At 42.0% G+C, this 144,179-nt stretch overlaps 5 protein-coding genes across 9 annotated transcripts; 2 read left to right on the forward strand and 3 right to left on the reverse strand.

The window, feature by feature from the left end:
• Nucleotides 1-482: 482 nt before the first annotated feature.
• Nucleotides 483-22,575, reverse strand: add1 (adducin 1 (alpha)). Of its 5 annotated transcripts, XM_079235353.1 has the most exons (18): nucleotides 22,467-22,575; nucleotides 15,105-15,313; nucleotides 14,025-14,190; nucleotides 13,550-13,701; nucleotides 13,247-13,327; nucleotides 12,914-13,063; nucleotides 12,673-12,816; nucleotides 12,406-12,504; nucleotides 11,892-12,065; nucleotides 11,461-11,718; nucleotides 8,734-8,829; nucleotides 8,521-8,613; nucleotides 6,031-6,187; nucleotides 5,320-5,628; nucleotides 4,451-4,555; nucleotides 3,027-3,042; nucleotides 1,967-2,020; nucleotides 1,281-1,419 (listed from the first exon to the last, which is right to left on the reverse strand). In XM_079235353.1, exons 2-17 carry the CDS (start codon nucleotides 15,297-15,299, stop codon nucleotides 1,969-1,971), a joined length of 2,247 nt encoding a protein of 748 aa, XP_079091479.1. In that variant the 5' UTR covers nucleotides 15,300-15,313; nucleotides 22,467-22,575; the 3' UTR covers nucleotides 1,281-1,419; nucleotides 1,967-1,968. The 5 variants fall into 5 exon arrangements, with proteins under 5 accessions (XP_079091478.1, XP_079091481.1, XP_079091479.1 ...); XM_079235356.1 differs by lacking the exon at nucleotides 5,320-5,628; XM_079235354.1 differs by lacking the exons at nucleotides 1,967-2,020; nucleotides 3,027-3,042 and adding an exon at nucleotides 3,600-3,637 and having other exon boundaries at nucleotides 1,301-1,419.
• Nucleotides 22,576-35,274: 12,699 nt separating this feature from the next.
• sema4d (sema domain, immunoglobulin domain (Ig), transmembrane domain (TM) and short cytoplasmic domain, (semaphorin) 4D) lies at nucleotides 35,275-64,511 on the forward strand (the record flags this gene model as incomplete). The annotated part of the gene is made up of 19 exons (XM_079235618.1): nucleotides 35,275-35,312; nucleotides 52,145-52,278; nucleotides 53,329-53,474; nucleotides 53,571-53,633; nucleotides 53,764-53,862; nucleotides 53,961-54,054; nucleotides 54,228-54,344; nucleotides 55,172-55,323; nucleotides 56,185-56,360; nucleotides 56,481-56,637; nucleotides 56,850-57,072; nucleotides 57,888-58,000; nucleotides 58,283-58,455; nucleotides 58,625-58,671; nucleotides 58,938-59,309; nucleotides 61,113-61,343; nucleotides 62,427-62,639; nucleotides 62,850-62,941; nucleotides 63,833-64,511. The coding sequence occupies 19 exons, from the start codon at nucleotides 35,275-35,277 to the stop codon at nucleotides 63,851-63,853; spliced, it is 2,661 nt and encodes an 886-aa protein (XP_079091744.1). The 3' UTR covers nucleotides 63,854-64,511.
• Nucleotides 64,512-74,765: 10,254 nt separating this feature from the next.
• shc3 (SHC (Src homology 2 domain containing) transforming protein 3) lies at nucleotides 74,766-86,489 on the forward strand (the record flags this gene model as incomplete). The annotated part of the gene is made up of 12 exons (XM_079234824.1): nucleotides 74,766-75,395; nucleotides 78,300-78,370; nucleotides 80,474-80,537; nucleotides 81,947-82,066; nucleotides 83,070-83,123; nucleotides 83,261-83,312; nucleotides 83,396-83,525; nucleotides 83,632-83,785; nucleotides 84,161-84,254; nucleotides 84,371-84,562; nucleotides 85,906-86,231; nucleotides 86,361-86,489. The coding sequence occupies 12 exons, from the start codon at nucleotides 74,766-74,768 to the stop codon at nucleotides 86,487-86,489; spliced, it is 2,016 nt and encodes a 671-aa protein (XP_079090950.1).
• Nucleotides 86,490-90,882: 4,393 nt separating this feature from the next.
• s1pr3b (sphingosine-1-phosphate receptor 3b) lies at nucleotides 90,883-92,028 on the reverse strand (the record flags this gene model as incomplete). The annotated part of the gene is made up of 1 exon (XM_079234986.1): nucleotides 90,883-92,028. The coding sequence occupies one exon, from the start codon at nucleotides 92,026-92,028 to the stop codon at nucleotides 90,883-90,885; it is 1,146 nt and encodes a 381-aa protein (XP_079091112.1).
• Nucleotides 92,029-106,077: 14,049 nt separating this feature from the next.
• zbtb7c (zinc finger and BTB domain containing 7C) lies at nucleotides 106,078-108,608 on the reverse strand (the record flags this gene model as incomplete). Its single annotated transcript, XM_079235004.1, has 3 exons — nucleotides 106,078-106,693; nucleotides 107,121-107,794; nucleotides 107,898-108,608. 3 exons carry the CDS (start codon nucleotides 108,606-108,608, stop codon nucleotides 106,078-106,080), a joined length of 2,001 nt encoding a protein of 666 aa, XP_079091130.1.
• Nucleotides 108,609-144,179: the final 35,571 nt, after the last annotated feature.

Genomic DNA, 144,179 nt, shown 5'->3' on the forward strand with positions numbered 1-144,179 from the left:
GCAAGCAATCATGGCTCAATCTACTTGGTCAGAAAAAGCTGAATGACATATCCAAGAATGAAATCTCACAATTCAGAGTATTTCTGACAGTTTCTGACTTTTAAAGAGACGGCGCGATATCAAGTGGCAAAAACAAGGTCCGCCTCAAATAATTAGAATAATAAAAAGGGAATTGCTTTACACATTACTTCCTACTTATCACTTATCACTAGTAGCAAATGTTATCAACTCTTGGAATATAAAAAAGAAAAGCACAATGCTTGCCCACGCGTCCCGAGATGAATCTCACTTTGCTCAACATCAGTAGGTTCAAACGTTATCATCTGCAGTTTTGCGACTTATTCAACCCAACTTCCACATCACATGAAAACCTAAAGCTCGACTCAACATACTTGGAAGTTAAGGCTGCATAAAATGCTTGTGGGTCGAAGATCTAGAGTTTAAAAATAAAAATAAAAGTCAACAAACGCCCAGATGAGATGTAGCTTGTGGATGATTTAATGAAAAATATTGGATTATGTAGACATTAATATGGACTTTGTATGAATGCATTTCCCATAAATAATCAACTCAAAGTATCCAAACTGTAGTTATTCCGGCCTGCTAACATGTAATTACATGGATGCACAGCGTCAGTGGTAAAATTAGCACTATTTCATTTGTTGTAACGATCAAAAATGACCACCAGTTAAACGAGAGCGTACAAGCTTCTCTTTCTGCATTCATAGCTTTTAAAAGACACTTACATATTTTTGATACAATCCCAATACATTCTAGTGGTTACAACAGTTTAGTAATAAAACCCTAAAACCTCACATTAAGTGTGCGGGCCTGTAGTAATAGACATGCATCAAAGGCCAGATGGAGTGGAGAAGACAGGACGTATGCATCACTCACTCACAACTAAAAAGCCCCTAATAATTCAAAACATTTATGCAATCCATCATTTTTACACTGTATACAAAATTGGCACACACTAACGAGGAAAAATAGGTTAATAAGCCAGCGACAAATTATATCAAAACAAATACAAAAAAGCATAACTGTGTGTTACTGTGGCTTGCTCGAAGGGTGCGATGGTAGCAGACAAAAAAGCGAAAATGAGAAGAGGCAGCGGACCCATCCAACATTCTCCAATCTAGGACTCTGTCTTTTTTTTGTTTTTCTTAAGGAAGGAAGGTGTGCGGAACTTCTTTTTCTTTTTGGAGGGCGACTTGCTGGGAGACTCTTCTCCCTCCTGGTCGCCGGCGTCAGCGGGTTCCTCCCCCTCAGCCGCGTCGGCGCTGGCAGGGGGAGAAGCGGATTCCTCGGCAGGAAGTGCTGGGGCATCGGAGGGGTCATCAGGTGTCAAGTCTGGAAGGGTCTGTCTCAGGGTGGCGGCGTCGCTCTCATCCTTATAGGTCTGATCCGGCAAGGACTCTGGTGGGAGGAGCAAGGAGAGCGTTATGGATCTCAGAAGACGGACTGATGGATCTGCGCTGCTGAGCGCTCTCTCTCTCTCTCTCTCTCTCTCTCACACACACACACACACACACACACACACACACACCTGAGGCGACTGCAAAGCGATCACTGGACACGTTGGTAAATCCACATGATTTTCAACTGGTCACTCAATTTAGCCTCTTTAGTTTATGGCATCTATTAGATTAACGTATTTAAAACAGTTATATTTAAGCAATATAAAAAGGGAACAAAGGTCTAACACTTCAAACATTCCCATAGATCCAAACACACACCGTAACCTTCCTCAGATCAAAAGCCACACCAAGATGTCATGTGACGTCTCTTACATCACATGACAGAAGCATCTCTCCCGGGGTCACCATCTTTAGAATAAGCAACTAAACATACAACTTTGCTCTCATTTAAAAATAAATAAATAAAAACCATCAGGATTTCATCTCTCAGACTCCTTTTATTTTCCATACTTTGACATGCTGGTGCTCAGCATTTTGTTTTTTACCTTCATTTAAACAGGGAAATCTTAATGAGTGCAGTTCCCTGGCTCATTTGCACCCTGTGTACAAACAAACAAAAATCAAAGTCTACAACACAGAAAGTTTCTTCAAAGACAAACATAAGCGAGGAAACAACAAGCCATGGGAGAGGGATTAAGTTATGTTAATTTAACACTGGCGCTCTCAAGGAGAAATAAAATAAAATTAGGACTTGGTTAATCCTTTGATAGCAATTTAATCCAGTTGCTGGGAGTATAGAAATTATATAGAGCCGTTCCCTCTGGTCTCAAATAGACAAAATGAGTACTAGTTAATTATGATCTTTGAAATTATTTTTGTAATATTATAACAATAGAGCATGAATCTGGCCTTTGTGTTTGTCCCAGTAAGTTACAATAAGATAAGATCAAAATGACTCCCTATCATACTGTACTGTAATACCAGGGCTAATAAGTCGTGTTAGCTTCATACTTCAGACTGTTTTGCATATTTTTAAGAGTTTTATTTCAGTCAACTTGAGACATAAAAAAATGTCAGGAGTAGACGGGACTAAAACTTAATACCAAAACATCAGTTTCCAGCAAAATTCATAGCTCGCTGAAAATATGCTCTGCTTTTGTCCCAAATCCGTCTGAAATCATGCACCCATCACCAGATAGTTATGATAGAAAAGCCAGTGTCGTCCTTTAAAAATACTCCCAGCAAAAAGAAGCAACACGTGCGGTTTCCATGTAAGCTTCAGTTGACCATCTCGGGATCAGCAGCATCAAACCACCGCCTCATGCTCAGGCACAAATTCACACGGCGCTGAAACAACCACGGCTCTGTTCGTCTTTAATGTTGCTCACATGCGACAGAGACCAGTGAGAAAAAACCCTTTTAGACCTGAGAAAACACTCCACACCAGTCCTCATTTTACATCTCTCATAGAGACAAGACGGATAAAACCCCAAACCTCACCACACAGCCAGAGCACCGGACCTCAACCATGTTTCAAGCTAAACAGCGAGTTGCAACAGCTGAAGTTTGCTTGGAAAGCCACACCCAAATAAAGCACTGATGTACCTGGTAAAGGACTCGTCTGGAAGACAAAACAAACGACACATTTTAAAAACAATACCTGATTTCTCTCTCTCCATGAAACAAAAAAAACACAGTGCCATATAACATTGATACATTGTGCAAGAGAGGTTGGTTATTTTGACAGTGAATAATTGGCAGGAAGAAAAGAGAGGTTATCTAACGTAAAACGGTTTGGCGAGTTGTGAGGTTTACTTCAAGAACATCCTCCACTTTTGTTTAGACTTTATCATTTGAGTTAAAAAAAAGGTCTTTAAAAAGGATCACGCCTAAAATAAAGATTGTACGAAAAACAACAATTTCTTGCAGTGGTTCACTTTTTAACAGAATCTAGAAGCAGTGAATTGTGTCTAATCACAAGAGAAGGAGGGGCTCTGAAATAACCCCCATCAAACCCAAGAAAGAGGTTCAGAGGAGTTCAGAGAACCGAGTTAAAGCGGGTTAGTTCAGATCACAGAACAGCTCTACTAGTGAAGCCATGCAAAAAAAAAAAAAAAGGGAAACAATCAAACGGGTCAGGATGGGTGATGGGTAATTAGGAGGTGGAACAGTACGTACTTACTATGGCAACAGGTACTCTTTTGTATTTCCATCTCCTGATTGTAATCGCAGCCACAAAGAAGAAAAAGCACAAGTAGAAACAAATGTCTATGCAGATCAAACCACAAGCACAGTGTTAAATAAAAATAAAATTAAAATGTGAAATAGAGAAAATAAAAAGAATACCAGAGGACAATCTTAAAAAGAATGGTTGGGAACCATTCTTAGTAGACCCCAAAAAGATGGAGAATGGAAGTGAAGGGGTAAAAGGAGATACTGAACATATAGAAATATGTTATACAACATTTCAGGTATTAGATTACACCTGTGATCAAAGCTACTCATCCTCTTCCTCCCTCATGCAGATAGTAGCTCATGAAAGAAACTTTAGGTGTACGACTGGAATAATGCCAATTATTGTTTCAATGAAGATTTTAACTTCAATTTAAGAACCAGTTCTCTTATAGGTGTAATCCAATAGTAATAAAGACCAAGAGGGAGAAAAATGAAAAAAATATGAAATAAAATAGACAAGACGTCGGTCGTCGTCTTTCCTAATGTTTTTCTGACGTCTGGAGACTGAATTACAGTCATTTCCCATCTCCCAAAAGGATAAACCTGGTTAAATAATCAAAACCTCTTGGCCTGTTATTACAGAAAACACAGCATAGCACCGGTAGTAGTATTATTAAAGACCACACACGAACAGACCCCAAGGCAGACAGGCAAGTGGACTGGCAGGAGCCTCTGCATCTCCTCTGTAGACCCCAGAGAAGCCCCAAAACCCAGCAAGAGGACGGGAGAAACCCATGCCGAACCACGCAGAACTGGGCCGCAGCGGTTATGTCGAGTATGTCGGGCCAGCCTACCTTCCTCTGCTCTGACGGGGGTGCTGGGCGGCGTGGTGGTTGGTTTCTGGCTTTGAGGCTCTTCCTCCTCAGGCTCTACAAGCTGCTCCAAGTCTACATGGGAATCTGCAGAGATGAAACGATAAGAAACCATTTAAATAAACAAATACATTAATAAATAAATGAGCAGTTAAGTCGTGAACCACTAAGAAAAGAGGACTACACAGGGAAGCAAACCAGGGAGGAAGCCTTAATCAGGAGAACACTGCAAATGCCTTCAAACGAATCAACCTCAAGATCTCCTGAAGAGCTAAACAAACCATTAGATTGATTGGAAATCAGTCAGAGGCACAGAAGGGACACCAACAGAGATATATCCAGGACAGGTTAGCAGGAAGAGTCCACACATGGGATGCTCTGATTGGATGACTGAGCTCAGACACAGCTTCCTCAAAAAAAAATTAGCACAACACCAAAAGCACTTTTAGAATTGCGGAGAGAGAGAGCGCGCCCCTTAAAGTGAGGGGATGATTTTAAAACTCAAAAAGAGCTTGCTTTAACGCCTCACCGTCTCTACTCAGCTCCTCGTCCAATCAAACTGCAAAAAGGTTTCTGATCTGCCAGAACTCTGATGCCTTGTCCAAAGGCATCGGAGTGGGAGAGAGCGGATGGGAGGGGGGATAATCAAGCAAAAGCTTCAAAGATTGAACTTGCTTGCGCAGGATAAAAACAGCAGCAGACTCCAAACAAACCAGAAAAAAAAGGGAGAGGACACAACAGGCTGGGATTCCCACACTCCCAGTGCAGCGGTGTGTATAGAGACGGACCAGGGCTGAGCAGGGGAGGAGGCAAGCGGAGGGCCGGATTAAAAAGGCACAACTCTGGTGTACCTGGAGCCTGATCTGCCTCTACCACTGATGGTTCCTTGCTGAGGGCTCTCAGCACGGCGCAGTGGAACTCCTTGTGCGGGGAATCTGGAGCGGAAAAAACCTCTTCTGCGGTCGAAAAAATGTCATCTGCAGAGTCTCTCCCACCGGAGAGGAGGAGGGAAGACTGCTCAGAGGCCGGCGTGGCAGCGGGGGGCGGGGCTCTCTCTAAGCTGGGTGAGGAGACAGAGGCTTGACCCCTCGCCTGTGGTTCAGGCTCAGGACGGGGTACGCTGGAGGCTGATCCCTCCTTATTACCGTCTCGTCCCTGCACTGTGAAGTCATGTGCATGGGTGTGTGTGGAGAGATAACGTCACCAATCTGAAGTTCATTCGATTCTTTTTGCATGATTCAGTTCTGCAGGTAGGTAAATATTGTTTTATTAAAATTGTGATGATCATGAGCATGTTTAAAGTAGCTGCACATAACTTGAAAACATATAGCATAACATCAGAAAAAGTGAACATCAGAGTGTAACAGCTCAGCTGATCTCTACTAAATTCTTGCCTGCATCTATACTTCCTGTGAAGACTCATCTCAGTGACTGTTCTCGAGGCAGTCAAGTCAAGGACGGCGGATTACAGAAGGAGGGAGTTGCGATTTATATTAATTTATAATCTTCTACATCAGTCATGTCATGTTATGTGTTTAGTCTTTTCCACTCGTCACATTTACCTTCAGGCCCTTTCTGGTTCTGCGCCACCTCCTTGCGGTAGTCCTCCAGCTCCTGGTCGGTTTGTTTGTTGAAGGGGTTGGGACCCTGCTTGCTGATGATAACCCTCGGCTGGTACTCCTTTTCGATGATGGCCTTGGATGCGGTCACTAGCTCCCCCTTCAGGACACACAGAGGGAAGGCAGAGAGAGACGAGAGGTCAACAGTTAATGCAGGTGACACATGGAAGGATTTATTACATTGAAAACTAGCTGCAGTGTCAAATGCTTGCAGACAATGTCACTTGAACTGGATTATCGGATTAGAGACACTTTACACACACAACAAGTATGCAGCATGAGCAAGTATCAGCCATAGGTGAATACATGCGTCTTCAGAGCACAAGTTAGAGCTAAGTGGACATTTCATAATTCAAGAAGCACAGAAACATTATGATGTCAACTAACAAGATTACTTCTTATTATATTAGGAATAAGCAATTGTTTCCGGATTAATTTCATACAATACACAAAAGCCAAGCACAGATTTGATGACGAGTTCAAGCTGACAGAAAATATAGTCACGGAAAGCAACAGAAGTACTTACGTTCTTAAAAATAAAATAAAACATTAGCATCATCTTCAATTAGTCTTTCAAGGCCATATTTACTGCCCACATACATTTCAAAAGAATGCTAATAAATCTCTCCTGCAGACCGACTCATGATAGCAAGATACACATACATCCATCTCAAGGATTGTATCTGGCTCAAGCACAAACAAAAAAGGTATACATGAATCTACCTGCATCCAAAGATCTCAGAGTGCATAACACATACATGTAGTGTACGAAAGACTAGGTCACATGACCACAAGTGAGAAAATTGCCTCGTTCTAGCACGATCTCTGACTTCATCAATACAATACAAGCCCAGATATCAAGCGTCTATCTGCAGGCTCATGTCGGATGATGTGAAGTACAGGTGAATGGTATTGGTGACTGGAGCAGTAAGTACCTTTCTAATTGATTTAGCAGGACTATAGGACCCCTCGGACACATCAAGGCCATCAATAGTGTCTGTGCAGTCAGACAGAGGGGCGTCCTGCAATAGTAAACCCAGCACAACCCAGCTCTTAAACACCAGCACATTCAAATCAGCGGTCTGTCGGGCAGGCGTGAACGCGTGCAGACTTTCAGAAGGGTACCGCCTTTCACACACAAAGGTGGAAAGAGTACTACGATGTCTCACTCAAGAGCAAATACCATTATCCAATGCTTAAGCCGACGTAAGGCAACTACTTTGGGTCACATGGTCACTTCAAAAGGGCCAATTTGTCAACCTGACTGGGACCTTTCCATTAAGAATACACACTTGGGTAATCTCTCCAAACTTTACATTTGGGAGATTTCTTTCAGAAAAGAGCTAAAAATTAATGTTTTCTTGGTTATATTAAACTGGAGGCTTAACTAAGTGTGCTGTTCTTAAAGAGTAGTTGCATGTTTTCTTAATGAAATAGCTGTGGAAAATCTTGGTGAAAGTAGCATTAATAATTTGTTTTGTTATGATTAGTTACTTTCCACCTCTGCATACACTCACACCATACAGACACAGACAAGTATTGGACATGCATGCAAAGAGAGATGGTTCTGGTAAGGGATGTGGGGCGGTGGATAGCAGAGCAGGGATGGAACAAATAGCCAAGCTCATGCATTGTGAAGACAAACAGTCCACAGGAGGGTGCTGTACAGTGTGCTTTCATACAGTCTTAACAGAACAAAAGCACATCAAGCACTCCTTCGGCCCTTCTAACACTTTAAAACACGACAGCTCTGTTTTACTTTGCTTTACTCTGTCCTGTTCCTCATGGTGTTAGGATTCAATGTCCAGGAAGCTTTGGTAGTGTAAACCCTGAGCTAACAGCTGCCCAGAGAAGGGAGAGCAAACATGCAAACTGAACTCAAGGAGGGACATTATAAGCACTTTTCCATTTTAACTGTGCATGCAAATAAATAAAAAAAAAAAGGTGTATTGGACGTAGTGAAGATCTTGGAGTCCAAATTAAGTCCAAATAAAAATTTTAAAAAAAAGTAATGGAGAGAAAATAAACTATGTATGATTATGGACACAACCTGAGCTGGCAGGTTTGGAGAGCAGAGCGGTGTTACCTCTCCCAAACACTACTCACCTGCCATAGTGACAATCTCTGTGGTCAAAGGATAATGTAACAGTTACAAAGTCACTCCATGCTCTGGAACACGACATGGGTGGCAAGTTTTGTTCTTTGATATCAGCGGTGAAGTTACTCCTTCAGAGAATGATCGGACAGCGTCATGCACAATATGGTTGAAGGGGACTCCTGACCTGGATAGTATATATTTATAATTTAATGTATTTTAACTAAATACAAGAGACCATACTCTCACATATGTTTGTCGGTATGAGACACATGTTCAACTCCAGGTCAGGATGTCTGCAGCAGCGAGGTTTTCATGTGCAGAACTTATAGACTGACCTGGTTGAAGTTACGATCCACCACGGTGCCGGCACACAGAACCTGTGACTGGGGCCCTGCTGTCATTATGTCCTGCAGGTTCTGCTCCCGGATCTACAAATAACAACAACATTTTAAGTCATACATAACAATAAACATACAGTGCATAAGGAACATTAAATGGTCTTTTATTTCAGGAAAGTAAAGGCAGTAAAATAGAGGAAAATATGATACCTTGTTCCTCATTTCCAGGACATCTTTTGGGTTGGTGTTCATTGGGATGAACTGATTGGCTGTGGCAGCCGGGCGGAGTCCGTCTTCCTTTGTCCACTGTAAACACCACATTTAGTGTTAAAACATTATCAAAAGCGGATATCTTTTACGACTTTAAAGCTCAAGCACAAAAATAGATTTAGACAAAAATACTATGCAGGCTTCACAATACAAGAATCATGCTGAACGGAAATTAACAAAGTCGGATGGCTGTAAAAAAGGGTTGAATGTAATAAGTGAACCAATGATGATGTGATTAATTTGTACTAAATTTAGAGGGGCACTGTTCTACATCATTACCTCTCCGACACTCATCAACCCGTGATATCAGGTCGCATCTTCCCAGTAATGTGGGGCTCAAACAGCCTGGAGCAGGGACTAAAACATTAGGATTGTCCTCATTCAGGATCGATGGCATTTATTGAATGCGATTTTTACCGAGATCCTGTTGCATAGAGCTGAAATGTCATAAAAATTAATGCTTCGTCAAGAAATGCTAGAAAACTAAATAGTTTAAAGATTTAAGCACAGTAGCATGTCACTCATATTGGAAGTATTCTGTAAGTAACTTTTTATTGTTTATCCATTGGAGTCGATGCTAAAACACAAGAGTGCACTAGAAGTAATATGTTCACGAGGAGTCGTGTTTTTTTTAAGTTGCTGAGAAGTAAAGCTGCTTTAAAAACACAGAAGAAACAATGAGTTTTAAAATCTTTAAAATGGTTCTGGGGTGGTTTTTTTGGACGAGTACATCAGAAGTGATCAGTGCAGGTGATGCTCAGTCAGAAACCGGTGAAAAGACCTCGCGCATGATGCGCCCGCCTGAAGACTCATTTATATTACTGAAAACCAGTCGTCATCATCATTGATGTACCATTAGAAAACAAAATGGAAAGATCACACTGAAGATCAACTGAGAACATCACAGGATGAGACAAATAAAAAAAGGTAACAGGGGTGAGGGAGAAGTGAAGGGTGTGAGGGTGGGTGACAGATGAGGCTGGCTTACGAAGCGAGAGTGGCAGTGAGGGGTGAGCTGGCATCACCAAAGTCATTTCCCAGGCTGATACACAACAACAAGGACGACAGAGATAAGAGAGAAACACACCCGAGGACACTCGCCCACAATGCCACAAACTAATCCAAGAGTGTATCTTTCCTGCAGAGGAAGGAACCTTTTATTGCCTTGACGAATAGAAGAAGAAAAAAATCCTCCATTGACTTTTCTACTTTGTTTTTCTTAACCTGGTAATGCTCAGCATGATTGAGGGCAAAAATTATATATATATATAAGTATTTACTCATTTCTGGTACCAAACTGAATGAGCAGCGGGTGAATATACAAATCAAATATTCAGCGTTCATGCAACATATTTGTTTTAACCTATTTAAAACTAGGCATGTTATTCGCGGTGGAAAGCGTAAGCTCATGACTTCATTCCTGTGCTGATTTTAAGCTTGGCTGGTTCGCTAGATGATGGAGGGTTTCTGGATGGAAGTAGCTGGTTGGGTTGGCTGGGTATGAGATGAACAGGTAAACGTGATATACTCACTGAGAAAGAGTCTCACAACACAACATTTCCTACTTTCCCAACAGGAGATAATTGATTCAAAAGTCAGGTCAATTCCATTGCCTTTTCTCTGTTCTTTTCTTTTTCCAAACAATTCCACTCATGCAGGTCTTGATGCGCTCAAAAGCAGTTTCAAAATAAAACCAGAAAAATAAATAAAGTAGAGGGAACAGAGAAGTACCACTGGGTGCAGTTGAAAGTGTTTGAGGAAAATAAAAATTTGAAAAGCAGGCTGCATAACTCTTTTGCGATTTAGTTTAACACCTATTTATTGATTTTTCTTATCAAATGTTTATAATGTATCTGCCATTATTCTGGTGATTAAATATTCTCAGTTAGAGACATGCCACCTCCCTCTTTTATGCTGACAACGTAAATCCTCCCAAAAAGCAAACTCACACTTAATAGTTTGATATGGCCTCAAATCTTACGATACTTATGTACATTTTCTTGATTCATGTTTGAGCAACAAAAGCTAACTACAAGATGCAAAAGACAAAAGCTAAGAGAGTTGTTGCGGGGGTCGTCAGCAGCGACGCCAACGTGTCTCGCCACATTCACCTGCCCACTTGAGGACTCATGCCACACCCCTGCTACTCGCTCCTCTGGGAAAAACATCAACACCAACAATGCATTTCACTCCTACACATGCAGTGGGGGCATGCTTTGGGCGCCTGGCCCGGCATCCTGAAGTATTAGGAGACCGGAAGGGAAACGGAGCAGAGGGTGGACAAATACTCACGAATGTGCTACAAAGTAATTAGCAGAGAAGAGGAAACTGGATTAGAAAAGTTGGTTAACAGGACCTCTAAAATTGCTGGAATATAGCGTGAATATACCAGACTTCCAATAGCAGATATATAGAAAGGTTCATAAAAGAATTAATGGCAAACAACAGTTTTAGCTTTGTACTATACTTTTACTCCTCACTGTCCCCAGAACCTCAGGATGCCGACCACCTGCCCGTTTCCACCAACAAGGTAGCTGTAAAATCTTTACTATGAACAATAAGGTAGGCACAGACCAAGCAGTTGGTTATACAGCTTGGCACGCAGACACCAGACGAGAGAGACTGCAGCAAGGGTTTGACGTGATCGTGTGTTATGTTCGTCCACACCTTAGGCTTCGACTTGGGGCTGCTGCCGTCGGGCCCGTCCTCGCAGGGCTCGTCGGGCCGGCCGCCGGCATTGAGCCAGCGGGTCTTGTCGCGCTGGCCGCGCTGGAAGCTCTGTTTCATCGGGGAGCGAGCGCCTGAGTCGCTGTCCTCCCCGTATGAGTAACCACCGTGGCCGGGGGCAGCGCTCTCCACGTCACTGTACTTTTTTGCTTTGTCGCGCAATGCCGGGCAGCGGTAAGGGAAGCCTGTCCTGTAGCCCTGAGATACAGAGAGACAAACAACAGGGTTGAGCAAATGGTTATTACACTATCCAACTATCCATGCTGAAAGCAATGCAACTATGACTGTGTTGTAAAAGAGACTTTTGGCACCACATCCAGGTGATCAAAGGATTAAGAAGTCTCTGTTTCACCCTTTTTCTTTTTACTTACCAAGTTGTCGAGCATTCTCATGTAAGCCTCAAACTCCTGCTCCCCGACTTGCCACTTCAGCTGTGTAGAAGACCCGTCGCTTGCTGGCTCCGGGACCCGCGAGCGTGCCTTGTACTTCTTTGGGTCCAGCAACACCAGATTATCTGGCCCTCCAGCGCTGGCCAGCGTTCTCACCTGAAAGAAATTGGGAGGGATACCGACAGAAAAATCACAGACAGAGCAAGAATACAGAAGGGGGGAAAAAAAGAAGAAAAAAAAAAAAAAAACGTGGACATGAGGACATAAAGATGAAGAAAGATGAACAAAAATGTGGAGAGACAAGAGACAAAGACAATTGTTATGAAAAATGCAGACAGACATATGGTGGCATATATAACAACCCAAATGAAAATAAACTACAATAATAGCAATTAGATAATACTTAAGATTATTAGACATAAATAAATATCTTATGTGCTAGTCACAATTGCCAAGGGATATTTCAGCCAGCAGTGGCCTTTACAGGATGTCCTACCTGGATCTCACAGGCGGCGACCAGATTGTGGATGTAATAGAAAGCTTCCTCCAATGTTGCGCCTACAGACACCAAGCCATGGTTCCTTAGGATGAGCACCTGAAAGAGGGGAACAAGATAAACAAAAGCACATTCTCAGTTCCTCAATGCGTTTCAGAAGTTCTAAATTAAGAATAAGGACACTATTCCATTTCAAATTTACATTTCCACAACTGTGGAAGTACCATTTATCTTTATTTTCACATTGAGACATGCTGTGCCCGTTACCTTGCTAGTTGGCCCAAGGTCCCTCTTGATGATAACATTTTCATCCTCATTCACCAATATGCCGTGGTAGTCGTGATAGGCCACCTCCCCCAGGGACAGTGCCTCAGGTGAGATGGGCAACAGGCCACATTTCATAGCAGACACCTGCAACCAAACAGAGCACACATGCAGGACGTAAGACAATCGTGTCCAAGTCTACGCTCATGGTGGGTATAAATACTTTGTATACACTGTCCCTTACCGCAGTACCCGCAGCTGTGTGTATGTGTACGACACACTTGACATCGGGCCGTGCAGCGTAGATGGCACTGTGGAGATTGAAGCCGGCCATGTTGACCCCGAGATTGGTGCTTCCCCGGTCAACTATCTCGCCTTGAAGGTTTACCTTCACCTGGAGAGCAGGGCAGACAACAAGGGGTTAACCAGTTGAATTACTTTATCTATACAACTAAATTATTTCAACGTATTTTAAATCACATGAGAAGTAAAGCGATCTGCACAGAAATCCCCCGATAGAATAAGAAAACTAAAGAAAAGACACTCAGTTCTAATAGAGATCAGCACATATTCTCACCAGACTGGAGGCGGTGACTTCACTGTACAGGAGGCCAAAGGGAATGATTAGGAAGCGCTCCTCGTCCGAGTTCACCCTGACCTGAAGGACCAGAAGTCAGACGTATTAGCTTACAGTGTTATTGTTAATGTCACTGACAAACACCAAAGCACGCCCTCTTAGAAACATCCAAATCAGATCGTCGACCCACCTAGTATTGTAATTTACCCTATACGTGTATATCCGTTAATTAGGTTAAATGTGAACATATCTTTACTTAACTGCTGGATGATAAATTCAGGCAAATAAAGAAGCCCATCTTACTGTGAGGTGGTTGAAGATGAGCTCAGACCAGCCGAACAAGTCAGCGAGCCGATAAAAGGCAGCCAGCTTGCAGCGATGCTGCTTCTCGCCCTTGTCGTAGGAAATGGAGTCTGAGCCGCGCAGATCATTCACTGGAGTCACCATCCCTAAACCTGAGAGGAAGAGACGGGGTCAGACAGAATGACACGGTTCGCTTACGCAAAAGCTTCAAACAAAACAGTGTGGAAAACGAGACAAAGTAGTTACAATAAAGAGCTCTGTACAAAAATAATTATAATAACCATTCCTGATTCCTTGATAGCCGGAAAGAAAAAAAACACTCACTTAGAGATAATAACAATTAGATGGAGTCTACCTATTGGACTCTTTCACCCAAAAATATTTACTTTGGCATACGCTGCATTACTCATTGTGAGCACATGCCTAGCAGGGCTGAGGGGGAAAGTAACAAACACTCCTTCTCTTCTCTGCTTACTCATGTTAAGTGACGCCATGCCTCCCTGCGGTGCAGCGGGATACATGGAAGGCATGCTGCTGGTGGTCATGAAGTCTGCAATCTGCTGCAGAGCCAGCAGGCTAGTGGGCGTCTTCCCCTTCTTCATTTGATCCTGGATCATTGTCTCCAGCTCGTCGCAGAATGCCTGCCGGTCATCAACAGACAGAAACACAGGAAAACGTGAAAGGCGTACGAGCTTTTAACCACCGTACCATAAGCTTTGCATTTTCCATACCAGATTGACGTTACTGACCCTAAAAATTAAAATGTGGTGTAAAAAAATTTAAATAGTTACTTGTAGAATCTTAAAACTAGCTGGAGACCTGTAGGCTACAGGGCAATATTTTGGTATCGGAGGCGTTGTGGTTTGAGTCGGCTCGGGAAAGGAAGTCTCGACCTGGATATCTGGTGGCTACACCGGAGGCCCAGAAACATGGCCCCTTGCCCCCCAGTATTGTCCTACAATACATCCTAGCTTTATGAAGGTTACAGCGTTCACATTGTGACTCAACCGCATGATCCATTCTGTGGGATGCAGTTTGTGGCGCTGTCATGGTATATTGATAGGCGTTTCTTTAATTTTGTCCATCCATTTGATATCAATGAGGGGAAGTTAAATAACAGAAACAACTCTCTTGTATAACATGATACAGTTCAACAGGACTGTTGTATTAGACTGGATTAGTTACAGCGAGGTGAAACTAGTAAATAGGAAACAAAGTGTACATCAACAGTACATGCGGTTGAGAACAAACACTGACGCGAGCTCAACAAAGTAAAATCCTTGTTTTAAAAACACCAGGACTTGAATACATCAGTGCTTTACACACATACATTAGGCCTTTAAACAGTGCTGTTCTCTGTCACTGAGTACTCAGCAACTGACAGGCTGCCGATGGGGAATAAACTGGATCCATCATGTGATATTTACAAAAAGCTGCTGCCTTTACACGAAATGTTTTAAAATGCTTGTTATGGCAGTGCGATCACAGTATTTTGTCGGTTAATGTAGAGTATGCCACTGAATCTGAATATATTTGACGTGTCCGTCCCACTGACCGGGCTCTGTAGGATCATGGAGACCCTCTTCCTCTGTTCCATCATGTTGAAGTCCTGCCGCAGGTCGGGTGCCATGTTTCTCTCCCTCTGGTACTCCGGGCTGCTCTCATCCACCCGGTCGAAGTACCGCTCCTTGTGGGGGGCTGTGGTGGGAGGGGGGGCCGTCACCACGCCGGCACCTGAGTCGCCGTTCATCTTGGGCTGGCCTCCTATAAAGGGAGGAGACGAGACAACTTTATTTATTGTTTGTACAGATAACACACATTCCACACGCCCTATGTCAGAGTGGTGGATGAAGGTTTCTTGAACAGGTTTTACTGTGAAAAGCACAGTAGACCGATCAAAACCTAATGCCTGTGTTTTACAATATGCCGTGCTTGTGTGGTGGGTTTCAGCATTTGATTAATATATTTTAACATGATTTATGTTTAAGTCTCTGTGTGTGCTGGTTATGTTTTATATGATTCTACAATGCATATAGACTAGGATTAAAACATTACATACTATAAAACCACCCACTGTCTGCATTAAACTTGTAATGTATAATTAGGAATGGTTGTTTATTTAATGTGTAGTTAATAAAAAAATCATTTAAAAACAAAAAGATGCCGACAGGGACACAGAAAGTGTCCACGGTGAATTGAGGAAATGAGCATCACAGTCATTAGACCAGAAAGCCAATCCCACAGAGCACACACTTCCCTACTTCCTGTCACGACCATGAGACCACTTCTCCCGCAGAGATGGGTTTCATTGATTTCCATAACACGTTTCCTGGAATCACAACACCACTCAACTGTCAAGGCCGGGCTACGGAAACTAAAACTGCAAAAGTCTTTCACCGTTGAGCTTGATGAATATTAGAAAACAAAAAAAACTCTGATATTTCTACAAGTATGATGTGGACATAACTGTTACCGTGTGCTTGGGGATCAATAACCGACATTTAGCGCAACATTATTGTGTGTCCTCTTCCACTGACAACAACAGGAAGGGGTTAGGAGATGTAAAGAGAATGGAGAAAAAGATTTTCCTAGAGATCCATGTCCATCCAGCTGGCTGGGATGTGTGGATAAATAGTCTCAGCCTGTCTGTCACAGCACAGACTGCTCAAGCCCCGACTCTGAAGGACACAGACGGGTTTATGAGAACCGGGAGATGTGTGTGTGCAGGCATGCATGGGGTGAATGTGGGGTCGCTCTGGCAGAAACTGATGCAGCCCATTAGTCGGCATCAATACAAATGTTCAGCCAAAACTACCATGACAACTGCAGGCCGAACCCGAAGCATCCGCTATCACACCGAGAGCTGGCAGAGCCCCTCTCCTTCTTTCCGTCCGCTTTCATCGGTGTTCTGAGATTTTTCCATAACATTTTTTTTCCACAACTCTTAGGTCACCTGCTCCAATCAAGGCTTCTGTGCTCTCAAGCCGTTAGGCTAATTATAGGCCAACAATGTTTTGTCCATTCTCACCTCATTTACTCATTAAATGAACGGTGTTCTTTCTGCTTTTCATCTACCATTTGTTAATGCCTTCAAATAAATATAATACATAGAAAAAGAAAGTCCACCTCAACTGATGAATTCCACTTAAGTCAAAAGGTTGAGATGCTAGTTGCTGCTACTTTGCTAAGTTAGGCCAAGATGTTAATTCATCATCATTGATATATTTCAGCTGCCGGTAACAGGGAGAGAAGTAAGTACATTTAGCTTCAGCCAAAGTGTGGCCATCTTAATGGTCATGAGCTAACTGGATTTGTCAAATAATTAAATACCACTTTCATGAACTCAAATCCTCTTAAGAGTCTTTGGTGTCTCCTCTTCGCTGGTTTCCTTGAAATCATAACTACCGTCTTAACGTGCAATTTATAAAAGAAAGAACGAACATGAAAAGTTGCATGCTCGCTCTGCAAAACATTCAGGAGGGAAAACTCTTGTCCCACCTCACTCGTGTGATTGGGTCATCAGAAAATGGCAGAAGAAGAGTGACATCAGCAATTATCTTTGCTGCCAAATACGCTCATTAGGAAGAAATAACGAGTCCCTGCCCTGACATATGTCACCATCTACTGCAAAAATACGTCAATTCTAAAAGTCACACTGAGCAAATGGATAGGTTTATACTAATAGATACAGGTGGAGTTGGTCTGTACAATATAATACTACAGTCTCTGCAGCCCTGCCAAGACGGGCCCCTGTCAGCCTGGTTTACACCAAGATGGTCTTAATGCTTCTAGACTGCCGTCTGATCTCATCCACGTCGCCCTAACTTGTTTATGCTACGTTGGCTGGCTGTTGTTCTCGTCGGTGTTTACTGCGAGCGGCAACGATAGGAATCGAACATGTCTGCTGACAAAGGGACAACAGGAGGGGGAAGAAAAGAAAAAAAGTGACAAAACTCAAAAAGGATTCAACATTCTTGCTGTGTCATTTTTGGTTAGAGAGAAGATACTCGTGAAGAAATCCATTCACAATGACCCGTCTCTACGTACTGCCGGAAATGCGTAGTTGGATCCTTTCGATTGTCTCAAGGCTGCCATCGGTCCAGCACTGCAGTGCACAAACTCTGCCAACACTTGCAGAGCAGGATGAATGAACCAGAAGTATTACTAAAACTGCACGACGGAGAAAGCTAAAAAGGGGAGCAGCAGAACGATATCACAGGATATGCAGAAATCACCTCTGTAGCTTATTCTCTGTCTTTCTGCTCTCTGTCAGAGTAAACAAAGGAAGAAGAGCTTAAAAAGGGGGATAACGGCCATATTGTGCAAGGAGAATTTCTTTGGATCAACTAATTTCATGCTGCACTCCCAAAAATGTTAACTGAATGACTCCAGCTGAGAAATACAGAACACCATTCCAGCAGGAACATCTCTGAAACATCTTTTTTTTCCTGTGGTGTAAACTAAAATGAAAAACTAAAACGTTGTTTATTTCTTGCGGATTCCGTAGCAATAACATTGGCCCTCGATGCAGGAAGCTCTCCATCCATCCATCCATCCAGGCACAATGTTCATCTCACAACCAGAGGCGCCCCCGCCTCGTCAGAGCCCCTACTTCTCATCTCTCCTCAGAGATGTAGGTGCAGGGGAACGGCTAGCCTCCACTCCTGTTAAAGAGTGCAATCACTATGGAAACCAAAACACATTGCCATGGAAACACAGGACAGCCTTTAAAGATCGCTGTTACGCAAGAACAGCTGTAGCCTAACATCACGTTGCAAAGAAGCCGTCGGTCAGTGTCACCAGGTGCACATCTTCAAACTATTCTGGCACTCATTTTACATTAGATTTAAAACGGATCATATTCAGGGACCCCTGGAAATACAACATACACTGAAGTAAAGTTAGGAATCCTACTATACACATATGGAACATTGAACTAATTGACAAGTAAAAAATAAATAACTCTTTAAAATATGAGCTCAAGCTCTACGTGTCAAATGGCATGACCCCAGGAACACCCAAATCATTCATCATGAAACACAAATTAGTATTTACTTTCAAACATGTTCCAATTATTCACACCCAGGGCATGTGCTCAAACAGGTGCTCAGTTTGGGCTATGATTTGAAAAGTCAAATAGGGTAACCAATTAGACCAGGAACATCTTGTGATGCAACTCATGCATGACCCTGCAAATGTTGGGGAATTTATAGCACCCGACAGTAAGTGTCTGGTCCTGTCAGTGTATTGTCTGCCCTCTGGGCCTTGCATGTTTAGAGCACTGAAAAAGAGCACAAGAGCTGATACAAAACAGCCATTTAAACAAAGATGGTTGTTGGGTGAGCAATTTAAAGACAAGGTTGCATATTGCAATTACAGATAAGCCTTTCTTCTATCTTTGACAGAAGTTAGAGCAAAATTACAGTGTTTGAGCTCTTTGCCTTTTGGTTGCCGCTACACAGTGTTTGCTAGGAGGACTTTAAGACACTGAGGGTTGTCGGTGAACAGAGGGCCTCTGACACAGAGAACATAAAACAGTTGCACATGAAAAGCTGCTCTGTCCTCGTCCATTTTCACTGTGGCTGTGTAAAAACCCTCGACCGGATGCATCCAAGGGCTTCGTCTCCAAGCAACAGGAAAATGTGATGACGAATTAACCGTCACAATCATACAGTACAATGTATGCCATCTGCATTTGTGTGAAAGATTAGAGGGGACATTTTGATTTGTCATTGGAACAAATGTAAGCAAAGGAAACAGAGAGAGATAGCTCCCTCAGTTCTAGCAGTATGGCAAAATGTCTGATGGTTGACACATTTATCCATGTCGTTTTAAGTTACGTGAAGAAATGGTGTGTCATCATACCGCTAAAACATAGCGATAACAAAACTACTTTCTAATGCAAAAAGCTCTGCATGATTTTAAATCCATAACTTATGCATTTAGGAACATGAACAAGATGCTGTGCCATTCTCCACTGCTATGAGCCAATGATGGGAAGAGGAAAAAAGGTAGATACATCATGTGAGGAGAAGCACCAGGCTATCTGCTCTCCAACAGTGTCGAGCTTTAAAAGCAGTGGGTGTCGTGAACATTGTGCATATTTAAATGTAATAATAATTCTCTTTTGAGAGATAGAAGCTTGCACTGAAACATCGTTTCGGCATGCCCAAGCTCCCTGAAAAGACGACAATCTTAAGCAAAAAAAAATCCATTAAGTTTGTTCCAAAAATATGCCAATCAAGCACTTGGCAGTGAAAAAATAATTATGGTGTGAAAATAAAAAAAGATGGCCTCCAATTCTTTGCTGGTCTTTCTTCGACATGTTTAGTGTGTGTGTGTGTGTGTGTGTGTGTGTGTGTGTGTGTGTGTGTGTGTGTGTAGTTGGTATTTCATGGAATCCGTTTTGAGACATTTGAGCGAGGCACTCGGACAAGGCTCCTTATATCTCTGAGCTAGATGCCAGTCATTACTGGGGACGAAGAATCCACTAGCAACTGCTCTTTAGAGAGAGAGTGTGTGTGTGTGTGTGTGTGTGTGTGTGTGTGTCTCTCTGACTGACTACTACGCCTTGCAGGAATGCATTCAGTGTCCTTTTAGCACTGCCCCTTGCATGGTATTGTGTATCAGAGTATTTGACATAGACAGAGAAGCCATAGCTTCATGGACAACAGGATCCAACAGCAGACAAACTAAAATGCAGTGTTCAACAACAATAAATGTGCATATTACTCTGCAGGGAAGAAGGTATTGTAGCAATATTACTTTATTACGCGATAACTTGAAGCAAGTTATCTATCTCGTCGTAAATATCTTCCCACACTGCATGCAAAAAAAGAATGACATTGTTTTATCTTGTGTGCACGTTTCAGCTCCAAAGCATAGTATCTATTGTATATGCGTGTGATCTTACCAAGTTAAAAAAAGAGAGCACAAAATGGCATAGTTAGCGGCTAGCTGGTGAACTTAGTGGAGCACTGAGCAGCTGAAGAGACATACAGTATTTCCCTTTGCTTTGGGAAGTAATCTCACCTTTTCCAAGCCGTCCAAACATGTTCCACCTTAAAATTACATAATCGGTTATATCATAGATTAGAGCCAAGCGATAAGTTTAAGTTGAATCTGAGTGACAAGTAAATCGCTCCTGAGATGAAGCCAAAGGCATGCTTTTATTTTTTGGAGGTAAATGTATTGCATGTGAGCTTCACCATCACTGGGACAATCTTCATGAGTCAGATAATATGTGCTGCATAATACCATGGCCAGGCCAAACGCTGTGCTGTGTTCAGAGTGCGAGTACGGGGACTCAGGGGTTTATCTGGCTGTCACATGGGACAGAGTGGTGGAAGATTGCTCTCAGAAACAGCAGACCCCTCCCTGTACAGTTTCCATAGTCTCACTCTCCGGCCTGTAGAGCATACTAGCTCACCGGCCTGTAGCACGTACTCTCCAGCCTATAGCGTGTACTCTCCAGCCTATAGCGTGTACTGCTAGTGTAAATATTTGACCCAACAAACATATAGTCACAGCATATTGACATTCGTGACCTATGTGGTATGAATGGCAGTTCAACTCTGTTTTTGCATCTTTAACTTAAAGAAGAAGAAACAAGGTACCCTGCTAAGTGATCACATATGGGAAGGAAGGAAAGAGTGAAATAGAGAGGATGTACTTGAAATGAGGAACACATTTTCAGCTGCACTGCAGTCAAGGGTGTGGGCGTGGGGGAGTGGGAGTAAAACAAACACTCTGTATCTAGAGTGAGTGTGTATGTATGTGTGTATTAGTGTAGTTTGTGGCAACATGGAGCCAGGCTGACAGAGCTAAGATCCCTCCTTTGGGAGTTTCACTCATACTAAGGGAATGATCAAATCCAGGGAGTAACCATCCCTGAGCCCTCACAGACCTTTTAACTTGGTATATAGTTTGGTTTTACTAATCCTCATAAAGTATGAGGGGGAAGGGATTTATCAGTTGACTTTAGAAAGAAGCCAGGACACAGTGACAGCTTAGTGGTGATGTTCTCTGGTTTGGGGATAAAACTGTAGACAAGGCACATTCAACCTTAACAAACTCTCAGGTTATTATCACCAATTTCGTAGCAGAGAAAAATCTGAGAAAGGCAGCAAAAATCACATCTGATAAGGTCACAATATATTATTATGACAGGCTATAGCTTGATTGCTACATGATGCTACGATTGACTGTATATTTGGAGCAAAGAGTATGGGCCATCTCAAGTTATAATGTAATTTTCACCTGGCGTGTGCAAAAACATAATTTCCCTTTGGGATTAATAAAGTACTTTATGTCTGGCATGATGTTTAATCTCTTACTGTGAAAAGAGACAGTATGAACGTGCACAGTGTGTTATTATGATGCAGGAGATGGTGCCATCTCCACAACAGGAAACTACTCCATCAACACACGATTGAATAAAAGCACATCGTCCTGCTTCATAACACGCCCAGCTCTGAAACGGGCGCAAACGAATCGTATCGACCCGAGCAGCCAACTATTAAATAGCTTCAGTGACCGGGGTGAAATGTGGAATGCTAAATAATGCAACAACAGGCCTGCTCGGCCAGCGGGCTAACGAAACACACGCCGGGCACAGAGTGTGTGTGGCCGCGGGCTGTTGCTGTCCAGCACAGGAAAACCGTCTGAGCCCAAGCGAAGTCAAAAAAATGAAACTAAAAACGCAGAAATGGCCGTTTTACAGCCAGAAACCCGCCCATGGCTGCGTCTCTGCAGACGGCACCGAGCGAAGCAACCTATTAGCAAAACAGTGCGCGAGCTCGCCACATTGTAACACATCGAGACCCGTAGCGTTAAAAACGCACACACGGGTCATTGTGTCGGACGAACCGCTGGAATGCAAAAAAAAACAAAAAGTATCGATTATTTGCGAGCTTACCCTCTCTTTGATGAAGTGATGAAATATGAAAAGCAGTGCTCGGTGAAAGCAGGACGGCGGGTTTCACTGCCTTTATCCCCTACCCTGGTGATCTCACGGTGGGTTTATCTCTCTGCGCTCGTCGTCCCCGCGTAGCTCCGCCCACCCTCCGTCGTTCCTCTTTGGGTGCGGCAAACTGCTTTAATCTGCGGCTATTTATTGGTCACCTGGAGGCACGCGACGGCAGCGGGGCCTGTGGTTGGAGCGCGAGCGATTTGGCCCCGCAGAGAAGCTTTAAGGAAAACATCCATGTTTTTATATTTTTACTGCTGGTGCTAAAAAGTCATGAGCAATGGGCGGTGGGAGATGTTTTGATCCGGTAATGATGTCACAGAATATGCAAAAACGATTTCACTTTTTTTTCAATAAACATAATTCTCTTGCGTTGATGTATGTCAATGTTTTTCCATATTTGTTTAAGCATCAAAGAGGTATTTCCAATATTTCACAAAAAAAAACTATGGCCTAAGGGGGAAACCTACAGTATTTGCAAACTATTAATGTCACAAAATGTAACGGTCACAGTGGTATTTTTTCCTGCTGAATCTCTTTACTGAAGTAGGATACAGAACTTGTACTTGTATGGAGTATTTCTACATTGCAGTAGTGCTTTTATTAAGTAATGGATCTGAGTTCTGCAACAATAAGTTTAAAATTCGAATAGAAAATGAAATTTCTATATCAATACAATTAAAACCGATATTTTACATCTTAGCTGTTGCATATAATTCAACATGTAACACAAATGGTATTTTAAATTCCCGCATTTGTATACCCCATCAGCTTGTTCCTGTGTTGCAGAATATAATACACATGTGCTGCATTTGTACATCAGCTCTATGTTCAAGAAGCTCACAATAATACTAAATTGGTAATTAGGCCTTTCAAAAACAAAATAAGATACACGGAAGTTATTTCTTAGATTGTAAATCTGCTTAATTACCCAAAGGAAGTTTGTATCTGTTGCTTTGTGGAGTTTGAGTTATGGGTTTTTAATGCAAAATGTGTTTTTTCATGTACATATCATCTGTCACTGTCAATATATATATATATATATATATATATATATATATATATATATATATATATATATATATATATATATATATATATATATATATATAGATAGATAGAGATGCAAACAAGTGTCAAATTCTTTGACAGTGCACGAGCACTATTACACAGTTCTATTACCACAGACGTCCTTGGGTTGACTTTGTTAAAAAAAAGATCACAATGGCACTTTTGGCACTAAATTACATCACACTGATGGTGGGCCCACTGCGGATTCTCAAACATTGCAAAGCGGCTTTAGTATAATAACAAATTATAATAAAATAAAATATATATGTATATGAGAATAGAAATAAATAAAAAAGCTGCACCTGATCACCATGGTGTTTGACAGAACTATTTACAGATGCTATATATTGCTGAAGCACAAATACATTTTCAATATAAAGTGAAACTAGGGACACCTGTATGCGCACGCGCAAGAAGCATGGACTGGTTCGTTCAATAACGGGATGACATGTTTGATACTTGCCACTAGATGGAGCTGCTCCACTACAATGGGTTTAGTGAAACTGCAATGCTTTAGTGCAAACATGATGATGTTATTTCCTAAAGTTAACCTGACCAGAGTTTAGATATTACACATAATTGGTTTAGAGAAATATGTCACCTAATAAACTTAAGTATAAACTGTACCAAACTATGTTTGTCCCTCAGGAATTAATTCCATTTATTGGGATTAAGTTGCTCAACAATAGTCTTTTGCAGGTATCTGACTGTCATATTAGCGTGACATTTCTTCAATATTGGAAAACAAAGACATTTATGTTCATGATGGGTAGTTATATATGAACATTACAGTATTTTTTAGATTTATGGCAACAGAACTGACTGATTAAAATGGAAAGACCTCCCTCCTAAATTTACTGCATATACTTTTGATACAAGCGGACCAGTGGCCCCGACCTCTTACTCTTGTGGTGTTGATCCTCTCCCGTACCAGTCGACACACACGCACTCCCCTCTTTGACTGATCTCAGACCAGTGCTGGCCCTTTCAGTGTTGTGAATAATTGTGATCTGCCTTGAAGCATGGATACACCAGCTAGGGACTCTAAATATATCCAACTGGTGTGTCTGAAGAGCTCAGGCATGAAGATCATATACTTACACTGGAAATCTACACCTTAACTCTATTGTGTGTGCGTGTGTGTGTGTGTGTGTGTGTGTGTATGTGTGTGTGTGTGTGTGTGTGTGTGTGTGTGTGTGTGTGAGAGAGACTCTTTCTGTTCCTGTTACATTTACATTTTGGACATTCAAATAAGCCTCACTTTGTGGTGTCCTGGTGTCACTCTATTTCTTTAACATATAAACTAAGCATTAAAATGACATTCTTGTGCAGAGGGATAGTAAATTAACCACAAGTATAATTTTGGGGGGCAGACAATATAAGCATGACCAACTTATAGAAATCAGATATACATATAATGTCTTTAAAAATGCAGGTCTGTCTAAGTGGTGACAAACCATTTGAGCACCAGTATTACATTTGGGTTTCAGCACACATTCCTCGGTCACCTGTTTTCTCTTAGCAGCACATGTCACGGAGTGAGTGAAGATAAACCCAGCTGCTTTACGTATTCATTTCAGGCAGCACTTACCGTCCCCTTTTAACTCCGGCCAGCCTTCAACCCATAGCTCTCATATCACCAGGGGCTGATATGAAAATAAACAATTTGTAGTATAGCCGATGATGCCTGCAGTATTGGCATACTTAAGGATACGGCGAAGAAAAGGGACATTATAGACTTATTGCAGCTCAACTGAGCAGGTATATTTCCAACATTTGTTCTTCAGAGAACTCACAAAGCAGCCACAGAGGTAGACTGGGACGCTGTTCTATCTTCCACCAGCAGCAATCTGTCTTTTACTCAAAGATGGTATTGTATTCGGCCTGCAGTGCCATGGAAAGCCCCTCTCCCTCCTCCTCTGCCCTGCACAATGACACAAGGGTCAGCCTGTCTTTCCTCCACTGTGTTTTTGATTCACTTCTCCTCTAGGAAAATGTTGTGTAACCTTTAACCTCCAACAGTGACCTTTTAAACCCACTGGCTCCACCTACAGAGTCCCCTCAGCCAAGGTTTAGGCAAACCGTCTACAACTGAGGACATTGAGGTTCTGTCCTCAGTCATATTTGTGGAAATGTGTGGGGATTGAAAGAGTGAATCAAATTAAAAGGGATTAGTATTCTCCATCTGAATTACATACCTGAAAAAAAGAAGTTCACATACACACACAATAGAGTTAAGGTAAAGCTCATTTTAACATCTATTGTGCATGGCAGTTTTATATAGGCATCATACGTTTATTTGTTTTAATCTGCAATGTAACCAGTAACTCCAGTTGCCAATACATTGCAGTACAATGCAGTAAACATCACATGATTTGCCTCTGAAATGGAGTAAGGAGTAGCATCAAAAAAGAAAGTACAAATATCTCAACATTGTATGCACAGTAATTGAGTATGTGTATTTAGTTATTTTATTTCACAGGATTTTAGTATGCCTATAGAATATATAATTCAACTGTGTAAAATAACATGAATTACTCTTTTAAAAGACCCCTTTAGAGCTTTCACCTTTGCAGAAGCACTCAGATATTTTACTTAAGTATTGTAAAATATAGTGAAGTAGAAGTATTACATAAGTAGCAAATAATTGTACTGTGCAGTTTCCTTAGTCTCACTCTCCAGCCAAGTGTGTTCATTTGATAACCTAAATGATTTCAGATCAATACAAAAGTATGTATATACTATGACGTAATATCATAGATTAAGATGAATGAACACATTAATGCATCATTCATTGAAATCCAATATCATATGCCATTCGGCTTAATGGGTATGGTTTTACTTTGGGTACTTTAAGTACACTTTGTAACATTTTGAATGCAGGACTTTTGTAATGCTTTTGCGTGATTTAAACACGACCAGCGTGTTTCTTCCACCACTGGGTCTCTCTCTCTCACCCCCCCCCCCCCCCCCCCTCTCCGCCCCCTCCCCCCTGCACCCTCCCCCTGTCTGTTGATATCACAGCCCGGAGAGGTTTGAATGCAGTCTCTGGCCCCAGCCGCCATGCTGAGCTGAGAGAGAGAGACCGACCGACCAAACTTTGTCACGCTGCGACTGCACCGACGCTCATCTCCGTACACACCGGGACAAAAAGGAAAACTTCCCCACGGTGAGTAGCAGCAGCCGTCGTCACTTCAGCGCAGTAACAGCGAGCGAAGCGGCGCCGGAGAGACTTTGTCGTGTCTCAAAATGTAAAAGTTAATTCAGTCCGTGTTCGTGCGCGCTGTCGCCGACTTCCAAGCTCAGCTGCACTTGTTGCAGAGCCGAAAACCCCCACTGAGACACAAAAGAAGACACAAATACAACCGTATTATTCTAATTGCTTCAGTTGCCTGTATTTTTTTTTTCGGCGCATGCAACTTTGAAAATACTTTCCTACGACGTTTCAAAGCCGAACTGCGGAGAAGAAGACAGAAAGAGACGTTAACGGACGACTTGTTGCGCTAAGCCACGCAGTCACTGTCCTTGAAGCGCAAAAAACAAATACCTCCTGATGAATATAATATTACGTGCTCGCATAAATCTTTTTAAAGATTAAACTCCCTTTGCACTTTCCAAAATGCCATTCTGCCACCCGGAGGTCATTCAGGGGTTTTCTACCCTTTTGGCGTGCATGAATCAAGGGGGCTCTTTGAACGCAACAACAAAAGACTTTCTTATTGACAGTCCTGAGGCATAAATCCACGCCACCACCGTTTATTTGAAGACTGGTTCTGGCTGGAGCCTCAAACGAAACTAATACCTGCAGCAACGCACCGTTGTCTCTCAAGTTGTGTAGCTCTTCAGCCTGGGAGGTGTCTCTGTCTCGTGCAGGGGCAGTCCGAGTGCAGCTGTGGCTCCTCAGTGGATGGTCGTAAACCCTTCACCTGCATGCATGTCTAGCTGTGAGGGAGCGATAAGTAGTTATGGAGCTGCTTTCTGTCTGACCTTTTGACCTCTGGCCCGGCTAGCTGAAGACCTGTGTCCATCCTGTGTGACTCCCCTGGCTCCGTGCAGTATAATTCAAACTACGCCATCTTCACCATGGTCATCCTCTGTAACATCTTCAGCCCTCAGATAAAGTTCAGACTTTTGGCTCCAGGAAATTGTCATGGGTGTTTTTTTTCTTCTTTTCAGACCGCCATGTTTGGCGATTTATCAAGAAAAACAGACACTTTTTATTGACAATGAAAGTAATCTTTAGTTGCAGGCCTATTCCTGATTTTTCTCTTTAACATTTCTCATATAGGCTCACAGGAAATGGATGAATGCTCCTCATTTAAGAGTAAAGAAACGCCCCTCACATTAAGTACAGGCTTACATTGGATAAGCACTGTGGAATTTTTAAACATGCCGGCTATTTAGTTTCCCCCCTTTTTTTTAGCTGTTGTGTTTTCCAAACCTGTTTTCCACTGCTTCGTCAGTGACATCGACCACCCTGTGTCTCCCTCCTCTTCGCTCTGCGTTTCATCAAACCCTTCCCTCACAGCCTCAATGAGCAATTCCTCTACGTCATCGAGTTTTGATACCACAGGTCCTTTGCCGGGTCGTATCGGGCATTGGGGCAGCCACCCGGATCACGTCAATATGATGGGCCGGCTGGCGCTTCAGTGGCACCCGGGCAAGCCAGAATCATGTCAGCCAGAGCCTCGGGGGGGCCCGGAGAACTAGCCAGAACAGGATATTGCTGTGTGATCATTCACCAGCAGCAGACAAATCATTAAACCACTGGCTGCGTGCCGCTGAGAGGCATTTCTGTCTGTAACACTGACTTTCCCCTCAGGTTAGAGGTTGTGTTTGCATTGTAAGGTTTTCATTGACTCTTGCAGGTTTTGGATTTGGCCATTGGAAAGAAGGTTAAATATGGTAGATGTATTATTTTGTGTGAAAATGGATCCGTCGGATTAAGAATGTAAATCTTTTTTCCATTCTCTTTTCCCCCGCTCTACGCAGAGTCTGGAAGTTAACTGTAGACTGTCTTTCTAGACTTGGAGACTTTTTCTTACCTGCTTTTTTATGAGGAACATCTCTGCACACGTGTTGCTTTTCCAGGAATTCACATTTCAGGAAAACAAGTTACGTCTTTTTTTTTTTTTAAACACGAGTGTCTGTGGGTTTTTTTTACATTCCATTAGTGAAGAAACTGAACTATCTTTGTCTTTTCCCCACATTCATTGGAAGCACAGGATTGCCACGTGCTAAACGCAATTACTCGGAACACTCATGCTTGTTAATGATAACCCCTTATCAGCACGCAAACCCATCAGAAGTATCCTTTTTTTAATGTTCAATCAATAATCAATTTAAAATGGGGACGGCTTGGTTGAAAGAGAGCTTTGTTTTAAACTTGAACTTTGTGCAAAAATGGCTCTTGTTTTGCATGTCAGGGGTTATTTACTTGGATGCCTCTTTGGTTTTCAGAACAAGTCCTGGCTGTTTAACACATTTCTCTCTCATGAAAAAAAGTTGGGAGCATTGACATCGGTTGTTACTGGAGCGCATCCAGTGTTGCATATCGGAGCTCGCATTAAGCACACATACTTTGTTTGTGTGTCGCTCTTCGGATCCAAACCCAATTATTCGACCATCTCAAAGGAGACTTTGAGGAAGTCATGTTTCTTCACATGCATAGAGTGACTGACTGTCGGGTAATTGAATAAACTCCTAATGGATTTGAGAGTGACCGACCATTCATGAGCCTTCAGAGGCGTTTTTCTTTTGGTCATCAGCCAGACTCCTTCGCTAGAAAAGGCTGAAATACCTGCAAATGGAGTGGGCAGTAACACTTTGCCTCCTGCTGTGAAGATCACTGTAAAAGGTGCTCTGTCTTTGACACACACACACACACACACACAACCCCTTATTGTCCCCCCCCCCCACCCCCCCCTCTCCCTCCTGCTCATTTGCAATTCAAATATAAGGAATCTGCTGGCAGTCAGCAAATGAGAGCTGAAAGATGCAGACGACAGCGGTTGTGTCCTTTTCATGGGAGCCTTTTTGGGGGAAATAAGGTGGGCGATATTGATGTATGTCTTGCAGCAGCCGCATTGTTTTGGCCCTGCAGGAGTTAAAGGGTAGAGGTCAGGGGCCACAGTCTGTGGCACTCTGATGTTGAGGTGTGCTGCGCCTGCTCTGTGGAACAACCCCCACCTCCCTTTTCGAAACGTGCATAAACCTCCCCAACCACGCCCTAGTACCCCAACACCCTCAGGCTGGAATAATTTCCTACTGGCAAAGAGGGAAGCATCTGGCTCCATGTCAGTGGCATGTGTAGGTGCTTTATGTGCATGTTGCTCGCCATGCATAATGTATTGCTGCATTCCAGAGATGTCTCAGCAAAATTGCCCCATGATTGAATGGAGGCTTCAAATCAGCTGACACAAAGGCAAACACTGGACGTTAAGCTCTGCTTCCTGTTTTTGCTTCCTTTCGCGTGTTAGATGACAAAGGTGAGGAGCAGTCCACACCCTGCAAGGCTCAAGTCTCTTCCATCCCTTTACAAAAATCAAAACTCGTTCTCCTATTGGCATCCACAGCGCAGAGGCCGTCTATTTATTTGAAACCGCTGCCAATAATTGCGGTCATGAAAACGGCACAGGAAATCCACGAGGATTCCCAAGACGCTGCACCCTAAACTATGAGTGTAGGAGGCTTATACGGTGGCATTGCTGCGGCGCTATTGACAGCTTACTTGATGTTTTGAAAAGGTTCCCAGCGTTGTGTTGCTGAGAGCAGGGAGCTGGAAGGGAATGGAGCGGTGAGCTGGACATACAGTACATTCTGATGCTGCTGTGGAGGAGGAGGAGGCCGCTGTGGGACACTGCTGAATGGAGAGGGTGCTCTCCGAGTTTGTGCAACTTCCCAAATTTCTTAATAGGTGGTAGTTTTGCATAGAGGAGATGTTGCCTGGGAGGAACTTAATTTGCTGTCAGCAGATTTTTATCAGCTTGTTGTTTTGGTCTGTTTACTGTATGCATAGTGAGAAATAAGATCCATCATCAGCGACCCATTGCCTGAGGATGCAAACTGTCCTAACGGTTCAACTGTGTGTGTGTGTGTGTGTGTTGCCAGTTTATTAGGCACAGCTGGGTAAAACTAATGCAACAGCCCTGAAACTAATCATACCATGACATTTTAATTTGCGTATTTTTGCTGTATTGGACTGCATTAGTGTGCGCTCGGTGTGTATCACCCAGGGCTAAATACAGTGCTGAGCAAGGGCAGCAGCTGGACCTGTAGTCCCCATTCACAAAAAAATACCCCACAACAATAGACGCAACCCCACAGACACACACTACCCTAACCTCCCCGTCTTCCCTCCCCTCACCCGCCACCCCAAGTTCCCCCTCCCCCTCCTCAGCAATTGTGTGCGTTGACGCTTTCCAGAGGCTCGGTCTCTGCGCTGTCGCTCTCCACTGGCGAGCAGCGTTTGACTGCAAAGGCAAAACCAGACGAAAACAGTCTGCCATTGACATGCGTTGAAGTGAAACAGCCCTTTAATGCAAGCACTATCTCTCCCCCCTTTGCAGCCTCTTGTGCTCTTTTTCTTGTGTGTTTATCGTGCAAGATAGAGACACAGAGAGAGAGAGAGAGGGAGAGAGAGAGGCAGGCAGGGGGAGACCAAAAGAGGGAGTGAGAGTGAGAGTGAGAGAGAGAGAGAGAGAAGCAGCATGACCGGGGAGTGGAGAGGGAGGAGGTGACAGACTGCTCGCGCTGGATGATCATATTCTATTTTCTTTTTCATCTGTCATGCAAACCATCGCAGACTTTCCCCTGTAATAACAGTGTGACTGAGCCGGGGTTTGGAAGAGACTCTCTTTTCCTTCGGCGCTCCTCTCCCTCAACCTGCAGGATCGTCCCTCTCAGATTATGGTAAGATTCACATCGCAAGCGGCTTGTGTGGACGCACGCAAGTGTGTTGACTGCTGGCGTCTCACAGTGTCAACACCTCGTTCCTCTGCCATAGCAACCAGATATGTTTTTATGCTCAGTATGTGCAGTGCGAAGAGTCTCCGGTACAGCGTTGCTATTTTTACCCAATTCGCATTTTGAGAGGTAAATAATTCAGTGTGGTGGTTGATGGCACGTTTTCCTGATGCAGCGAGTGGGACTCTGCTGCACCTTATTTTAGGAAATACCCTCACATTCCCTTATGGATATAGGGAGCAGCTTTTTGCTTCTTTCATGAGCTGAGATTTGGAACGTTTAAATGAGAGTAAAGAGCAGTATTTTCATTATTTTCACTGTTGTCTACTGTTTTGTTGACAGCAGACACTGTCTGGATTTGGCCTGAATTGGTAGCCCCTGAATGGTTTCCAACAGGGCTGACTTTCTGCCAGATTGGTTGTCGTTCAGCGAGCAGTTGGAGGATCACAGCGCCTGATTAACGATCCAATGGACTTCTGGCATGTCGGAAATTCTGGTCGGCTGTCTTTCAGTCTGAGCAGTTGGCTGCTGTCAAATGATCGGTTCCCTGCAGGGAGCTTGTTTTTATATTTGTATTTTTACATGTTGTGGTTAAAACTATAATCTTGAGATGGCTGTGATATTAAACTTTAGACCATATTGTCTGTATCTTCCAGACATCTGCAGATCCTCTTTTCTTTTTCTAATAAATTTGCACAAAGCAATTCTGCTTTTGTCAACATTGAGGATGCAGCCATCTTGTTTTAATAAACTTTATTGCAATTGTCACAACACAAAACCAAACCAGGGGTTCTGTGCTTGCGTTCAGTGTGATCTGCCAAGTCGTGGCAGCTCAATTGATTCGGACAGTGTGAGCATTAAAGTCACAGGTTCTGGCTGTGCACAAAAGCTGATTTTAAAATGTGTTTAATAAATTCACATAGTGGACAAGAACAAGAAAATGGCCCAGTTGGTCCAGCTTCAGGTGTGGAAACAGTTTGTCTTCTCCTGGCTGGCTGCTGTCAGGATTTATAAATCTCCTTCACAGGAGGAAGGAGTCGCATCGTCTTCCCAGCTTTGACATTTCAGATTGCCCTTTTCCAATCTCAAACCGAGTCTTTAACTGGGCTTTGAATCGCTTGGAAAAAGATACTGGATTTAATTGTTTGTGAGAGTTGGGCTCAGATACATCAAAGCTAGCTAACATGTCTTTTCAAGTGTTATCGCTCCACTTCAAAGAGCGCTGCTCTTCTGGCTCTGAATACTTCTCTATCTCTGCCCTGCAGCGACAGAAACCATTACGTCTGTTCACATGACCTTTTTTATTTATTTTTTTAAACCACCAGCTGCAGATTTCTTGCAGCTGGTGGTTTCTTGTATCCAGTATTGTGATCATTGTTTGCCTGAGAAGGCCAGCCAGAGTTTAATTTTGGGCTTTTGGTGAAGGAACTCCTGGCTTTGCAGGAAAACACTGCATACATCACCACAACAACATCTGTAGGCGAGCATGGGACTTTTTTCATATAAAGCGCTCATACGTGGGTGGATTGCCACAAAAAGCATGCACTCTTGCATATTTCAACAATTCAGTAATGTGTAGAAAAATGTCATTTGGAAATGGACTTTTTGTTCATCTTGAGATAAATGCTGTGACATTTTATCCACATTTTAACATTTTATCCTCTTTTAAAAAAAATATATATATATATAACTATCGTATTATCACCCCAACTCATTATCAACATTTCTCAGAAGGTAACTATAATGTCGTCTTTCCTCTTATAAACATGTGTCCCATAAGCGCACTGTGGCTGAGAGACCAGAGGAAATGGAACTTAATTGATTACCGGCAATGGCTTTAGCTGCCATTAGACAGGAAAATAAGAGAGACGGGCTTGACGGATGAGAGGAGCGTTGGAAACGAGAGTTCAGGGGTGATCTAGTCTGGAGGAGTTGAAAGGGAGCCATACCAACCTCTTGAGTGGAGATCCCCCTCATGAGACAGACTGCCGCTGGCTGACTGCCGCTGGTGGCTGTCTGTCTGGGTTTGGGGCTGATAGGGTTGTGTGGGGTTTACCACCGCACTTCTGTCTCCCTGCAGTTGTAGCTGACAGCCATGAAACCGTAAAGTCGTCTTTGGTTAATCAGTGTTGGATTATTAACAACCATTTATAAGCTTTCCTTTTCTGCTTCGGGTCCGTCAATTGGTATCGAACCTTTATCTGCTTACGGAGCCTAAATCCCACTCTGTCATGTCACAATCTGTGTTATGCCAGTGTGATGACACATAACCGAATCTAATCTATGAATCTAATGTGCCGCTATCGTAATCTTTTAAAGGCAGATAAGCTGAAGAGCTAATGCCGGGTTTTTGGATGCTGCTCAGCGGCGAGCAGGTCACAGGATCCGCCTCGTCTCATCATCGCCTCATTAAAATGGACAAATCTGAACGCTGGCAGTAAACAGCTGCTGATTTTATGTGCATTCCCAACTAGGCCTCATTAGCAGAGGTGTGTTTTTATAGATTTCATTTTTTTGAAAGTCATGGCATTTGTTTCACCCTCTTGCATTATCTTTTTGTTACTGATGATTTATGGATTATGCAAACTTTGATGTTGATGAATCAGCTGCGCTGATCCAAAACTGTCATCATCATTGAAGGCATTCTTCATCTGTGATTTGGATTCATACTGTTTGCTCGCTGCCCCGGAGGATTTCTTGATGCTCCCTGTTTACGCTATAGCTAGCTGGCTGGTCGGCCGCCTCGGTAGCTATGGTAACAGTATCCCCCAGAAAGTTGAAGAGACCAAGACTTGCGAGGCTAATTGTGAGCAAGTGAAGCGTGTCTGCAAAGTTAGCCGTCGTCCCAGCCCGGCGATGGCTTGGGTGGGATTTCTTTTGTCCTCGCTGTTTTTCACAGACGTGCGGTAACCATCACAGTGGAGGTGATGTGCTTGCTTTATAAAGTATTTGTTTCTCATCAGAGAGCGTTGAATCGTCTCGGCACCTGACCTACATACACAATATTAATTCAATTCAGTTTATTTTGTGTAGGCCAAAAATTTCAAGTTTGCCTAGGAGGGCTTTACAATCTGTACACGTACATCCCGGGACCTCTCATCGGATCAGGAAAAACTCCCCCCAAAAAGAGAAAAAAGGAAGAAACCTATGGGAGAGCAACAGAGGAGGATCCCTCTCCCCGGATGGACAGAAGCAATGTGTTCAGAATAAACAGTAATAAAATGGCCCATAAATAATAACAACAAAACGAAAGGAACTAAATGACCTCTACTAATGAGGCAAATTATGTTGCACACTAATTATTGGAGTGTGTTCAACTGTAATTACACGATAAGCCGATTTATTCCGCAACTATTATAATAGTCTTTTGTATTGTTGTAAAACAAACATTGCTTAGTTCCTGCTCTTCAGATAAGGTGTTTAGTTTTTTCGTCATCTTGGATGGTGAACTGAATATCTAGTTTATTTAAATCCATCACCTTATGCCGCGAGAAGCATTTGGCGCTATTGTCTGACATATTAAGGAAAAAACAATTAATGGATAATGAAACTAATGTCTTTTTTAGCATTAGTTAAAGTTATTATTCTGCTAGGTTTAAATGAATAATTTGACTCTTTCGTTGCTTCCCCCCTCTCTTGCAGACCGCTGTTGTGACTTTTCCCCCGGGCCTCTCCCTCAACCGTTTCCCACTGGTGTGAAGAAAAGTGAAAAGGAGTATTAATGAATCAGTATTCGCTAGCCGAGGCCATGACAGACAAGTAAGTGGTTTATCTTTTTTTTTTTTTTTTTTTTTTTTCAAAGGTGCGTTTGTGTAGTGTTTGTGCAAAGAGCCCACTGTACTCCCTCTGTGTCCCCTTTGTGTGGCGTGAAGTAAGAAGATGATGTTGTCTCCAGTGAACACACTTCTCTTGCTCTGCACACGATTGTCTCCTGGAAGGGTTTTCTGAGTGTGTGTTTTCAGTACAGCAGTGGGGGAGAATAGGGGTTCTGGTAGCACAGAGAAGTGTGTGTGTGTGTGTGTGTGTGTGTGTGTGTGTGTGTGTGTGTGTGGGGGGGGGGGGGGGGAGGGGGGGACGTATGACATTTGCATTGGGGCTGATTTGCATTCTTGTACACTGTGCTGGTATGTTGCTGCTGCTGTTGGTCGCTCTTTATTTTCCTGACAAAACGCTCATTTAAAGGGGTTTGAGCCTTTTGTAGCGCTACCTCTTCCTTTTGCTCCTTCTCTGTATTCTCCACTTTTTTCTTTCTTTTTCGTGGTTCTTTCTTGCCCCTTTTTTTTCCCATTTTGGACTCGTTCTCTATGCTTCCTATCTCTTTTTGTCTCTTTTGTTAAGTTTTCCTTTGTGTCTGAGTTCGGCGTTTGTTTGGATTTGATTGAACTTAGAGGACGGAGAATTTGGGTGCAGTAAGCAAAATAATCTGCCGTCAGCGTTCATAATAAGCGGAATAAGTTGTGCAGACCAGTCAGCTGAAAGGGATAGGCGCAAACACATAGCGAAGGCCAAACAATGGCAGGCCTATTATGTGCTTGAGTTACTGAGAAAATGGACGGGGCAGTTAAAAAATAGAAGTTTGACCTGTAACCAAACAGGAGAAACGTGTAGTTTGCAGCTTTTGCAGGACTTTGTGACGAGCCAGAGGAGGGTTATGTATATGCCATACAGTAATGCATACATTGTAGTGTTTTGTAGATGAAATGAGGTTAATGGAAATCGCTGTTTGCATGCACTTAGTCAACTGCCAGCATCTCTCCACTTATTTCTAATGCACCTGTTTACCCTTTGGAGAGAGAAAGAGAGAAGGGGGAGATCTGTGACTCACTCTTTCTATGAAACAGGCCTCAGGGTAGTTCCCTTAGCTAACACCAACACAATATAATGTCAGTATAAAATATCGTGCATCTTTTTGTAGAGCCGGATAATGCTATATTTGCCCAAAGGGGAATTTCTCTTGCAAATTAGAAGGTTGTACCACTTCTGCTGTTTTTTTTTTTTTTTTTTTAAGGATGCATTTGGCTTGGAAGTGTTTAAATGTTTTGGATGCGACATAAAAGGCAAACAAGAAAGAAATATGTTCTTGGAAGCTTTATTTTGAAAGCATGGATGCAGAAGTATATATTTCTTTTTTAATGTGGCTCTGCTGAACCGAAGCAAAGTGAAGGTCGGGAGTTTCTAAGTAAGTGATGATGTTGTTGACAAGCTGTCCCGCTGGATGAAAGGTATCCGAGCAACCAGAAAGGGGGTGGTGGTTTGTTTTGTGCGCTAGATGCTCGGCCATGTTGTCGGATGATTGTTCGTCGGGAAAGAATGATAAATGTTACGCCAAAAGGAAGTGAGGGGAAAAGTTGGAGGACGTGCCCCCCGACGGTGACGGCGAACAAAGCCTCCCTCAACATGGGCCTACTTAAGATTCATACAAAGGCAGAAGAAGATGGCTATTTATTTTCTCTCTAACACACACACACACTTGCACAAATGCCTCCTTTTCCCCCCTATAGCTCACTCATGAGCAAACATTTACACATAGTGGGATATCAGTGGATGTATGCATTCCAGTCAGTATTCCCAGAAACACACTAGCCTGCAGACGCATCGAGAACGGGTGGAATACTTTGCAGTCAAAGTTTTCTGACGTTTTGCTCATGCTTCATTATTTACATAGTGTTAGTGTTAAGTTTTGCGTCTGTGTTGTTCATGCAGATGTTGCTTTATTTACTCTGGAGCTGATTATCCAGCTGCAAATATGCTCCATCATTCTCAAAAATGAACATGTTTCAATAACAGGACTTTGAAGTTCAGCCTCCTTTTGTCCCGGAATGCTCTGCAAGTGAGGAAAGTTTCTAAAGCCAGATTTGCACCATAGTACTTGTAGATAGGGATTCATTCTGTTGAAATTCAAGCCGGCGTTAATCCTCTTCATCACATTTGTGTGTGCGTGCGCATGCATGTGCACATGTTTGTGTGCGAGAGTCCATGCACTCTCACTTCCAGGATTTTAATGAACTGGAATTTCACCCAGTTGTTGTGTTTCTCGCTCCTTTCAAAGCGATCTGCCCCAGGGTTCACTGTATTGCATCATGTGTGAACGTCGGGCAGAAAGAGAATGTAGTCACATGAAAATATGCCACTTTTGTCTAAAACACATTTCTACACCTGAGCTTTGGATTGTACTCAAGTTCTTTGGGGGAAAAACAGAAGCGAGCGAGTAAATGTATTCCTTTCTCCCATGAACTATTCTCATGTGTCTTTATGCAGCGATTCTGTTCTTGTTTTCCATATGAAGAATCCTCCTCCTACTCATTTCTCCTCGTTCTTCTCTTTGTCCTCGCTCCTCAACCACTGTATGAATTTTCACGCTCGAATATCCTCTCTCATAGCAAAGCCTGTTTTCTCTCTCTTCCCTGTGTCCCTCTCATTTTCCTTCCCTCCCCCACCTGTGGTGGTGTACGCTGACAGCCCTGTCAGAGACTTGGGATGTTTATAGACGGACAGTAAGGATGGCTGCACAGATATGAGAGAGGGAGAGAGTGTGTGTGTGTGTGTGTGTGTGTGTGTGTGATGGGGGGCTTTTATATTACCACACTTATGGAGATGAGAGGCTGTTTCCCAGTCTGTTGTATGTCTGTTGTATGTCTGTTTGCTTGGTGTATCTGTGTCAGTCAATGTCCCACGTGTGTGTATTCATGTCGGTCTCGGGGGAGCGAGAATCCAAAATGAGAAAGCTTTCTAAATTTCACTTCCACAAAGCTGCAACATGTCGTCTAGTTATAAACCTGTTCAACTTCCTGGTGTTTGGTCAGAAGTTGCACCCTTGAGAGTAAACAGCCATTTGAAGACGGAAGGATTTGTTCAGATATCGTGTAGTTCATGTTTAACAGATTCATTGTGCAATCCAATCTGCCATTGACTGAATGTTTGTAGATTATTAATTTTTTTTCATACTTTCCACCAAGTTCCTGGTTGCAAAAGTAGTTTTATTTTTAATTGTCTTTCTGCTTCACCATGCAACAGTTACTCCATGTTGATTTTGAGTGATTTTCTTGGTTTGTCTACCACTTTTGGTCCAGACTGAAATATCACAATAACAATGACATGGATTGCCAATAAAATGTGGGACAGAAGTTCATGGTCCCGAGAGGACAAAACTACTTACTGCTCCTCTCGTGCCACCGTGTGGTTGACCTTTGTGGTTTTGAGTGAAATCTCTGGACAACAATTTGATGGATTGCCATGAAATTTGGTTTAGGTTTGCATACTGACACACTAAACTAAGATGATCAACATGGTAAACATTATACAAAACATCGGCATTGTGAAAATGTTAGCATGGGGGAGAAATGCGGTGTCACCCTGGAGCAAGCTCAATAGCCCATCCTATCAGTGTGTTTACCATAGACTGGGTTTCTGAAGCACGGCCTATTAATACATTTGTTCTGGCTTGAAGAGTCTTCAAAAGGCCGGCTTTGCCCGGTCCTCATTCAAGTCCACTCATCAATTACGGTATAAAAATCCAGACCCGTGACATCTCCACTTCCTCCCTGTGCCCTCTCCGGACCGCCGTGTCACAGAGGGCGCGGTTTGAGGGGGGGCAAGGCCGGGTTCGCACCCGAGCTCGACGCCCACTCAGGACGGCTTGAATTGAGACATGTGACGGCGCGGTGTCACTGGTGTCATTGGGATCTGTGGGTGCATAGTTGAAGTCTGTATCAGCTGTCACAGGGTTTTGTGAGAGCCCAGGGAAGCAAAGTCAAAGTGCTTCCTAAGGATGTCGAGCGGGATGCACCCTTTGGCCTTCAGCTCATCAATCTTACGCAACTGTCATCTTCTCCCAGCGGTCCATTGATGCTGTCAGAGGAGGGCGAGAGGCTCTGTTGTGTATTTGTGCTAGCTTGCATACATGTTTATTGTTTTTTTGTTTTTGTTTTTTTCTTTGAGTGAGGAAGTGATAGGCGAATAGGGAAAGTCTGGAGGAAGATGGAAAAACACAAGGTCATACATTGTGTGTTGGGGAGCTGCACTGCAACTATCAAGCATGGCTCTTGACCTTGATCTCCGGGAATAACCATCCACTTTGGCTTTGGGAAACTGATAACCACACTGATATAAAGTAATATGCTATTAATTGCGGGCATCTAAAATCTATATTTGATGACAGAAATTCAATAACCGCTGTAATATGATATTCCCCACCGCATCTAACTCATTACAAGAGACTGCGGTGAGTCATGTCTTGTCTAAATTTGATCATTTGTAAGTTAACTGTCCATGCTTGGAGTCTGGTGTGCATCATCTCTGCTTAACATAATCTGATTATTCTTTTATACAGTAGAGCAGGGGTGGTGGGGGGTCTGCATTACAGTAGATTACCCCACCAAGCAAATGCTAATGAATCTGCATATTTGGGTTTATTTGGGTGACCTGAATTCAGTTGTCTGGAAGATTTGTCTCCTTGTTCTGGCACAGTATTCGTTGCTTTGCCAGCAACATCCATTGTGACGGATTCAGTCTGTTACTTTGGGTTATTTTTTACTGGACTTTTGTCCATCTTTATTTATTTAAAGATGCATAACATTATTTTTTTTAGGATGTAGGGATCATTTCACTGATTTTCTGTTAATTTACCAGAAACAAGTACAGACTTTGACCCCAGTCAAGGCAAAGTAAATGTGTAAATCCAGATTTTCCCCTCAAACAGAGTTGGATTGTAGTGGGCTGTGGGAATAAAGCCTGTCTACTTGTGCAAGGAGAATGTATTCAGCCTCGTTGTAAAGGTTTTCATTTTGCTCAGGGAAGCAGTCTAAGGGAACCAACTGGAAAGTGTTGTGAATGGAGGTCCAACCATCTGTCACAGTGGCAATAAGTAGATTTCTGCTTTCCCTCCCGTTTGACTTATGAAATCTTGTTTTCATGCACTGAAAAAAAAGACAAAAGAATTTTCCAGAAGACTGTTCTGTTACTGTTGATGCAGATTATTCCCTAAAGTCTTTGTTCCCGTCTTGATTCATTAGTGATGCACTACTCTTGGCCCTGAACACTTTTTTTTCTTTTTCTAAATAAGCTTCTCAGCATATTAGCTGGGTTCCTTTGTGTTATACTTTTAATTGATGATACCTAATGTTTTTTTGTGTGCGACTCGTATGTCTCTAATAATCAGTGTCAGACAATCCTGACACTTATCCATTGAAATATTTCAACATGTACTAAATGGATAGTAACATGTGGTACAGACGTGTTCAGGGGGATAATTGGTCCATAATTGCACGTCCCCCTCCGAGATAAATTAACAACTTTAATGATATCCAGTGCCATCCTCCAGATGTTGGGATCTGCAACAAAAGTACAGATTAGTCGTAATTGTGTTTTCATATCTAAGCAAAAACACTCCCTGGTTCTTGTTTTTCAAATTTGAGAATGTAAGGGTTTATTTGTCATGCATGATAGAAAACTGAATATCTGAGTTTTCGACTCTTTTTAGTTTGATGTTTTTTAAACATAAAACTATTAATTCCGAAAATAATGACGCAATCCTCAGACAATGCAAGGTTTGAGGGGATTTAAAGGCAGTGGTTTTACAGACAAGTGGTTTACTCCCAACTGCAATGGAAAAGAGAACGGTATGAAAACAATTGAAGCTCACAGTGTCGTCAAGTTAAACTTAATATCAGCCAATGCATAATGCAATGAATCTGCATTCCACTATCAAATTGACAATCTTAAGAATTGTACAACTTTCTCTCAGAGTAAATGTTGTGCTGATTTAAGGCTGGGCTGTGGCTGACCTCTCATGGGATTAGCCCACATAGAGCAGATTCAACAGTGTTGAAGGGGGGCTTTCAGTTTATTTACATCTGGTTGATCTACGGACATGACTGTCCAGAGCTTTACATTTGTGCATAGAAATCCCAGACGGACTGAAACATGCTGTGAGGCCGCAGCGAACAGCCAGCCGTCCGTAGTGGACGACAAAGCGTGTACGAGGAAATGAAAATAGCAGTCACAAGCCTCAGGATCCCCTGGTGGTATTAGCACAGGATAATGTTTGTCATTTGGCTGCTCACCATTCATTTGTCCTTGGTATAAAAATGTAGCACAGTGTCCTCACAGACGTCACAGGGTGTAGATATTTAAGTCACTCTTTAATTGTTTTGTCCTTCGCAGAATGATCTGCCGTGTGTGTGCTTGGGTGGATGAATGCGTGATATCAATTGTATTGTGCAACATGTGTTTTCATTAATTCATTATATCTGTCTAACCATGGTCTATCGAGACAACTAACCATACATGCACAAACACACCTTCCTCCCTCTTGTACACACACACTACACTCTACACAACTATCTTGTCTGATCTTTCTGTCTTCTCCCCCCCTCCCTAGCTTGAGGATTTTATAATTCTCCAGAGGAAGAGCGTCGCATCTTGTAAGGAGCCACAGGTCAGAAACTCTACTCCTCTCCCTCCCCCCTTTTTGCTGTGCAGACCGACACTGAGCTGCTCCCGGGTCCGCATGCTTCAACACGAATGGCGCATGCTTCTCCAACCCCCCTCCCCCTGTAACTACCTCAGGGCTTTGCTCCTTTTCCCCCTGCATGACCACACCTGGGCAATACACCTTTGATTTGATTCCGCTTCGCTTTGCTTTTTTTTTTTTTTTTTTTTTTTTTTTTTTTTACACCAATCCTTTCGTCCTTTGCCCTCATCGTGTGATATGTTTTAGTTTTTCTCCTTTTGAGTTGTGATTCTCCTGTTTTTAATCTGCTGTGAAGCAAACCGGTGTTTAATGTTATGTCTATCTATGATGTGCATGGTGCACAGGCCTGCTTCCAGTGGCCTGTGGGACAACCAGCTTTGCTCTCTAATTGACACTTTGCTAAAACCCTCCCCCAAACAGTGATTGTCCAATCGTAGCGTAGCAACCGTAACAAGGCACGACTGGCCTGTTAAGCTTTCTCCAAATGCTGAAGCCGTGTGAAGGGGGCTTGTAGGGTAGTTAACTATTAAGCAGTGAAAGTAATGGATACAAAGTTATCTAATGTTGTTATTTTTACGATCTACCTACAGTGATGACCAAACATTACTTGCAATACCAAGGAGGATATCTTAAGCGTACTAAGTTATGTGGGGTAATTGATTCTGTTGCAAAAAGTCCCGTTCAAGACTGACTCATGAAGCCAAGACACACACACACACACACACACACACACACACACACACACACACACACACACACACACACACACACACACACACGTCAACAGAGCTTAGCAACTTTAACTTAGCTCACCAATACTTGTCTTCAAGGGACCAATACTTGCTGCAGATGCATTTATTTTCTTATATTCCATTATTTGATTTATTATTTGCTTATTCAGCTGCTTGAATTTTAAGTGACCTAATTTTCTTAAATGCCTGCAATTTATTTTAACTCCGACGCAGGCGGAAGTGTGCCCTAAATCTGCCCGCCAGATCACGAGAAAAACAGTGTGTCGAGTGTTTTAAATTTTCCAGCCTGGCTTTGTGCTCATCCCGTCCCCTGTGCTGCGAAGGAAACGGTGAAATTAGTGTTTTATCTCCTGGTATGCCAAGTTCAGGAGGACACACAGTTAGTGTTGTGGCAGCCTGTGGGTGATGGGATGAGTTTTCACACAGCACTCCAAAGGAGGTTTTTGTCTCTGCCGGGCCAGAATTACCACCATGAAATCGGTGCCCGCTGAGAGAAAAGCAGAAGAGAAAGGAGTCCCCCCTTAAAGGCAGAAAGAAGAGGAAAATATAGCAGGATTTTTATACTGATGTTTACAGCCCTTTCAAATGTCCTGTGACTGGTGGGAAAGCCTAGTAACTGTCATTTAGAAGACTGTTTTTGTGTCTTCAATTATCTCATGGTATTCTTTCACCAGTGCACCTAAAGATCTGTAAAATGTTTGCAATGTAACTAAGGGCAATCGTATTCATTCTGGGAGCCGAAGTCACCTGCCGTTTAGTTATTATTGCTGTTTTTAAAACAACTACCACCAATGTGACTACCATTCACCAACTTGTGACCGCCAGGCCTTCAGCTGGGGACCACAAGACCTTCAGCTGGGCTTTCGCAGGTTCCCAAAATAGTCCCACATTATACGCCCCAAAGCTTTGCTGGCATCACAGTAGTCTCAAGGAAAGTACATCAAGTGAAAGGTTTATGACTTGACTGAGAGCTGTGGCTTCCACCTGACCCCCAAACTACATACTGTACCGGTATTCAGCCCAAGATAGGTGACAAAAAAAGCTTCCCTCCAATATTTGTACTCCTTCAGCTTAGTTTTGGAAGAAGCTTATTTTTTTCTCTATTCACAGCAACTTGTGCGTTATTTGTAATATTGGCATTTCACACAAAAAAACATTATGCCTTAATTAGCTTAGTGCTTAAATAAAAAAAAAAACTGTACTTCTAAAGACGATGACATAAAAGGCAGATGTTGATGTGTATTTGCACAAGTAGCTTCTTTTCTCGGTGATCCTCATAACTTAAGTTCATTTTATTTTTGCCAATGCAGATGTCAATAGTAAAACCTCCTCCACTGTTTTCTCCTTTTTAATTAAAAGAAAAAGTGTACAGTGATTATGTTTCCATGTTGGACTACAGAGGAACATTCGGTACTCGGCCGGGGAACACCACACAGCAACCCTTGTTCCTCTAGTTAGCTCACTTCACTTGCCTGTATGTTTATAGGGAAGTTTTTCAGATCTTTCAAAACCACGTGACTCAGGGAAAGGGCGTGTTGTTTTTAAAAAGCTCGCCATCGGCAGACTAAATATACCCTTTACTGGACCTGACCCCTCATTTGCCTTTGCTGTGGCCACTTTAGGTTGACATGCTAGCTCAGCAGGGGCCCGACAACTTGTAATTATATAGGAGGGTTTCCATTTAACATCCCCTGTATAGTGTTGCCTTCACACAAGCTCCTTTCCTCAGTTTAGACATTTGGGTTGTCATTAATGGTTTACCTACATTTTAACTTCTACTACTTCATTGCAATACAACCAGAAGTGGTTTCTGCATACAGCCTGCACTAGAAATGAGCATCATGTGCTACTTAATCATTGTGCCTTAAATGGAGATGTGAATTATTAAATAATGCTGTTAATCCTGGATCTGGCTTTTTAAAAACTTTGCCTCCCATCTGTCACCCAGCGAGCTCACCGTGGATAACGTACGATGACTGCCACGCGTCAGCTGTTGCAGTTTTCAGATGATTTTCTCTGTGTGAGCATTGGTCAGCTGTGCAGCGCAGGTCATTCAGCTGTCCGCTGGCTTTCAGATGGCTCTACGTGAACATGAAGTGGCTTTGACACGGAGGCTTTGCACTTCACAACCGAAGGCTGATGTCTATCTTCAGTCAGCTCCAGATGGTTTGGACACGGACCACAGCTGCAGGTCGGACAGTTGGGGGTTGATATATCCAGACGATTGGAGGAATTAAGAAAAATCATTAAAAGTAAGGTGACAACCACACTTATGCACATGGTAGTTGTGTAAAGCCTTTTGTGGCTCGAAGGGTAGCTGCATCTAGTCTGATGAATTGATTCATCTGATGTCCCTTGGCGTAGGCGTCGATTACCAGACTTCTGTAGTCCGTTCTTCATCTCTGCTTGAGGCTAGCAGCTCCATCAGATGCTACTAGCATTGCTGTCGGTGCTTGAGTTGCATTGTTGGTAATGTAGGTGCCGAGTTCTGACGAGGAAGAAGAACGTGTTGAATATAAAAGACAATATCTCTGGTTTTTGATCTTTTTTAACTGTCGATCGTGAGTGAGAAAATGACATAGAGGTGCAATAAGATGTTGCACAACAACTGATCATTAGATGGACGTGTATTAGTCAGCTGGAGTTGTAACACCAGTAGCTCGGCTTATACTGAGAGACTACAAAGCCACGACTTTCAATAACGGAGATGTCAAAAACATGTCATCAGTCTGTGGGGAAACCCAAAACTCTGATGCAGCTGGCAGTGTTTTAAGATGGGCTTTCAGACCCTGTCTGGTCTTATAAGAGGGATTTGATGCCTGCGGTTGTGCCGTGTACACATGTGAGATTGCTCCAGTCTCTGCCACATCTATAGCCAAACTCCATTAATCTGCAAAATCACATTGAAGCGCACATCTGTCCCCATCAGTGTGTCATCCTCTGCGGTCTCAGTATTTTATTTCAAGTGAAGGCTCTCTTGCTCACTCACTCTTCTCATACAGGCCCGGCTCTAATTTACCCACGATGCCCCTGGAGAATATAAGAGCAAGTCTTAGTGCTGTTGGAGAGAGAAGCACGGACAATTTGAGACACTGAAATAAATCTACATGTATATTCTAAGGAAAGATGATGCATACAATTTACTGACGGATCATGCTAATCATTTACCTTAATGTCATGGATGCAAATATGCATTATATTTAAATGCATGTTGGGGAGGCTAGAGAATATTCTCATTCGAATAATCATTTGGTCAATAGAATGTCAGCAAATGGGAATTTATTTACCTTTCACCAGTTCACTAAGCCCATGGTGACATTTAATATGCCTTATGTCCAACAACAAACAGGGCAAAGATTAGTTATTAGAGTTTATTTTCATAGGTGAAGAAAACCTTTAAGAAGTGGTAACTAGTGACATTTAGCTTTAAATATTGCTTTAACTATTGATCAATTACCAAAATAGGTGTGATTAATTTCTATCATATAATTAATTGACTAATTGTTTTAGCTCTAAAGGAAAACATAATGTTACTACAAAGTCCGTCTAAGGCTCAATATGTGTGAATGAATAATAAAATAAGCAGAGCACTAAAAGTTTCATGTGTCACGTCGATAAACAATGAATAAAATAAATAAATGTGACCTGCGCGTTCATCCCGCTCCTGATGATGATCAGTTATGATGTCAAACTATGTACTGGTTTTATTTGAAAATCTTCAGCATGAGTATGAGCAACCAGTGCCGCGTTATCACCGTTCCCACAGCTGGGATGGTCCCGTTGATAAAGTCAGCAGTCATGCAACTATGAAAATGTGGTACATGCACTCATTTTGTTCGGCATGCTTCACTAAAACAAATGCAGCCCAATCCTATCTTTGTGTAGGTTGTAAATTATTAGTGCTGTTGATTTGTATTGCCCATAGAGGTGTTTCTGTTATTTAGTCTACCCTCGCAAAACAACAATTCCTCCTTCTTGGTGCTGAATTGACAACCATTCAAGACTTTTAATGTCCTATTTAACTCCCAAACAAGACATTCTTAACACAAAATGAACTACTTTAAAGCCCATTTCCCTTCACACAGTTTGTTTGAGTGACTCGGCACATCAAGTATCATAGCAGCAGAGAGAGAAAACAAAATGAGACGCAGCCTTTTGGCTCGCTGTTCAAAAGGAAGAAGAGCATCTCTGTGCATTGATGCTGACGATGAGTACATGGAAAATGGAGCCAGTGAGGGAAAAGACGCGAGGGGTTCGAGTTGTTGGCAGGCGCTGAATGTCCAACTCCTTCACATCCCTCTGCATCCTCACCATGCTCTCTGCTCACAGGATGGGGAGCTTCTTTTCTGCTCTCTCTGCTTTGTTAGGCGGTGAAGCTGCCGTGTGGTACGAGTCACCCTGAAATGTAATCGATCAGGGAATTGGATCGTCTTCGAGTCCGACAAGGATGGTTTAGTTGATGCAGCTTCAGTCCACAGCAAATTACTTTTAATTTATCTTCGCACCGACTTGAACCAGTCCGTCGACGCAGCCGGCTCCCACTTGTCAACACGAGGGGTTAACTGGAGTTAAAGGCAGAGGTTTTGATTCATTGTTCAGTGTCAGATTCCTCCCATTGTTAATGCCACTCGACACTAAATGCATGCATCTCATTTGATAAAGGTCGTATCAAGCTTCAATTGTATTCCGTGGGAAGTTTCCGCAGTACTTCAGGACTGAAAATGCGGCTATTCACTGTATTTACGTTGTTGCATTCACTGCGTTAGTGAGCAAGGGAAGTGGAGATGGCTCTGCTAGATGTGCGTTACTGAAAAGCAGATTATAGGTTATATTTTTTTAGAAAGCACACATCCATGCACGACAGCGTTGTCTGCGATTTAGCTGCGGATCGGCAACGACTTGACTATCTTTACTAAATGAAATATCTTTATCCTTGTTGTTATGAAGTCTGAGTTCTGCTATCGATTAGGCGGGAATGTAAAAGGAAACACCCAGAGAACAAACGGGAGGAGAGCAGCCAGCACTGCTGCTACTGCTTCTACTCACCAGTTTCTAGAAGTGAGAGTTACAAACTAATTGTTAAACATTTTCAGACCTTTCCAGGAAGTCAAGTTGCTTGTTTTCCACCAGTGTTTCCCCATTTACATTAATGCACAGAGGGATGGGTTGTACAACACCGCATAACTGCAAACCCAACTGTTCTTCCTTGACAATATTTTCATATTCATCTTTACCGTAGCTTGTACACCTGTCAACCTTTTTAAACAAAGATTATTTGCTGTGAATAAGCCACTATGTGTCTCTTATCTTATATTGACACTGCTCTGCCTTGAGTAAAAAGTGCATACAGGCTTTCTTGTTTGTTTTAAATAAATAAAAAGCTTTTATTTATTTTTTAAATACAGAAATGACTGATTAGTGAAGTGTGTAGTTGTAGTGGCCTGCCTTGGTAATCCAGCAGTCAGTTTGGGTGTGCTTGATTGCAGTGTGTGTGCTGAAGGGGAAAACGTTAATCAAAAGGTGTATAGCTGTGAACCCCCACCCGGCGGGTAAATCTAGTTATGCAGTGATTTATTATCATGATCGGCTTCAATCAGAATTAATTGGTTGGCACGCTCCGAATGATTTGTTTTTGGCGCATAAAATCACGTAGCAGATTTGAGTTTTCTCTCACTTTCATGCTCACTAACACATTCTCAGTTCCTGTGAACAGATATGCAGAGCCCCCCGTCCTCTGTCCTCAGTAGGCAACCTGCCAATGTCTGTGCCCAGTTACCAGTACAGTGCTGGGAACCCCAAGGCCCCAAGCAGGTGTCAACCTCCCTGCTCAGCCAAAGGAGCTGAGCGAGGAGCACAAAGGGCTCAAAGAGACCTGCCAGCATGGTAGCAGTCTTGAATATCCCTGGCCAGTGTGGCCACTCCTCTAAATCTCTCAGCAGCGTAAGGTAGCTGCCAGTTTGCTTTCTCTGCTGCTGTAACACTGACTCTCAAAGCTTTTTTTTAAAAGTTTGTCCTTAATGGGGTTCAGAGTGGGAAGATTGATGGAGGGCCTCAGGAGTGCACACATGGAGCAATGAGTCTAGTTTGAGGCTTTTATTTATGCAGCGTGCTGTTGGAGGAAATTAGCCAAAAACTAGAGTCTGAGAAAAGGGATGAATTGTGTCTGTCTGGGATTGAATCCTGGATTTAGTATTGTTATCTCATCCATTCACACTGCCCCTAAGTCCCTCTCTTTCTTTCTCCCCGTCTCTGTTTAACAGTTTCTTCTGCCGCCATCAGGCAGTTTATGGATCCATCTTTACGGGACGCTTCCAGATCTCATGGGCTTGTGCGACCTTTGCAAACACGGGATTGGCTCGGGGGCTAAGCCGTGCTGGCATTTAGATTGGCAAGACTGTAAAAGAAGAGGATGAGAGGGAGAAGTGATGCCTTTCTCTGTACTTCGTCCTCTGTCCTCCCTCCTCTCTCTGTTCATTGTTGCCGACTCTGCCGTGATGATGTGGATGTGATGGGGGGGTGGAGTGGATTGGAGTGGAGGCTACCCTCATCTTCAGCAAACAATAGGTCCTTGTGTGTTTGACCCCCTCTTTAGCAGAGTGGAGTCCACGGCTCGGGCTGAAGCTGGGATGGAATTCCACCTTTGCCAGATTTAGTCGGTGGAAACCCTCACAAAAAAAAAACAACAACAATCCCAGTGTTTTTAGGGTCGTAGCGCTGCAGTAATTTATTCTTATTTACAACCACATCAATAATCAATTACCTTTTCCTCTAGCTTTGGTGACCCTCATTGATTGCCTGAACGTGCCGTGCCACATGATATAGCTCCCCCTCGGCTGTGTAACTGATTACTGACCTATATTTGAGTGTGAGGAGCCACATTGGTGCCAGTAGGTCAGTCCAAATGTGGTTAACAATGATTTATTTGTCCTATTCTTGACTCATTAGTTCTGTAATTATGATTGGAAAATTTAAATGAGGACAAATGACCAAATAAAGCAGTAAAACCGCTTTACATTTCCCTTGTAGTATTGCATCTTTGTATGTCATTTTTATTCACTACGCCTTAACCTTTGAGTCAACGCCATTCTTTTCAGTAGCTTGAATGCTGATTGAATCCACATTACTGAGACGTGGCGAGACTGCGAGAGAAAAGGTTTGTTATCTCGGGCCTCGTCTTACGAGACATCCGATAACCTTTTATCCCCGTCGTTCGCGTGACCGGCCCACCCATTTTGCGGAGGTGTGCTGCGGGTACTTCAGCAAAACCAGAATGACCTGCTTTGTGCCAGATCACTTTACTTCCTCAGAGGACTGCATGCGATCACCAACCAGAGCCAGCTGCCTCCTGCCTATTACAACGACAATGGCCTTCAGCGTCCTCTCCATTATCGGAAATGCCAACTTCCTCTTGCGTTAAACGAGAGAAAAGTCGGGGTACAAAAGCTGTAGTTGTGCCGACACGCCCCACTGTCACATGATCGGATCGAGAGACGGGAAGCACTTGAGTCTTACAATTGAATCATACCAGTTAATCACTTTCTGAGTTAATAGCGTTTCAGTGCTGATAATATTGATGGAGTAATCACTCTTCCCTCCCTGTCAGAATCAATTTGGTTGGCAGTCGTGAAAATTGACCTCAAGATTATTTTTGCATGTGCCCTGCTTTGCAGTAACTTTGGCAAACCTTGCATGTATTACAAGCAGGATTGAGAACAGATTTAGAGATTTATTTTAATATTTAACTTAAGCTTTAAAGCATGAGCTTTTTTTTTCCCCCTGCAGCTTTTCTGTTGACCTAAAACAGGCCACTTGAAATACAGTTTGGTCAACCAGACCAATCACCATTTTAAACACAAACAAGTGGCTGAAAGCACAACATATTATTAGTTATAATAACTGAAACTAAAATGCACAGCATTTCAAGATGAAACCATGTACCTTTTTACAGCTGCGTACCAAAAAATGTAGGAAAACTAATTAAATGTGACAACTTAAGGTTTCTTTGAAAGCATCAACCCTAACCCTCCTGAGGTGGGGCTGGATAAATGATCGAGCTACACAAAAGGCACCGAGCAGCCTAATGGAGTCCTTATCAGGCGCATCACATCCTGAGCGAATGCAGGAGAGAGAGACGTTAAAAGACAGAACGGGCTCACCAAGCTGCACAAATTGGATAAATGGAAAACGACACCTGCATCTGACAAGAGCTGATAGATAGCAGGAATGTTGTCATCATCCTCATTGTCGTCATCATCACCCGAGGCAAACGGATACACCTACTACTGTGTTTAAACAATAGTGCAGTGCAGAATAATACATAAAAAAAAAAAAGGGGACGGGATTTTTCTTAAGCCTTATTATGCCAACATCAACTGAAGTGTCACGCATTGGTCATGACACGCACAACTGCACAGTTAATGGAGTTTAAACGCACACACCAGAGTGTTCAAGGCGTGTGCGTTTCACAAACAGGAGTGTGTGTTATTCAGCCGCTGTAAGTCGTGTTAGTTCAGGAGCTCATGTGCTGCAGCCCTCCCTCTCTTTCCTCCCCACTGCCCCCCCGTCTGATTCTGCATTCAGATGAAACTTCGCATCCATCCATCTTTGTTGTTCTACATTTCTGGATTATTTCTGAGATCCAAACTCAACCCGCCATTCACCAAAAAGCTTTAAGCTGGCCACTGGAATGAAAGTATCACAATTACAATTGTCAGAGTTGTTTCTGAACTTCCTTTTTTTTGTGGTGCAAAGGAGAGAACTGACATGAGTAGCATTAGTTTATGATTAATAGGTGACTTTTGCAACTGACTGCTGTGTACACCATTTGCTTGAAAAGCCACATGAGTAAAGCACATGCATACAAAGTAATACAAAAAAGTGTCATATAGGGCTCCCATCAATTATTGTCGTTGATTAATCTGCAGATTATTATCTCAATTAATTGACTCGTCAATTGGTATTTAAAATTGTCAAAATTGTGATGGCCATTTTTCACAGATATTCAACTGACTGTCATTATATATTATGTAAAAGAATATTGAAGCCAGCTCACAGTTGGTATATTTGCTTTAATGCTTTTATTGTCGGAATGCTTTTTAAAATATTGTTCCGTTTCTGTCCAAAATATCTTCTTCCATTGATTGTATTGAAATGACTGTGCTGGCTTTACTAACCCACTAAGCGATGCAAAAGAGGATGAATCAGTCCGCCAGCTTTCAGTATGAGGGAAGTGGATTTGATGCCTGCCCCCTTTTTAGCGCAAGATGAGATATCAGCCTGTGAGGAACCAGTCATGTCTACATCCCTGTAGAACATACATCTTTTTAAACACGGTTTTAGTGTTTTGCGTTTCCTTTTTTGTCTTGCAGAGGAAACTTCACAGTTCCGAAGTTACCAGAGTCCAATATGGGATTCGGCGTGCTGGGAGTGTTTCTGGGGCTGCTCCTGGAGGTCTCCACCCACGGACCCCACGCGGTGCCTCGGACCTCCTGGAGACACCAGGGTAAGACTCAAAGTCATTATATATACATTATATAGAGGTGTCAAATGTAATATTTCTGAGTAACTAAACAAATAAGGTGTTACACAATTGAATGAAATAATGTTTGGATAACTAGATCATTCATTAGGTGAAAATACCAAATATTTGCTGATAATAAATAGCCTAATTTAGCCATAAAATGCAGTACAAATATAAATTCTGGCTTCGGTAACTTAGAATTTGCTTCTCTTATCAATTGATTTTATACAACAAACTAATACGATATTTAATACATTAGTTATATTTAGAGTTTTTTTTAAGTATACATCTGACTGTTTCCTCTTTACACTAAATCCCCTTCTAAGAAATGTAAATTATTTCTGGTAAATGTTCTCTTGAAATCACCGCTGATTAAAATTGAAACCACAGTCTACCAACACTCAATTTAGGAAGTCACGCTCATCACCCACACGGATGGGTAAGATCTCTGTGATGTATCAAAACTCTTGCAACTCTCGGTTCACAGTGTAGTTTGAGGACACCTGCTTTCTTAAATGTATCTCAGACAAACCTCAAGTCTCACCACAGCTCTCAAGTTAGAGCGCTGAGGCGTCAGGCGGACGTTCTGTTTGCATGCTAACATCTACACAAATAGCTGCAGTAACTCAGTCGCTGTGTGAGAACCGCTACAGCTCAGCCTTTTGACAAAGTGTCTCCGCTCTCTGTGGCACGGTTTCAGTCAGTCAGTGAGGCTATTTGCTTTCCTCATTGTGGTGTTTATGTTCAGGCACCTGCAACCCGAACCCACTTGCACCTGGCACAGCCAGACACAAGCGCTCCACTGGGTCTGCCATCATTCACAAGGCTCACTATGAAGAGCGATACACTCCTAGAGAGGGTTCATCCTCTACACTACACGAATGAAACTTGTGTTTTACATGTTTTACCTTTTTTTTTTTTTTTGTTAAAGCGTGATTATTACTTTAATTGGTGAAAGCAGCTTTTAATAAAATGCTCAATATTGAATACAAATGTTTTTAAGAGTTTTTTTGTTTTTGTTTCGTGTTTTAGATTTAGATCTGATGGAGTTTTCGGAGCCGGAGATCTTCAACTACTCCACACTGTTGCTGAGTGAGAAAAGAGATGCGCTGTATGTGGGAGCCAGGGAGGCCATCTTTGAGCTCAGCAAGAAGAATGTGACAGTCAAAAACAACAAGGTATCAAAAATACAAATGAGATTTTGAACAGGAAGGGAAAAAAAATGTCACTTTTTCATAAAGATTTTCTTTAAAAAACTATATATATATTTTAAGGTTCAATGGACGGTTGCAGAAAGCCCGATGGTGATGTGCACACAAAAAGGAAAATCAAAAGAGGTTTGTTCAATAATAATAATCATTTCTGTAAATGTTGTCTTTTCTTCACCTAGATGATGTCAGAATCACTCTTTCTAGTGTCAATACAATAAACACGTGTATTTTAATTTGCTTATCGATTGCTTTGCAGAGAGATTGCCTCAACTACATCAGAGTGCTCCAAGTCGTAGACGATGAGCGGCTGTATGTCTGCGGCACGCACGCGTTCCAGCCGCAGTGTGACTACCTGGTAGGTCAACGCTTCACTGGAAACATCGCGAAGCAGAAAATAAACATGTCATCGCTGCAACCGCCAACTAAGATGTGATCTTGAACTCCTCCTTTCAGAACCTCGCTGACTTTTCTCTGGACGGTCGACCTGAAGACGGCCGGGGAAAGTGCTCCTTTGACCCGTCGCAGAGCTTCACTACTGTCATGGTTGGTGAGTTGGGGCCAGTTTTAAATCGGTTCACAACGGAGCTCTGTTGGTTGTCAGCACTGCTACAAAAAAAGCACAATAATCCCCAATAATCTCTTATTTTGGGAGACAAAACCGAATTACGTGACAATAAATTGCTTTTTTTTGTTTTGATTCATTCCCTGCTTTTCTATCAGATGGAGAACTGTACTCGGGGACGGCTTATAACTTCTTAGGCAGTGAACCGATTATTTCGAGATACTCTCCATCCCAGTCCCAGCTGAGGACAGAGTACTCCACCTCATGGCTCAACGGTGAGTAGGGACAATCAATATGTGATGAATTAATGTCAATAAAGTAATGGTTGAGAGAGAAGGTCGAGATGTCCGAAACCAAACCGTAGGATCGGTATTCGTGCTGGTCGGGGCATGTTGGTCCTTCCTTTACTCGCCTGTGTTTGTCCACCTCGGCCTGCCAGTGTTGCAGCCCGTCCTTCCCTTTTTATACAACGTCCTTGGGAGCAATTTGCTCACCAGGACATTCGGGGAGCGCTGACCGTCCCTTTCAGCACTTTAAATGACAAAAATGTAATTTCATCTGCCGCTAATTAATGTGAATTCTGTGAGTAACTTGATGTCAGGCATCAATGTGATTGTTTATGAAGTAAACGATACTCCACTCTGTAACAATACTGTAGAACCGCATGTGGACTGACCGATACGTCGTCACGTTGCGTCAGTTTCAGGAGTCGAATTCTCCAGTTTAACTTTCAATCATATCATATCAATAATTGAAGCTCATAAACTTAATATCTTTCAACCTTTGGACCTCCGGTAATTGGATCAAGTAGCTCATGAAAAATAATGTGTTTCAGATTAAGTAGTCTACAGCTGTTATTTCAATCTGCCAGATATATATTTAATCAGTATTTGGGTAATGATATGCATCAAATCAGACTCGCTACTTATTATTAATATCTTGATCGGGTCATCTCTAGTGTCTGGATTTCGGGGCGTTTCTAAAGGTTTCTGCTGACTTATGTGTAATAGCACCCTGAGGAGCAGTTACACAATGGCAGGTCAATTGTCCTTCCTAGGCTCCCTTTTACCGAAACCTTTCTCTCTCTTTGCTCTCCTTGCAGAGCCCAGTTTTGTTTTTGCGGACGTGATCAGTGAAGGGGGAAACCGAGCAGACGGCGAAGACGATAAAATCTACTACTTCTTCACGGAGGTGTCGGTGGAGTACGAATTCTTTGGCAAGCTGCTCATCCCCAGGGTGGCGCGCGTCTGTAAGGTCAGTGCACGTCATGAACCATCTGCACATCCCAGCAGCGTCCCTCTTCAGCCCGTATCCACCTGCTGTCTGTGTTGGCCTCCTTCTATCAGGTTGAATCTCTCACCTGAGCTCATATCAAGCTACAAATCAAGTTGGTCAGCTAGTAAGGCATTTATTGTGTCATGCACTTGCAAGTGCCCAGCTCACTGGACTTGAAATAATCTAAAATGCTGTTACTTGTGTACTGAAAAAATCTGCCGCAAAACACAGTTTTATATAATCTCTTTTAAATATTATAAAAATAAAATGCAAAATGTCCCATTTTAAAGATTTTTACTGTTCAGGGATATTCATAAGTCTGTTATGTCTGAAGTTTTGGCAGTTCCCCTCTCATATCTCCACTGGAGGGCCACAATGACATAAACAACAATTTACTGTATATATTTATGAAATGATAATGATTTTTTTATCTTGTATTTAAATGACAAAAAATGTAAATGTTATGTAAACCTGTTTTGCTAATGCACTAACTGACCTTAAATTCATACAACTGGTTATGATACTCTGAATATTAATGTTTTATTTGCATCTTTGCTTCAAAGCACTGTGAGCTTTACCGCCATGCCGTTAACTGACGTTCAGATCTGGCATCTTTTTAGCATCTTTTATTAAACGGAAATATAGATATTTCCCGAAAAACACCCCCCACCCCCCACTCCGACCCCCAGTGGAAATTAAGCCCTTGCACACAATCTTACGCCAGCCATTCCCCCTCCCTCCTCCTCCTCTTCCTCCTCCTCCTTCTTCTTCTTCTTCTTCCCTTTCGCTTCAGTCTCTTTGCTCCGCCTCTCCCCACACTAATGGCCCTCTCTCCCACAGGGTGACCTCGGGGGGCAGCGCACCCTGCAGAAGAAATGGACGTCCTTCCTGAAAGCCAAGCTGGTGTGCTCCATGCCCGAGCTCAACTTTGTTTTCAACGTAGTACATGATGTCTTCATCCTGAAGGGGGCAGACTGGAGAGACACCGTCATCTACGGGGTCTTCACCTCCCAGTGGTCAGTGATTTAAAGATCTCGAGAAGGGCGATCAGTTGGGGGTCACAAAAGGAAAAGTGTTCGATATCAGGCTGGTCCTTAACTTCTTTTCCCTCCCCCACTTATCTCCCTATCTCCCAGGGGTAACGTGGGCTTGTCAGCAGTGTGCGCTTACAACATGACAGCTGTGGAAGAAGTCTTCTCCAAGGGCAAGTACATGCAGAAGGCCACAGTGGAGCAGTCCCAGACCAAGTGGGTCCGGTACAACGGCATCCCTCCGTCTCCTCGTCCTGGAGCAGTAAGTACCGTGCACACCGCTCCAGTAGTTAAGACTGAGCTGAGTTTGGTGGGAATGCTTGGAAAAATTGTATGAAATAAAATGAATGGGGGGGGGGAATCAGTTTATTCCAGTTCTTGTCTTTTTCTTTTTTAGTAAACAGACGGGATGTGAATATACTTTCCAAGAATAAATGATTTGAATATCTCCTGTCTGCGTTTTTCCTCCATCAGTGTATTAACAACCTCATGCGGAGGCAGAACATCAGCAGCTCCCTCCACCTGCCAGACAAGACCCTCCAGTTTGTTAAGGACCACCCCCTGCTGGAGGACCCCGTCCTACCCATCGGGAACCGGCCTCGCCTCATCACCAAAGACGTGAACTACACTCAGATTGTTGTAGAGCGGGTCCGTGCACTCGATAGGAACATTTATGACGTCATCTTCACTGGAACGGGTAAGAACACATCCGTTATGAATGCACATTGTTACATATACGGTTGTGCTTTTCAAGTTTAGTCGAAATGATGCTGATCTGAGTCACTGAATCTATATTACTTTTGTGCTCCCCAGTACTAAGATATTAAATACTATATCATTAAATAGCTCTGCATTAAGAAAAAATACCCCTGCATCACAACTATTATATGATGGTTTTGATTTTTTTAAGGAAGTAGACATTACTTAAGAATATTGTACATTTTTGGTTATTACATGTAAATTCCAATTCAACTCAAAGGAGGTTCCTACTCAAAAAACATATGTTATGTTTAAAGGTGTCAACTTTGAAACTGCAGAGCTAGCAAGAGGACAGTTTTCAAAAATTATTAAATATTAATATAATTATTAAATTTAAAATTATTGTAACATTTTTAAAAGCCATGGCTCAACACAGAAACATAGATGAGATGCATCTTTATTCATCCCCAGGATGGGAGATGATGATGTTGCAGCAGTAGTACATATGAATAGAGAAAGTACAATAAATATATAATAAGAGGGGTATATACAACTAAAATAAGAATGGAATAAAAGATAGAAACTGTGTCTCCAAAAATATCACAAACAAGCCTGCATGAAGTGCAGGTGACACACAGTGAGAGAGCCGAGCTTCTGTTTACAACGCCAATAACAAGGGAAGGAAACTCAGAACCAATCAGACTATATCTGATACCAGTTTACTGAATCATTCAGTAATAGTAATACTTTGTTTTAAAGAGACTCATTTCTGACTCTGCTGAATCATTTACATTTTACCATTCTCATCTTTAGATACGGGCGTCCTGCACAAGTCGGTGGTGTATGAAGGAGAAGTGCACATTGTCGAGGAGATCCAGCTCCTGAAGAACTCTGAGTCCATCAAGAACCTGCTGCTGTCCTCAGAGGTCAGTGACAAACCGTACAAAGAGACACAAGAATTAGAAATACAGAAATACATGACACCGGCAGGCAGTGTGTCTTCATGTAGTGGTAAACTAAAACCTTTGCAGGCAGCCTTTTTTTTTTTTTTTTAAGCGATTTGTAGAATTTTGTTTAGTTTAGGTTATTTGTGACCCTTTTGAAAGTAGGTAAAAAAAATAGTAAAATTCTAAATCAAGCTATAAGGTTATTTCTTTTGTTCATGTTTTCTTTGGCATATTTATGTGAACAACCTTGTCCTTCCACAGACACGGTCCCTGTATGCTGGTTCAGACTCGGGTGTGGTCCAGTCCCCCACAGCCTTCTGTGGCCGGTATCTGTCCTGCGATGACTGTATCCTGGCTCGGGACCCGTACTGTGCCTGGGACCCTCGCGCTGCTGCCTGTGTCAATATCTTTGACGCTCCCAGCCAAAAGCTCAGGTAATCCTTTTTTTTCTTCTTCTACATACAAGTACTCTGCTCATGCATTATTACACTGGATAACAAAAGCAAAACCACCATCAAGAGGCTTCTCAACTGATACTCCATCCGGTTTGACCTGCTTTACTGTCTCAGTCTAAATATTTTGTTTGTTTTTTGTTTTTTTCAGGAAGCTAATCCAGAGCCTGAATGGTGACGCAGACAAGTGTCCATCAGGTACGGTGCAACATGCTCACATATGGCCCAATAAAGAAGCTTTAGAACATAGACAGCGTAAAAACACTGGATACTGATTGTCATAATAATAATAACCTGGATGCTGTGCATTAATCTACAAGGCTATAGTTGAGTTGAGACGAGTGGAAATCAAATATCACAATTTTAAACGTCCTAAATATAAGCCACATTGTTCTCTGAGCCGTACACTAAACCTCCCACTGGGCCCAGAAGTCAATACTTTTCTTTTTGTTTTTATCTCTCAGATTCAAGTGTGTCTCTGAAGGACTACCGCCGCGTGACCGTGAAACCGGGCAGCTCTGCCGAGCTGCCGTGCCTGGGACACTCCAACCTCGCCCAGGTGATGTGGAAATCCAACGGCTCTGTTCTCACCGAGGCCTCTCGCTTCCACCTCGTAGGCGAAAACGGCCTCCTCATTTACAGCGTGGGTCCAGAGGACCAGGGTCACTACGAGTGCTGGTCGGTGGAATGGGCCCCGGCTGCTGGGAAGAACTTCAGCCGCCTCATGGCCGGATACGTCCTCACTCTGGACCTCCCGCCCAGAGCTCCACAGCAGGCGGGCCACGTTACCGCCAGCCTCGGCAGCCAGGAGACATCGAGCACACACGCAGCTGAAGGTAATGGTAAGCCAGACAGAGCCCTACTAACGTCGGCCCTTGCCTCTCCCAGCTTCACAGCCACAGTCCAATTCACCTCCCCACCCCAAACTGACTCATCACTAACGCCGCCGCCCAGCAGCACAATCAAGTTCCAGCCCAAGCTGCATCTTCTCCCGAGCTCCAACTCCCCGCACCCAGACAGCCGGGACCCAGCGGCTGAGTATTTGCAGCACAACAACAGCACCGCCCTCCTCTTCCTCTTCCTGCTGTTTTTCCTCCTCTTTCTGGCGGCGCTGGCGTACAACTGCTACATGCAGTATCTTCCGGCTCCCTGCCTGCGGCTGCGAGCCGCTCTGCTGGGCAGTCACAAGAGCGCCCATCAGCCCGAGTATCGGGCCTGCGAGGCAGGTCTGATGGAATCGTCTGCGACTGATAAAATTAACATGACGGAGCAGCCGACGCAGAACGGCAGCCAAACCACTCAAAACGTCCGCGCGCTCCGCGACACCGGGTACGAGACCGAGCCGGAGTGCGGCAACGGTAACGGTCAGATACCGTCTGGCACTTCTGGAGGCGACAGCCCGTCCCAGGAGAAACCCTTCGATGTGGACTGTGAATCTCAGCCCATCCAGTTCGCTGACGCAGATGAACCTTGCTGCTAGCCAGAAGCCTCTTCCCTGCTTTTGTTTCTCTCAGCACAGAGACTATCCATATGGGCTGGGGTCACACTCTTGCTGCATCTTTCCACAACTCACAAGTCTAAGTGCTTTCCTCTCTCTGAAAGTATGTGTGAACATAATCACATGACGTTTTTTTTGTATTATCACAAGGCGTCAGGCGTCCCACTTTCCTGTAGAGATTTAACTCCTTTATGGTCTAGGGTTTATGATGATAAAGCATAAAACTGTATTTAAAGAAGCTGCACACCCTCTCAGCTTAGTCCAGCAAGAAAAGCTATTTCTTAAATTCCAAATTGGAAACATTGTTTACCAAATTGGTAAGTTACCTTGATGTTTTCCAAATTGGAGTCATGTTTTTTTTTTTTGTACAGCCTGGGGAGGGGGGGGGGATAGTCTCTTGAAGCTTTTGCATCTTTTTTTTTTTGTAGGCTAATGGACTTGGGTCAATGCTTCAACATTAGAGTAATTTCTCAGGGAAGATTTGCTCGGCGCGTTATAACCTAGCTTTGTACGGTGTTGCCATCTGCTTCACCTGGTACGGGGGCCTTTATCTCACCCAGTGAAGTGGCAATGTCGGGTTTAAAGGTCGGAGAAAAACAAAAAAAAAGCGACCACTTGCATGATAGAATAATGCTTGAAAGAATTCATACCACTGTCTCGTGTTGTCTGAGTGGCAATATTGAGTTTCTCTGTATTTAATTTAATTTCCTTCCTGTGAAGTCAACATTCCTACGTGGATACACCTCTGACGGTCCTGTGTATTAACCTCTACTAGTCATTTTCCCTCGTGGTCTGTTAATAACATAAATATGTTCTATATGACAGGGTGCTTGATAATATCAAACATCAGCAAACAACTAAATATTTTTGTATTATTATTTTTAATCAAGCCTTCAGTTTTAGAACATTTTCAGAGAATTATTTAAGATGAGTCGTATCTGTGGTAATAACATTTTGTCTATTGTGTAAGTAGTTGTGATCATCCTCATTTTTTTTATTTTATTTATTACAGCAAATAAGTAGTTTTTTTTCAACTCCCAGCCCATTAGTCTCCCTCTTCTCTGTGTTGCATGTGTCCCCTTGTTTAGACTTCCTGTTTTTCTCAATACTCTTTCTCTTCCCATCACTCCCTCCCTCACAGTCTCCTCTCCCGTCGACACTTCATCTTCCATGTCCTCCTCTGGAAGTAGCACTCCCTCTGCCCTCCCTTCCTCCTCCTCCTCTTCCTCCTCTTCTTCCACCTCTTCCTCCACCAAGCCCCACATTGTGGAGGCCCAGGAGGCAGAGGTGAGACTGTTGCCCCCCCTGCTGAAGGACCAAGCCTGGGGGGTTCATTCCCAGGAAGCCTTCCTGCTCTTCTGCCTGGCGTTGGGTGAGTGGTGTCGGCGGCATTGACTCGGCTCACACCTCCCGAACTGGAAATCCATTCCTCTCACTTTTTAACCCTCCCCATTTCACTCTTTCTCTTTTTCTTTCTGCACGTTGCATGTTACCATTTCCCAAACTTAAACTCACCAAGAGTGTGTGTGTGTCTGTGTGTTTTTGAATCGGTTTATAACAAGCCTGTCCTTTGCTTCAAGGCGTAGTGGAGAACTGTTCCTCTCCATTTTAGGTGTCTGGTGAGATGCCTGAGTGAATGTTTAAAAAAAGAGATGGTACAATATTGAACTGTCAACCTCTCAGTGGTCTGGTTGTCCCACAATTCTCAATGATATGTGAATGAAAGGTACAGTTTTGTTTATAGTATTATGTAACCGTCTGACCTGTAAAATTCCGAAAAGATATTTTTTTTTTCTTTTTGTTTTTTTATCCAGGGTGTTATTGGAGAGTCGAATGTCTTACATCTTAGTACTTTATCTGGATAATTTTTGTGCCTGTAAACAAGTGTAAATATAGTTGTGTGTTTGTGTATATATATGGATAAATACCATTTGAAGATGTACATAAATCTAGGGGACGTTTTGAGACTATTTCTCTTGGTAGTGAGGCTAAATAAATCTTGTCAACTGTTTTCAACACTGGCTGGCTTTGTTACATTTTTGATGAAAGTCATCATTATTTTTTTAATGAAATGTGGACTCGTTACTGACGATAAGTGGCCAAAGGGTTAGGATCCTGTTGCATATACTGAAAATATAAACCACATAAATATCGGTGACAAAATCAAATTATAGGAATTCTGTGTAAACTATATCAGCTCTGAAAAATCTAGCTTTATCAGTTCAAGATGCACTGAATGAGTGATGAGATCAGGCATACTTTTACACTGCATGTGTGTGTATATGTGTGTGTATATATCTTTATCTCACACATCACACTTCTAATCTTGACAGCCACAAATGGACCTACCAAAGGCACTTATTCCCATATCCCGTACGCACAGTACGTCTGTGTGTCAGTGTCTCGACCATTGGGGTGGGGGGAGATCAACATGAAGTCCTATTCTGTCCCTCAGGTCCCAGTGATGTGCACATTCACTGGCTAATAAATGGACACAGTCTGGACACCCCCATAATGGAGTACCGCCGGCCGGTGGGCCAGAGGGAGGTACTAGTGAGCAGCTGGCTCCGAGAGGGGCCGCTGATCAAGGACGCCCGTTACCACTGTGTCGCTGAGGCCAGCTCGGGAAATGACATGTCTGAGGTGGACCTCCGCCTCACTATTGGAGGTATCTGGACCTGAAGCTTGTATGGTTGTGAAAATGTCCAGTGTGTGTGTGTACCTTGACTATAAGTATTTTGAGCATTAAAAACCACTTGGGTCTCCAAAATGTGAGCTATATTGTGAGTAACCCATGTCGAGAGGTGATGGAGTGCCTGGGATTGGTTTCAGCAATGCCACTGCCATTATTTCCATAAAAGACGTTATCATTTGACAGATGAGGAGAGCGTTCCATCCAGGGATTTGAACCAGTGGAGAGGTGCACTCACAGAGCACGAGCAACTGCTCAAAAGATGGGAAAAGGCCTGGGTAGGTCTATCTATGTTCATGCATGAGTGTGTTTTCTCACAACGCCATAATGGTTACTGTCCCAGGTCGACTTGCAACATGTGCATCCGTTTTAATCCGCCTGCATGTTTGGCTTTAGGCGAGTAGTTTTGAGCTCTATCTATTTTAGCACTGGTGAAGTGCAAAGTCCAGATTTATTGGGGCAAATAATTAGGTACACAGAGCTAAAGCCAGCTGATTTATATTCCATGAAATAGTGTTTACTGTTCTGCAAATTAACTTTATACTTTTTTTGTTCTTGAAGGAGTTGTTTGTCAAAGTTTGATTAAAAAAAACGGCGCACTTATTTAACACAATTACTATCCATTCCTCCAGTTTTTGGGGATGAACTACTTTTATCACATTTAACTGCATTACATTTTAACACATTTTCTGTTCCACATGATTTATTAACCCCACTCAGCTAATTGTGTTCTGATAACAAAACACTTATGTTCCTTTTTAAAAGGACATACATTTTCACCAAACTTACTGAATTTCTTATTGATAGTAAGTCATTAAATCTATTTATAGGACTCAGTCTCCATCATTAAGGGAATGTTTCATCACCCATCTGTACCTGTAATGAACACGTTTGGATAAACATGAAAGTTTCAAGTCTCAAATCCACGCTCTCTTAAGTTTGATTGAAAATGTGCTACTTGCAACAAGTTTGATCTAGTTTGAACGGAAAAACACGCAAGCGCCCTTAATGCAAGTTTTCAGACTGAATTATCTTTATTTTCATTATTATATAAATTACTGATGGAACTGGAGATGGGCCCTGGAGAGGGCAGTGACTCGGAGACCTACGACCAGGCTAGTTGAACATCCTCCACCTCTTGTACAGTACAACTCTGTTTCCCTCCACAGGAAAGCTGTGATGGCCACTGAGCTCTGTGAAGACGTCGCGAGCTTCACTTGTGTCGGCAGAATCTGGTTGTGAACGCGGTCCTCACTCAGCCCAGGTGGACCACACCTTGGACACTGACACACACGGTGTCACTTCTTACGTAGGAGTTTGATGGAGAGTTCACGACACCGACCTGCAGCGGGAGAGGGGAGGGGCTCACCTGGCTGTGATGATGGCGTTGGGACTCCTTCCAAAGCTGACTAGTAGATGAAGGTCATCGGTCGGAGGATGTGTGTGCTGCCTTTTCACCGAATATGCATTTATTTCTATTTTTATTGATAAAATGAACATCCTGAAAGCAGTGCTTGTATGGAACAAAAACACTGATGGTTTATGGGGAGCATTGATCTATTTGTGTAAGTGATGCAGCATCTGTGGCCTGTAAAATAGTTTGGTTACTTTGACCAAGGTCTTGGATGTTCACTTGAGGTTATATAGTATTTTTTTTTTTTCTTCCCTTCCAGACAGTCAAAGACTTTTGATTGCAGGAATGGAGAAGTTTACGGTGGGAAGTAGGGTTCTTTTCAGCCACAGCATATCTCTGATAAAAACCCAAGCATCTAAAAAGCCATCCTTCGCATGGGTTTTCACGGTGTGCACTTTACTGATTTCTGTCTGCAATTCACAATAAAAATGTGACTACCCGTTGGCCTCGGAAGCAAAAAATAAATAGTTTGTTTTATCTTTGCCCTGTTTGAATGAAGCATATTCACACACGTTCTATGTCAGATGACTGATTAAATATTCACAGACCTGATTCACCCATTTTATAAACAAGTTCTAACTCCTGCGGGTTCTGAACTAGAGTGCCACTCGTCAGCCTTTTTCCACAGAAACACTTTCTACCATCTAAATTATTAACCGACCGACCGTCTTGCATTTCTCCTTGGAAGCCAGTTATGACATTTTCATACGGTTAGAATATAATCCTTGACTGAAAACCTTTTCTTTCTAAATGTAGGTTATAGATCTTACCTGCTGTTTATGCCTCACTGATTTATAAACAAATGGGCATTTAATATTGTGTTCTGAATAAACTAGGAATGATCAGATAAAAACGTTCGCCCTTAAATTTTCAGTACAGGACACTTGATGTATCACAAAAAAAAATGCAACTGGGAAATAAATGTTTATAGGCAAAAGTTCCAGTAGCTCTGACGCTCTGTGACGCTATCCAGCACAACTGGAGTCACATCGCCCTCGTGTGACCAAGTAAAGGAGCACAGGCAGAAAGGAAGAAAAGAAAAAACACAAGGGTCAATTTATCAAATATATCATGTTTAGTATAGGCATAATCTGATACTGATTTAAAAATCTCTAATCTCTACACAATAACGGTAACAAAAGCCATGTCGACTGACTAGGTACATTATTTTCTGAAAATCACAGACACATGATATGTACAGATAACTGCATTTTTCTCACAAAATGTGGTTTTTAATTTCTAAAGTTATCCTGATGACCAGTTTGAGAACAAACCAGTGCATGGTCTGTGTGTCATGTAAACTAGTGAGGTTTACTTTTTTATTCATGACAAATGCAGCCCTAACAAAAACGTGTTGTAGCATTTATTCACATTCATGCATACCTTGAAAATTATAAAGCAAAAAAGATGATCTTTTGGGATGACTATCACGTTCAGGTGGGCTTGACACTGTCTCTCAGAACATGAACATATAGCCACCAATGTGTGCAGCTCACAATGGCTACACAGTCTTTACTGACGAGTGAGTGCATGACCTCTGTTGTCCCGTGTCAATATTTGGCAGCAGTGCACCAGAGGCTTTTCTCCATTCCAAGAAAATATAATACAATTGAGTTAATGTCCCATTTTGTAGACTAATAATCCGATTTGGAACTTTAACCAATTTGTTCTTGACATCTCCAGTGCATGAATTGGTTTGCAGGGCATTTTTGCAACAGGAGCAGTGCGTCTCCTCCTGCAGGTTCTGCGCCACCTTGTAATCGCGCCAACGGAGAGCAGATGACGCTCGTTTACTTCCGGGATGAGCTGCTCTGTGGCAGGGTTGCCCACGACTTCGTTGAGCAAGATGCATGTTGTTGTTCGTAGATGTTATCAATGTGCACGTTGCCTCTTGGCCCATTTACAGGCACAGTTTGCGGCCGGATGAACTGGTGCTAACTGTTGATCTTGCAGCTTCAAGGTATGCCTTCATTCAGAAGTAGGTTACTTTGGCCCGTTGATGAGGAGCTACATTGGCAACGCTGTATTTGTCCTGTATTTAGCCATCTTACATTGTCTTATTTTTGGTTACATATGTTTTATTATATTGTCTTGATTATTTTTGACTTTTAGTTTAACTTTTCTGAGAGCAATAGACATGTCATTACACAAGGAAAGTATGCTGGATCAAAACCATATGTAAGACACATTAATTATGCTTACAATAAAATTAGCACAATTAGCATACACATCTTTTTTATGTGTAGGTAGTCTATATAAGGTAGTCAGTGAAAGATATTTAAACCTATTGTCTCATGTGTTCAATGCATATTTCTGGGAATTGTAGTTTTTAAGAGCATAGATGAACCTCAAAGCGTTTATAATACAAATTACTAAAAACACAACTTTAAAATTTTGCCCGGCATATATTTGGCAGTAAATGACAGCTGGTCAAAATACAAACAAATCCAGTCATCTCATACATTAAACAATGCAAATTAGTTTTTACTTAAACATGTATTGCATCAAATAGTGATTTAACTTAAATGTATTGGATGAATGGCGTACACACTATAAGGTGACTGTGTCTATAGAGCTACATACACACGTATATGATCCTCTTGTACTTCTGCTGCATCTGCCACTTTTTAAATGAACCTTTCGCAGAAAGCTCAAATGATGCCCCAGACGTGATTATGAAAATGAGCTCTCAAGGCTACACATTGTCCACACAGGAATTTTTTACATCACGTGCCTCTCTTCAAGTAGGCTATCAATATTGTTTCCCTTTTGCTTTTCATTTTATTATGTTACATTGATCTTTTAAGACACATTACACACTTGTATAACCACAGGCAGGAATGTTAATTAATCGTGGTCACGAACAGCCTCATTAGGCCATGGATGCAAGACAACAGTTCCATTCAGTGTGACCACGATGGCAACAAAATGTTGAGTAACTTTGTATTTGTATTTTTCATCAAATATAAAGGTGTCCCTGGCCTACATAATATGAATAGATATTTGGGGTCAACAGTTTGTTTCCATCATTGCATAACTTGTCATAAAAGTGGGAGGGGGCTGTCTCTCACAGGAGGAGAAGTAGATGGCTGCTAGAACACTGCAGTGTTGGAGTAATAAAGAAAACCAGTGGCAGTCAATGGATGTAGTGGACATATATTTATTTTAGTATAAAGCTGGCACGCTGTCCCCGTGATGAAACATATATTGGTTTTCTGAGTGTGAACCAATTTTCAATCGTATAAGTCTTGTTCCTGTGTCTCATCATGCAGAAAACTATAAAAATGTAGATGGTCCGACTGACCATTCAGTTCTCCTCATTCCATCCACAAAAAAAGTCTTATTTAAGTTCACTATTTGCCTTTATCAGTGTCAACAGTTGGTAAACTTTAACAAAAGCATCGTATCTAATCTAGAAAATATCAAATTAAAAATATATTTGACAGGACAAATGCATGAAATGCTGTAATTATGTATTTTGCCTTTTAACTTAACAATATGCTAAAAAGTCTATTGTCATCTGCACCATATGTGAATGTTTTATTGTGAATGTTAATTCTCCTCAAACATTACAATTTAAATTATAAGCCAAATCTTGAGCTTTTCATTGCTGTCCTGGAATAATGAACTTTTTGATGAAAAAAAAAGGTTGGATTTAACCAGTTGCTTGTGTCTGCCCTTTCTGTAACATTGGTTATTTTGCTTCTAGCTAGTCTGAAAATAACTCTTGCTTTTTTGAATGTTTTTGGTAACCTGGCAACAGTAGTGGAGTGAAGTGTCTGCTGCTTTCCTTGCCAATGGATGCTCTTTTCCCCTGTCTCTCCTTTCCCATTCACTCCTAATGTATGTCTGATTGAGATGAAAATTGGATGTTAAATCACATGTTTAATTGCAAAATAACATTATGTTCCTATTCACTGGAAGTAGTTATTGTTACAACTATTACATTTGGCTGATTATTAGGATGAGTTATTATATATAACATAAAATATATTTTGTGAATGCTCTTCGTTAATATGAATCATATATGAAATAAGCGGAAGACACATTCATGTTTATGTTGTCAGGTATTCTTATTTAGAAAACTCACTTACTTGTAGGTTGCGAAGATGTTTGAATAATCTCATTGGAAGAGGATAATCTTCTTTGTTATTCATTAGACCTGTCCACAGATCGACCCGATCATATACTATAGGAAGTTACACTGTGACCTCTGCAGACTACTTACTGCAAAGGAAACGCCCCCAGTGACCAGCCATCAACGGCCAGTCTAGCAGCAGCAGATGTTCTAGATATTCCCACCTTTTCTTTTCAACTGAGCCCCCTTCTGTTCGTCTCCACAGTGGCAGGGAAACGGTGTTTCAGTGCCTCAGGATCTCTGAGCACCAGTTCACTGAACACTACCATGTCTACATCGTAATCTGAAGCAGGCTAGCCATATATCCGCACCCCTTTTCAGGGGTAATAAGAGGACTTTTCTCACCTCATTTAGATTATAGTGGAGGTGAATCATACAGTTTTAGGGTATTATGTATGTGAGTTTACAAATTATTATAAACTAAGAAAGACCAACAGCCATGCTAGCAGATCTAAAGGGATGAATGCAACAATGCTAACATGCTTTATGTTACCAAGTTTTCACCATGTTGATGTATTTACTAATTAGCCCTAAACATAAATTAAAGCTGAAGATGTTGCAAATGTCATTAGTTTTGCAGGTATTTATTATTGGTTTTATAGACAAAAGCAGACTTCTCATATCTAGTCCGTGATTATCAATTGTATCCGCTGTAGCTAATACGCGTTAGCTCCATATATAAGGTTGTATGGCAGGATCAATGAAAATTATTTGACAGAATTAATAGTTCTAATTTTATTAAGGAAGGAAGGCAACAGAGCTGCTGCAGGAGGTTGAGCTGTACCAACTGGATATAGTTCACCTCCCCGCATAGCACTTGTTCTGGAACCAAACTCCGGAAAGGGCCTGGACTCAAGCCTTTTCTGAAGTTGCCCAGGTTGAGAGGCTCAGGGTGGAGGTGGGGATACTCATGAGTCCCCGGATGAGCGCCGCTATGTTGGAGTTTTCCCCAGGAAACAAAAGGGTTGCCCCTCAGCGACTGCGAGTCGTTGAGTGCAAGTCTTTGACTGTTGTTTGTGCTTATGCACAACAGTAACCCGCCTTCTTGGTGTCTCTTAAGACCAACTGGGGACTATTTAGTTTAGATGGGGTACTTCAACACTCACATGGGCAATGATGGAGAAATGGGATGGGAAACAATGGGGGGTGATTGGGAGAACCAGCCTGTCTGAACCCAAATGGTGCCTTGTTGTTGTATTTATGTGCTAGTCATGGATTGGTCAGAACAAACACCATGTTTGAGCATAGGACAGTTCATAAGTGTACCTTGTACCAGAAAACCTGAAGACCTGAAGTTTGTATCATCAAATCTTGGGCTATGTCTTCGACACTCGGGTGAAGAGAGGAGCAGTCAACTGATCAACATCTGGTGATGAGTTGGATCTCAGATGGCGGTAGAGGCTGCCGGACAGACCTTGTAAACCCAAACGTCTAATGAAGGTAAACTGTGAATGTCAGGTTGAGGCCTCCTGCCCCATGTCGAGGCGGCTGCCAGGAGCTGTGTTCATTGGTGCCTGTCGTTGCGGCAACCTGCCTGAGAACCCGCTGGTTTGGCCCTTTTTGGCACCACTTCAGTGTCTTGTAAAAGTCGGGTACAGTGCCTGTGGAGTAGCAGTCTGTGGTGGTGGTTGCCATTTTATATTTTTTTAAATGGGGGACCGGAGACCCTGGCAGGACTGTTGGGTCATAGAAGTTTGCCCATTCAGTTTACATGTATTTTGTGGACTTGGAGAAGGCTTACGACGGTGTCCCTCAGGGAGTCCTGTGGGTAGTACTGCGGGAATATGGGATACCGAGGTCTTTGCTATGAGCCATCTGTCCGGAGGTACCTGAAGAAGGGCATCAGGGAGGCGCAGATACAAGCAGACACTTTAAGAGACACTTTGAGAACAACGACCCATGGAGCATGTGGAGAGGAATTAAAACCTTGACTGACTACAAGAGCAGCACCACACAGATCAGTCAGGACAGTGACCTCCCCGACACCCTGAACCGCTTCTTTGCCCGCTTTGATAGACAGCACAGCGGAGCAACAGCTGAGAAGACCCAGCCTAAGGAGGAGGAGCACACACTCTTCCTCCAGCACCACCAGGTGAGGTCTGTTCTGAGGAGGATCGACATCACCAAGGCAGCGGAACCAGACAAAGTGCCGCACACTGAAGGCCTGTGCCGACCAGTTGGCAGGGGTGTTCACTAACATCTTCAACCTCTCCCTGCAACAAGCTGCAGTCTCCACTTGCCTTCAAGCCACCACCATTGTCCCTGTCCCGAAAAAGACCGCAGTCACCTGCCTCAACGACTACTGCCCAGTCGCCCTGACCCCAGTCATCACTAAGTGCTTCGAGATGATGGTACTATCGCACATCAAGAACGTCCTCCCAGCAGATCTGGACAGCCACCAGTTTGCGTACCGAGAAAACAGATCTACGGAGGACGCGGTCTCCATCACACTTCATACAGTCCAATCTCACCTGGAGCACCCTAACACATACGTTAGGATGCTCTTCATTGACTTCAGCTCTGCCTTCAATACCATCATCCCCCATAAACTGGTGCATAAACTCAAAAACCTTGGACTTTCTACATCACTCTGTTCATGGATTCTGGACTTTCTATCAAACAGACCACAGAATGTGAGGATAGGGAACCTGACATCGACAACCACCATCCTGAACACTAGTGCACCGCAGGGCTGTGTGCTCAGCCCTGCCCTTTTCACCCAGGACTGCTCGCCCATTTATTCCTCCAACACAATAGTGAAGTTTGCCGACAACACCACTGTGGTGGGACTCATCTCCAACAATGATGAGACACACTACAGACAGGAGGTCCAACATCTGGCTGAGTGGTGCTCGGACAACAACCTGGTCCTGAACACCACCAAGACCAAGGAAGTCATAGTGGACTTCAGGAGATCCAGGAAGACCACACCCTCTCCACTCTACATAAGTGGGGAGGAGGTGGAGAAGGTGGACAGCATCAAATTCCTGGGACTCCACATTACCAAAGACCTCACTTGGTCCCTGAACACATCACAGCTGGTGAAGAATGCCCAGCAGAGGCTCTTCTTCCTGAGGAAGCTAAAACAAGCTGGCCTGCCCCCTGAACTTCTGGTTAACTTCTAGTAAGTGTGATAGAAAGCATTCTCTGCCAGTGCTTTAGTGTGTGGTACTCCAGCTGCACAGCAGAGAACAGGAGGGACCTGGCACGGGTGGTTAGAACCGCACAGAGGATTGTGGGAGTTACCCTCCCTGACCTGGACACTGTGTATGCTGGCCACCTCCAGAAGAAAGCCAGCAACATCTACAAAGACATCACACACCCGTGTCACTCTTTGTTTGTTCCACTGCCATCAGGGAGAAGATTCAGGACTATTAAAACCCGGACTAACAGGCTGAGGAACAGCTTTTCCCCCAGAGCAGTTTCCTCCATCACCCCCACACCTACCACCCCACCCAGCTCACACCGGACAGTGCTGCGGGGGGACACAAATAGACAATAACACAACACTTTTTTTCATTTTTAAGCCATTGATGCCTGTGTTTTACGTGTTATTTATTTTTAAATGTCTTGTTTTAAATTAGAATGTCCCGTCTTAATGTTTTTATACATGTTTTTACTTGTTACTGCTGTACTGACTGATGAGTCGCCAACTTAATTTCGTTGTATGTTTTTTACAATGACAATAAACATCCCTTACCCTTACCCTTCCTTGGCCTTGTTGGCCTTTGCCAAGGTTGTCCCTTGTCACAATCCTGTTTGTTATTTCCGTGCACAGGATTTCACTCTTACAACAGACCTCACTAAGGCCTCTAGAAGGGCTTCTCCCCCCTAGAGGGGGACTTGGGGTTAATAGGATGAATAACCGCGAGACACCACCATACAACTGCAAAATGGTGATTTTTATAGTCCTTTGCTGCTGTTTGATATTGCACAGACACACATTTTACAAGATATAATCTGTCCTTGTTCTAGTAATTTAAATGTTTTATTCTTATAGACAATCATCATCTCAAAGGATAATACAATTGCAGAGGACTTTTATTATAAATTATTAAAATATCAACAAGAACATATAAAACATTAGCATACAGGATGTCATTCTAATAATTAAATCAAATAGGATGCTAAATATATATATTCAAAAGACAAATGTTCCCCCAATATGTGGACCAAATTTGTCAATCCAAAATACATTTGCTGTTCTAGTACATTTGTACTATCTGCCCTCTTGCATATAAACAATAAATTGCTAATTAAATGTGTAGGTGGTAACTGTTCACATGAATGTAAAAAAAAAAGCTGTTAATGGTGACAATCAAAATCACGGGGGTGGCATCTTTCCTTCAAATGTCTTTTTTCTGGATATTTTTCGTTTTTTTTATTTTGTGAACAGAACATTGGCTTATTGAATCATGCTAACAACTCATATCTGAAGATGTACGTAACGTTTTTAAAGGGCAGTCAAGAGAAAACAAAATGTACACCTGCGTCTGGAATGGTATCTTCCACTATTCTGCTAGCCTCCCCTGAATGAGTCATCCAGCCAGCTCCTCATTGGATAAGACCATGCCATCCCAAGGGATTGCCTTGCAGAGGCAGAAAGGCCTTGCTTCCATTCACAGAAACATTGGTATGCCAGCCTGCTATTTCATTCACATAAAAGACTAAATATTGCATGCTTTTCGTCCTCTGCTCTTTTCCTCTATCTTTTTGCCTCCTCTTTTGATTTGCTAAGGGGCCTGCCTTTTCTTCCCTGCTTCTGTGTTTGCCTTTTTTTTTCTGAGGAGAGAAGGCAGACGTGCTTTCTTTTTTTTTCTATATTTGCCAGGCAGGAAAGAGAGATGTTGGGAGGGACTGCAGTGCGAAATCTGCAGCAGAGTGAGAGCGGAAGCTGCTTATGAATGAGTGTCAGTCTTTCAGCTTTGCTAGATGCTCCTGAGGACATTTTACATGAATGGTGTCTGGCTGTGTGCTTTCCGCTACCGGGGAGACAAAGATGCTTCATTGCTGCTGGTTTTAAGGAGACTCGTGGGTCTTTTTTTTCTGTTATCCGTTTGGTTGTTTCATTGACTCATCTGCCTGAGAAACATGTCGTTCGCATTGTGTTTTTTTTCAGTTGTGTCATTCATGTAATTCAACCTGGACCAATTGCTGGGTATTTTAGACAAGCTGTGAGATTGAACGTGCTTCCTTGTTGTGACATTTTTTTAATTCCTTTGTTGCAGAATACTGAATTAGTGCTTCAAAAGAAATTTAATGGAAAAAAAATGCTTTATTCATTTTTGCATTAATGCTTGATTATTCCTATTTTGGGCAGAAACCACATGTATTTTAAGAAGTCATGGTTTTTTTAGTACATAACTGAGGCGTGATGTCTGCCCATATTCTGCAGCTATTATAAATTAATATGGACATTATATTAATGATGTTGCGTATTTCCAGTCATGCTAACATTTTACTGTATTGTTGCTATCAGTGACTTACGGTATAGATATTTATTTCCCATTCAAAAAAAATTAAATCTTTATGTAACATTTAAATAGAGATTTAATTTTTGAAACAAAGACATCTGTCTATTTTGCTAAAAGATTGGCTATCAATTAAATGGACGCTAGTTTGCACTAGTCATTTCATTTCTGTGATACGTTTATTGTGTGCATCATCCTTTTATTTAAACATTTAGCAGTTTATTCATTTCAATTGGATATTAATTGCGTATAACTTGAATTCAAGCTGATTGTTCTCAATAATTATGTTACGAAGTTAATAAATCAAGCTTCCTCTCATTCTTAATTTCCTTTTCTCAGAAAGACAAATGAGGAGGAAAGAATTAAAGAGAATAAATATCAGACTGGGGAATTTAAAAATTGATTGGTTCTAGTGTGCTGTAAGTGGGAGGTTTTTTCTCCCTCCGACAGGAAGTGATTTGCAGTGTTCAGCAAGCCTTTTGTTGAGAAGGTTTTCTCTGATCAGTGAGTCATGCTTTAGCTCTGAGCCGGCAGGCAGCAGTCAGTAGAGAGTATTTGCTCTTCCCTCGCAGTATCCGTGATCATCGACAACATAGACCTTTCTCTGTTCTTACTTTTTGGATTTTTGAGGCTGGAAATCAGCAGCAGCATCACCGCTGGAAACCAAACAAGCTGCACCACAACACTGGCAGCCTTTTAGAGACCTTTTTCCTCTCCATCCTCTTCTCCCTCTCCCTCAATGCTGTGTTTCCATGGATTGTGTCTGTATATTTCTATCTGACGGATTGGATTGCAGCTCTGGATTTTACTGAGAGTAGATTGGACTTTGGCGACAGCAGCAGCAGCAGCAGCAGCAGCAGCAGCAGCTCAACACAACCACCACTGTAACCTCAATAGAGAAAATTACAGTCAGGTGGCCTGTGATTGCTAAAAGGCGTTTGCTGCCTGTACCGCTGCTGCTATGTTACAGGAGAGGGTAATCAGCACGGCTCAGCCACGTCTGCCAGCACACTTGTGAAAGAGGCAGGCTGTGCGTGTCGGTTGGTGGAGAGAGGGGAGAGAGCAAGAGAGAGAAGGGTATGCTTCACCGTACCAAATACAACCGCTTCAGGAATGAGTCAGTAACATCCGTCGATGAGCTTCTCCACGGCCTGTCCATGAACCCCAAGGTCTCGGCCACCCCCCAGTCTGCAGCCGAGACATCTTACACACCCCCGGCTGAGGTCCAGCCCTCCTCCACCACCACCGCTTCCAGCACCCCCGCCGGCCACGGCTCTGACCACCTGGAAGATGGAGGCACCACCCTCTGTACACTCATCAACAAGGTGTCCGGCCTGAAATTCAGCAACTCAGGCAGCCTGCTGGGCATCAAGGGTCTGCCCTCGGCTGTCAAGGACCTGGCTGTGTCGAAGCTGCAGGGGGGTGGGGGATCGGGCTCAGGCAGCTCCGGTGGCCCGAGCCCCAGTGCGGCGACGGCAGCAGCCTCTGGGGTGGGCGGCTCTCTATGCAGCTCGGCCTCTCATTCGACCCCCTGCTTGCAGCTGGAGCCAGCCGTCAGCATGAGCAAGAAGAGCAGGCTGGACGAGCTCCCGCCCGGCGGAGAGGACTGGAATCCAGGTGGAGGTGGTGGACTGGTGATCAAACCCTCCAGAGGATGGCTACACTCGAGCGAGAAGATCTCTGGCCCAGGAGTGACATACATTGTGAAGGTTGGTCGTCTCGTTTCCATTTTTGCCATCCCCTTCTTTTCCATTCTTTCTTTTCTTTCAATGGCTCAAGCTCAGCAACATGCAAGGGGGATACTAGCTTTATGAGAGATAATGTTGTATTGGTACATAACAACATGCCCTTGAGTGGGCGTATGTAGGTTGGCTCCACCAGAATGTGCAGCAGCAGCAACCAGAAAATAGGCATTGAATAATTCAGGAAATACAGAGGTTAACATTGGGGGGAAAGTAGAGGAAAAACAGCGATTATCAGTGTCATTTTGAGTATACTGTAAACATTTCAATTCATACAAGTCTGTCTTATGTATGTGGACCCACAGCGTTATGCTTTTGTAACCATGGTGATATGTTATTCTGTACATTGTGCATCTCTATGAGCTCTATGGCGGTTTCTGCTTGCAGACAGTGAAATGGTGAAAATGGGAAAAACAACATACAGTGCATGTTTGTCTGGTTGCAGCCGTAGCTCACGTTGTTGTTGCTCAGCCTTCATACATCATTTAAAGCAGCACAAGTTGGCGCACAAGTATGAGAGCTGTGAATGTCATCATGCCGGCAATGAGTCACTAGCATGAGGAGCGATGATGCCGAGCCCTGGCTCTTCAAGGTGTAAAGTGAATGAAAAAAATGGAACAAACCATTTTCACTGAAACAATAACTTGGCAGTAAAGTGTGCATCTTTTTTTTTTATCAATGCTGCACATACAACAACAAGGTGGTTTTGGGGGGCTGGATGAGCATACTGGAGGGGATTGCTCGGTGACGTGTTGTATTCCAAATCAAGTTACACACTATGATTGCCATCATGTGACACCCACCACAACTTGCCCGAACAAAGCCGACAGTATCTGTGACCAGCGTGACATTCCATTAACTGCATTAAGGACGGCAGCGCTTATTTGTCCAGTCAATGCCGCTGAAAGCATCCTCACTGAGAGGGGAAATGGGTCCGGTCGGTGCTCCCCCACCCTCTGCTTTTCCTGTGGTTTGAGGTCCTGTGTGTATTGAGTTCAATGTGGTGTTATGCGCACAGCACTTTTAATTAGCGTCATGTGGTCACTCCTCGCACATCATGCACCATTACTCTAAAGGGACATGGATTGACAGTGACACTTTTTACACTCACTTTTTGCCCATGTCAGTATGCAAAACAAGCTAAAAAACTAAATAATAAAGCCCATCTTTTTTTGCCTTTGTTAGTATATTGTATTTATTTATTTCACGTTTGTTCCTCGTCCTTATTCTGTGCATATTTTTTTATTTTATTCCACATTTATTAATACTCATCGCATTAACCTTTAGCCACGCGGTATTTATGGATAAGTGCTTTGTCCTCCTGACCTGACATATCCTGTCTAGACTGCGCACAACTGGACTGTTTAATATAACATTTCTAATTCAGCAACAGGACACATTATGGACTAACAACACGTTTTGATACATCTTTTCTCCTGAGTGCAACTAAATGATAACAGAGACACTTAAATTCATGAGCAAAACATCAAAACTCCAGTAGGCAATAGCTCTAGCTAATGTTATAATGACTATGTTTCAGGTTGTTTGTTATAAAGTTAACTGTGTATGCGTCTGTAGTTGTCAGTACATGTTAAAGGACCTGAAACCATATAGAGGTTGTATTGTTCACTGGGATCAGTTATGGCCTCTTCATAGCTGGCTTCCCATTGATATTCATAAATAATTTGAAGTTCAGTTTTCCTGTGTGAACCATGTATTTGTTTGTTGTACAGCATGAGAGAAAAACATGTTCATGTTGAGCTCAGAATAGGTCTCCACCAATTTTAGAATCGTGAGATATATTTTGGGGCCTGCTGAAAGTGCACTTCAATGTGTTCTGAAAATAGATAACATAAAAAATCATGTTGACATTTTTTATTTGTTTGCTGGTGCTTGCAAAACGCTTACTGGACAGAAGGGGCCTCATAATCTGAAAGTTATGATTCTAATAACTTGAAAATATGAAAATGAAAACGTTAGGGTGTCTGGATGTCTGTTTTGTTTACAGACAGATTATGAATGTGATTCTAATAACGATAGCAACTTGTCAGCATCAAATGTTCTCAGTCTGTGCAATATTAACTTTTGGCCTTTGTTGTCTTGGTTTTTAACTAGAAAGTAGAAAACCACGATACACATCTGCTGATGAGATACAGGTTTAAGTCAATTTGGGAAGGTTGGATGAAAGGATCATAAATTAAGTTAAATTAAATGAATATCCAGTCACATCCCTTATATAACCATTCATAAGATCAGTGTAGTGTTTATCACTTGAATCTATTCTCAGTGTGTTCTGTGCAGACTGTATATTAATAAGTGACCCAGTGGAAGACAACACTGTAATGTCAAAACAACATTTGTCAAAACATTTGAAGTTATTTGTTTTTTTCACCACAATGTGGGTGGTTGGGTGGGTGCTATTTGATTTTTCCACATTACCTTGTGGAGTTTTATTGTAATTAAACAAATCAGAACGCATTGTGTGTGTTACATCCATGTTTGCTAGTTAGCGGCCTTCTTTTGGACGTGCCACAGGAAGGTGTGCAGACCTTTGGTCATGTGTGTCCTCAAGCATGTGCAGAAGATGCAACAAAGCAGGGCCTCTCTTTGGAAAAACACTGCTCCACAGCGCTCCTAGTGGTGAAACACCACCAGTACGGATCGGTTCAGTCAAATGTTTCCTTTCTGGAATTAGTGCCTGTTTTTAGATGTTAGGTTTACGTTGTTGTGAGTTTGTTTTAAGTGAAGGACTGCAGGTATTTGGATTTAGTGAGTTTGGATTGGTAATGCAATAATTCAGGCATATTTATATTTTCTGTACAAGATTATGTGCTTGTTATGAATGTAACTTTTGACATTTCTTCTTTCCAGTATCTGGGCTGTATAGAAGTCCTTCGGTCGATGAGATCCCTGGATTTCAACACAAGATCACAAATTACCAGGTATGGGAACACTTCTGACTTTTTATGATGCACTTGATTAACAAAAATGTTTTTAAAGAACTCTCAGTAAATCTAACTTTAAAATGATGCCACTAAATGCTGCTTTTTGTTGATACTCAAACATAACACACTTATGTCTGGTGTGTATTTGTTCACAATAACAACTTAACATAATTATTAACTATCTAAAATGATTTATTAGAGGTTTTATTTGACAGTCTTAAAAAAAAAGTCCATACCAGGTCTAAAATATTAGATTGTTGAACCGTTTTGGACTAAACTCTAAACGTACCTTATAAGAATAGGACATTATGGGTTTGCCATGTTGTGAATGAACTTGGTGAATACTGTTTTTATCATTAGCAAGTTAGCTTAATGATATCTATGCTCTGACCTGGGTTTGTGTCTGTTTATAACTTGTGTACTTAGCAGACACACAATGATTTGAGTGACTAAGAGATGAAAGTAGACGAACAGCAGAGAACATGAAGAAGAAATACAGAAAATAGCAGAATTTATTTTTAGCAAAACTTTTATCAACTGTACTATCAGTGTAAGTTGGCCAGTGAAAAGCTTTCAGGTGACCAAATGTTTTAGTGGTTATTATTACATACGTTTAGTATTGAAAACTATTTACTTATTTTTTTTAAAAATAAATCACTGTTCTCTGTCATTCTTTTGCAAATATAAACGAATATAGTGTACAAGCAGAACATTAGTTCTCAGTATTAATAAGGTTCAATCTGTAATAAAAAAAAAAGTAACTTGATATTTGATGTATCTAGATTATATTTAAGGTGCCTGTTATCACAATTTGTTTGCATGGAATGTTCTGTGACTCCATGTGTGTCTTTTAAATCATTGACCAATGTGCAGCGAAGCAAAGGCCAACCGTGAATCGGCTCGTGTCATGTCCACTTTTATGCTCGACTTCCTGAAGTCAGTCCAGACTTACGTTAGCTCTCTCTCTCTCTCTCTCTCTCTCTCTCTCTCTCTCTCTCTCTCTACGTGTGTTTCTGTTTGCCTCTAATAAAGAGAGAGAGAGAGAGACAAACAGAGAGAACATGTTATGTCTCATGATCTTGCTATTATTAGATTTTGCCTTTCTGAAAGAACCTACTGTTGTGTGTGATTTATCTGCGTAGAAAGGATACAGAACTGAACGTTTCTGTTTCGGTCATGAAACCGAATTCACTTCTTTTCAGGGGGGAATTTGATTTGACTGCATCAAAGCAGCTCTATTTTTAGCCACTATTTAATCCATATGTTGTTGTCTTTTACATGAAAACGATAGCGCGGATAAAACAGTTCACTTCACATCTGAAAGACAATTTTAGATTTCACTCTATAATGTGAAGCGCTGTATACTAGTTGCATGGTTTCGAGAGGTGCTCTGCATTTGTAATATTCCCTACGGCACCATATAAAATACTCTACACTGGATATTGAATCTTGACTCTTGTGGCCAAGGGGATTTCATTTTAACAACCTGTAGAGTTCAGGCTCACTGTAAATATATTTATTTCCTCTCGTGCTAATAGACTAATAAACAAAAAAAAATCCAAACAGATTGCAGCAACAGGTATTCAATAGATTCAAAAAAATAAAGCAATGAATATATTCAATAAAAGAACAAGACCGTGCATGTTAAGCACAACAAATATAAGAACTTGCATTTACTGTCTATCCAATATTTTATTTCCAAAGGATTCCTGAACCGTCAAGTAATTAACAAACCAGACTAAGAATAGCCATAATAAAATAAAAAATACAAAGACCTGAATTATTCCATTTTTACCTTACGATTCGAAACCACTAAGAAATCAGCTGTACTTTGTGATGATTGCTAACTTTGGCTCAACATTAGCATGGAGCATTGCCACTGTTAGCATGATGACATTTGGCTGAGAGTTCTGCTGTGCTTATGTACAGCCTCATAGAACCACTAGCATGGCTGTCAAAGATAGCAAAATAAAAATGTTCTTGGCAAAGTACATAATCATGAGTAGTAACTGAGTAAAAAAAAAAAGGAAAAATAACAGTGATTCTGTGGCGGTCTATGGTCACCATCTTGGCTTCACCCTCCTCTCGTCCTCCCTCTAGGGAAGCCATCAGCCTGGTGTGTGAGGCTGTTCCAGGAACCAAAGGAGCTCTGCGGAAGAGAAAGGTACATGGGAGGGAGGGAGGGTGATGGAGGGAGCAAGTGATGCCCACACTGAGGAAGCTGAGAAAATTAATGTTAGTGAACGGAAAGGTACAGTAGAGAGGGAAAAAAAGAGGAAACAGCATTAGATATTCATTTACCCTTCCACGATCTATATATAGCATCGCAAGTTTCTCTCATACTTCCTTCATGTAAAAAGAGGGAGAAAATGGAGACAGATGGAGAGAGGAAGAAATGATGAGAGAGAGAGAGAGAGAGAGAGAGGCTGAGGAGAGAGATCAAGAGGTATGGGACTGCATGTGCGTGGGCGTAGCTCCAGCCCACGATGCATTGCACACCGCGCACAGTGCTTAGTGACTCATGTAGTGCACAATATCTGTGATCAGGAGGCTGAGCCTAGTGTGTGTGTGTGTGTGTGTGTGTGTGTGTGTGTGTGTGTGTGTGTGAGCGCCTGTCTTCCATGTGCATGTGCATGGTGTGTGTCCACGGTGTGCGAGGAGACTGTCTTAATGTGGGGTGTGAAATGAAGCATTACTCTGCTCTCTAGAGTTTGTTCAAATGTCAGAGAAGAGTATAGAACACAATCAGGATGGACTAGTTTCTCTCTCAGAATAGATGTAAGACATAAGATAATGTTGTGTTGGCTGTGTGACAAATGTACTCTGGTGACATCAGCTTCATGCTGAGCACTTTTAATGGGGTTTGGCTAATTTTATCTGGCGTCTTTGGCTCGTCTCTTAATCAAAATCACCACTCACAGCAGCATTATGTATTAAACTGTTACGAGAGGAAATTTGCATTGCTGTAATCGATAAACATATTGAACAATAATGTTTCCGCTGTATGCATTTACTCGTGGGGAAATGGCAATGATGAAAAAATTGTTTGCCATTTTACAAGTTACAGCGAGCAGCAGGTTAGCTTAGCATAAAGCCTTGGAAACCAGGGGAAACAACAAGCATGGCTCTGTCCACAGGTAACCAAATCCACTTTGCAGGGCCCCTGAAGCTTAAAAATTAGCATGTTACATCTCATGAGTTCTTGTTTTACACAAGGTTTTAATGTGCCAGACTATTTCCTGGTAAGAGGCCAGTGGAGACCCCAGAAAGTCACCTTGCCTGGGCAAGAAATAGTTTGAAGAAATAACTTCTCAATTACTGAGCTTTAGAGGTGCTGGTAGTTGGATATTGTTACGCTTGGACACCGCTATGCTAAACTAAGCAGGTCTGCCTGCTAACCGTCTGCTAGTTGTAGCTTCATATTCACAGAGTGATATAAATCTTAACTCTCAGCAAGAAAGCAATTTTTTTTTTTAATTATTCCTTTTTGATATTCTGTGTAATTGGTAAAGAAGTGACTTTGTTGTGGTAACTTGTCTCATTTGTGTCTTTGTCTTCCTCTATTCCTCTCAGCCACCATCAAAAGCTCTGTCCAGTATCTTGGGGAAGAGCAACCTGCAGTTTGCTGGCATGTCCATCAACCTAAATATATCCACCAGTAGCCTCAACCTGATGACCCCTGACTGCAAACAGGTCAGTGTTCCACCTGTTGTAAACAACAATAGACTCTATGAGCCACCTATGTGATAGAAAGTAAATGCTATATTAAGGAAAATAGTAAGGTAGCACTATTATATTTGGCGGTCTACACAAACCTCCTAGTAAACCATATATACTGTATTTGTGTGTGTGTGTGTGTGTGTGTGTGTGTGTGTGTGTGGGGGGGGGGGGGGGGGGGGCTCCGTGACGAGCTAAGTAAGGGGACCTTGTGGTTTAGAATATTTGCCACACAGTGTGTGTCTCCAAGGTCAAGATTAGAATGAATCTCTAAAGCAAAACAAAAAAGTTAGTTTCTAAATTTAGATTGATGCAATGGTCGAACATATTTTTAGCTGTTGCTGGAGTGACAAGGTGTTTTTTTAATAGAATTTAGGATTGTTGTATAAGGAGGTTTATGTAATGTAACCAGCACGAGCACATGACCTCTCCAGATGTTGCTAGAATAACCGGAGGAGGTTGGCAGCCTGACTTTTATTTTTAAATTTTTAATGTTTTGCTTATAGGGGTAATTAAATAGTGGTCGATGTGGTGGGGGTGGGCAGTGGTCACAGTGTGCTTTGCTGTTACCCTTGTGTCTTTCTTGATACTGCCAGCAGATGGTGCCAAATTGGAAAATAATACATATAATTAATAATCCGACACATTAATTCAGACACGACAGAATAACATTCCTGATATCGTGAGTATCAGTTCTGCTGTCTCTGTTCCTTAACTCAGAGTTATAGCTGCATTCAAACTAAACAAGTACCAACCTCATGTGACCCTTGCATGCTTCCAATATGGCTGCCTCACGTTGCCTTAGATACGGGCAGTTATCTCTCATTTAATTATTGGGGAAAGGCAAAGAAATCAACCATATTCTGATTTACATTTTACACTATGTGTGCAGAATGCATGCATGTGCATCTGTATCTATGTGTGTGTATAAAGAGGCATTTGAACACTCACATGTGCTGCATAAATGTGTTCTTGACAGATCATAGCAAACCATCACATGCAGTCCATCTCCTTTGCATCAGGGGGAGATCCTGTAAGTATCTCAATGGCCTGTGCCATATTAACTTTGTCTTGTGATCACTAGCAACTGCTTCATAACAAACATTGATAACCAGAAACCAGAAGTTAAAAGTTTGGGTATTTTGTGTCTTTTTTTTGTTTTGTTTTTAGGACACAACAGATTATGTTGCCTATGTAGCAAAGGACCCCGTTAACAGAAGAGGTATGTGTGCATTCCTTTGATATATTATAGAGAGCGCCTCACGCAACCTGCTTATTAAACTGTGTTGCTCCCGCCCTCGTCAGCGTGTCACATCCTGGAGTGCTCTGACGGGCTGGCCCAGGATGTCATCAGCACCATTGGCCAGGCCTTTGACCTTCGCTTCCAGCAGTACCTGCAGTGTCCGTCAGGCAAACTGTCCTCCACACATGACAGGTGAGATGTTCATGACACACTCGCAAATGTACATATTCACTAACACACACACACACACACACGTTTGCAGCTTTGAGTTTCATGATCAAACCTCGTCCTTTCCCAGGGTATTAAACATGGAGGAGTTGCCATGGACGGAGGAAGAGGAGGAGTCAGCAGAGCATCCTTACTATAACAACATCCCTGGCAAGATGCCCCCTCCTGGAGGCTTTATAGACACCCGGCTGACAAATCAGAATGCAGCGCCAGATGGATGCCAGGTACAACTCAGTTTATGTGGATTGAACTAGGACCTTGAGCAGAGTAAGTTTAGAATACGTTTACTTTAGTTGTCATGTGGAGGTGTCTCAGTTCCAATAACAAGTAATGTTGAGAATGTTTTAAATGTTAATGGTCATGGTCCATATCACCCCATGTTAAATATGTTTTTCAGCCGATTTCTTCCTAACCAGTGCAAAGCATTTTTGGTTGAAAACAAGATGTAATACACAGCGCTGTGCCGTCAGTGTCTGATTTAATATAGAATATATACGGTTCAGTTTATGAACTTACACTCATATTGTATTGAATACTTGTGCCTTCATGTACCCCATGTGAGAACCACATAACTGATACCTGTACCTGTGTATCATCAGATGGGCCCATGTTCAGTAGATCAGACATATTACCAAGGGCGGCACTGTGGGGAAAACTGGGGAGATGAAAGAAAGTCTATATTCATACAACAGGGTAAGAAAAACCAACGTTTTCCCACTACTTAAATACGTGAGACATGTTTTTTCTCTGCAGAATGTCATCAACTCAACACTTTGGCTGTGATTGTTTCTCCAAAACTCCTACTGTAGGATCATTTGACATAAGCAGTCTTCCCGAGAGTAAAGGTCCGGCACCAAAAACCGGAGAGATGCCGGCGTACGTGAACACTCAGCAGATTGACGCCCAGGTGCTCGCAGCGCTCCAGGCAGAGGCGGACCATGTGACCAAGGGCATGGCGGCTGCAGCCAAAGAGAGCCCGCAGAAGGACCTGTTTGACATGAGTAAGTCTGGGTTTCTGCTGGTCATGTGACTTGAGTAGCGGATTCATTAAGATCTGCGCCGTGCGTTCAGAGTAACATTGGCATGAGTTCCTGATCAGAGTTGTTAATGATAGAGGATGCGTGGCCTTTTGTTTCTCGGTGACGTCGGTATGGCATTAATAACACCATATCAGTATGGAGACAATAGGAGCGCTAATGTCAGTGCACAGCTATATTCTTTCCTCCTTTCAACTTGCACCTTAGCTTTGCTATTATTATACATAACAGACCTGTTTCATAAAGTTGTGTTTAACTGTGTATGAATAATTTCTGAAAAGTGCAGGAGTTATTATCCACCTACTGTAGTTCTTTTAACAGTCACATTTTACTATGTTCCTCCACTAACAAACTCTAGCAGATTATTGCACAATACAATGTGGACAAATTAATTATTTGATTTGTAAAGCTATTGAATAAGTAATGAATTGCAGTACTATGTATTAGGTTATTAAATATGTATTAAATATATGTTTAAGTACAGATTTGCATACAAATTGAGTGTAGAGATGGAAAAAAAATTGTCCAAATAAACCTGGGTTTTCTTAATCTATAAAACATTCATAGATTAAGAAGAATATTTTTGTAGATTAAGAAGAATATTTTTGTGTAATTCAGAAAAAAGGCATGCATGCATATTTTTGTCTATCCTCAAGACAGGGCATTTACCAAATGAATATTCAATATAGTTTTGGGGTAGACATATTTAGCACATCATCATCTTCTGCTCTTTTTTTTTTATAAATCCTCCTTGAGCTGCTATGCTTTACATTTCACGGTTATCTTTCTTTCTGTTATGTGTCTTTATGTAATGGTGAAGCACCACAGCAGTGGCTTTGCTTTCTTTATTCCATTTGGTTTAAACAGTAGGGAAATAGAAAGTTTCTTTAATGTGACGCAATTCGTTGAAATATGATGTTTGGGCGGAAAATGTAATAGTGAATAATGCAAAAAACCCTGCATTGTTCACATTCATATTTAGTTGCTAGAGCTCTACTTCTTCTTTGTGCATTGCTGCGTTTCTCACCACTCTACCGCCACCTGTTGATCACTGAAATAGTGTGAATAGAAATAGATGTGGGATAGATTAATACCACAACAGTTTGAAATTAAGACACTTCTTAAGTTTAAGCACCAATGATCTTGTATTTCAGAGACATCTTTAGGTTTTTAACTATTTTAGTAGCTGATATCATGGATTAGCATTGTTTACACGCTTAGACAGCTGAAAGATGTCAAGTTAAATCTGCACTAGAGATCGTTCCTCTGTTAACTCATCATTCTGCCACTGCCTTCAACTATACCAGAGCCCTTCGAGGATGCCATTCAGTCCCAGTCCCATCCGCCGTCCCAGGGGCCAGCCCAGCCCCAGGTCTCCGGCCTCCACAAGGCGGCGTCCGTGGACAACTCGAGCCCTCTTCTCGTGCGCTCGGTGGCCTTGCGGGCGCAGGAGGAGCTGGAGGGCCAGACGTGGTACCACGGCCAAATGAGCCGCCGTGACGCCGAAAAACTGCTGAAAGAAGACGGGGACTTCCTGGTTCGTACGAGCACGACCAACCCAGGGTCCTTCGTACTGACGGGCATGCACAATGGACTCGCCAAACACCTGCTGCTGGTGGACCCTGAGGGCACGGTAAGACGGGGTTAAAGGGCACGTCAGTGTGTTTCAGGAGGTACTGATGAGGGGATGAAAGATTGCTTCAATGAAACTCCATATTAGGCCCATAACTGACTTTTTACATCTCCGTCTCTTTTTCTAAAGGTACGGACAAAAGATCATATATTTGACAGCATTAGCCATCTTATTGGCCATCATCGTGACAACAATCTACCGATTGTGTCCGCTGGGAGTGAACTGTGTCTCCTACAGCCTGTTGGAAGGAAACAATGATGCCTGCAATGCCTGATGGGAAATGGGAAGTTCTGAACAGTCTCTCCTGTCGTTCTGAAACTTGAAGGGGAAACACGAAGAGGAGACGCTTGAAGGATGTGCGCTGACAGTGTTGTTGGGAAATTGGCCCGTGGTTATTTACTGGAGAAACTGGAAGACACAAGATTTGTTAAAGATGAAAAAAAATATTTATAGAACTGTTATTATTTTGTTGTGATGACTGAAATGCTATATTTTTGAGAAGACATAGGTGCATTTGGACATACTATTTTAATTTGGTGTTTTAAAAGATTTAAAAAAGACAATTGTTCTTGTAGTTTAGAGGAAGTGCAAATCAAACCTCAAAGAGGTGTTAACAAGAGTATTTTAGAATAAAAATCTGAAATTTTAGTTTTGTCTGTCAAGCACAACCACATTTCTACAGGAACCGTTGGCTAAGAGGTCGAGGACACAAGAACAAATGCTGTTTATAATGAATTACTTTAGGGAAGATTTCCTTTAATCTCACCAATAGTGTGAAGGCTCACTCAAATAGTCACTATATGAAATCTGCTTTTATTGGGGAACCTGAATGTGTTTTGCTTTGCAGTAGTCACAAAGTGTTGGGGTGCAAACAGACATCCTTCATAGTGCTGTCAATGGCTTTAAAGAAACTTTTTTTATGAAGTATTTTCTTGTGTCACTGCAGTCGCATGACTTAAAATCAACTGTTCTTGTGGACATTGTTCGTAGACCTCGATACCCCTTTATTTGGAAGGGGTGCTTGTGTATGCTGACACTGTAAAAAATATTTATGCTTTTAAACAAGTGATTATTTCTGAATTGGTTTTCTCTGGATTCTTCTTTAAGGTGTGTAGTAAATGATTAGTTTTGGGGCTTGAGTCACGCAAATGGTTATTCTCACATTCTTAATTAGCATTTTCTGCTTCTTCTTTTTTTTGGTGAACTTTTAAGTTATTATTTGAATGACCACACATGAATAGCACAATCAGAAAGTCAGATCAGTCGGATCATCTGTGTCGGTTGTACCGAGATGAATTATCAATGTGTTGAGATGTAATTAACACTTTTTACTTAAGATTAATTAGACAGACAGTGTGCACTTGATATACAGAATTTAATGTTTAATATTGGATCACCTTCACTTATTGATGTTAAACAAAAAACTATTTTTTTTCTCAGTGTGCCGATGTCTTATGGCAAGACTACTGTATTGCCACTAGATGTCATCACAGAAATAATTGTTTACCCCTGCCCGTCCCATTCACTTCAGTTATCTTGTGTTTTTACTTATTAGTCGCAAAAGATGCTGGCTTTGTATTACTTTAAGCTTCGTACACAGGGGAATACATTATCGCCTCACGGGTCACAGTTAATTAGCATTTTGCAGTCCACTGTACACAATCATTCCTCAGAACAGTTTACTGTATTTAGTGTTCTACATTTTTTGTAGAGTGGGAATCAAACATTTGAAATGGCTGATAGAAATATAGTACACATACTTTTGAAATGCTCTCATCCTTACTGTTGTCAGTACTCTGATGGATACCAAATGAATGGGGCATTGTATTTGATATGCACTGGACCACTTCAATTGAACCAAAATCAGCATGTGTTCAATGAGTTTGACAAGACAGATGCAATGTAATATAACGTGCCTGTATTTTGCTGCAAGAGGGAGTGTACAGTACATGCATCTCACGACAACACATGTTTTAGCAAGGAGCAGTATTTGGGATCGTTATGAAAAACATCCACCACCGGCTTCATTTTGGTTTCAGCCGATGAGACTTTCCTTGATTCCTTGTGTCCCTTTGAGTGTGCGAGAGGAAGAACGTATTGGCATTTTCAGAGAAAGGTGTGAAGAAAAGGGCACAAAGAATCACTGATTTCACTTTTTTTGACAGTAATCCACCATTAACTTTTAGTCGAATTCTTTGTGACATAATTTCATCAAATCTAATATCTTGGGAGAAGAAATGATGTGCTAAATAAAAATAAAACACGATGCTAATCTCAAGAATTCTTTTGAGATTAGCCTTCATTTCTGAAGAGCAAAATTTGTAGAATCGCCCGGGCAAAATGTGCAAAGTTTTAAACAAATTATATACAAAGCAGGAACAACTCCATACTTGAATCTCTCTGATAACGTGATGATTAGTTGTGTGGCATAAAGAAATTATACAACCAAACATGCTGGGACACAAAAAGAACACGGCTTCTTTCTAGATTTCTGTTGATGAAAATGTGCCTTTTATTTGTACAAATGGTATTTTTATTTCTCTTTTCTCTCTCTTTAAAGTGCAATAGCTGATCTTCAATGGGGCATGCCTGTTCACTAGAGGTTGTGTTTTGCCCTGCTGCGTGTTGCTGCTTGAGACCGTTTTCTCTCTCTATCTGTCTCTTTCTCTCCCTCCCTCCCTCTCTATTATATATTATAAATGTATCATTTCCAGATTCTAAATATAAATCTTTGTCAAATAAAATCACAAAGAAACTCACTATTTTGGAACAGGTATAGTTAAAAAAAAAAAAGAAGAAAAAAAAAGGAAATAAAAACAAAAAGGTCCAAATGATGTTTACAGATTTACTCTTTTGGTTGTATGGGTTTATCATTATTCTGTATGACTGTTGGCAATAAAACCGTGAATGTGTAGAATCTCTGTTGTTGCATCTGCTGTAATAATCAATATTTCAGTTTCTGTTAGATGTAGCATTTAGTCAGTGTCATCACACTTTCCTCTAAAATGTCAAAGTTATTAAAAAAAAAATGTCTCACTGACTTATCAAGATATTTTACCATGCAGATATTTTTTAGGAATGGAATGTTTTTGGTATTGAAACAAGAAAAACAAAACAAGATATACACCATTATTGTTCTGGATAATCCACAGAACACAATGTCACAGGTTTCAATAGAGATGTGAAAACTGTTCACATCAGGTTTTGGGATTGTTAACCTGGATTCTGTGTCTGTAAAAAGATGTTGGTGTTGAATATCTTATAGTTATTTTTCAGAGCTGTGAGCAACACAAACAAAAATCCCCTTTATTATATTATGGTGGCTGCAGAAATCCCAGAACTAGCTGCTTGGCCAAATGCCACGACAACATAAGTGAGAAAATAATACATATTTGTTTGTAATTTGTGCGAATCAACATGTGAGTTACATACCAAGGACAGAACTGCACTACTGGAAACATGAGGTTTATTGTTTAAAGCTAATATTGTTGTATCACATAGATATCTGCATATAGTAGTGAACTACTTCCCTTCCACATGCTGCATTCACATGCCTCTTCCTTCAGCTCACCGGCTTCATGCTTCTAGAGTTGATTGTGTTGACTTCTGGAACAATCGGATAAAACACAACAACTTCATTTTGGTCCTAAAATGATGATTGAAGAGATTCTGTACTTATCATGCAGCATGTTATGAAAATATCAAGTCAGCGTTACTCAAATATGAACTACTATTATTAACCAGCAGATGGAGCCCCTGTATCACTTTAAAACTGCTGGTGTTGAATAAACAGCATCCATTAATTATTTGCAGTGATAACGGATGTTGTTCTTTCTTTATCAACAAGATGCTGCTGATATAATGAAAAGAGGAGCGCGTTTTGACTGGTCAGCATTTTATCTCCTTTACATCACATATACAATGTATAATGCAGCTGTCAATACAACAACCGCACGGTGTTTGAGTAAATACAAAATGACAGAAGGGACTGCAAAGAATAATAAATAACTTCCATTATTTGTCATTACAGTAATTATTGTCTACATTCTTCATTACATTATTTTGCAGAACTATAATTGCACTTTAATTAATGATATTTTTTTTGTCTTAGATTGTCACATCGGTAACCACAGAGGTGAGTATTTTGTTCTTTCTGTGGAGGTAAAGAGCACCATTCATTTGCAAATCGTCATTGTCCTGTGAAAACCACGTACCTCCGATACGTCTGCATGACATCACAATAAACCTCTTCAATCCTTTCTGACAATGCATTCCTCTAATATAACACAACACTGTTTTAGACAGTTTATCTTCTCAACCAATGAAGAGTCAGTTAACTGTCAAATGTCCCAAATTTGGAGGTACGTGCTTCTCACTGGAAAGTGATGAAATATGTACTTTGCAAAGAGGTGATCGATCCGTCCAACGTCAAGAGTGAACATTGTAATATACTTCCAAACTTCGGATGATGCAGATATATCAATAACAAGCACAAAGGAGAAACCACTGCCCTGCAGTCCAAGAAATCCTTCATTCTGAATCAATCACAACTCAAATTCCTCTTTGTCCCCAGCTAACTGCACGAGCCCGTGAGCTCACACAGGTTAGGCCCAGCCTCGACTTTCCACCGTTCATATCACGCTCCCTCCGTTCAGTCCTTCCTGTCACTCTCAATGACGGCATGAGCCGCCCCTCCTGCCACCACGGAGACCTCGCCGTGCGCCATGTCCGTCTCCCGCCCTTTCTCCAGCTCCGCCCGCCTGATGCTCTGCTGGTTCTGGTTGGGGTTGTTCTGGCTGCTCCACGACTTGCTACGGCTGCGGCTAGGCTCCAGAGACTGCCTGTTGCCGCTGCCGTTGGCGGAGGCCTTCCCCCGGTAGCAGCAGCCACACACCAGGCCCAGGAAGGCCCGTCTCATCTCGCGGCTGGCCAGAGTGTAGATGACTGGGTTCATGGCCGAGTTGAGCACCGCCACGCCGATGAACCAGTCCGCCTTGTAGAGGATGGGGCAGCGCTGCTCGCAAGCCACATCCACCAGGAGCAGGATGAAGATGGGCGTCCAGCAGGCGATGAAGACCCCGACCACAATGATGACGGTGCGCAGCAGGGACATCGCATGCTCAGAGTTTCTGTTCTTGCTCACTTTTTGGCTGCTGGACTTCACCAGGATGTAGATGCGGGCATAAAGGACCGACATGGCCAAGAGCAAAACCATGAAAACCGTGATACAAAAAGCCACATATTTCTTAGTGTAGAGAGGGAGCACTGTGGAGCAGTCGGGGAGGTTGTCCAGGCAGTTCCAGCCCAGAATAGGCAAAGCCCCAAGAGATATAGCAATGAGCCAGCAAGTCCCTATCAGCAGAAACACTCTGTAGTTCTTATTGGCGTCATAAGGCCTCATTTTGATCATCGTCAGGTGTCGCTCTATAGCAATAGCCAGGAGACTGAAGATGGAGGCGCCAAGTGCAACAAACATGCTTCCCTCTCTGACAAACCAGAGAGCGGGCGACAGCTGCAGGGTCTTCTCACCTGACAGCAGCAGGTTGACCAGGTAGGCGACTCCAGCCAGCATGTCGCACAGCGCCAAGTTGCCGATGAAGAAGTACATGCGGTTGTGGAACCTCTGGTTCCTCCATATGGCCACCAGCACGGTGAGGTTCTCCAGGACGATGAAGCTGCATATGACGAGGAACACGATGGTTTTGGTGTCCACGGTGCCCGGCCGCGTGCCGACGGTGGGCCGGTGGTCCAGCTTCCCTGTGTAGTTGTAGTGGAGGAATATCTGAGGGTTGATCATCTTCAAAAGCACCGGCTGCTGACACTGGATGTCAGAAGTGAGCAAGGGAGTCCAGTGTCAGCAGATCCACCGCGTTGGACTGCAGAGGGAGATGTGAGGAGCGTCAGCGTTATTTCGGAAAGCACACACTTTTATGGTTCAATATATTATATGTACCCATATACAGAAACATATGTTTATCTGATAGAATTTAACAGAATAATGTAGTTTTCGTCATTCCCGTGGAAACAAGAGGTCTTTATGAGGAGAAAGTGCTTGCAGAAAACTTTTACAAACATCTAAACCTTAAAATACACAATGATGCTCGTTTATTTACATGGAATCTTGGACCATTGCCCACACTACCAGGGACTTACTTAATTAAAAAGACAAAGTATTCTATATCTGTTTTTTTTAGACATTATACATTGTGCACATACACTGTAAGGCATCATGCATTTCACTTTAAACCGTTCAGATGTAGTCGCGCAAATTCGCTTTTTTTCTTGCCAGCTTGCAGACTCAACTCCTCTTACCGTGGGATGCTCGCAGTCGGGGTTTAGTTGAAAGTGAAACGCGCACTGAAAGACGTACATTCCATTGCTGAGTTGTCGACTCTCCGTGTTACCCAGATTAAACGATGCTCTTTATTTCCTTCTCCCTCGGCTCAGGGGAAGAGAGCGGCTCCTCATCTTTCACTGCTCTCTAAACTCCGGAGTCGTTGTCTGGAAGTCACTCCCCTCCTTCTCCCTCCTTCAGCCCGGGCAGGCAGCGCAGGGGCGGGCGGAGGGTCGGTGCATGAAGCAGAGCCAGGAGCCATACACAGGCTATGGTGGAAGATCATTGTGTTTTTAAAATGTGTTGCATTAATATTGTCCCAGACATGTTTAAAAAAGAATAAGTTCTTCAGGAATACGTTTCATAATCCTTAAAGAGGAATTTCCATATTCATTTAATTCGAGTTTTGCTGTGTTTTTTTTGTAATCTATCTTCACGTGAGTCATTAATTGGTTTATTAAGTGATTTTTGTTGCATTGCTTAAAAAGATGTTGAGTTTGTGAATGAGAGGATCTAAGATTGTGCAGTGTTTGATTAATTTGAAATAATTAGCAAACTATCTTAACTGTATCAAGAAGTATTATTGAAAAACAGATGGGTAGGTTAGAAACCAAATGTTATAAACATCCACAAATAATACAAATAATCAAACAGACTAGAACTACTGGACTAGAATATAAAAAGCAGAGAGTAGAGACTTATCTTAAGTAAATAATCTCTAATAACTAAATGCACACAAATATTAATTCAGGCAATTTGCAACAAAAGCCTTGTCCCTGTAGATATACTTACACACCATAAATGTAGCTTATAGTCTGTAGAAGTAAAAACATGTTTTACTAGTGTGTTGTTTCTGGACATGCACAACAAAAGTGAAAGAGCGTGCATTCAACCAACTGCAAGAGTTTAGGTTAAGATGACTGCAGCCCATCCTTTGTTCTGGTCCTTCTGTTGTGACCTCATATCCAGGAAGGATGGGCAGGGCTGGCAGCAAGGAGAGGGACTCGAGAGTCTGAGAGGCAGCAACACAGATGATGACTCTCTGAAATAGACGTGACAGGGTGGAATCTACTCTGCAGAGATTTTGAAGACCAAAAACTAAACCTAAAATTGCTCAAACCATGACTGGAACAATAAACCTGAGCACTGCGCACTGGATTTGTGCACTATGACTCAAACGTTAAGAATCCTATTGCTTTACTTTCACCAGTGCCACACATTTAGCTGCTTGCACTTTCCCCAAAAGCACATATTGTACTGTGTCACAGACCAAATCGTTAAATAGGAGATCTCTTCCAGTGTCTGTGGTTATTAACCCAGAGGAATGTTTTGTGTGGTAGAATAAACAGCGGTGGTCTGGCATTGCTCCATTAGCATTGTTACAGTCACAATTCTCAGTCGTTTCCTGCAAGTCGCACGCTGTGCCAGCAGCAAGGGGAAAATCTCGGGGAAAAAGCCAAATAGCTACTCTGGACCCGCAGCAAATCTGGGACCGATCACAGAGTGGGTCGACGTAAAGGCAGATGGATTAACAGACCGACAACATGGTTGGAAAAACCTTGGGTTTTTCAGAAAGCTACAGTGATGTGGGGCTCACATCTGCATTTACATAAACTTTCAGCCAAATATGAAACCATCAGCAAGTACAACCCCATAATATGTGGTTAGAGTGAGTCCATGTCTATGGGTATTCATAGACTACTGAAGAGGAGCATGGGTGGAGGGTTTTCACTTTTGCAGGACCACCCTCACTACCACGTCTTTGGTTTAAGTGAGGCTGAATGTGCCTGTCATCTTTGTCAGCAGGACAGTAATTCAAGTTGTCTATAGCGGCCGTTTTCCAGCATCGGGAGCTGTACTTCTCCCCTAAATCAGCAATGCACCATATGTGTGATTTCCTGCTATTATAATGCTTATTTAAGTATAAACCTACAAGCTGCAACCCCTCATTTGAAAGTACTGTACAATAAAGATGTTTAGCCAGCTGGTAAAACCATTCAGGGAAAGTTTCCACTGCTCGACTGCAGCCTGCTGGACCTTAGTACTGTTTCTGTGTGACATTGTCAGTGGTTGGAGATGTATTCACTCTATTAAATAAAAGTAGCAATCAAACACAAGTTTCATTGGCAAAAAATCTACTTAAAGAACTAATTATACAGCAGCATGTCCTCTGTCAGTAGTATGTTATTATATATTACACACTTGTATTGTTGGTATTCATATATTGCCATATAACCAGCAGTTTAATGTTGCAGCTGGTTAAAGTGGAGCTATAACTACTACTTATTTATCCAGTTGGATATTTTGTTGCAACATATCATGTGTTTATTTTGCCATCAAAGAAACCAATATTTATAGCTGTCTATTAAATGTAGTAAAAAGTACAATATTTGTCTGAAATGCATTAAGGAGAAGCATGAAGTAGCACACAATAAAAATACTCAATTAAAGCATAAGTACCTGAACATTAGTTACTTTGCATTGCTGGACATTGTTTGCTGTTGACTAAAATGAAATACAACAGAATCTGAATATGAGCTATTTGACATTGATACCTTTTTGTACTTAAAGAGCTTTTTACCGGATCTGCTTACTGTATGTTGATATATAAATATAACATCATTTAACTAACTTCCCTTGACTCAGGAGATGAGGATATTAGAATATGAATTATTAATCATAATGCAAAATAAAAGCAGTGCTTACAAATAAGCACATCTATAAAGTAGTCTAACAACATTCATAATTTATTATAATGCAGTTTATATGACTGGTAGCATAATAGCCTCTCATCCAAAGCAGGGAACTTATGGTTAAATGAGAACGGCCGGATAGAATAAAGATAAAGGGTCCTAGTGTAAGCACATTACAAAATGTGCAAATATTTTGCCAGGGCTTGCCTGGATCGAGTTCTCTACCCTTCAAAGGAGTGCAAGAGCTGGTGGGGTCAAAGCAGTGGGCAGTGGGCACATCCATGTGCAATTACACGAAACTCTGCCTTTAATTTCACCCTCGCCATTTTGAGGCAAAACACGCCCCAAGAGTCTGGGCTACGAATCTGAGGCGGAGAGTCCCCTCCTGCCCTGTGGCTTTGTGGCGGCAGTATTTCTAGGCACGGCGGTCTCTTGCATGCAACTCAACAGAACAAGGCCTCGGAGACGTAACTCAGGAATAATTTCAGCTGTGGCACAGTTTAGTCTATAGGATTGGCCAACTTCAGAAGGCCACACAAACAGAAAGAAGTCTTTTAGTTCTGTCACTTCCTTTTGCTGCAGGATGGTTAGTGATCTTACATCTAGTTCTTGCACCGTGAAGTGCACATTTTTAAACTTTCCTTTGTTCCCTTGCAGCTGAGAGATTAATCGGATGGTTTTATGTCAGTTCTGCAAATGCGTCTGACTTCAATAATAGCACAGTGGCTCCTCGACAGTCTCTCCAATGTCAAACTGGCTGACATCACAGTACAAACATACATTTAATGGAGAGAGATCACTTAACACTGAACATGGGAAAAACCCAGAAGCCACAGTTTTTCTGGAGTTGGCTCATATTTGAGGCCTTCTATGGTAATTGCATGGTTCCCCTGCTGAGCTGTATTTTGGGACACATCCTATTTTCCTCACCTTCACATACATGTATATGAAAAAAAAAAGATATATACATGCATCCATACATTCTCTGTAACTGGAGCCAATCCCAGCTGACATTAGGCAATGGAGTCCACCTTGGACAGGTCATCAGACTTTGCAGAGCCGATTAGAGGCAGTCCACCAACGGGTGATTAAGAGTCACCAACCATCGTCGGCATGTGTTTTTATTTCTGTTTTTTTATAATATACATGTTAATGTAAATGTAATTAATACAGGAGTTTAATTATCAAGTAGGCAGTTGTTGGTGTTATTCTGATGCATTTATTTCAGTTTATATGGATCAATGTTTCGGCAAACAGCCTCCATCAAGATGAGAAGTACAGGACTTAGAAAAACTACAACAGGAGATACAACTTAAGGCCAATGGAAGGTCGAACACAAGTCGTCATTATCAGAAAAACAAGCATCAAAAGAGAACACATCTTACATTCAAATTAAATAAATAATTTACAAAATACTCAATTGTAACATGAATAAAGCTTTAATTAAATACTAAAAGTCAAATAACAATAAAATAACAATGTAACAAATGGTCTAACGAGCCAGCCCAAAATGTTTTCTTATTAATTACTTATAATAACTGAAAAACAAAGCATTAGTAGATGACTTATAAAGCATCACTGAAGTCATTAGTTACATCTTATAAACCCTGTATGAAGATGCCTCATTAGAAAGTGGTTCCGTTTGTGTTGTGCTTAGTACAATCTGCAGTATGTGCTCCTTCAGCCCATTTATTCTGTGTCTAGAGTAGACAATACCTCATTTTGTTGACATTTCCCTTGTATTTTGACTAAGTAAAACCTATAAGGAAGTGATTAATCTCAGTAAAGATATGCAACATGAGTCACAAACACAACACCTTTCTAAATATGTCTGATGCTGCTATAGCTTTCTGAGGAACTCACTGGTTCCATCTTACAGTTGTAGAATAAAAGTCAAGTTTGATTGGTCCCTTCAGCGTCTCTCAGCAGATCTCCATTGTAAATGCAGGTGCTGATATTTATTTTAAGTGACGTAATAAGGAAAAAGACAAGATGAGTTTTGGGAAAGCAGCTTTAACGAAAGATGAATAAATATCATACACGTAAGACATTGATATTTTGGGTTATATATGAACTTTGCCCTCGGCTCCACAGAATCCAGACTCCTCTCTGGTTAACGATAATGTAATTGCCATCCATTCAGCCGTAAGCCAGGCAATGGCCAATGACTACTGGACATCAACACAACACGCTGAGTATACTGCAGACCTAATGGGCCCAACCTTGTGATAAATGGACTGTTGCTGCACACTCACATTAACTGTCTGGAAGGCCAATGCAATATTGAACTCAACTAAAAGGAAACGGGTTTGCTCCTTATGGCCTAGTAGCCTGACTGACAACTCATCAGGGCAAAAAATACAATCTCAACATTAAGTCAAGACAGTGTTAAACTAAACACAATGTAAAATACAAAAATGAACACATGGGAATGGTTTTAAAAAGCTGCAAAGGGAAATTATATTTAATATTCCATTTCATTTTTTTAAAATCCTGGCTTCTATTTTCACAGTCATGATTCAGGCGGCTCCACTTTAACCTCATCATCTAGATGTGTGGCAGTAGGTGGCAAACCACCGTTCCTCTGCAGCCTTTGCTAATGCAGATAAAAACTCTCTTGTTATGTTAACCCAATAAAAAGCTCAAGCTGTCCGTAGGTGTTATCACCAAAGTGGACAAATCATCTTTTTTAAAACTATAGCTGAAAAAACGAGGCTCACTAAACACGTACCTGTTAACTACAATACAATGGTGGAACTTTAAACAGTTCCCTATCTCGTATGGCAAAAGCTTTTAAATCAATAACTACTCATGAAACCAAGCAAAACTAATATTTCAAGCGTTTAGCTCTCACATTGCTGGTGAGCAAATAATTGGAAATTTGTTTGCTTGGCTTAAAATACATTTCAAGTTGATGTTTCTTTCATCACTGCAGTTCATTTTTCACTAATTTCTTTAGTGCTATAATCATAAAAGCATATTTCAAATCAGTTATGTCTGAAACATACCAAAGAAAGCCTCATTTATCACGCTCATATTGCGTATCTGCACCAGTCAGACAACATTAGTTCCATGTAATAACATTATCTAAAGTACATTTTTTGTTGGATCAATGTCCTGTGTTTATTTTCACGGGACACTGACGTGTTGAAACACCAAGGTAGGTGTTGCTGTTCAACATTATGAAATATTTGTATGTTAAATTTGGTCTCACAGCATCATAGTAATCAGAATAATGTGTATTTTTCATTTAAGATCAGTCTGGTGGGATTTAGGCGGACTCTTCTCAAGTGAGATAAACATCTTTGTTATCTGTTTGCTTCCTGTTGGTGAAATCAATACAACTGCTCCTGAAGCTAGTAGGAAATTACTAAGATGCATAGTACATGTACAGCAGGAAACCATTACAGCTGGCCTGATTAAATGTAGGTGTGCGTTAGTCTCTACTACAAATTCCTGCAGGTGATGGATGAGCAAGCCAGATGAAAGCATGCCAGCATATGCAGCTAGAGTACCAGTTGAGATGAGCATGGAGCTGGATCTATATTGGTCCTGCATATAAAATCCCTATGAGAACATGGGAGAAATGTTCACCAAAAAAATTACATTTTTTTTTTTACAGTTTTTTTTTTTTTACAGTTTTTATGCATAAAAACTGTCGGACATTTCTCAAGCCACATTTCATGCAGCTGATGCTGGTGGTTTCTTAAACATAAAAATAAACGGATGAAGAGATCAGTTACTAACTGACCCCAATACATTGGTTACACGTGGCGACAAACAGCTTCGTAAAATAATCTGTAAATCATTTGTAACTCATTTTTAACTTCAAACAATGATGAGTAAATGAATAAAAGGAGTGGGATTTAGTGATTACTACAAATTAAACATAAGTAAGAGTGCAGTCATGTCTGAAGTTAGTTCAGGTTGTTTGAATTTACAGGAGGAGGATGTCAGATAAACAAGTATTACGACCAATCTGGTGTTTCTTTATTCTTTGGAAGATCTAATTTTAGCCATGCCGTGAGGTCAGGCCTATAGTTCCCTTACAGAGAACAATACTTCATGCAGTATTGTCACGTAATGTGGCCTCATCACTTCATTGTTAAACATACTATGGAAGCATAATCAGTCCTCATGGAGACATTCACTTTATTATGATGTTTCCTCGTGAATGAATGTGTGCTGAGGGATTTCTCATGATTAAGTCGCGCATTAAATGGAGACTTGACCTTACAGGTGAAAATGCTTTGTATAGCAAAATCTCACAGCAGTGCATCCCTTTCCCCAAACGGTATACATATTTCATTAGAGGCCATATAACTGGTGCCTTCCTGACACACACACACACACACACACACACACACACACACACACACACACACACACACACACACACACACACACACACACACACACACACACACACACACACACACAGTCAATGATGAAGAGAGATGCAGTTTTTTTAGCTTCTGATAATGTGTGATGGGAAGTAATGGTATTGCATAGAGCAGCGTTACCTATAATGTCTTAATATAATCAAGGACTTTGCAGTTTAAGTAAAAAAGCCGCAAGAAACAAGAAGTTTAAATGCACTTCTTATTTCATAAGAATTGATCCGAATCAGAAGAAATCCCTTTCATACCAATGTTTTGAAGAGTTAAAGATATGTGGAAACTGTTTAAAAGTCGTTATCTTTTTTGTTTGCTTCAAACAATAGTATCAAATTCTCTACCCGTCCTAACTAACCTTAATTATTTCTCTAAAAGCCCACTGTGTGATCACTTAGTGGAGCATTTAGCAGGTATTTCCCTCAGAAGTCGGTGGAGACCAAAACAGAGCAAAAAGGAGAGTGAATATTTGACTCACATCAGTGCCCGGGAACACAACTCCAAACAAATAATAATGTTATTACGTATCTACTGGATGTGTAATTAAGTAATTGTTGTCTGAACAAGTTTGCCAAATTAACTTTGTAATAATTCTACACAAATACATTATTTGAATTATAATACTTTGGTCACTTTAATCACTTCAACTGGTGTAATATAAATTTTGAAAATTTGAAATACATTTTACTCTGTCTGTATATATAATATTGCTACTGTGGATTCTTTACTGTTTTTATTACTGTTTTAATGTATATTTATATTACTTGTTTATTTTATTTTACTATGTGTCTCTTGTGTGCACTTTACCTGTCTGCTGCTGTAATCCAGCAATTTCCCCACTGCGAGACTAATAAAGGAATATCTTATCTTATACTGTGATAGTCTTACATCAGCACTTAAATATTTGAAGCACTCAGCAAATTTGGAGCTGCTGACATGAATGTCAGTATGCTACTTTCTAATTATGTCATACATTTTGTTCCTATTTAAGATCTTGTGACAGACAAACTGTTGCTTTTCTAAAGCCCTTTGTTCTGAAGGTGTTTCCTCATCGGCCCCTCAGAAACCCCACAGAGAACATCAGACCCGGTCACCGCCAGCAATCCCTCTGGTCTAACTAGCTGCATTGTGTAGCTGCATTGTCACGCAGCTTCCTCAGAGGATATCCATTAGAGACACACACACACACACACACACACACACACACACACACACACACACACACACAACCAGACCCAGCAAGTACTGTTGTGTGTACCAACATGGGCCTTACAGGGTCATCATCACGGTGGTGACTAAGTAGAAACAGTGAGAGGAACCCAGACAAGACTGCAGGTTAATGGTCAGGAAGTCACACCTCAGGAGGGTTGGGGTTACGAAGTCATGTTCACACACACTCACACACACACATTTTACATTTTGTCTTGTGGGTGTGCATTTTCCACATCTAACTGTCTGTCTATGACACTCCAGTTGCTGTGATCTCTTACTGGTGACTGAGACCACCAGACACAGCTCACAGAAAGGCCGTATTATTTGTTTTGTGGTCAGATCAGTGGTGTTGCAACTCGGTTCACAAGACAAATTAGGCCAAGAAAGACCTGATTTTTCTCAATATTATTCTGTCGTTTAATATTTTGTTCTAATACTTATGTCAAAAACGGTGGGAGAGAGGAGTCACCTGTTGGCACATCATAGTAGTGAAAGCACATGTGTAACTAATACAATGATTAGTGGCTACATTCTATTTAGTTTCCTCAGTTTGAGGGCCGTTTTACAGTAATTTAGTATGTTGTTTCATTCTAACACTTTAAATAATAATTAACTGTAATTGTCATTATAGTAGATTTTCTTTGATTTTTTTTTTAAGTATGCCATATTTTATTGAAAGTAACTTGAGGTGTTTTGTATTATCTCAAGATGCTTTGTTATGCGGGTTAAACTATAGGATTCCCAATTGTGTGTCTTGCACAACAACACCTGATCTACAGGTGGTCGTAACCAGAGAAACACAGTGATGCTCCAGCAAAGGACGCAAAGAAGAAGAAGACTGCAATCTCGTAATCATGATGCACACTGGATGATTTAAAATGTCCAAAAATGCATCGTCTTGCATGTTTTATGAGGATGAAGACTCCACATATGTACACATCTCTCAGTCTGGTGAGTGTACATGAATGTGCATACAACTTTAGTTTGTTTTCCATGTTGCACATTTACATTAAAATATTTGCCATTTAACAGAAAACGAAAATGGAAGTTATATAGGCAGCCAAAGAGGAACAGCATGCGTTCATTGTACAAAAGATGCTGAAGTCAATCTATCCCAAAATATCTTCTGAGCATCACTTGCACCACAAGTCAGAACGTTTTCCTGTCAGTAGTTTATTGAAGCATTTGAAGCAAGTGGACACTGATTAAATCACATCAAATTGCTTAAAAGTTGATTCAAACATAGCATCAGTTGAAATATCATTTGAAATATCACTTTGCAATGTAAACCTAGACACTGGCTGACATCCTAACACGTTATTACTGAAATATATTCTAACCCTTCATTGTATCAATAAACCCCGAGTGAAGAAACAAGTGAACCCAACAGGAAGCAGTTGCTGCAGACAGTCTCTGCCCCACATGAAAGGATGTGGTTTGTTCTGTATGTGTGGCTTAAAAAAAGCTTTCACCACAGGCCTTTTATTTTATGCCCTCAGTTGATCTTTATAGACTTTCACCAGCATTTTAAAATAAGACAAGAAAGAAACACATCATCTTCCACTGCAACATATATTATTGTGACTTTTTTCTTCTTTGAAATCTGAAATAAAATGAATTATTGTGACTTTGAAGTTAAACTTAAATCTCTAGCGCCCTCAAGAGGACAAAGGCCATATCAGGATGGAAGGGATGTTTCAATCAGTCAGTGAGATTTATTTACTTTAATGAGCCACTGGGTGGAAAACCATTTAAAATGGGAAAAACGTCAGCAGCAGTTTTTAATGTGCTTTTAATCTTATAATCAGATATGTGTGTGTCTCACAACATCAGTCTTAGACATTCTGTCTCTTTATTAGTTGTCACGCAGAGTACATTCAGATGAACATATCATTTTGGATATTCTTTTAATAATAGGAAATATAAACAGGGTCAGTTACAGTACCAATTATTTTCCACTAGAGGTCAGGGCAGAGAAACAGACGAGCACAGCCAATGAGATGAGCACTCTAAATCATGAAATCAAGAGTGTTGTAACAACATTTTGGGGGGAAAACTCTCTTCAACCTGCTTTCCGGTGACCACGCAGTTAGAAGACAAAGGAAACAGACTGATCTGATCTTTTGATCAAGACAGCTATAAAATATCAAAGCCACACGGTATGATCAGGCGGGTCTGAATGAGTCTCAGCAGCGTAATCATCTTCAATATTAAATTATTTATTGATCCATTAATATTTAAACATGATGTATGTGTTGCCCTTTTGACTATTTACTTTGGTTATAATATCCTTAAACTTGATAGTTCAATAACTTAAGCAAAACGTCTTGAAGACAATTGTTGCTGTAATCAATAGTTCACATACAGTGTTCTCGTGTTTTCATGCCCTGAACGTCTAATGCTGCACCTTCTGACTTTTGTAACACATTGCTTTTGACTTTGGATAATTAGCGATATTTTAATTGATTATGTGTCCATTTGTCGGTGCCTCATCCTCGGACATTTTATCTGCACTCTCCGCGGGTTATCATTATTATTCAAGACAAATATGTATTTCATATATACTCTTTTTGGCCTCAGCAGGGATGACTGCCATTGCGCGACCTCACATTACAGTAAATGCATAATAATATCCACCTCTCAGCCTCCAGCTGAGGAGATATATCCTTCTGTGGTTATATTTGTGTGGGTGTGAACTAATACAACACAGTGGCAGGTAGTGGACCCACTTTACTTCACTTTTTAACATTTAAGTTGTTGTATAACTTCTTGTTCAGAAGCGTCTCCTACAGTCTTCCTTCTTAAGATGATATATATATATATATATATATATATATATATATATATATATATATATATATATATATATATATATATTCATGCAATTCAAATGTATGATTGGAAACCAATAAGATCTCACGATTGATATGTTGCTAAGAAGCTAAATATGTTCATTAATTTTGCAAATATTGCAGTGAGCTGCTGTTTCTCAGTCTGGTCATCTTAAATCCTCATTATGTGGAACTCCTCACCCACAGATCCAAATGGATCATGACTGAGATCCGTTTGGCACAGCTTTTAAAGAGGGGTCATTCATGTAGTCAGGAATTAATGTAGTGCAGGGTTTTATATTAATTTATTATATCAATGTTTGTGTTTTTTGCTGCTTTCTACATGTTGTCTAGTTGAGTTTTGCATATTTGAAGGACCCATCCAGAGCTGTAAATGCTAGTGTGTGGTCTGTGTTATATACTTGTCCCTAGTTAAACATTGAATAAATACATATCAATGACTCTCAGAATGATGTGAATGATGTCATGGTAAAATATGTTCCATGAAAAAAAAGCAAATAGTGTTACTTACCAGTTGATTTAAATCATTTTGTAGAAGTAGAGTATTTTATGGGAAATACAAACATTTCCGAAAAAATCGACACATCAAACAAATCAATGGGTTAAATTTGACCCAATTTGGTTTAATATAGCGCTGACTCAATACTGGGTTCACATTACCCAATAACCATGGGGAGAAAACCATTTGGTCACCAATTAGAACCAGGACAATGTGAGTTGGTGTTATTTTTAATATTACTGTTGGGTTATTTAATTTGTAATCTTATTGTCTAGATATAATATAGTTTATCCCCTTGTCACGATTCTCACTGACACAATATTATCTTGCTCTTGGTCCTAACCATCACAACTAAAAACCTAACCCCAACCCCGGATCTTAAAACCAAGACTTGACCTCGAGCAATAAAAGCGACCAAAATATCCTGAAAAATGTCTCAAATTGGTCCTCACAAAGATAGAACAATACATATAAACATGCACACGCACACAACTTGGTAATTTAACAAAACAAAATACTCCCAAAGAAGAGCGAAGTTCAACATTTAGTGTCTTTATAAAACAGATTTGCAAAATATAGCCAAGGCTCATTCATTTAAATATGCATAAATAGCAAGAAAATACTTTCCCATTTCAATTCAAATATTTTTTTTACTTCTTTATACACAAATCAGAGATGGACATTATATGAAAAACAGGGCTGAAACCCTCTTAATTTGTTGCAGCAGAGAAAACACAAGCGTACTGTATAGCTGAAGCGACAGTCGATTAGTCAGAAATATACATCCTCTGAAGACACATATTCATAAACATTAAAACAAAGTCATATTCAAGTCTGTGAAATATCAAAGTACACATCTTTGGATGGGTGCCTTAAGATCAATATATATATATACATATATATATATATTTTTACATTAGCAACGTAACCGTAATTAACAACACCATGGCCAAAAGGTTTGTGTCTATGTACAATAGTGCAGACGAGGAGCTTAAATCAGAACAAGGCAGTGAAAGGCTAACAACACGTTATCAAATGTCCTGATTTATTAGACTTCAAGTGGGTTCCCTTGGTTTTGGAATATCATTAAATAACAATGTCAGAATCAAACATACTTACAGGACATGTGCCAGACTATGCCCTGCTCTAATAAACCATTTCTATGTGTTTTTTTTATAGTTTTTTTAAAAAGCACTGGTCCTTTTTTAACACTTAAAACACAACTATTTAAAATAAAATCAGTGTGATTTGTATACATAAATTATTTAAATCGTATTTTATTAATTCTTTTCCCTTTTGTTATGAGACTGAAATGTTTTGAAACCTTTTTCTACAATTAATGTTTGACTATTTTTGTCCATTGTCTTTTATTTTACATTCATCATAGTCACTAATTCAGCATTGTATTAATTGCAATAAGTCCTCCTCTGATTCTTATATTTTGCTGCATATGAATTCTCAGTATTAAAGCCTCATCGCATCTTGCTTCAGAGGACTTTGTAGAATTGTGTTGTTTTAAGAACTAATAGCATTTTAGACAACCTTGTGGATAAATAATGCAAATATTATTTATAACAGCATTCCGATATGTTTTCCTCATTCGCAGTGTCAAACTGTTTGCCTCCTCTTAATTGCTCAAAATATTTGTAAACAATTTCTTAACGTGACATCTTTTTAATGATTTAACTAGACTGCGTGTGATCATAAACAAAAAAAAGAGTCTGTTTTACGACTGCGACTCAGCAGGCTTCAAAAGATCCATTGATCTCACTGTCACTTTTTAAAAAGGTGCGAACAGAAACAGAGATTCGAGAGACTTTCTTTCTTGTGTCTTTTTGTTTTTCTCTCCCACAGACCACTGTTCATTTGGCCGGCTCGGGGATGGGTGGAGCACGCTCCAGTCTCATGGTCCAGGGGTCAGAGGTCGCAGCATAGAATGGAGAGTGGGTAAGCACTTCTTCTCCCGCCAAGGCGAAGGCAAACACTCCCCTCTGCCTCCCCGCTCCCGCCTTCTCCTCCTCCGCGCCGCGCTTCCCCTCAGCTCGCCGGTCCTCCCTGCCGCCTCTTCCCACGTCGTCCCCGCTCTTAAAGCCCAGACCCCTGCTGCCGAGCATCTCCCCAAGTCCGTGACTCTTGACTCCCTGGTACGCCGGGCTCAACCCGTTCTCCTCAAAGCGGTTGGGGGCGGCAGTAGGGGGGCACAGGAAGTTGCTGGTGGGTGTGGACCGCCAAGCCGCTGGTTTTCTGCCTCGCCTGGGGCGCGAGATGCGGCAGCTCTGCCTCTTGATGTGTCGATGGAGGTGGTCGGACCGCGTGAAACTTTTGTAGCAGTGCTCGCACTGGTACGGACGGACGCCCGTGTGGATACGCAGGTGGTTCTTCAGGTCGTAGTTGTGGACAAACTTGGAGTTGCAGTGGAGGCAGATGTAGGGCCGCTCGCCTGTGTGCTTCCTCATGTGGATCTTCAGTTTGTCTTGTCTGAGAAAAGAACAAAACGTTTTTATACCGTTGTGTGAAACATGAAGGAAAGGTTAACACGCACGTACATTACAACATTGCTTTTCTTCTGCACACACAAGTGAGTTTTAACAACGGTACAGATGATTTGTCTCCATATTAAAGGTGGAAAATATGCCACAGCGGGAGGATGTTGGTGAGTGACATATCACCAATGCAAAGAAACCAGCGGAGGGGGCTTTCCACTTTCAGCTCTTTGATATTCAGACTTGGCGAAAACACATTAACCTCAGTCAAAAGAGCATGGGGTACTTTTCCGTTAACCCTGCTGTTTGTCATAACCCGGCGCTTTGAAGTCAAAACGCACCGGAACAGGAAGATCTCAAGATGATCTCCGTGTGGCCTACTAATATGATGATGATCTGATGAGAAGTGCTGCTTCACATACCTGGTGAACCGAACTTCACAGATAGTGCACATGTACGGTTTCTCCCCCGTGTGTGTCCTCATGTGTCGCGGCAGTTTCCCCGCTCCTTGGATGACCTTGTTGCAGATTGGACACTGCTGCGACGCTTTAGGCTTCATCTTCCTCTCCTCCTCCAGCTGCCATGGAGGGAACAGCGCCCCCAGGTGGGACGCCGAGCTCAGGAAGCTCAAGTACGACCGGAAGTCGGCCTCATCCTTTATCGGACCCAGAGCGTGAGCTTCCGACGCCACTGACCCAGTGTTCATGGCGCTGCCGAGGCCCGAGCTGACAAACTCCTTCAGGAAGTCGCCGTGGAGCAGACTGAGCGGGATTTCCTCCTTCATCTCCTCCTTGATGATCCCTCTTTTCGCTGCCAGGTCGAGGGGCCTCGAGGCGTCGAGTGGCGCGGAGGCGGGGAAGGCGTGTGGGAGCCTGGCTTGCTGTGGAGCCGCTGCGTGGGGATGCTGGTGGTGGCTGGGGTTCAGGAGCTGCTTGGGGAAGGTCGGGAACTCGGCGGCCCACATGGAGGGGTAGAAGCCTGGCAGGAGAGGAGAGAAGTTGGCCCTCCTGTCCAGTGTTGACATTCGGGGGTAGAGACCCTCCTGGAGGAGAGACTCGATGGAAAAATCCTTCAAAGCCCGACTCTCCATACTCTCCTGCAACACAAGACGGCATCATCAGCTTTAGAATTTCAACGTTTTTTTAACGTGAAAATACAAGATAAGTAACAGAAATTTAAAAAAGTATTGAGTGAACTACCTGTTTGCCTCTCATGGCGTCTGGAGACTGAGACTGTGACGACTCTCGGTGCAGGTCAAACTGCTGGTGGAACTTGGAGGTGCCGGGAGGCGGCGAGTCCTCCGTCCCCGGCGGCGTCCGCTCGCCCCTGCTCTCCGACGTCTGCAGCGACCTCTCGCTGACATTGTCCTCCTCGTCCTCCTGCTCGTACTTCCTCGAGCCCTCGTCCTCCTCTTCGTCCTCCTCCTCCTCTTCCTCCTCCTCCTCGTCTTCCTCTACGTCCTCCTCCTCCTCCTCTCCCTCCTCCGCTCTCCCTCCTCCTCCGCCCCCGCTGTCCATGATCTCCAGGCACACGTTGATGATGCAGGGGATCTCCAGCATCTGAGCCGCGTTCAGGATCTCTTTGACGTTGGACGCCGTCACGGTCAGAGTCGACGTGTAGGCGAACTCCAGGATGGCCGTGAGGGGTTCCGGGGCCACGAAGTCGATTTCATACACCGTCGCCGCGTGATGGTGGTCCCCGCCGTCAGTGACCACTGTGAAGAGCTTCTTGAAGTACTGACTGCAGGCGGCCAGAACGGAGCGGTGGGTGCGGTACTCCTGGTCACGGACGATGAGGATGACATCGCAGAGCAGCCCTTCGCGACGCTGCTCATTGAGGCTGCAGAGGACATCGCTGCTGTGATTTGGGAAGGGGATCCCAATCAGGTCCTCTTCTCTGTGATGAACCATTCTCCTCTGTTGTTATCTGGATAGAAGGCAATCACAATGAGCTGTTCAGTGACACGAAAATTAGAAGGTCACACTGAAAAAGACATAATTCTGTGATTTACATTAATCCTCACTATTTTAATTTTGCTAATAGTCTTGTCTTTGTGTGTAACGTTATAAATCCCTAGTAATCTTTCAGAAGCCTGGAAGGTCATTTAACAACAACAGTTTTGAAGGTTTTTAGAGAATCCTTCAATACTTTTTGGTTTGTCTGGATAAAAGAATATCCAGTCTGTACACCCCAAAAAATATGACAGCGCTATAAATATAAAATAGCATCACAATAGATAATACGATTAAGCTTTGAAATATGTGTAAATTTCTTTTTAGAGTAATGTCACAAGGTTACCTTCTCTGTTTGAAAAAAAAGCAAAAAAAAGTTCTTATTGTGCAGCTGATTGAGTGTTTTTTTGGCTAAAAATACAAGGAGATGAATTTTCTACAGAAATCCCATTGAACATTTTCTTTGACTTTCTGTTGCCAGGTGATGATTGGTCACACTCATTTTCACAATAAAAATCCACACGAGTCGGCATCATAAACATTTACTTATCACAGCGAGGAAGCAACACTTGATTTTGTCGCAGTGATTCTCTCCAGGAGGAAGTGATGAGGGCACGTTAAAGCAAATAATGAAGCAGTTCATCATCCTAAAACATTGATTTTAAGAAGTGCAATAGGAGTGCCAGGTTCTCTACATCTCGTTGTCACTGAACACAAGCAGCATCCTTCATTAGATGAAGGATTTTAAGTATTAAAATTTGTATTTGAGGAGATGGAGGCTTCTGAGCAAAGCCGATATTGTTAACAACAACAATGAGTGACAGTCTCGCTTTATTAAAATATACTGTATGCATGCTTGCTTGTGTGCCATCTGTGCAGCAAAGGCAACAAGCGGTAAATACAGCATGTCTCATTTTCAGCAAACATCACGTCTATTTATTCTTCAATGTGCTCTCACGATTTCGTGTTTCGACTGTGCGAGTGAGGGAAACCCATCATCTTGATAACACATTAAAACGGAGTTAACTTTCCTCGCAAAACAATATTTTTGCTGCTGTTTCTGTTCGACACTTGGTGATAAGTGTGTGAGGGTTTCTGTGATAAAGTGTGTGACGCTCATCCCTCTTGTGTGTCTCTCACAGATACAAGCACAAAGCAAGCCGATACCTTCATTTGAACAATGCCGCGTGCGATTGGGATGTGGTGAGAAATGAAGAGAACGCCAAAAGAGGTCAGATTGTACTCTAGATACTGTATCCTGTCAAAATGCTTGCTTCTGCAGTCTATCCTCTCTCTCTCTCTCTTTCTGTGACCAAGAGCTCAACATTGTTTGCGCTCGCAAATCTCTGTCCACTTTAAAACCGCCATTCCACAGCTGCCTGAGTTCCTACCTGTTGATTCACTGTGCTGTTGTTTACAGTTACAGTGATAAAAAACCTCCACTGGCCAGGTGCTCATTCATTCACGTCTATGAATAGAGCTTAAACTCAGCCGTCCACACTTGGTGGTCACTGGAGGCATGTGTAGATAAATACTTTGAAGCGGGCCCTCTCACCACAGCTGCATTGTTGACTGGCTCTAAATGGGCCAGGGCTGAAGCCACACACACACACACACACACACACACACACACACACACACACACACACACACACACACACACACACACACACATATATACACACACACACACTTGCTTTTGTGCTGCAAGGGATCACACCAGAGAGGGATTTTTTTTCTTCTTTTTTTTCAGAAAATCCCTTAGTTCACCTGCAGGTATACAACTTGGATACCAATCTTACATGTAGTTTATTCTTGTCCATCTTGTTGCTAGGTAACTGTTGCTATATGCCATTGATAGAGTGGTCATAATTAAAATGTATATAGTGGGGGTGGTATAGGATATAGGCCCTCCGATTTTTGTTCCAAAACTGGAACAAAAGAGCAGCGGAGAAAGTTTCCAGCTGATGGAATTATGTATTTGAAATAGAAATAATGAATAATGAACAGAAAAGGGAATTCTATCCGTATTAAGTTTCATAATCAAGTCCTGCGCTGTAGCACACACCTCGTTAAAACGTTGTTCACTATATTTCACACCACAACATACATAAAAGTTATAGCCTGGGTAGAAGGTGAAAGGATCGCCAGTGAGGGAGTAGGGGAGAGATCAGATGGCCCTAAAAGTTCCCTAACAGGTTGCACAAACACCAGCCGAGGGGCCCCTCCCTGTAACAGCCTGCCAAGGCAAACAATAGTGCAGAGCTTGGAACAACACTGAGTGGATAAGAGGGAGAGAAAAAGAGTCTGACTGGGAGGGCTTGGTGAACCCGCTGTCATTCGTTTGCTCTGGATCCATCCCACCCACTCCTGGAACTATGAGGCACGTGCTGCTGTTGCTGTTTGTTCTCCTGGAGCCCCAGCGAGCACCACTCCCCTCGGTTCCCACTGTTTGCCTGCCACTAGCTAGCGCTAGCTCTTAGCGGCCGGCCCCTAATTACAATGTGGAGAGGATCTAAGGAGGATGTGCCACATAGACAGGGAGGGGAGGAGGGCACCGCTTTCCCACCACAAGGTCCTGGAGCGTCATTTCATCAGCCAAACAGCCTTAACCCTTTACTCCCCCGCCCAGCCCCCACCCCACCCCACCCAGTCCACCGACAGAGTAGCCAGGGTGGGGACGCCTTGTGAAACCGCTCTGATAATTACTGTTTCAGTTCTTATCCATCTTACTATTCCAGTAAAGTCAAGGAAGGACAATCTCACTTTTTTCTTTCTGATAAAACTCACTCAGTTAATGAGGGTCAGCCTATAACAACCTGCCGACATTAAGTGACATGGTCTTTGAGTAAATAAATAGTCAGAATCATATTTTGTTGCAGTCATCAGCTGTAGCACCTATCTCTGTTTATCACACGTCACAGAGTGAATTTACTTACCAGGAATTTCAGTTCCACACGTGAAAACTATTCATACCTCAGTATCAGCTCAATTATTAAACTGACCTCTAATGGACAGTCTCTTCTTTCTGTCCTGTCTGTCTCTTTCCGCCCAGCCACGTCTCCTCTCATGCCTCACTTAGTCACTAACACTTTCAACTCAGCACTCCCACCCCAAATGATGTGTCACCTCCATTCAGCGTCGTCTTTCTCCCAAGAACTTCATCTGCTTTCCGGGATCTGACCACCACCACCACCTCTACCACCTCCTAATCATTCTCCTCTTCCTCCTCTCCTCCTCCTCCTCCTCTCTCTGTCCCTGTTGCAGCTGTATCATCATTATGCCTCGAGTAGAACGGCTAACTTGTCCCCAGCCCTGACCGCTCAGGCCACAAATCAGCAGCTAATGTCCATCTCAACCCTTGTCACGGGCAGACACTCATTTGGCCTGTAAGCTACAACACCTAGGCCTAGTTTATCCCTGTCAGACCAGTGCATCCACCTGACCCACATGCTAAATCACCAGCAGCCAAAGTTTACCCCTGTCACCGACTGCCCATAGCAAACACCTGCTGGACAACAGTCACAGATGGACAATAATTTATAGTATTGACAGCCCAAATCCAGCCCTTATTAGTAGAAGACATTGATTTGACCTACTGTGTCTCTAGTCCATTATCACCAGTACAACAGTGCACCTGTTTCTCCAGGAGACACCTCCCTGGTTGGAGTTTTAAATGACAATTGTCTGGAGCCTGCAGGCGGCATAGGGGGAGTTTTTACATTCTTAATTGCTGTCAACTTGAGCAGGTGAACAACATATGATGCCAGTTACACAAACTGGGTTGTGTCTTAAATGCTCAAATAATGATTTCATCATTATTTGAGCATTTAACTGCACATATTTTGCTTAAAAGTTGAGGATCGCTTGAAACTTATTCATGGGAAGTTTACACCGAGTTTTGGTGAACATTTATTCCACATTTACACGTGTTATAAGACACATGATTGTGCTGCCATACATATTATTAATGTAAGTAAATAATTACTTTCATTCGATGTTAACATTTTGGTTTAAAAAAAATTGCCTGTGAGTTCAATACATTTCTAATATGTGGCACCATAAGTCTCACTTTAAATAACAGATATTCGTGTTACAATGTTTGTCCCAATAAATTCATTATTAGATCTAATTGTTCACTGCTATTACTTCCGCAAAGACAATTTATGCCTGTAATAATACTAACGTTGCATGTATTATCAGTATGATACAATGAAATATTTGAAGAAAACAATGTGGTCTTAAGAGATCTGGAGGCCAATCTAACTCTCTCCGCTCCTTAAAGAGCCTGCTTGCACTAAATGTCATCTCTCGAGCCTTCAGGGGGGCCCTCAGCTACACACCATTATTTCTCTCACCCCCAAAGTAAACAAAGGTTTATAGTCCGCTGCTGAATATCGGTTCAGTGATTAAGAATGCTGCTTCCAGACTTTTTGCTGTCTAAAGGACAGATTCATTTTTGTTTCTACATCACCTTAAGTTTCTCTACAGTTCTGTTTGGTTTGAATAAAGACAACCAAAGACTTTGAGAGCAAAATATATTTTCTAAATCAATGATACTATTGCAGTTCTATAATCAAGCCTTGTTTAAAATTGTAATTAAAGTGAATGAGCAAAAGTAATACACCTTTATTAAACACTGGCAGGGGCCGGTTAAAACAAACTGCTAATGAGATATTATCAGTTGAACTTGTAATTGGTAAGATATCTATAATTAATTTATTGTCTTGCTGAGTAGTTATCTAACTTAAATGAAGGTACTCTTTTAAAGTGACTTAATATATATTACAGTATTTGACAAATGCAGAACCCCTAATATACATTTTTACATGCAGCTTCATTTCTTGTATTTTTTTCCCCCTCTTACACTAAATTGTATACATTTTTAACAATTGCCGTGCTCATAAATTCAATAGAACAAATCTAAATACATGAATGAGAATCAAAAACTGGTTAACAAGTTTGATGATGATACTGGTCATGGGATTTTGTAACTACATGAGGTAAGAGGTCCATAAGCTGGCTAACAACAAGTCCGTTGTAAACAGTAATTTACAGCTCAGTCTCAAATCCATAACATGTTTTTATTTTGTCCCCACTCACAAACATCCCCTCTATCTTTATGAGTTACCTGAGTATTTATTCTGGATTTAAAGGAGGATGTCGTATAGATATGGAATATCTAAAAATGCAATGTATAATTACTGTTGGAGACAAAACACATACTTAAGCTCACTTAAACTACTACGTTTGACTTTTCCAAGACGGGCTGTGATGCTATAAACGCTCATGCTATTTCCAGAATTTTACAGCACAATATTTACACTTCAGCCTAAATGATTACATGAGTCATTAAGTTACTTTATTGACCTGTTTACACCTTGCCAGGCCTTTATGATTTGCCGCTACAACACTCTTTTAATTGGGACACTAAGTGCTGCACGTGTGCTCACTGTAACACAATGCACAAGTGCAAGCTTGTTCGCACACACGCGGACTCTGAAACAATGTGACACATTATTGTGGACATATACGCACAGACACACACACACACACCCATGAGCACACTCCAAAACTCTGGCTTCCACATAAATTCACACATGTCTTGATACGTTTGCCAGCATTCCACAGCTTTCAGCACCCATCACCTACCGTGCCTTCAGTTTCTTGATTCCCCTCACGTGTCTTTGTATTTCCAGACTACTAAGAGGCTCTGTTGCTCCTTGCTTGACCTCTCAGCATTGCCCTTTTTTAATTGAATCACAGCTGCCTCTCTCTTTGCCAGTCTGTCAATCAGTCAGCCGGGCGATCAGTCCATTCACAGGCTCCCCACACCGGCCACGGATGCCCATTCACAAAAATACATTAAAAAAAGAAAAACAAAACACCCAAGGAGGAATATCCAATGGCGAGAAGATTAAGCAGCGCAACAGAGGAGAGCAGAGTGTGATTCTTGGGTCTGTCTGTGTAGCAGAGTGGCTAGTGTGGAGTTAAGAGTCAGGCTCACTGTTGTGTGTGGCTCGTGTAGGACGAGCGAGAGAGTGAGAGGAAGGGAGGGAGGGCAGCAGCACTGCGCTGTGGAGATGTCGCACCACTAGTTTTTATAGCAGGGTGGGTAGCTGGAAGATAATAATACCCCATCCTCCTCCACAACACAAGTTTAAGCGCACTGTGTAATAAGCCTATGGCGCAGACACCCTCTGATTTAGGTCAGACAAAATGAATTTTTAGTTGTGTTAGAGTGGATTTTTGGTATAAAGGGACCGGGGCAAAGAAACTCAAAGGGGTTGTTTAGGGAGACTGAGGGAGGGTAAAAAAAAAAAAGGAAAGGAGAAAGAGAGGGAAAAGTTGGGAAACTATTTTGTGCACCTCTTTTGGTTAGTCTCAAGCTGCGATGAAGAGATGTAGAGGTCTAAAAGTAGTCACTCAGAGGCAGCTGCAACTTAAAGCCAGTTAGTTTCAGTTTTACACCTGTTTAAAATAGAGTCCTCCTAGTCTCTCTTTCCTCTTGAATGCGTTTGCACCCAAAAGTGAATGAACTATCATTTAACAGGCTCTTTGAGACCTCTGTGCCTGTGTTCAGACTATGAAGGGTTAAAGACAATGAGGTGTAGCCCCCATAAACACTCAGTCACAACAGACTAATTACTGAAAAAACATGAACACACTTTAGCCTGTGGCACCCTGCTGTCAGAACCCTATAAAACTGTCTGACTCTGTCAAAGCTGCTCATTTTGAAGGGGAATATTACTTAAAAGCAGACAATATTAGAGACAGAATTGAATCGCAAAAAAAAATACCACAACCTGTTTGCAGATCTTTTTTCCTTTGTGTAGAAAGTTTTTCTAACCAAGGTTTCAAAAACCCGGTTGAAGAGACCAGAAGGCCAACGTCAGACTCCTGTTGTGAGTCAGAAAGCCGTCAACGGCGGGTAACAGTTGGTGAGCACACCACCACCGACTACATGGAGGAGGCGGACGTGTATGCAGAAAGGTGTAAGCCATTCTGTATACTTCACTTAAGAAGACGGAGCCTGTTTAGCAGCTCACTGGGTCAATATTCAATGTCAAGAAAATGTGGAGAAAGTTTGCTGTCACAAGTTCATGGCAACCTAATGCCACAGAGCATAGCTTACAATACTGCTTCCTTAGGTTAAAGTCTGCGTGTTTGTGTGTGTTTTGTAACACGGCAAGAAATAGAGTGTTTCCTTTGCTTCCACTGACAGGCCACATGTTATGACATATATGACTTATTTAAGGATCTGAAACAGCCATTGGGTTTTCCTGTGTGACATCATTAAACCACGCCCCTTTGTATTACTGAATTTCTTTTTTTTTTCAATTAAATACACTGTATAAATATGCAAGTAGTCTCTGTGATCTTCCTTCTTGGAAGTCATCCAAAAGTGGGCAGAGAGGTGGAGCTGAGAAGATCGCTAGAAAATAGCAGCTAGCAGTTAGCGTCCTGAGACGACCCCCACCTGTCACTATGCCTCATTGTAATGGGTGAGTTGAATACAAATGTCACCCCCTCCCGTAGAGTTGCTATGAAGGAGGAAATTAGCTATGAAGACCAAAGAAAGTTGTTTGTCCAAGGCTGTAAACAAGTTATTATTATTTTTTATTATTATTTTTGTTGTAAAGTTGGGCATCTTAACATGGAGGTTGATGGAGATCGAGTACATTTTTGGAGAGAGCCTCATAAAGCCATTTAAAAAAAATGCAGTTTTTGCCACTTCCTTGTTGGCTTCATTTTTCAGAACCGGAGGCTGCGGTTTGCGTTTATTTTACACTTAAGGAAGTCTATGTTTTGTCTGGCAGACCTAAAAACAAAACAGTGGTACAGATGATAACTAAAATTGATTATCTAACATACAATTAAAAACAAATCCTTGCATCTTCTCCTTCACAAAGGTAGATAATGCAGTCATTCATTGTTTTCTCAGTGGCTACACAACATTCACATCTACTAAAATATGTCTAACCGAATCATCTAAATCATAACAATCAGACAGGGAAAGCAGTCAAATTGTGTTGAGTGAACCTCCACAAACAAGGAGACATCCTAGTGTACATCAGACTGCTATGCCCACTTCCCTTTGGGGAAAACATGGACTAAAGCAAACCACAGCCCATGCCCTGGTGGTTTACACTGTTTTGTACAGGGTGAAAGCTGAGGCCAGTTCACATTGGCATCTCATATATATAAACAGGGTTAGCCACTAACTGCTAGCAGGCCGGCCAGACGGCCAGAAAAACAACATTCGCCATCGCATAAGATCGGCTATCTATTCTCAACACGCCGCTGCCGTCATAGCAGCTGCCGTAAGTAGTACCTGTGTGGACTGCTTTGTTCTAAACAATATGTAGAATACACTCATTTGCTTAGCAGATCTTAAGTGTTTCAGCCCAATTGCAATGTACACACAGTACAGCGTGGCAGATGTATTACAAGCAATGAAATCAATGATATTATTATCGAATGAACCAGAAAAATGATTCTGGTGCTTCTGTGTTTTGTATTTCTGTCATATATAATCATCGAGGCTAAATGACGTTTCCTTTCCGCCCTCTGTCCTTTGCGACTGTTAGCACTCACCAAGATGTGGTGAGTGCTAACAGTCACAAAACAAGACAGGACTGAAGGGGGCTGAGTGAGCGTCATCTGTTTTGTCTGTCTGTCTGTCTGGCGTCTCAACATACCTGTTTACTGCCACCTGCTGCGCCCAGCACGACACATGTACCAGGGCACCAGATTGGCACTTTGCAGGGGGGTGGGTGGGGGTGTGAAGCATCATTACATGAGGTTGATATCACGGTGACTTTGATGCTTTACAATATCATAAGCAGTAAGAACCCAGACTTTATTGTAGCAGCAATACAGTCACATACCATAACGCACTCTGTTTCAGTAAAACAAACATCTCACGTACAGGCTGGTTGTCATTAGGAATTTGGTTCCTTGAACGTTAAGACCTGTACTTGCCCTTAATGCTGTTAATATTATTTGTCATAGAATATATTTGATAAAAAAAAAACTGTTTCCCTTCACTACTTAAATATAGGGATATGACCGGTAAAATCATTTGTTTTGTTTCAGGAAGAGGTACAAAACGACGATGTGTTTACACTCTCGTGACAGAGCCCTCTAGTGGCCGTAGTAATGACGACTCTTGTCTGTTGTTAGCTAAGACAAGAAGTCTGAGCAAAAAAGTCTGCGTCGGCAGGAGGTAGGGTTGGGTGAAAACGGCTCATTGAGAGGTAACGGAAAACACACTGTTTTTGATTATACACTCAGGAAAACACATTTATTAATATTATTTTCCATTTCAACCAGTAAATCCCCCTCAAAGCTACACACTGGACCTTTAAGTAATTTTAACCCAAACCAAAACATTTTTTTTGTCGAAAACTAACCAAAGCTTAACAATAGTGTTTTTCAACAGTGATTTTTATAAACAAATGACGCATTCTGTTGTTTAATTTGGATGAGTTGTTGGAATAACTGCCCACATTTTCTCCCTGTGTCTCTTGGAAGGCATTCATATTGTTCCAATAGCTTGTACATGTCAGAAGTGGCAGAAGTAGCTTGAGAGAGAAGTTCACAACCGGTTTAAAATCATGTGGTAGATACAGAAAAAAATACTGCAGAGACAGACAAACCTTTACCCTGGTGTATCGGCTCCCAGGTGTGGCCTGGTGTGGGAGCGAAGCAGGAAAGGGAGGCAATCATCCCCCAACAGTCCAGAGATAGAGCATCGCAGCAGCCTCCCAGGGCTACACCCCCCTGTCTCCAGTCCAAGGACGGAGACGGGCACACACACACACACACACACACACACACACACACACACACACACACACACACACACACACACACACACACACACACACAGAGAGAGAGAGACGCAATGTTGCTTAAACACAAAGGGAGGCAGGCATGTGTGAAACCCGTCGTACGCTCTGCCTCGCTCAATCACAGAGACACACACCTATCTGTCAGGTCATTAGGACTCACCTTGGAGCATGCCATTCGGGTGAGTGAGGTGAGGGCGTTTCCTTTCTCCTGACCTGTCCGACTGTGCTTTAACTTTCTCCTGTTTCGTCTTATTCTCAAACACCCTAATCAGTATCGGAAGCTTTGCCAGAAGGGAGGTTAAATACACAAACTGCATGGAGTTACAGTGTTTCACAGGTGGCCGCAATGAACTCACTGCGGAGGGTGAGTGTAACGTGAATTTATGTGGTGATGTTTGTGGGAGACAAATTATTCTTTATGTTTCAGGACAATTTTACGAAATGGAAATTTATTTTGGATCAGAAACTGCAAACAAAATGTACGAGTAGTCGAACCTCCGAGCCACCACTTCCATGTTGCTGCTTCAGAATTTCAGTATTGTATTGCGTTTGTTTGATTTGCTTGGTGTGAATATTGTGTGTGTGTGTGTGTGTGTGTGTGTGTGTGTGTGTGTGTGTGTGTGTGTGTGTGTGTGTTGGGAGGGTCGTGGGGTGAATGAGGACAACTCCTTGTGGTGATAACGAGAAGGAGGCCAGCCTTGGCGGGACAGCCTCTGTCTGCCCTCAGGTGTGTGTGTGTGTGTATGCCTGTTTGTGTGTGTGCGCGCATGTGTATGTGTGTGTGTGTCAGCAGGAGAGCCCTCGGGCACTCTGGCACCTCCTAATTAAAACCAGTCAGGCTGCAGGGCAGGGGAGACAGATGCCTGTCATGGCACACACACAGACACACACACACACACACACACACACACACACACACACTTTCACATGCACAACGTGGTGGACCACATTCGACCACATGCACACTCACAAATACACAAGTGTGATGCGTAGGTCAGCTATTTTTGGACTCCCACCCAATCTCATCCCACCCACTCAGATATCACACAGGTAACTCGTCTGTCTGACCCACATGACAAAAGAGAAGCCGTAAAATCAACTCAGCAGTAACATATTTCATATTAATAAGGCTGCTAATAACCCAAGACAAAGAAGACTTTGACATGCGTGGCTGTTTTGTTACCTGAGTCAATGAGCTTTCTTTAGTTTTATACCTGAAACCTGCTGGAGTTTAGCCAACACGTTCACCAGTGACACACACACACACACACACACACACACACACACACACACACACACACACACACACACACACACACGCAGTCGCGACCCATAGTGTCTTCCAGATTGACATATCTTTCTTCCTCCCCAGCACAGAATGAGACATAATTGTGCTGAATGTCTGTTACCTGTCGAGTCTGTCACATGTTATCTCTGTTCCCCCCCATGTACAGCCCTGAGCTGCAGGCCACCACATATAGTACTTAGCAGGCTAACCGCTGTTTGTCTGGGGTGGGTGGGTGGATCAAGGCATGCTGCTCTCCTTTCTCTCCCAGTGATTAGATAGCATAAGCAGGCCAGCTAGCCTAACCCACACACTCATGTCTCTAAAACTACCATCGGGCCCCGCTTTCTCTCTCGCTGCCTCTCACACACAGGTGGGTGGACCCACTTATTCAACCCAGATCTTTCTTTTAGACATTATGAAATCGTGCTCTTTTTATTTCCTGCCTTCTTTTCTTCATCCAGAACCCTAATGCTGAATGACATTCAACGCTCTGTTTCCTGCAGACCTGCTCTACAAAGTAGCGTTTTAATTTAGAGATGGCCAAGCTGAGAGTGATGTCTCTTTGCACTTGTCACTCGGCTGAGGCTGGTGGGTTGCCAGTGGTTACAGAGGCCTATTTTCTATTATCGAGGTAACACTCAGGAAACACCCACAATGTGTGTGTTCAATGCTTCATTGCACAAGCACAATACAGATTGTGGCCACGACTGACATTTCAGATGTAGAAATGTGTGACAACTAATTGATTTTGACCCTGCTGGGGAATACAAAGACACACTCAAGAGACACTTCCACTGTGATTGAGTAAAGATAGTGCTCGTATAACAGGTCGTATTGCAAGGAATTCATATTCAATGAAAAGTTAAAAGTAATTCATGAAATGGTCGAGTCTCTGCAGCTAAATGACAAGATTTGAATGCATATCAATAATAATGAAAACACATTTCTAATATTTCAAAAGGCGTACTATAGTTTTTGCTAACTAAAGAGCTAGTTTGTGGCAAGATGTTTCTACCCAGGGGACGTAGGTATGTGAACATCATCAGTCACTTTATTAAAGATAAATGCTCTAACGTGATGAAAAGCAGCAGCAGGGACAGAGGGAGGAAAAAAGAGGAGAAAGGTGGAAATGGAGAAATTGTAAGCGGAAAGAAAGTATATAGCATAAAAAGCAAAGAGGGCGCGATCGAGCCGACCTCTGGGAGCGCGAGTGCCTGCCTGCCTGCCTGGCTGCTTTGTCGTTTGAGCCAAGCGCTGTGTTTCGTGAGGAACGCAAAAGTACACAAATCCCACAGAAGGAGCTTTTTTGGCAGGGCTCGGGCCTCCCACCCACGGCAGCCTCTTCAAGCCTCCTCCCATCCTCTATTCATCTGTGAGGGGCGGCTTACTCACCCAGCCCAACTCCACACACACACACACACACAACAAAACCTGGACCTCGGTCCTACGGAGGAGGGCGGACACGCACACACACACACACACCCACACACACACACACACAGCTACTGGGCCATTGTGTACATACAACCTCGTCAACCTGAATTAAGCGGGGTACTTGAGGGTAGCTGATTGGATGCTTTTGGCATCGATGAGATTATGTCTTCGCTGTCCAAACAGGGTCTGAAAACACTGATTTCGGATAACTATGACAAGAAGACATCTGTGTCAAAGGAGGTTAAAGTCAGATCGTGTGTAGATGCTGTTACACGGGCATGCCCACACGCTGTCAGGTGGGAAGAAGGCGTGTGGACTCATTCACTCTGTCACTCTCATAATGAACACATTGCAACGTTTTGCAATTATGAAGCTGCGTCCTCATTTATTTGACACGTTCATCCATGACTCTTTAGGTGTTTCAATCAAGTACTTTAGCGCTCTTGCACACATTTACCCTATACAGGATGCACTTTTGCTCAAATTTAAGTTCAGTTCCTTTTATATTGAATACTGGCTCATCTCACATACAGTATACAACAGGTGAGATTGTGCAAACATGAATGAAATGTGCCTCAGGTAATGTTTGTTAAACATACCGATGTAACAAAAGACCTGCCAGGATCAGGTTCAGTTGAGATAATCCTGCAGACAGAGGGCTTTATCCAGGGTGTGTGAAGAGAGTAGGTGGTAACTTCTACGAGACTTTATCCCCATCTAACCGCCGCTGTGACAGGAAGAGGGCTCTATAGATTCTGCCTTTGTTTGTTTTTTTCATTAATGATGAAGGCTACCATTCAGTGTTGTGACACACATGTGTCTCACAGCTATACATTGACCTCACAGCTATACATTGGTCTATATAGGGTAACTTTCTAGTTCCTTTCATTGATTTATCCAGCATGTGTGCCTGTGTGAATCACCTCATCAGCAATGTGGTTTACTTTTTACAGCACACTTACGAACTGATAGGATTTGTGAATAACTGCAATTAGTTTAATATCAAAGTTTAAATGTGTCGTCATCAGCAGTTTCTTTGAAATGGACCACTGAAGTCCCAAGGAAATGTCATTCTCACTAACAGGAACATGTAGGTCGCTTGACATCTAGCACATTCTGATAGTTCTAATCATTCAATTATAGTATCTCAGCTTCAACGATGCAATTTCTTTATCTGATAGATCAGCCACGGTATGACGGATCACCACCCTTTAATAACACTCCTAAAGGTCAACAGTTGCTCATGCTATTTCATGGGGGGAGTGGGTCACAGACAGGAAGAGTGAAATAATCTTGAATGTCACACCTCTGCCCCCATACGTGTTGCACAGAGAAGCTGAATGTTGTCGTCTGAGAATGAAAGTGAATTCTCAAGATGGATTCACAGAAGGCCGATGACCCCCCACGCTATGCCAATTCATTAAGAGATGTGACACGGTCACATGTTGACTTACAGCCACTCTGGCAGCTTCTTGATGACAGAATTGTGCGGATGACAAGGAGAAATTCAGAGAAATATATCAAGGTGCACAATCATCCATTCATCATGTTCATCACGCTGCTGCTGTAATAACAAGTCAAAGTAAAAAAAAAATCCTGATCAGTCTTTCAATCTGTTCCAGTTTTGTCATGCTTTCACTTGCTTCCTCCTCAGTGCCTGCTGTTATATGTGAAAGGGGAGGCTTTCATCGTGAGCACATCTGTTGCAAGACACACACACACACACACACACACGCAGGGAAGTTTCTGTACAGCGCGGAGAATAGCTGGACACCCCTCTTTTCCTTTACTGCGTGTCCTATGATAAAAAGTTTGAGACGTGGAAAGATTTGCAACTTAAAATGGGAACACGGGGAACCTGATTCTACAGAAGGTCAGCCATCCTTTAGTCTGATTCTGGCACTCAGTGGGTAGCCGACAGCTCTTGCATGCTTTCACATTTTTCCACAACACACAGAAAATTGAACCTCTCATTATGGCTTTTTTTAGGATATGCGAAAGAGTAGTACATGTAAGTGAAAAAAAACCCAGATAAGAAAGGAAGAGGGAAATAGACAGTAAGATGTTACTGACCTTTTAAGAAGAGAAGTTTTGATTTCAGTTCCTCTCCAGCGCACTCAGTCGCTGTCAGGAAACTCAGCGCTGTCTCTGCACTGGCAGACTTATGAAAGTGAGAGCAGGCGAGATAGAGACTCAAATTTGCTCTGAAGGTGTGTCAGTGATTTGCAGGAGTGAAAAGGTGCCTTTCCATGAAACGGTTATCTAAGAAACACAACAAAACAAAAACTGCTACGCCCACCAACCTCAGCCAACACCCCTCCCTCCCTCTAAACCAAAAGTATTTGGCAGCGTTCCCTCCAAGTCCACCTGTGCTTACGGGAGGGGAGTGACGTGCACTCCCGCTCACTGGGCCAAGCCTAAAAACCTGCGTGTGAGCTTACTGGGTTGCATGGTTATGGCAGAGCTGAGCCTTGGGAATGGGGTTGGAGGACATCGGGGGACTGCCGGTAAGCCCGACTCGAGCCTCACGGTCTCAGAGAAAGTGCTCACAAAGGAGTCAAACAGGCTGAAGTGCAGCTGGACGACTGCACTGAGATTTCAAACTCGAGGAAGAGGTTGTTGTTGTAGTATAATGCAGGGTTGAACCAGTGGGTGGGTCTTTGCCTGTGCCAAACAGGAGCTAGAGGGGTTCATATCAGGTATCGAACAAAAGACATATCAGGGGAGAAATGAAAAGAGTGGAAGAAAGGTTGTGTGATAGAGTCGGTGACAGTATCTGAGTGTGTTTAGGTGTGTGCTTCAGTGTACCAGCCCGTACCTGGCAAGATGTAAGAACCATTGTGCTGCTCTGAAGCCCTTAATGCAGCGTAATGGGAATATAATAAGAGGGTGTAATCAGTGATGTAAACGCTGCTTAAAGTGTCATGTCAGGTGATACGAGAGCAGTGGGCACCGTGGGGTCTCATGATTCTCAAACATTCCAGAGAAAGGGATGTGGTTTTGGGACATTTGACCAATAAAGTATCATATAAAGTATAAAATGCATAATTGTGAAAATATCGGCTGTATTATTTAGCAGTATGAGTGAATAAATGAATGTATTTCTTTCAATTTTACATTTTAAATATGGAAAATACATTTAAAAAACAATCACAGATTACTTTAAAGCATCATTAATACATATTTTTACAACAATGCATGAGATTACAAACTTTAAAGTTCAACCGTTTGCTGTGAGCTGGGACACGACCTGAACTGTGTTAATGAGCAGGCGGGATGTGATCCGGCATTAGAGGAGGGAAATTATTTGTGCTTCCTATGCAGACTGTGCCATCAAAGCATCTTCACACAGAGGTTTCTCAGGTGGCATAATGCAAAATGCAAATACACAAAAATGTATTTGGCAGGTTGGTACTATAAGCATCGTCTTTACCTGGAGTTTCCCTAAGCAATGGGCAATAGATCAGGGTTTGAATCAGCTACATTTAGCCCTTGGTACACAGCACTTGTTTACAGACACACAAGGTTACACCTGGGCAGAGAAGCAAGTAAATCATTTAACACTGTATTTTTTAGCATGTCCAGTAAGATCCTTGTTTCTTTTTTATATATAATCCATGAGGAGGTCTGTTTAATAAAGGAAAAGATACTTGAAATTGTGCATTGTTAAACCAAATGCACAGGTTTCACCTCTGAAAGCCCAAGCACAGATTCTCAAACATATCAAAAATATACCTTCATTATGAACAGGCTGGAAAGTGCAAAGCAATTTAAGGGCAACAGAGTAGCATTGGGAGAGAAGTATTGTATAGCAGCTCATGGCAGTATAATACTGGAGAGAGACCAGTATTGGAGAGGTGCTGAGGGTGAAAACACAAGGCCAAGGTAGTCGCACACTCGTAATTTAATAATTTACATGGTCAATTATTAAACATCTCTTGCATCGTGGCTACGAGTGTGCGACTACAGTACATAACAACTCACATAGACTTAATACTTAAAGACATAGTTCGACAAAGTTTACCACCCTGCTACTTACTGGGGATACATACAAACTTGAGCAAGAGGAGACACTTCAAGGCCAGAGTAGCAGAGAAAAAGCAGAATTTTTAGAATTTGTAATTTCTCGCCAAATTAAAAGTTAATTTTGTGCAAATTCTGTTTTTGTATAACAAAGTTGTATGCATATAACCTCCAACACTGATTAAAATCAGGGTTTTGTGTGTGTGTGTGTGTGTGGGGTGTGTGTGTGTGTGTGTGTGTGTGTGTGTGTGTGTTCTTGTACATGAAGCCGGGGTCCAGTGTACCCCCTTTGAATACAATAAAGGAAAATGCTTGCAGTACACAGAGCAACAACACCCACATGCTTCTGTTGCTTTCATCCCGCCACCTGTGAAGTGGGTGTGACCATCCAATCCACCAAATCTGTCAGATAGACCTGTTTCTGCTTGCGGGCCATGTTTTTGGTGATGGAATCTGTTTTATGAATAACATTGTTGTGCTGTGATATTTTGTGTTATGCTGCCGTAGGCTCTTCTCCTCTCCCCACACAGTGATTAAAACACAGCAGATGTAGTTAAATGATTACGTGGTGTTCATTTATCTTTTGTGCTTTGACAGATATGTTCAAGGTAATCTAATGAAGCTTCTATTCATATAACGATATACACGATAACTTTCTGTTCTGGTCTTTGGTCCCAAATTTCTTTTTTTATATCTTAGAACAAAATGATCTTTTCTCGTCGCATCAAACCCAAAGGGTTGTCATGTGAAATAGCATAAGTTATTGTTGCTAAGATATCAGCACAATTCCATAAATAACAGTATACATGTGATGGAGAGTAAATAGCAAAAGTTTCTCCATCTAGCTAACGAAAACTAGAGGCAGTAGCATGGGTCAGAGGTCTGTAGGTGTGTGTGGGAGTTGTCAGTTCGCAACAACATATCCAACATTATGTGCAGCTCACTCTGATTCCAAAAGTTCAAACATATGTGGCCTGACGCCTCTTTGTCCACCTTCTTTTTTCAGAGAGGTTGATACAAATCTCATGATCCTCAATAGTTGCAATCGGTGTCCATCTTTCAGGCTTCGTCCTGCCTGATTTTGGACTCTCAAGTTCCTCTTGACATTACAGTAATGGCCGATCCCATTTCTTACCCCTACCCCTGAATTTAGATTGACACTCGCTTTACGACTTACCCCTCGGAACAGAGTTAAGGGGTAGTGGTTGAAATATGCCCCCTATGTAACTGAACAACATGGTAGACTCATGGACAGACGTGAGCGCACAGATGTGGGATTGGTTAATAGAGGTTTACGTTGGCTTTCGGGTCCCACACACCATTACTCATCCGCTGTACAAAGCATGTCACCTGTGACAACCACAGAACCAGTTTAACATGCCGAGCATGTCACAAAAGACGTGGGAGTGGGAGAGGAGGCCAACGTCACTCGAAAAGAAAGAAGTGCAGACATAGAAAGGGAAAGGCAAGGATGAAAGGGAGACTTAAAGACCGACTCACGACGACCAATAGGAAGTTGCAGACGGTTGCACAGATTCGCCATCTTACATTTTGCCAAAGAATACAAGGACATTTTGGGAGAAAAGGATCGTAGCGCAATAAATGTGGCAACATAAGCGAAAGATAAAAAATCAAGTGAACATTGTGTTTCTAGAGCATGACAAGCACTCCTCAAACACTTTATTTTCTATTGCAATATTTAAAACTTTATATTTCTCACCCAATAGTGCTACCTATTTCAAACCTTTTCTACTGTAATCCTTGAATTTCCCTGACCTCAAGGGAGCTAAACTATAATTGAGCTCAACTGAACACATTATTAACTCGTCATGTGTTCCAGCATAATTCAGCTGTGAAGGTAGTACTGCAGTTGTCTTGAACAGGTGTTCTGTGCAATGGTCACCATGGAGACTGCCAGGACATCTGTATCACCGCTGGAACAACCGTGTATGTGTATGATACTTAATCAGATGAGAAGATTGTCACCACTCTCACGTTTTAGTTAGCGTTTCAAGCTTTCGAGGGGGCCGGCAGAGAGTTTTACCTTTGGGTAGAACCAGGAGTAAGAGCATGTTACTGGCAGCCGTGGGAATTTAGCTCATTGTTTGAATATGAACTGGGCTCTCTGGAAATCAGACACTTCATCAGTATGCACTGGCTGAAGGTAGACAACTTTATTGAACACATCAACTACTGGAACTCGGGGACCCATTTTTTTCTGCTTTAATCAATGCTGTTGAGATTAAGTTAGGGAGGGAGGTCATTTGCTTTCTGATCTTGTTCCAACAAGACAATCACCTTTTGCAGCCAGCAGGAATCTGGAAACAGTTAAAGCTGGCCAAGACGGGTGCTTCCTCATCGTGATGTTTTGATTGGATGATACTATATTACAGATTCTCTTTGTCCTGGTTTGACCCGTGCAACTGAGAGAAAATTATCTTTATTTTTTTAGTAATTTTGTATATCTATTATTTATGCCCGGGTATCTTATCGTGTCTCTGCATCACTATTGAGCTTCCTAGCAAACCACATAGATCGTGTTCATGTTCATAATATCTGTATTTGCTCTCCTAACATTTGTTTTGTTTCTGACAGTGTCCAAAACAAACAGCCCTTAGAACAAATACTGTATCTACAATAAAATAACACGAGAGATTATATCTTGCAATTGCATCACATCAGCCTCAACGCCAAATTTGTCCACGGGCGTAAAGCAGGGGGGCCAACGGCGCCTTCCCCACTTCCTGTAGCCGTGCTCAGACCACATCTTCAAATCGGACCTTTATATTGATCTCAACTACACACCTGTAAAGGGTTATGACTGCATATTGCACAGTAGTGACACTATCGCGTTGATCGAATCTGTCCACAGACATATAAACACCTGTCAGAGAACTGAAAACCTCTTTCGTGGCAGTTCTCGGTACAGTTGGTGTCTCCAGGGCCACATTTTGCCATGATGACACACACATACTCACAAGGTGAAAGCAATACCAGCGGCACGCTGTCATGGCTGCTAATAACACAATACAATGCTAGATGTGGTTGCATTGTTTCCCAGCTCATGGATTGAGAGTGCTTCCTCGGTCTTCGGATACCATTTTCTGGACCGAAGCCTTCATATAGAATCTAACACTATACTGGCAACCCTCCACACAAGGACTGCACACCCAATGAAGCAAATGGAGATATTTCACTATAAAATACAGCAGTATGTAAAGCAGGCTTACTTTAATAAAGAAGCGTAAACATTTACATATGAAAGAATTTGTATTTATTCTGATTTCAGGCAAAACATTTCTAATTTCAGGAATCATTGGATTGCAACTGTAACGACTGTAAATGCAGGATTTGACCCAAACGCAGACAAAGCAGGCAGACCGGATCAACACAGCCATTTAATGCCAAACTGAGGGTATATAGTGAATTTGCTTGCACGTAGACAGGTAGGTACAGGACCGGGATGAGGTCAAGTTAACAGAAGCTCGAAAACAAAAAACACAAAGCAAGAAAGCAACATTGCAATGTTGACAACCTGGTAAGTGGAAATGGGCCGATGACGAGGAAAAGTGAAAACAGGTGAGCATGTGGATGTCTGGAGGAGAAGGGACAAGTTTGAGGGCACCTAGTGGACAAGCATGGAATGGGTTTGGGGAAGTTGACATGGCTGGAGGATTGAACAGTGAGAGGTCATCCTGTGACTACATATTTCCATTGACATTTCTACAGCAGCAAGACGGATGAGCACATATTTTACACAGATGTTCAGAGTTCCGAGCCAGCGTATCCTAGTGGCGTTCACATTTGGGGGTTTGAGCAAAGCCCTCTGGATTGTCATGAAATATGGCGCACACATTCATGTTCCTCGCAGGATGAACTGTGGCGATTGCTCAACTTCTCATATGGCGCCATCATAAGGTCGAAGATTCACTGCGTCCAATGACTGCTGTACTTTGTTGTTATAGGCTTAAATTAGCAAGCTAACATGCTATACTGCGAAGGTGAGCTAGCGTGGTGGTAAACAAGAGCAAAGTCTGAGTTTGCTATTCCCTTAAAACATGTACATTGCGTTGGTTTTCTCTCATTTGCTATTCAGCGCACATTTTTTTTCCAAATTTGACACATAAGTTATATTTGATGTTTGATACTGTATGTTGTGGTGTCTTGAAATCCCATGTGGGATAAGATATATGTTTAGCACAACACCAAAAATCAAAGTGGATTATATTATAGGCTCTGGGACAATGGGAAACAACAGCAGAGGGGTGTTTCTGCTGAGACCCACGGATGGATGTCGTTTCTGTTTCAGGACCCTTCCGAGAAAACCACAACAGACGTAAGGCGGGTATCGAGACCTGCAGACACCTTAACCTTTAAAGCTGTCTCTCTCTGTGGAGAGGAATGAACCCTACACCACATCCTGTCAACCTCACATCATCACGGTTTCGACAAGACTGCTGCAAAAACAGCGCGTAATGAACAAAATGAGCAAATCTGTAGGCCAGCAGAGGAATCAAAACTTGGGAAAGATGTGATTTTTGTTTTTTTCATCCGTTGAAAGCAAAGCGAACGATCGCGGAATCGTGTCCACATTTCCTGCTGATTAGAAACCTTCGTCAGTCATCTCTTTAGAGTAACAGCTTGTCCCTCAGTGATGGCGTTATTGCCCACCCAACGCTCTCCCACCTCCTCTCTCAGTGGGTCAGCTGGGCCCGAGGTGTGTGGGATGTTCCTGTATGTTGAGGGAGAGGGAAACTGTGTGAAAACTGTGTAGGAGAGGCTAAGAAAAACATTACGGCCTGGCAGCAGTATTTGTAGGGAGTGGAGGACGAGGAGGAGATCGGGGGAGCAAGGGATAGGAACGCTGAGGGGGGGAGTGGAGTGAGTGCATGGGTATGACAGAGGGGAAGGTAGGAGTGTATGTTTGTGTGTGCATGTGTGTGTAGGGGGTGGCTGCTGAGGTAATATCTCTGGGAGTGTGGTTAGATCATATTCCTCTGCCTGTCTTCTCATGCTGTGGGTGGGGCTTTGTGGTGGGACTGGATGGAAGAGAGGGAGGGGATGGAGAGACGGAGAGGGAGAGGAAGAGAGGTGGGGGAAGTTGGAATGGATATGGTGAAAGACGAGTGAAGGGGGTTGAGAGATGGGCAGTGCCGACGTTTCTCACAAAAGCAGCACCAGAGTCACGCCCCTGAAGTGGCAAGACTGGTTCGCACAAGCTCCACCTTTCTCTGCTTCCTTTCTGTCATTATCTTTCTCTGGCTTTCTCCCACTTGTTCACAAACAAGATGTTTCCTTTTAGAGTTTAACACAAGCTGAATAGCTTAGACTGATAGAACACCTGACAATAAATGCAATGAAACATATCAAGCAGACATAAATCACTCTAATAGGCTATAATATTTCTCAGACTGTGGCAACACTAAATTCTTTATACTGTACTCTTCCTCAGTTCACGCATGGACCAAATACTTAAGATCATTTTAACCATGCCAGTGTTGGGGCTCGGTGTTGGTCGTCGGTCGGTCGGTTGTCCACCACTGCGGTTCAGATAGAAATATCTCAATTTCTCAATCTGGATAGAGTATACTGTGCTATTTAGTACAGATAGTCATGTTTCAAGTGATGACCCCCTAATGACTCGAGGGATCTCTCCACTTTTTGTTGAGTGCTGCCATGAGGTTGACATTAGTTAAGTGAAATTTGATTATTGGATTATCATGAAATTGGAGACAGGCATTTAAGTTCCCCACAGGATGAATTGTAAGGACTTTGGTGATCCCTTCATTTCCCCCCAGACATCAGCAGGTCAAAAATCTTAATTTGTCTATCAACCTCAAAAAATTGTGTTTAGAGCTAACTATCAAACATTAGCATGCTAAAACACTAAAGTAACAAATTAACTTAAAATATTATCCGCTAAATGCATGCTAACATGCTCACAATGACAATGTAAATATGCTGTTGTTAGCTTTAAGCTTACAGCCTCACAGGTGCGCGAGCACGGCTGTCTGGCCTTAACACACCAAGGCCGTTGTTTTGTGCGTTTCATTCGCTCGCCAATATACTACTTTGGGCTGTTGTTTTTGTCATGAGTGCAAAAAGCAACGTAATATTTTTTTGGGGAAAATATGTTTGATTTTTCTGAGCTTTCACACCATGTATAAAGGCATCATTGATCACATTTTTAATCACCTCAGCCAGACTGCACGTGACATTTGAACAATCAGACCAGTACTTCATTCTCCAGAACAACATACTTTGCCCAGTTTCAACATTTCAAAGAAATGCATACAAATGTGCATATTATGCAGCATACTGTGTTGGATCATCAGAGGTCAGTTTCCAACTCATAGCTATCTAATTAACCACTGGCCATAAACTACAGCCAAGTTTGGATGTATTCAAATTATTTTATTTAGACTCCAAAAAATCAGATGTTTTTCTCTCCAAACAAAAGTTCATGGTTTTGACCTCAGATCCACAGAGCAGCCAATTTGAATTTATCATTCAAAAGTCAGAGCAAACCAAACAGAAAACAAAATTCATTTTTTTTTATTTGTTTCTACATGCAAATATGACTATAAAATCACATTTCTTTATGGATTTTCCAAAACTGTCCATCATATTGTTTTAGATTATTTAGATTATTGTGTTGCATATTGTTGGTGATTACTGTATGACAGGGTGAGTAAGTATAGTCACACATTCTTCAGCTAAAATACTCTGTGTCCATCCTGCAGGCCGACCTCAGGTCGCAGGGGAATGAGACAAAAAGACGAAGAAAGAGAGACAGATTCTAGGATACAGCCGTCCTTCATGATTACTTGTTTACTGTTTCCCAGATTGAACCAGACACATGTGGGACAATGTAAAAGTATATTCAGTGAATGATAATAATCCCCCTGGTCTATCAATATCCACATAATCATTATGGCCAGCAGAGAGGAGAGGGTGCTGGTCAGTAGAGGATTGTGGGTTTTGCAGTTCAGAGTAGCTAAAATAGCCATTCCACTGGTGGAGCACGTGACTACAGGGACCAGAAGAGCTCGAGAAACGTCCTGGCAGAGTTGATGAAACCACACACTGACACAAATGACTGGCCTCGATGCCTTTCATCTCAACAGGGAATCAGAGGCCCTGGTCAGAAACAAGCAGGCAGTTATAGGCCACAAAAGCACAAGTTACGGGTGTCAAGCCAAAAGGAAAACACACACTGCTGAAAGGACAGGAAATGTTTTATTTAAACATCTTCGTGGTAGTTAGATTGAGGAAGATACTTACGTTTTGATTAGGTGATACAGTGCTTTTGTTTCTTATCAGTTGACCAAATACGAAAGACCAAAAATATGTTTGCTTGAAGGATTGAAAGAACTCAATGCAGACATATGGCCCCTGTGGCTATAATGTATTTTTTGTTGTCAGTTTTGAAGTTATCCATTTAAATTTCCCCTGACAGTTTGTGGTTACTGTCACTCACAATGGGAGCCAGTGTGTATTGTATGACTAGTCTAAGTGCTGCGTTAAACAGGACTAGCACTTGATAAAGAGGTGATTGTGCGTGTGCAACATGGGAGTGTTGTTTGGCTTGTGTGCAGACCTGCAGGTGTTGTTGCTCCTGTGTATGAGCATGTGCTTATGCATGTGCATGCTGCCTTGTGCTGGAGCCCCCTCACTGGGCGGCAACAGGGCTGAGGTAACATCACACGCTTGCTTCTTTCTTTTTTTTCTCATTCTTTTTTTGATAAAATATATATAGCTTGAAGTAAAAAGCTCTCATAACTACTGTGGTTTTTAGTGTTGCCAGGTCAACCTGCCCACTCTACACTCAACAGCACTGGAAGGGGATGGGTTGAGCAGGGGAAGAGGTGAGAGAGGAGACGTGGGAATGATACAAATAATTTGGGGAGAGAAAAATTATGTCAGGTAGGGGAGAGAGAGAGTGTGTGTGTGTGTGTGTGTGTGTGTGGTGTGTGTGTGTGTGTGTGTGTGTGTGTGTGTGTGTGTGTGTGTGTGTGTGTGTGTGGTGTGGGTGTGTGTGCGTGTGTGTGTGTGGGTGTGGGTGTGGGTGAGGGGGGGTTGTCAGATAGTAAGAGGGAGGAAAGGGAATAGGGAAGAGGGATGAAGATGGGGATGAAGCAAGAGGAGATATAAAAGTGGAGACAATTTATGCATTAATGAGAATTATGGTGATAGACAAGAAGAAGAGACATGGAGTGATGAAGGCCGGGGTGACAGAGGATGATAAGCTCTTTTTGTGCTTTTGCTCCAGCCCTTCCAGCCCTTCCAGCCCATTGTAACTGTCAGACAGCGCTGTCCTGGCATACCCTCCCTCCACTTATTTTACATGAGATAAAATGTGTGCCTGCGTGCTTGCGTTCATGCGTGTCACTGTGCGTGTGTGTGTGTGCGTGTGTGTGTGTGTGTGGGTGTGGGTGTGTGTGTGTGTGTGTGTGTGTGTGTGTGTGTGTGTGTGTGTGTGTGTGTGTGGGTGTGTGTGTGTGTGTGTGTGTGTGTGCGTGTGTGTGTGTGTGTGTGTGTTTGCAGTTGGCCCGTCCTGCCAGCTGCCAGTGTGTAGCACTCAATCCAGCAAAGGCGAAGCCTAATTACAGACGCATGGCTACAGATTTAGCCGGCATGCTAACCATAACGGAGGAGGCAGCAGGGAGGGGATCGCTTGGAAAAGTCACGGCTGGACGAGAGGTTCACAAGAGCGGACCACAGGGACAAGGGAGGGGGGGTACTCTATTTCAGGATCCGCTGCTCACATTATTTATCATAGTAGAAGTCTCGGCAACAAGAAGCAACCTACAATTAGCTGCACACATTGGAGCAAATGGGCGAAAGTTGAGCAAACCCCCCAACCCACTCAAGTCATGTATGTAGCCATCTATAAACTGTTAAAAACATCAAACAAAACAACCAGCATTTCCTCTCAATTCCAAGTGCCAACATTGCCATAACTGCAGTTACAGCACACTTGTCTCCGCCGAGGTAACACCCGGTGCGAGCGGGGCGACACAGAAGGCATACTACTCATTACAGGGATGGATTCCTCGCGTGTCTAGCATATACTAAGCGAGACGGAAAGTTTTCCAGGTTGTCTAAAGCGATCCATGCAAGTGTGTATGTATGTGCAAGTAAGCCTGTATGTAAGTGAATGCGTCCGTGTGTGTGTGTGATGGACAGTTTGTGAAACCAGGAAGGGTTGGCAGTTAAACTCTGAGCTCACCCACGACTCTACCACTTCCACCCACAGTGTCCTCTATACAGCTGCTCTCACTGAGCCAAACTCACACTTCATCCTCATCCCTCTCTCTTTTTCTCTTTGTGCTTCTCTCCATCACTCCCTCCCTCCTCTCATCCATCCACCCATCCATCCATCCATATCTTTTTTTAATTTACTCCCATCTCTACATCTAATCTTTCCTTCTCCTTCCCTCCATCTGTCTCTATTTTTCTCAGTTGCTACCCTCTACCCACCTCTTTCAGTGTGTTCATTTTTATGCAATCTCTCAGCATTCGCAAGTCTTTTGCTTACTATTTCAAACTTTTGGACTTTTGACACAAGCTATCCCTGTGCACGGTCTCAGCACAGGGAGAATTATTTTCACGAATGTATGAAGCATCTATTTGAGAGTCTTCTTATACTTAAACATGAAAACTTTTATTGAGCTAATGTGAAGACTGAGGGGGGTCACGGAGCAGAGTTGAAAAGGGGTAAAGATTTGGCAGGTGCATACGTGTCTACAGAGTTACATTCAGAATGAATCAACTCATTAAAAGACAAAGTTACAGTATCTTCAACACAATAAAAAAAAGATCATATTTAGCATCCACTCTTGTCTTAATACTCAATACATTCAATCACTGTATAAATAATCCATCATCCATTTGTACGAAAAGATGACTCAGCGGTGAAAAATAAAAAGTCATCCACAAGAAGGGAGGAGTTGACTCACAAAACAACAGCTCATACACAAAAGCTCCGTTTACCAGAGATTAGTTGAACAGAAGTCACACAGCGTTATCACGATCAGGCTTCCATTGACGAAAAGAGGAAGTTGCTCTTAGAGTTTTCTTCTCTGAGACTCCCCTAACTCGATCTGCTGACACAGCTTCAACACTTCCCATCTGCTCTGTAATACATGTCCATGAAGTAGTGGCGTGTCCTCCTGAAGCTGCCAAACAAAATTGACAAAATTGGCTTTTTTTTGATATCGTATAGGCAAGACAATTGTGGGGATAGTGGTGGGTACCAATTTTGTTGTGTGCCCTTAAAGCAATTTTCGTCATTTAAAAATAGGCTTCGTTCCACTTCAACCTGCACACACACACACACACACACACACACACACACACACACACACACACACACACACACACACACACACACACATACAGACACACCAAGGCCGATTAAAGGTTTACATGGAAACTAATGGTTTTGTGCTTTGCAGTCAGTCCTTCTACCAAAGTGCAGAAGGTTTGGGCTCAACGACAGAACTGCACAGTACAGTTTTCTGTTTTACAAAAATTATATACTGTATGTTTTCTATCTAGAATTGTTTGCAGAATAAATGTTGATATTAATCGACAGCCTGTTCTGAGCAAGGAGGACATTTACACATTCATCTTTATGTTCTGTTTCACTACATCACACAGATAAGCACAGTATGTGTACTTCACAGTGGTGAAAGAAGTCATTATTTAAGTAATAGTAACAGTACAGCATTAAAAAAATACTCCATTTCAAGTAAAAGTACTGCTTTAAAAAGTACAATATGAGAAGCAAAAATTAAAAAAAAATACTTAAAGTATCAGAAGTAAAAGTACTCGTTATGAACCCTCTGAGTGATAATTACATCATGGGAGAGGTTATGTGTTTGGTCATGTGTGTGAGTGTGTGCGTCCGTCCGTGTGAGTTCGTGTGAGTCTGTGTGTCTGTGACTGAGTGAGCGTGCACCTTTGTGTTTGTCCACGACTAATCTCCCATCCTGCTGCTGCAAACGGCATAATAATTTGTTGCGGTGACACACTTTCTAAAAGCACCTTTTGTTGTATTGACTGTTTGCTTACTCTGAAATGGAAATACTGAATCAATGGAGAAGTACCTCAAAGTACTTATTAACAGTTCTTGAGTTAATTAACTTAATGGCTTTTCTCCTCTGGTATACCTCACATACAAGTTAAGAGAGCAGGGTATAGAATTAAAAACGTTGTCTCATGACTATGTATTTAAATGTTTGATTCATCAAAAGGCAATATATACTCATGTTCTACATTATAATACAGTATATATATATATACATATATATATATGTATATATATGTATATATATATATATATATACTGTATATACAGTATATATACATTGGGATATTATATTATATATAAACCCATAACTTGCAGATAATGAAGATAAGTTTCAACCCCAAACCTCACCTTGAAAAGCAACGCCCACCACTGGTTTGAGCTCGACCGCGTCAGCAGTGCAGTATGGGAAATGAGGAGTGGGTGGGCATGTGACCCGACGACCTATCAGCAACTTGCTCAGGGCCCAGCCGCACACCATCAACATCTCCCTGCGCTCATCTCCAGCTCAATCGATTGCCCTCATTTTCACATATACAGAAGGAAGTTGCAAGACGTGTGTGAACTGGGGGAGGTGGAAAGGAAACTGCATCGCAGATGGTTGTTGTGTTTCTTGAACACTCAACAGTTTACTCACCTTCTGGGCTAATTATCAGTTTTACATGAGGATTTTATGAGAGGGAAAGCATGTGAGATTATGTCTTGTTAAAGCACCTCATATTTAGCCTCATGAATTACAAGATTGATGGGACTGGGATGCATTTAAATCATGCAGTATTTTTGCTTTACCTTGTGGGCTTCACATTAGAATTTGACATTCAGCAGCTTATTACTAAAAGTGTGTTGCCCACACATTACCCAAATTGGATGTGTCATGATTTAAATGATAATAACGATAGTCTAGTTTTATGGCATAGTCAGGTCATCAGGGGGAACGCTTCAGGGAATAATTACATGAATCATATACTCAGTCATTCACTCAGTTGTACTGTATCTTCATGTATACATGGTGGTTGTGTACATTGTATATTGTGTACCACAATATTATAGTTTGTACAGTGATTTTATGAGAGGTAATACTATGCTGTTTGTTGTAATTTTCCAGTTTTGCATACAATTAATTTACTCTTCTTCATTTTATTTATTTATAGCTCAACATATGTTGAGAAAACATGCAATAATTGTAGTTAAACGTAAGGTTCGTAAAGTCTCAGTGGAGTGAAATGTCACGGTTATGCTGAAACCCCCTAAGGAGTTCGCAAAAATGTTTATCTTTCACTGTCCAAGGTCACAGATCCTCTCCCAGCATGCACTGGGCAGGTCAACAGTCCAACGCGGGTCTCAAACAAGCGCGTAATCGTCGACTTAGATGCCCGAAGATGTCAGCCCACGATCACAGACGTCATGTGCTGACGGTCAGGTAGCTCGGCAGTTCGACAGATGGTGCTGGTATTTCACTCTTGCTAATCACAAAACTCACACTCAGCAGGGAGGCTCCGTGTTTACAGAGAGGATCCTTCAACCGGAGCAGCAGAGTTCAGGAAGCCTCAGTATACAGTGTTAGAACTGACCTTTGATGATACCGTCTACCTTAATTACGCTCAATTTGCGACAGTAAACAGGTAATGCTGAGCAAATATGTAAACTATGCGTCATCTTTACGATAACTTCAATTTTCCAGTTTTGATTCCGGCAATTTGGGTGTGTGTGTGTGTGTGTGCGTCGGACCCCGAGGTTGGCTGATAACTCAGGCACACACACACACACATAGATAAGAAATGCTCAGAAATGTCACCCATGACTCACAGGGGACTGAGGAGATTCAGCAGGTGCAATGTCTTCTCTCAAACTTGGGCTCAAGAAAATAAGTTCCCACTTTTGTGTTCTAAGCATTCTTATTTCATTTGAACAAGTCATTTTAATGTGATTGTAATTCACTGGATAAAAAGTTTAAGTTGGGTTTAGATTCTGCTAGACACCATTGCAGAGGTGGAAAGTAATATTAAATATGTTTGTGTCACTTCAGTACAATTTTGAATTCAAAACGCTGATAATTTACTGAATTAATAATAATAATACTTTAATTTTATATAGCGCTTTTCTAAGTACTCAAAGACACTTATTATTACCGTTTGAGAGACTGTTACACCTTCCCTCCACTTGTTTTGTTCTGCATTTGGTCAGTGATGCAATTAATAAAAATAAAAAAAAACACTGAATTATGATTTGGGATCTGTGACATCATGCTTTGTAGGTGAGGTAAAACCACTTCCCCTGTAAAAGCTGAGGTGAGCCTCCTTCATATCAGGTGTCAGCATCTTGAACAACAGGCTGAAAAAGAGAGGAGTCAATGATGCTCTTTGTACTGTGGCTAAACAACGTCATTATCACAGAACAATACGTGCATACTGTGCATGCGATGGAGGGGAATCACTGTTCTTTGATTTTCTGATATATTATTTCCTCTGAAAACGGTGCAAGGCAGAAGAAAAGATAGTGACACATTTTCCATCCTATGGTATCAAGATTCAAGATCAAGATCAAGTATCAAGATTGAGTGTATACTTTCAGAGAGGGTATAAAACTAAAAATAACTTAACATGCTTATACTAACGTTCAGTTAACATATAGGTTAAGCATCAGTGCCCTTGAAATTTATTTCTGATAATTGCTAATGCTGCAGCACAAAGGATGTGGTGGATGCAGCAGAGTCAGGCCATCATCACAGCGTTGAACTCGAACAAGGGAAATCACTCTTTGTTTCCCATTTCCATCTCCCATTCAGCGCTGTTTTCTTTCAGCCAAGACCATTATCGTTCTCTAACCTCTCTAACCTCACAAATCCTGAGGTCATAATACTGATTTATTTTTCCAACAGTGATTTTTTTCAGCAGAGAGAATTATAATCAGATGAAAGGATTACATGTATCGTTTTGCAGTGCAGCAATACATATACTGTAGGACTTTGGAGGACTTGTCGGTCACGGCAATATGGATTTCCTGGCCATTCCTGCCAAAATCTGTTCTTGTTTCCAGTGAGAAACACCTGCAGGATTTCCAACTGTGTGCACTTGTGTGTTCACATACTGAAGAATATATAATGAAATAAAGACGCCTTCTCCAAACCTCATTAACACTCAACTGTCATAACTGTGGTCCAACTTTAAGCTGCTATTACTACAGCAATTTAACTTCTCACCTTCCTATTTAATACTTGTCTCTATAAACGAGAACATCACTCTGAATGATTGGCTATCTCTATGCAGTTATTATTCTTAATGCTTGTCATCGGTGCCACTGGGTCGGATCCCATGATGAAATCATGCAGATTCACCAGAAACGTCTTCAGTGCCGACTCCAGCCGGGCCACCAGCAGCAACCAGTCTGCGGCGGACTGAGCCAGACCGGGCTTCACCTTCGACCGACAGTCGGAAGCAGCTTTAGGAGGAGGAGCGCTGATCAGCATCATCTCCCGCTCCGGCCAGGAGCAGAATTCTGCCTCGCTGCTCCATGGGGTTCCAACAAAGACACCACGGTGCTGGAGGCCCAGAATGTATTGCTGGGAAACAGGCACACCAAAATAGCTGCATGCGATAGATAACCCTGACCAGGCTCTCCACTGGATACAATCAGCATATAATCGAGTGTGAAAGAATAACATGTTCAATTTAGAATAAATGGTATTTTATGTAAAATTTTCCACAGTTCAACTGAGTTGAGACTAGATCTTTGTTGTGTGTGTGTGTGTGTGTGTGTGTGTGTGTGTGTGTGTGTGTGTGTGTGTGTGTGTGTGTGTGAGAGAGAGAGAGAGAGTGAGGAGAGCAAAGATCAGGAAGAATCTGGATGAATCTGAAGACAAAGAAAAGAAGGAAGGAAGGGGCATCATGGGAAAGAGCATTGGCCAGTGTACACAGCTGATGGGCTGTTTTTCATTTACTCAAGCCCTGTTAAGTATAACTTCACTTGAGAATCTCCATTTCAAGCCACTATACTTCTACTTCAACACATTTGAGTCTAAAGTATTGCACTTTGATTTGTGATGCATTGTACAGATTCAACTTTTTATTGGATATTTATTTAATGATTCTGTTCACCTGATATCTTTCTTAGCGTAATGAAAAGCACCCACGGTTGCTTCGGCCCCTGAATCTGATCCTGAACCACATTCCTGTTCACCTGTAGATCCTCAGTTAATTCTGTTTGGACTTGCTGCTCGTAAGCTTCTGTGTTCTCTTTTAGTCAATAGATCACTGAACTCTTCCTGTCTGCCTGGACTATCCGCATTTAGGTCCTTCCCTTGTTCCCTTGAGGAAACAAGCTATATAGACTGCATATACAAAGGGACTTACCATGCATATGTTATTCAAACGTGTGACTGCTTTCACACAATGTCAGGTAAGGCTTTCAGAAAGGAAATTGCATTCTCCCCTCTTCTACCCTTTCAGCCAGTTATATGAATGGCAGGTGAGAGAGTTTCCTTCAGCTGGTCAGAAATGAACTTGAAATAAAACAGAACAATGGTGGCATGCTGAGTCTGCAAAGCCTCTCTAGGCATGTTCTCCTGTGAGTGATGGATCCTGCCAAGAAGCACAATATGTAAAAGGTTTAAAGAGCTTTCCCGGAAAATATAAATAATCATTATACTCTACCAATCTCAATGTGTATATTTGACATGATGTATACCAGTTAGTCCCATACATCTTACTGGTACATTTCTCTGCTCTGGTCATAACTGCTGTATTGTGTGTTGCAACAAAAAAAAGGGCTCTCATCAGCGTACGTCCCTGGGCATCAGCCTCTGGCCGACGGCACAAGCGGCCTCACTGGGACCACCAAAATCCTTCCTGGACCATTAAACACACATCAACCGTCACACACAAACACATGCTCACACGCGCACACACATTTTAGGATAGAATATACTACATGGATCTAGATTTTGACGATTCAGGTCATGCTATTGGTTAAATACTAAAAGAAGAAATGTAAAGCTTTACACTTTTTTAACCTCCATTTGTTTTATGAATAATAAAAGATACCAAATTTGATCATCCTCTTCTTTTTATCTTTCACTATCTCAATTCATTTTTCATCTCATCTCATTCGTTTCTTTTTCTCTTTTGTTTCTTTTGCGAATTGGTCAAGTTATTAATTAATGTTTCAGGTTATTTATTTTAGAGAGGCTTTTTTTTAAGAGATCTAATTTGTAATATCTGGGTATTTTATTTTTTGAATTTTTAAAATGATTTGGGGCAACTTATTTGTAAAGCCTCACTAAAGTGTCAGCTAATTTCATTTTATTTTTCTGGGGTCAGTTATTTCAGAAGGTAAAGTCATGAGTGAATATGCCTGAATTTGAGTTATTAGTTATTTTTGGAAGCAGTCTGTCGTATTTTCACTTTCAATAAGTAAACCTTGTGGTCGCTACCTTGAGTAATGTACCCAGAAGCCTCCCACTGAGCAATGCAATACATGTGGAGCAATTATTGTTGTTTAAAGTTACACACAGAATACAGAAACACGTTTCACAGGTATTGTACTCTCTATCCAGCACACGCTGGTGAAGCTTTTGTATGGAAGTCCAATGACCACCTGCAGATTTTTATGTTTTCATAAAGCCGAGATAGTGTTTCTCTTTTTCTGAGAAGATCAGTAGAAAACCCAGTGTGAGTTTTGCTATCTGTTGTTTTTTTTGTAGATGGATGTGAAAAGGCTTAAGTTTCTGGGTTGGTGCTGTGGGCTGGCCGTGTCAAGCCATCACGAGGTGGGCTGTTCCACTTTGTGTCTGATTCACACACTAATGGAAAAGATGAGAAGGATTGGTATATGATGACCCCTTTAGATTAGAGAAGATGTAGTCTGCATTGTGTGCTTGTGCGTGTGTGTACTTTCCTTATTTCTTGTTCCCTTGGTTGTGTATTTCAAAGCCGAACTGAAGTTTGTTTTTGCTGTTGCTCACTATGTGTGTGTGTGTGTGTGTGTGTGTGTATATACATATATATATATATATATATATATATATATATATATATATATATATATATCCCTTTGTGTTTGTTTTTGATTATGCGTTTGCTTGAAAATTATGATTAGCAAAAGAAAAAAATGTCAATTAATTATATTCTAAAAAAATGTTCACACGTACAATTCTCGTTTCCAACAAACAATGTCTGTAAAATGTCTGTATGTTGTGATATACCTGCAGCATACAAAAGTCCAACCCACTGTCCACCACTCTGAATAACATGACAGGCCACTTGGAGTAATTGATTGAGAATATCTGATTAGGCAGTGGGACATTTCCCCGGTTGCCATGGTGCACATGGAACTAAGATCTGATCGGGGTTATCTCCATGGTGACGCATAAGGATGAAACCTCACAGAGAGTAACTGCTACGTGTGTGTACGTGTGTGTGTGTACGTGTGTGTGTGTGTACGTGTGTGTGTGCGTGCGTCCTCGTGCAGGTGTATCAAAGCAGCAGCAACTCTCACACGCTCTCACCAGCTTCCCTTTATTCTTTCCATGTCCTCATCCCTCCACCCTCCACCCCTGACACATACACACACACACACACACACACACACACACACACCCCACCCACCCCTCCAGATGTCTTTCCTGCCCGCCTGAGAAGCAGAGGCACGGCCCGGTGGCGTTGACCTCACCCCTCAACCCCCAGGAGACACTGACCGTTGTTCCGCTTCCGACTGTCTCACAGCCCAGCCAGTTATCCCTACTCGAACTAAAATAGCATCTCAACCTCACATCCTCTGCCTATTAGCAGTCGCATGCCCTTACCAACGTCCCTGCCAGTGGTAGAGCGGTAATGGCTTAAAAATCAAGCAGGAACAGGAATGACATCATGTTTATGCCGTTACACCGTGATAAAAAACACTTTTTTTTAACTTTTCTCTAATCTTTCTTTATGCTTTGTTTGTGAAATATTGAATACTTTCATTGAACTAACTGAAACAATAAGGGAAATGTCTCTATTACTGGAATAGCTCACATAAATAATAATCTTGAAAGATTAATTAATTAATTCATCTTTAAATATGAATAGTGAACATTGTGTTGTAATTTATAAATTCATAAGTCTTATTTTATGTGAAATCTGAAAAGTAGCTGTCAGATAAATGTAACGGATTAAAAAGTACGAAACAAAGTACAAAACAGCAAAAAATGGAAATTCTAAAGTATAGCAAATTATTTTCCTACAGTTTTTGAGTGAATGTGCTTCGTAACGTTTCACCACTGGGTTTAATCATTTTCAGCACTGTGGACTGAGGTCACCTCCAAGTTTGAGTTAAGCTGATGGACGATATTTGACAGACATGGGAAGGAGGAGGATGTTTTAAAGTAACATGGGAAAGAGCTGAGAGGCAAGCCAGGACAAAATGATTTAATAATGTGGCTGTAGCTGCGTATTTCAGATCAGATTTCAGAAATCGTGTAATCTTCCGTTTGTCTCTCAGGATATGACGACAGTGTGAGACATTTCCTTCGTCTGTCAGGACAAGCTATGTTCCTCCCTAAACAAGATGCAAGCTCCATAATTGGCAAACAGAACAGTGTGTTGTTCTTCAGGTGCTGGTGCATCTAATGTGGTTCAGGAAGCAGAATTGAGATTACTGTCGAAGAGAGAAAAAAATGGTTGTTGGCGCGAAGGTGCACTGAAATGTTGGTTAAGCGCCTGAGTCGTCAGACAGAGGGTACATTCGTGATCTACAACAACAGATTCAGCTGGTTGTCTCAAGGTATTCTTAGCACAAAGTGACAGAATCCCGCTTGGCTCCGTGAGACGATGGCGTCCGCGAAGGGCTGGGTGCTG

This window comes from Taurulus bubalis (genome assembly GCF_910589615.1).
Source record: "Taurulus bubalis genome assembly, chromosome: 19".
NCBI lineage: Eukaryota > Metazoa > Chordata > Actinopteri > Perciformes > Cottidae > Taurulus > Taurulus bubalis.

Coding starts and splice junctions, on each gene's coding strand:
- add1 (XM_079235352.1), bottom strand. CDS start 15,299: ATGAACGGCGACTCAGGTGCCGGCGTGGTGACGGCCCCCCCTCCCACC. Junction 5,629..6,030: donor GAACCAGAAAGGGCCTGAAG/GTAAATGTGACG, acceptor ATGACTTCACAG/TGCAGGGACGAGACGGTAAT. Junction 1,420..4,450: donor CCCCGTCAGAGCAGAGGAAG/GTAGGCTGGCCC, acceptor TCCTCCCACCAG/AGTCCTTGCCGGATCAGACC.